Raw genomic sequence first — 144,179 nt, 5'->3', positions numbered from 1 at the left:
AAAAACATTAATAACATCCGTAACTTTTTTTTTATTTATTTAACGTTAACAGATAAACAGCATTTTCAGACAAGTATCATAATGGATAATTGCTCAACGATTATTCCTAATAAAAAAAAATGAAAAAAAATATTTCATGGTCAGCTCTTTACAGGACCATTTGACACTACAAAGGGAATACAGCATTCACAGCATAGGCACAAAAACAGTGCAGAGATTGCACAATGATACTTGTGCCACTTAACCAAAAGAATTAATCTGACGGCTGTACATTCTGACATAGTTTTTGTGAAAACAGACATACTCCAGAAGCGGATAAGGTTTTGACTCTAAAAGTGATGTCACAAAACAAATCCATCCTGTACCATGTGATTCCCTTTAATATTAAAAACGTTGAACAAAAAAAAAAATATGTGTCAGCAATCAGACAGCTAAACAGAAGTTTAAAAGGTGGCTAATCACTTCAGCACACCTGAACAGCAAGTACTTTAAAATGGAGTGTTTTCATACAATCTACCATTTCTAGTGGGTCAGACTTTGATGTGGTAACTCACTACAGGTTGTTCCGCACCTAAAGTTAGATACTGTGTCCTTCCTCATCGTGTACACAAGGTCTAGCCTCTGTTGAGCAGCGATGGAATAAGCCTATGGGCTCTTACAGCATTCAAGCCTATCACACGTTCAAGCTCACAGAAGAAACTTTGAAGGCAAAAGTCAGACACTCTTCCATTTACATTTATTTTCTAAGCCTTTTTCTTTTAACTTAAGTAGCATAAAGTTTATAACACAAAATAGTGCCAAACAGAAACCACTCATCATGAAGCATAAGGACTTTCCAAAGTCAAATACTTGTGTGTGTCCCTTCCCGTCCTCCCCCCCATTCTGAATATCCAAATACAAAGACAAGGACTTAAAACTCTATCACTGTGAGACCCAAGCAACAGCATTCCAGAAATCACTCCAGGAAGATGTACCACCATCCCGCATCCCCTTTTTTTTTGGTCAGTATGTGTTACAAAGCTACCTTAGTCTACTTAAACTAAACTGGAGAAGACAGTCCAATTGTATGTTAATTACTTAGAAGTCAAGCACATAACCTTCTTTTGTAACACAGCACTTCTGCATAACTGGACAGGAACACTTAATGACAGGAAAATCACATACGCATCAACACATATGAAGTGCTGGAAGAAGGAAAACACTTGGCTAATGGGTAGAAGACTCAACACTGCCAGTGCTGTGCTGTTCAGAAGCAAAACCTTGTTTGGTTTGTTATTAGCCTCAACTCAAAGTAAACAGAAACATGAAGTGGGTTCAGAATTATTAGCTGTCGGTATAAAAGCCTTCTTCCATTTGTAGGAACTGTTAAACTAGGTAGGATTAGCAGCAGGTAAACAAAACTGGGAAATCGGCAGTAGGAGATAGGAAAAAATACAAAAATTAGGAGGAACTTGCATAGTATCTGCACATGTGAGAAATTAAGGAAATATTGATACTGCTAGCTATCAAGTCAGACAAACCATATTTAATAGCTGAAACCAATCAGGAAGCCATCCCATCTTCTATACCGTAATATATACTTTTACACGGTAAAACAAATATGAAGAGGAATGAAGCAACAGAACAGAATGAAGCATCAGAACAACAGAGTTTTAGTAATCTCCCTAATCAAGTTCCAAATTAGCAGTGGAAATGAAAAGAAAGTAAAGGAACTTAGGGGGGGAAAAAAAATAAAAAAGTAACTAAGACAAAGCAAAGCTCCCAACCAAGAAGTTTTCAGTTCTTGTCAGAAATACTCCTGTGCATCTGTCTTCTATCAGAAAAAACCATCCATCAACAGAAATAGCTCTAGTAAAGTGTCCTTTTGATGACACTAATTATGAAATAAAAACTGAAATAGGCTTTTTATAAGGTAGAAATTTTACAGTATTTCATAGTGTTATGACTTTCATTCTAAATTACTTTTCCTTTTATTTTGCATGGTATCATACAAGACTACAGAAGAACACATTGATCCAGTATAAAGTAATTTTTGTGGCAAAGTGAAAAAATGCTTTTTTCATTCTGTTTTAAAACAGTCAAGTTTTGATACAGTAAGCTGTCCAGCAAGATATAAAATCTCCTTCTCACCATAAGCTTACTCAGTGTTACTCTGACCGATCAGAGAGTTACCTCTGAGAGGACTTTTATAAGGTAATGTGGAAAAGTTTCTCTCAGCGTGTTTTATTTAACAATGGATAGCAGCCCTGTGGCAAAAGGAATACAAGTGAAAATACATACATTTATATGAGTAACTGTCAGCTGTTCCCCTTCTCAAAGTAAACTGCAAGATTCTTTACTAATTACATAGACAACACTTAGAAGAGAACATCTCAAGGAAATAAAATAGTGACGATTACTTTAAACACATGCAACAGCTTCCAGCTACTCATGAGATGGTAACTCCCTCCCACCTGCAACAAGAGTTCATGTCAACTTTGCTGTTTTTTGGCACTTACTCAGAATCTTTGGAATTAAGGTGGTCTTTTTTAATACTTTGTTTTTTTCCACTTGACCTTTACTGCAGTTCTGCCCAAATGCAAGCAATTCAAAACATGAAAAAAATCAGGTTTTGAAAACTGAGATCTAAATAACAAATATCTGGATTCAAGAGTATTTCTTTAGAAAAGCCTTAGTCCTATTACTGCAGGTTAAACTACATGAACTCCAGAACATCCCTTCTGACCTGAATTATTCTGCAAATCTTTTTGTATCATTAGAAGATGAAACTAGAGCGAGTGCAGTTCACCTCTTCAATCTCTGTTTTGCCTCAACAACTCTACACTCATCCATGGAATTGTCCTGATTTTACTTTCACCCACTTTTTCAGCTTAGAGCTGCTACGGTGCCCAGAAAAAAAATGTTTTACACCTGTCAGAAGAGGGGCCTCTAGTGTAGAGCCAAGAAGCAAATTTTTTTCTGCGTCTTATTTAGGATCTATTTCTCAGCCTTATTTAGGACCTGCATAGACTACTCATTTTTTTCTTGAGGTTCACTAAGTATTTTTATCCATGTCCACTAATTTTTAAGCAATGACTGTCAGGTAAAATTTACCAAACTGAGTAGATAGCACTCTGTTGGTTCCAATCATACAAACAGCTGTATTCAGAAAAAGCTGCGATGGTCTCTCAATTCTCACTGAAATCAATGGGATGATGCATGTAAAGTCCCTTAGCAAGATATGAATGAAGACTTACCGATGGACCTGATTGTATAGCGGTCTGAATACACATATGCATTTCAACACATTAACATCACCAGATGGCCTCAACACAGATTAATATAATTGCCATTAACATAAAACATTCTTTTCATCTATATTTGCATTTCTCCTGTTGTTTTGCCCCCTTCTCAACTTAACTCTGACTCACAGACAGATTAGAAATCAGATCAGCCTAGAATTTGCAACAGTGACTGAGCCTCTTTGGACTAAAAAGAAATGGTAGATAGAGTGGAGGGGGGGAAAAAAAATAGTGGTATCAGTCCCAACGGGCTATATTTTACCACCGTAAGCAGGAGCAATATCTCAAGTTTACAGGGCTTCTCTTCCCACAGTGCATTTCTACCACCATTCCTGAAGCTCTGGCTTTGTATTCTTAGATGACCCTGCAAATATCTAGAATGTGTATGTTGAAGACTGTGAACCCCTTAATCTTGAATAAACATTTCTGTTAAAGTCACCAAGTTTCCTGGTTTACTCTATGTAGCTGGGTACAACGTTTACTATGACAATTCCAGCTCTGACTGCTGGAGGAGGAAATCCTCACACAGCTCCGTGTGCTAAAATAATATCCTAAAGTAGTAGCAGCGTGATTGGATTTCTACATGCATCTAAGGTCACTCAGGTCTCACATCTAGCCTGTTGATCCCTCTGCCACCCAGACACCTGCACTGCACGGGCTCCCCACACAGGAAGGCTGGAGCTATCTCCTAACAACGTGCTCATGTGGAATCTGGGAGTGCAACATCCTGAAGGACATAAAGAGATCAAACCCGTCAAGCCGCAAACTTCCTGACATTCTCTAGAATGGGCAGGTTTTTTTCTCCAGAGCGTGGAGATTTTGGTATTAATTTGAACAAGGAGGAAAGCTGGAGTCTGCTTCACAGAAACATCTAGTCAAATAAATACGTCATTAAGCTAACTAGCTACAGGATTGTCTAGCAGATGGATGACATCTTGGTTGCTAGTGGAACACTTTTCTATAGCCTTGTTTGAGGCAGACACATATGGCTCTCCCAAGCATTGATGCAAGCTCCCAGATGGACTAGATCATTGCTGACACCTTATTATAAACCCCAGAGATGAAAGAAGGGAGCACAATTTTTGAATCACAACAGAGGACTCTGAAATATTCAGACTTCCTAAAAATCAAGTTTACAACAGAATATCTTAACTTCTTTCTGTTGAAAGAAGCTACTTCTAACCAGGAACAGAAAATAGGGGAAAATGCTCTATCAAGGCTGATTAGAAGAGCCTTGAGGAAACTTAAAGACCGGAAGATCCTTAAAGTAAATGTATATCACAATTGCATATATGGAGTTACAACTATTACAACTCTGAGGATGCAAAAAATTATCTGCTGTGCAGCTGTTACTGACACCAAAGAGCTTCCATCTGGAATTTCTTGATTGGGGTGGAAGGGGAAAGGAAAGAAGAGGAAGCCATTTAGACATTACAGATGAATGACGTCTCTGAAACGTCTGTATCCTAAAGGCCTACCAAAAAAATTTTTAGAAAGGAAGAGAGAGAGAAGACTAGCTACAAGAGCAACAGGAAAACTAGCAGAAATATGTGGAAGATAACAGAACCAGTTGCATACAGCATTTGTATTTTGGTAGGTGTCAGGGACATCTGAGAACATTTCAAGTAAATGAGCTGACTATGGCCTATTTTACACACCGAGGTCAGAAACAGGAAAGAAATATTCTTCTGACATTTTTACACTGTGAAACGAGACTATCTTTAGCATCCAGTTAGAATTCTACTCTTCTTCACCCAAACATAAGACTCACAATATCACAAAAATGACATTACCTATCTTCTGTTGTCTCTAATATCTGCTATACCATGTAAAGCAGGAAAGTTAGATCTTTGAGACTATTACAACTCTGTGACAAAACTTTTCAATTTCAAAAACAAATCAACTCACTGACCCTGGGAATATGTTAGGAATTCTGCACATTCATGAGTCACAGAGATGCCTAAGCTGCTGAAATTTATCTGCCTCTACTGCAGTGGCCATAAACTTAACGAGTATGCAAACATCTTTGAAGCATCAGCTAAATGTGCAACAGCTAATATATCATAACTCATTTGTCTCTTCATTTTCTAAAGGGACAATTGTGCTTTCAGTATCTTATAATAATTTCAATGTATTGAAATCAGAGTTGCTCCCAAGTTGTCATTCACAGCTTTTAGTGCGGCTTTTATCTTGACCAATTGAAAGTTCCGAAGGTTTTTCTTATACGGAGAATGCAATAATACTTGAATCATTTTATAAAATAAAATTTTTATAAATAACGAGGAAAGGGTACCCTTTTCCTCTTTAGAGCAATAATATAATCTCTACCTCCATCATATCATGGACTTCAACAGGAATGTCCATGAAAAGTCTCAATTTAGTAAGGGCCACTTACTAAAACGGCGTAGTTAGAGCGGAATTTCCAGCTACATACACTCCATCTGCAACTACTTCAGCTGGACAGTTTCTCTTCTCTGCAATACAACTGTCCCTCTGGGAGACACATTCAGCTGGACAAAAACAGAAAAAAGATGACAACTATCTCTCTTCTTTCTCATAAAAGCTTCAGAATATTCTTTCCTTTATGTAAGTCTTTATGCAAGACATAGGAAAGTGCAACCTGCAAACCTCTGATCAGGGCTGACATAACAAAGGGTAAATTAAAGCCTTTAGACAACAAAGGCTTTGGTTCTCCTGAGGTACTCCTTCAGGTGAACTCCAGATTGGAAAGAAAGGGTGAGATATTAATTGGCATCCACGAAGGCATGATGAAACACAGTTCAGACCAGAACTAGCCAGTTTCTGGGCTGCAAGGTATTTTCCAATATTATTAATTTCTCAATGCAGACAAACCCCCCCCAAAATCTCCTAATCTACCAACTGAAGGCTTCAGGTTTACAGTTGCAATATAGAACAGATTTTTTTCTTAGTTTTACTCTTTAGAGGACTGGCAGTCTTGGTATGAAGATGCAGAAGATCACTACAGGTCACCAACTCTGAGGTGGGTCCACAAAGACTTCTTCAGTCCTTCACTTTGCAGAAGAATTCTCCTGCAGTCTGCCCAAGTAAACCCCATGTTCCTATAAACACAGGGTCGCTGGTCACAAAGTGGGATCCTTGGCAGTTTAGCTCCATGGTGAGGACCCTAAAAACACCAGGCCTCTGGCCAAAATACAGTTCACCAGGAATCAAAGAGAAGTTGTGTCTTTTTATGATTTCAGTCAACATCTGTCAAATCTAAAATATTTGCAATGAAACATCACAAGTTCAAGGAGCTGCCATTTTCTGACTAAATTATGTTCACTTGAAAGTTTGCAATTAGCTTCATCTAAGATGCCTCTTTATAGCAGCATCATGAAAACTGATCAGTAACAGGCAACACGGAGGAAAGTTGAGATAAATCAAGTACAGTATAAAAAATGCTGAAGTTAAAGCACAGTAAACATCTATGTCAAGAGGCTCTCATTCATACACAGATGGGTTTAGATCACTGTAATTTATGTTCTGAATTATGTTCTTGTTCAGATGTTAAGTGACCTTTGATTGAGTCAAGCTAAATATGTAAGGCTGTTCTATATTCAGTATAGCATTCGCACATAAGTTTAACATACTTTAACATATACACCTTTATTTGACACTTCAAGTGATTTGCCTTGGTGTCTCCATGTAGACATGATTAAAGGCTTTTACCCCCAACCTCTAACAATACCCAGCAGAAAACTCATTGTTTCAAATGAGACTTTTAAAGTATCTTACACATCTAACTCCCACTCTACAACCCATAGAGGCCCACTTTTTCCTCTCTATTTCTTTTAATTCCTCTTGATTTGCTATGTTTTGAGGTAATTTCAAACAAAATTAACAAGAACCAAATGCTTCTTAACTCATTACTGTGCATTATCAGCACTAACACACATCAGCGCTGGGATATTTCATTCTTGAAATTTACCTACTTGTCCAGCCACCACCTATGAAAAAAAGGAGACCAATCTACACAGATCATTGGAGCTTTCTGCTGTAGAAACTTTACATTATTCCAGTCATTTTCATCAAAAGGCGGTTAAGATCATTAGAACAGAACAGTGATTTTCATCTACAGCTGTGAGTTAGAATCCTCATCTCTGCACCCACTGCAGGTGACTTCCTCTTGCAACTAAAGACAAATTTATCTCCCTAATCTTTAGTACATTAATCCCTACATTAAAAAGTGATACCACCATTGTTATCAATCTAATAAGACACTGTAAGAATAAAGATATTTGTAAGATGCTTTGATGAGAAAGCTTTGCCATAAGGTGCTAAGTAGAACAGGTCAGATAAAGCACACATTTGACAAACATTGGCAGTATTTCTGTTCATCAACAGATGGTAGCTTTTTAAAAAATTTTTTATTATTATAAGCTATGTGAAAGTAGGCACCAAACAGTACCTGTATTCAACATTATGCAAGCTGCTTTGATCGGATAGATGGATCACGTTAGGCTTCCCAATTAAACAAGGATAGCTCATCATTTAAGACCTTTTATGTGAAAATTGGGTAATTGCAGAAAGTTAATCTCAAATGTGCTGTTTCTAAAAACCTGCTAGGAAGATTATTAAAACAGTATGAGGAATGTGAAAGGGTCACAAACACAGAAAACATCCCTGTTGAAAATATTCATAGAAGCCCCTTCCTCTCCACTTCCACTACCCATACAAGTTTGGTGAGTAATTATAGTCAACAGAAACCTTCTGTAGAACAAAACATCTACACACGAACTGCACTGGCCAACAAGGGGTATTAGTCAGCCCAAGTCTAGCTTTTATATGACCAGCCGCAATCTTTAATTTAGGAGTACTGTATCTTATCTGCACGTGGTTTTTACAAATGTTCAATTTAATTTTGCTCAACAGTAAGTAAGCAAAACCGACAAACCAATCATCCTTTCAGGTGAAATTATAAGAGGAGAACACACACCAATTTAATATCTGACAGAAGGTGCCAGTTCAAAAGCTACAGAGATTAAGCCAGGTTATTTATAAGTGTTCCTCACATCTTCTCTCTTACACCTTCTGCTATGCTCCTCAACCCTGATCCATAGGGCAGAAGTCAGGCAACTCACTTTTGTCTTATGAAAATCCCAAGCAAACCATGGTAAATGTTCAGCTGAAATTCTATATAGGACAGGCCAACACACACGCTCCAAATGAGCACCGTTTGTCTCAGTAACTAATGGTTAAGCAAAAGCAGAAAATGAGGCAATACTATTTACGCCCAATACTTTCAGAAACACTGTTACATTTAGGCAATTACATATAGTACATCCCTACCAGATATAGGACTAACAAATTCATATTAATTCTTGCTTCATGTGTCATTAACACCTAATGGAATGCTTAAAGGTGTTTACAAGTCCAAAGTAATAATGGATCACTCTTAATTAACACACAGTAAAAACTTCATGAAAGTCGCAGTGCAAGAAGGTTGTTAAGAGAGATTGCTTCATACCTCAGTCACAGGCTGCTCCCTCTTCTCCCTCCATGAAATGGAGAACAAGCAGGTTACAGGTGTGAAAAAACAAAATAATAGGCTCAGCTACACAACATAAAAAGGTAATTAAAAAAGAATCACACACTTTCCTTCTAATAATCTTTGAAATCAAGAAGAGTGGAAGTTGTGTTTAAAAAAGAGTACTGTTTGAAGATGCTTGCAAGTACTGGATGCTGAAAATTAAAGACAAAGCTCAGCAGCCTTATACTGGCATATGCTAGATAATACTAGGCAGATGAGTCAGCTCTTATTTTTGAATTCTGAGTAAAAATCAGAGTTCATCCAGAAGAAAACACTGTTTTCCAGTCTTCTCTCAATGTGGGAGAGATTCTAGATTTTGCTTTATTAAACATTAACATTTGTTCTAACAGAAACTCTAACAGAATTTTGTGTTGTCCTCTAAAATCACTACTTAAATACATTCAGTGGTCAAAGATTATGATAGAATCATTTAAACCTCAAGATATTTATCATACAAACTTTCAAAAAAAAGCACACGATCCCTAAAAGCCAGTACACCTTCTACAGGCAATTTCAGAATACTGGAACAAAATGTAATACTAAATACAAAAAGAATGGAAATCTCCAAACTGCTCTTTCACGGGCAATAGCAAGTTCAATATTGTGACTACATTTTTTCAGAAGCTGATTCGTTGTCAGTTTTCAACAGAAAGGGTACCAGGGTGTTTAGCATAGAAGAAATCAAGAGGACTAGAAGGAAAGACAATGAAGTTCTACAGACACTTCATCAACCCACTTCATTTCATGTGCAGCATTTGAACAGTGTATCTTTTCTAGGAGATATTAGAACCAATCCTAAACACTTGCTAGTTTAAAAACATGGGTACAATGTCCACCACTCTCACCACTTGTTTTCCCTGTCCTGTAGACATCTAGGAGTCAGTGTCAACACAGGTAAAACTCTGAAAAGATCCCCATACAACTGTCAAATCACACTTGTCCTTTTTTTCACCATAACCAGCATTAGAAGTCCAATTACTTTAATATTTTCATTTATCACCTCATCTTACTGAAACCAAACAGGAGCATCTAGATTACAGTTTAGTCCTACCCAAAAGTACACATCAAGTAGGTGCCACTATTCTAGTGAGTAAAATTCCTCTTAAGAGGAATAGTTCTTCAAAACTGTAAAATACATAATTGAAACTTATACGGGAAAGCAAATAACAAGCGCACACATTTCCAAATTCAGCCATGTGCAAAAAACTCCTATTAGAATTATTTTGTATAGAAAAAAATTTTCAGTCACGCCTACCAACTAAATGCCTATTTATAAATTTGTCTATATAGGAGTAATGTTTTTTCAGCTGGGTTAGGGGAGAGACTAAAGCCTGGGAAAAATGCTGAAAATGTTCATGCTTTAAATGTCCGAAATAACGTTCAGTTCAGAATATAACTAAGTTTGCTTAATCACTTTCAACCTTTAAAACTAAACATTTGATTCAATACAAAACAATATATTCTGTTTCTAATGGCACTCTTAATGGAAAAATGCCTCAGCTTGGTGTATGACTAATTTTTTTTAACAGTTATCTGGCCATCAGAGAGTCTACTACACCTACAATTTTACTTCATAAGTAGCAAAACCTAAGCACAGTGGCATCAGGCAGAGCCACACACCACAGGTGTATGCTGAGCATAAGTGTTCTAGCAGCAGTAGTTTATTTATCCCTGCCATGTAACTTCAACAGCCTTTCTATGTGGATGATGGCAATCGCTGACTTCCATTGTCCCCTAAACTGTCTAACAACATTTTCAAATGCTTTTCAGTTTTAAGAGATAATAAAAACATAAAATCACTATAATTTCCCATCCTCTTTGGGTGCTCTCCTCAAAAACTAACCCCCTCTACCTTATAAAATACTTTCATAATAAAACTGTATTTCTATGAGAACACAGCTACCTCAAACTTGGAACATCCAGATTCCTGAGCTCAACGACTTTTCAAAATCTAGTGGGAAAGATTTCTGTTCAGAATATCTCCAAAATGTAGACATTAAAAATAAATTATGGGTGTGGATGTGTCGCCTTCCCAGCCCTCTCCCCACCGCACACACTTCCACCCCCAGCTTCTTTGCTGGTTTTCATGTAGATTTGTGCCAGACATTCGGCATCCTCATTAAGTGGTGTCTGGCAACCTGCCTAAGTTTTAGTGGGTTCTGGGAATGCCAATATATTAACCAGAGGACTTTTTACATACCCTAGAGAGGTTTTATTCTAGAAAAGTCAACCATTTGGCACAAAGAGAACTTACTTCAAAACTAGGAAAGCTCTCCATTGGCAATAAGAAGACAAATTGCATTTAGATTCTTCTTAATCTCTGCCTCCTATCTGAAAGAAAAGTTTGATGTAGAGCAAGATCATCCAAACACAGTTTAAAAGGTCAGAGTGCTTTCTGTAGTAGGATTTTAGAGAAAAGAAAGGCAGATATAAACAACACAGACACAGCACATCAAGAAAACGATTCATTTTCATTCCCTTGTATCTTGTGACCAAAATAATCTTAATCAGGAAGATTAAATTTACCCATTATTATGCTGAGTGATAATGAATGGTGATATGGGTACTTGCGAATTTCCACTGCTTAACCAAACAATAAAAAAAAGCCTTTAGTAAAATGCATCTACATTTAACATACTCCAAATATGCTAAATCAAGACATACGCTACTGAAATGCATATATTAAATAAATATAGATGATGAATACAGAGACATTTTGCCAGCATGAAACACAGAACACACTATAACGTTGTGATCACTCTTACTGACCTGCAAGCATTCTTTCTACTGCAGTCCCCTTACAGTTACTATTACTCAACTGACAGTCTCAGAAGTAAGCAAATAAAACTCCTCTCTAAAATAAAGACCTTCAATTTCTCTTTCAAATACAAGGTTCAGAAGAACACAATGGAAAAAAAGGTCAATAGCTTTCCTTCACTGGAATATTCTGCCTGTGCAGCACACAGAAAAAGTTAAAGTACACTGCACTAATGTGCCGTTATTTCATTCTGAGACCACTTCTGCAGACTTACATACATAGAGAATCCCATTCATTTCAGGAAGTTATGCAGGTAATCTCCAATCATTTAGATAGAGCTATGCATTATTATTAGAAATTGCTTCACATTGACCATCTTGGTTTGTGCAAAAAATCGCTGACTTCCTGACAGCAGCTCCAAAATATCAGGATCCCTTTATAATGACCAATTAGCAAGAATTAGTTAAAATAAATGCAATTCAAATGTTTAGTGTATGTATTAGGAGTCTGGCAAAAATAAGATTATGTTTGGTGGGAAAGAAATTTTTAGCTATCTGGGCTGCCTCTGCTTAGATATCAACCTTCTAGGCAAGCCGGCTATCCTTAAAAATAGCTGTCAACTGAGAAAAGAAAATGTATATGTATGAATCATTTCACTACAGGGTTGAATTCCCAGCAACTGATGCACCACTGTTCTGGCATCAGTGCCTTTAACGAGCAGCTGATACTAGCTTGGTGCCATTGAAGAATTTCACGGTTACCACAGAACCAATCTGCAGGAAAATTCATCTCTAAACTCCTAGAAGTATTTGTGTTCCGTAACTCACAATTCACTTGCAAAGAGCTGTTTTAAACTATTAGAAACCAGACAGAAAAAAACTTTTCCAAGACCACTCACAAGTTAAATGCAACACCCATGCCTGCTGATGCAAGAGTTGTTGGGCAGGCATGCACTTTTTAACACTTCATTTCTCCTAGAGATTATATTGAGTTAAATTACTTTTAAGATACCTCTCTATTACTTCAATAATAATTCATTTCCTTCTGGCACACCATACCCAGAAAGTATTCCAAATTATTTTAGACAGCGTCACTGAAATGCAACTAATTCTTGGTGGAAGGGCAGCAGCCACTGGACAACAGTACTGCAGGGCAGCTGTGAAAAAGAGAACTAAATTTTGGTCAAGAAAATCAGTGAGAAATCTTCTCTCCCCTGCCTTCCTACAAAAGACACGGTACCTTCAGCGCACAGAAAACCAACAGCTCATCTTTTCAAGTCTCACCTTGAAAGTCTTATGAAAACAGCATTTTATCTACTTAACAACGGGACGGTTAGTTCTACATTCTTAGGTTAAGCTACTGTTCAACAGTTTTAATCTTACCAAACTTAATTAATACAACTGTGCCTTGATCCTGAATCCCATTTTCTTTCTCCTTCCACAAGTTTTCTTATAACAAGTCTAAGATGCTGAAGACTGAATTCAAACTTCATCAGTCAAATGCTGCCTAGTGCCCGTAATGTTTCAATTAACATAAACCAATGGTCTGTAATATACTGTCTCAGATTGTTAACTCATTCTGCGTTACACATTTATCATCATTTAGGCCCACACAGGCATCTGAATCTACTAGAAAATACTGATATGCCTTATGTGTATGCAACAATGATCTTCACATACCTAAGAGTCAGAATTAAATATGCTGCTATAAACACCGATTATATAAAAAGATGTATTTTTACTTCTAGATGTAACTGCATATAGTTGACACATTCCAATTTAAGTTCTCCTCACACTGGTCGCTTTATGTATCACAGTAACTAAATACCTGGTGCTAAAACACCAGTACAGATATAGATGTTCAGAGTACCATCGCTATTTCAGCTAATATGGACGAGGGGATGTTGATTAGACTGCTTCCCACCAGTGCACTGGTTTCCCAGCAAAACTTCCCCTTTTATTTACAGCCACAAAGTCATAATATTTATATTCTCATTAGTGGAACCATACACCTGTGCACCACACACACAGTTTATTCAATTCTACTCGACAGTACATCATCATACGTCATTTAAACAACTCTGGATCCTGGCAAAGAGTAGATTTCCCAAAACATTATCCTAGAAACGAAATTGGAAGGCAGAATAAAAATTTCATCTAACCAACGTACTCAGGGGTTGAAGGATGAAAACCAAAAGACGCTTTCCAGAAAGGAACGTTACTGTACTTACGCAGCATCTATGTTCTTACCTCATCTGTGCCTACCAGTAATTGCCTCTCGGGCTTTCTTACCGACAAAAACTCTCTCCCTTTTTGCCCAGCCTCGGTTGTACAATGCTGCAGACATTTCACTCTTCGTGTTATGCAGTGCACCTTTCCAGTCCACAAATATTTTAATGTAAGAGTTTTTTGTTTGTAAAAACAGACAAGCCTCTTAAAGACTTTTCCTTCCTGACAAGAAGATGCCCGTGTTTTAGATCAATAAACTTTGATAACACGAAACACTATTTTTAGTGACGTATAAAATTATTCACCAGGTTTCTGCTCTCTTGCCCAGCCATCATCTGCTTTTCAGAAAAGGTTCTGAACAATACAGAAAAAAGCCCCACTAAAACCTTTATCATTATAGGTGTTAAGATCGCCTAACAAAAACAAAGTTACTTTTGCATTTTGCCTGTTTCCTGATTATTCTTTAGTGAACTTAAACCTACACACGACAGTGTTTCTCTCTTCAGCAAGCACTGAATCATAACTTACCCACCTACATGATGGAAAGCCTGGCACGCCATTCAGAAACCTGGGAAGCAGGTATTCAGTGCAAACAATGCAGGCAGGCACCAGGTACAGACAGGCAAAGCTAGACTTTTGCTAATAAACTTCTCTTTTTTTTAATAAAAAAAGGCAATTCGTTAAATATAGGCCGCTCGAGCGTGAGCCCGGCAGCCACACTGCTGCTTTCCCACCCTGTAAAAGTTGCCCGCTTGGACGCGGGCGCACGGCCGCTGCACGGGCCCCCCCGTGGGGACCCCCCCGCCGTGGGGAACACCCACACCCCCACACCCCCCCCGCCGTGGGGCTGGGCAGCACACCGCAGCGGGGCTGCTCCGCCGGTGCCGCCCACCGACCCGTGGGACATCCATCCCGCGGCGAGGCGAGCGTCCAGACGGAGCCGGGCGGAGCGACTCCGGAGCAGCCGGCGACGACGTGCCGCCCCCTCCGCGCTCCCCAGCGCCCTGCCCGCCGCCGCGGCTCCGGTACTAGTCCCACAGTCCCAGCCCCGCTCGCCGCCCCCTCCCCTGCGGAGCCCCGGGGGTCTCCCCGCCGCGCCGCCGGGCTGCCGGCGCGGCTTCTCCCCCCGGCCGCGCCGAGGGGGCGCGGAGGCGCTCCCAGGCCGCCCCCCCCACCCCCAAGCAACGGCGCTACCTGTCACCCCCCTCAGCCGGCACCTCCCGCGCCCGCCGGGGCACCGGGGCGGGGGGACGCCCTCAGCCCGGCCCCGGCAGCGGCTCGGGGAGGGTGGTGTGGGGGCAGAACGGGGAGCAACCCCGCGCCGCGGGAGTGCGGGCGGGCGCCGGCGGAGCCCCCCCCCCGGCAGCCGCCGCCGCCTGGTCCCTCGCACGCTCCCAGACCTTCACCTCGGGCCTCCCCGCACTTTCCCCGGCACTTTCCGCCGCGGCGACCCCCGCCCGGCCCCGGCGGGGAGCCGGCCGCACGCACTCACCTCCCCCCGGCCCCCGCCGCTCGCCCCCGCGCCGGGCCGGCCTCCTCCGGAGCGGACGGGGCGCCTCGCCGCCTCCCCCTGCCTGGCTCCGGCAGCCTCGCTCCCTGCGCTGAGGCTGTGCCTGCCTCCAACTCATCCCCAGCCTCTCCTCCTCCTCCTCCTCCTCCTCCTCCCCCCCCCCCCGCCCTGCCCGCTCCGCTGGCTGCCGCCTGTCTGCAGCGAGTCTGGCTCCGCCGGCCGGGCGCGGGGGCCGCCGGCTGCGGGGGGAGGGGCGGCGGCGCTGCCGCGCGGCCCCGCGGCCCACACTGACACCTGCCGGGCGGCACCGGCACCGGCACCGGCGGCGGGAGGGGGGGGGGGGGGGGGAGCCGGCGCCGCTGCTCGGGAGGAAAAGGCCCGCTCCTGCCTCGCTGCGGCTGCTGGGGCCCCGGGGGCACGGCGGCGAGGAGGCAGCCCCCGGCCAAGCGGGCACCCCCCGGCCCGGGGGGGGCCGCGCCTGCCTCCACACGGCCGGTAAGGAGGGGATCGGCGCAGGGCGGGGGGGGGGGGGGGGGGAAGCAAAAAATAAAAAAATGATAATTAAAAAAAAAAAAAAAAAGTACACTTTGTCCCCTGCAGAATGAGAAAATTTTTGTCATTTCAAAAAATGCTGCAAGACAGGAAAGCCCAGCTCTAGTCACGGCCCAGCAGGCGGGAGCCCGGGGCAGGCGGCTGCCGTGCCGGTGCTGGCCCGCGGCCGCGGCCCCGGGGCAGAGGCCGCCAGGCTGCCCCTCGCCCTCCCCCTGCCCCTGCCCGAACTGCTTGGGAACAACTGAAGTCGTGTCTGGGTGTTTAAAGGTAGAAATATTTATGCACACTCCTCTCCCCGGAAAACAAAACAAAACAAACCTCCGGACCCCAACACCCCTTTTTCTGTTAACTCAGACCACCAGCCTCAGCCCACATTCCCATCCATTATACACTCTGAAGACTTTTCCCTTCCCCACTGTACCTGTGACCCTAAGACTGAATACAAGAAATTGTAGGAGTAGGTAACATGATGGATTGTAAAGGTTGCTAACTTGAAACGAGCATGTGCACTTTCGACTCCAATGTGCTTTTTAAGTGTAGTTGGTTTCCCTTCTTGCCTCACCTCTCTCGAGTTGCAAGTTGGAAGGAAGATACAAGTCTGCCTGTACGAGCCAGGAATCTGCCGACCCAGAACTCGGAGCACCAAGCTATGAAGACGGTGGGGGTGTTGGCCCGCAGTCTGTGCTGTGGGTCACCGGCTGTGACAGGAAATGGGGAACCAGTAGAATAGTTCCAAAACAGGGAAGCAGTCAGATCAGCAATGAAAGATGATTTTAACAAACATCATTTGAATTAAGTTGCAAGGATTCAAAGGAACATCAAGCAATACAGGAAAGAAGAGCTTCCAGTAATCCAGATAACATCCTGAGGCTACATATCCCGAAAGTTGCAAAAATCATCAAAAGGTCACAGGGTTAATAATCACCACAGTAAACTATTTATAATCCATGAACTGGTATTTATAATTTATTTTTAATCTGACAAATTAGGAGAGCCTTGATTTCAAGTTCGCTCTATAGCTAGCCATCAAGAGTCAAGTGCTCCATTTGCAAGAGTGTCCCAGTAATCTGTATACGCTTCATAACAAATGAGTTGGACATGCTTCAGCTGTGTTCCCTTCAATGACTTCTCAAGGAAAACCAGAAGACATTCACTTCCACCAGAAATTCTTGCCATGTGAAGGGGAATATCCCTAACCCATGGAAAACTTTGTAAAACGTAGCAAAACCATCTATCAAGTAACAAATTATTATCTCTACAGGATACCTCTCGAGTGGAAAAATTTGCCTGGCAGCAATTTGGGATATTTTGGGCATGTAGGAGGAGGGCAGCAAAATCCAGTGAAAATGCATAGACTCATGCACATGCTCAGAAAGCACTATGTATGTATTGATCCATGTCTGGAAAGTGAAACACAGAGAACGCTCAATACTGCTGGTACTCTTGTTCCTATCCAAGATATCCCCCTCCCAGGGATATCTTGGATATCTACAACCTAATATACTGGCACCTGCCAGAAGACAATTCCTCAGATATATACATTCCTTTACCTTTTAATCACCAAAATTACTATCACAAGTTCCGTTCAGTGTCTGGCTTCCCTTAAATACGTCTGAAGAATGTCAGTATTTCTGAAGCTTAAATAGACAGTCTAAGAGGAGTGTTAACATTTATCCCCTGATGGAGTTATAAATCAAAGGATATCTTGGAGCTGTGTCGAGGTATCACTCTAAAGATAATCCCAGAGAGAGTTTGGTTAAATGAAGAAACATCTTAAAAATAAAAACAAACAAACAACAACATGAAACAAAACAAAAAAAAACAACCACAACACACACAAACCATCTCTTCAGTGAAAGTAATACTCGCAGTATCACGTATCCATGAGGTTGCATAGGCATCCTGACAGTTTGTTTCCTGAAAAAATAGGAGGGAGTTCTTGTAACTGACTAAGGTATAGCCAGATCTGTGTATGATTTCCTTTCTTTTCTTTATCTTTCTCTCTAAACCTAGTAATGATATAGTTATTATTTGGACTGCTGGGGGTTTTTCGGTTTGGTTTGGTTTTACTATTTTATCATTCATCTGACAATAAAAATTACTTCAATGTTACTGGTAGACAGCATGGTGCTGCATTCCTAAGGGTGTAGCTTAACAACAGGAGCAGCCACTCCCCCCTGCCATGTCCAGAACCCCAGCACAAGAACCAAGGAAAACTGGGAGACGAGTTTTCTGCTGACTTCGTAATAAATACGTGGCCCAATCATGCTATTAGATATGGTAGGAGATATACAGCCCAGTGAAGTGCGTGGTCTGGGCATCTCTATCCATTCCTCACTGGTAGGGCCCCTTCTCTGGGCTTCTTACATATGCTGTCACTGCTGTCACCTCTTCCTTCCCAGTCTTGCAGCCCGCAAGACATGCCAGACTGCTACGGAGGAAGCCAGTGGAGAAAGCAATCAGTAAAGAACAATTAGACTGAGAGGAACACATTTCAATCCAAGGACATAATGGCTGTTGGTTTTAGTTACTGGTGACTCATCTTGTTTCCCACCAGGAAGTCACAGATCAGTGTATTTCAAGTATTACTGATTCCTATTATCTGTTACGCTGAGAGAACAAGTAGGAAGAAATTAAAAACATTCAAACCACAGTAAGAACATAGCCAAATAACATATGGGCACATGTAATAAGCCAGTCTTACTAAACTACATGTAAAAGCACGCTACCAATAAAACAGCACCTAAAACTACTTAGAAGTGTATTTGGTAGGGTTTTTTACCCAACAAGTCATCCAGATTCATCTCCCAGTTTTCCACCAAGAGCAGAGAAGCAGTGCTTATAATACCAACCTGCTACTGTTTTGCAAAAAAAAGGCTACAACCTTACTGGTGCCCTGCAGTATGCAGGGACAGAAAAATCTTCAATACGCTAACTTCCAAAAGACACTATTTAGTCAAGCTCCGGGGTGGGGGTGGTGGAAGGGTTGGGTTTTGGTGGTTTAGATTTTTTTGTTGTTGTTTTGTTTTTTTATCATGGCAGAATCTAGTGAGGAAAGACAGGCAACAATTCTCACTAAAGCCAGAGAGTTACATTCTTTCTCTTGGATGCTTCCCAAGAAGGTCATTCCTCTCAAGGGTTTCCACTCTTCTTCAACATTAGATTAGCAAGAGTACGTCAGGGAAGAAAATTTCTATATTAGGTGATTTATGGAACTAATGGTAAGCAATCAAATCTCAAAATGATAAAAAAAATTAGCAACACATAAAAACATACCACAATCTTGCCATAATGTTTTTGGCCATTTCAAAGGAAAAAGGTGTCTAATATTTCAATAAAAGATACCAAAATTTCCCGAAGCAGTTCAAGACCTTAATGCAAATTCTAATATTTCAGTCACAGAGGGCTGGAGGCCTCAGTCTGCCCTGGGCTTCAGAGCGGGCGCAAGGCCTCGACACGCGCCGACGGGCTTGTGAGGCCCCTTGGCCACACACGCAGGGTTCTAGGTCCCAGACTGCACCTCCAACAGCGAGCTGGTGGTGTGCGACTGCCAGCGACTGCGCCGCCACGGAAAAGGACCACTCTGTATGCCTTGTCACAGAGGTGGTAGGGATTAAAGCAATGACAGAGGGGAAAAAGAAAAGGAAGTGGTTTTGATCCGCTAACTCCACCCACACACCTGCAGACCCCTCCACTAGACGTCAATCTCAGTTTTAGATAATCCCACAGATTTTAGGAGATGTTTTGGTTTTCTTGTCACGATGGACATAGCTAAAAAGGTTTTCACACTAAATAAAACGCAATTGCATCCTCAGGTTATAACAATAAGGTAACATTACAGAGCATACACTTCTTTGTTCTTGACAATAAAAAGGCTTGGAAAAGAACATCATTAGACAAAGTACTATAGAAACAGCCATCAGCTGAGTCCAGACTGGACCTGCCCCAGCCACCATACACAGTAAAGTAATCTAAAAGCTCAGAAGCAGCATGGCAGAAATCTCATTTGGACAAACATTCTGTATCTCTTGTTGAAATTTCCCAAACTGTACTGTTGGTCATGATGACATTTCTTGAAGACAGTGCACTGGTGAATTTGGAGCTTGTAAAAAAAAGTGGGTGAGAAGCTCTGGCCACTCTTACTGTCTCAGAATTTATACAACTGACACACAACTAAGAGAACTGGCACTCCCAAGAATCTCCAAACTATAACGGCAGTAACACCCTCCTCTTTTTCTTCAAAGGTGGCCCAATGCAAAAAAACTCTACTGGGAATGCGCATAGATCAGGTTGCCAGGTCTACTTTTAATTTCTGATAAATCAGCCAAGAAAGCTGTGGGAACCCTCTGTGAGGAACCAAGAGAAAGGGACTGGAATCAGATTATTATATAGAGTCATTAACGTATGTTGCAATTAGATAATATTTGATTATCAAATAAGAAACAAATTATTGTCTTAACCTGGCTACTCTTCTTTTATAAAAGAACCTCAAACCATTTCTCTTGGCACTTGCAGATCCTTACAGATGTACCAAGTGTCTCCTGAGGCAGTATAGATTGAAAGAACAGAATCCTAACCTGAAACAAAATTTTTCTTTTTGTTAGCATTGCTTTAAAATAAAAATGGAAACTACAGTTCCAAATTGATTCCCTGACTTAGAAGTATTTGAAATACCAAACTGTCTAGTTTGCTGAAATGTCGATAGCACTACCACATTAAAATAGAAAGATATTTAGTAACTTCCATATGCTTTCACATCCATTTATCTGCTTTACAAATTAGTCAGTAAATTTTTCAGACTGGGGAAAAAAAAGCCTCCGGTATGCAGATTAATAATTATATTAAAATGCTATTTCCCAACTCTCTCACAGCACTAACTCACTTTGGATACCGCTTCAGTAATTTAGCATATGAATTAATACACTGGATGTACTCTGTTGTTATCAATTTACAAATAGGTGTATTTTCAGCTTTGCAAAATAAAGTCTTTACAATGCGAAAGATGTAAGATTCTTGTTTATAACTAAATTTCCCAAATACGTTTCCATTTTCATTCCCAAGTCTCGGATTGATTTGTGTTGGAGGACAAGCCTTAGTATTTCCATGATACAGGTAGAGAATTTAAGTCATAAAAGAAATATGATTTGCCTTACAAATGTACAATGAGAACAGGCAGAATTGGGAACTGATCCAAATTGTCCTGGTTTATTCGATAGGGTTCTGCCTACTGGACCACAGAGCAGTTATTCACCATTTTTCATTCTACAATTTTTTATTTTTGAAGTACTACCAAAACCCCCTTTTTCTCCAAATAACACAGCCAGAATTACTTTCTAAGCCACCGGTCCTACTGTACTGGCTCATGCTGGTTGTGAGGGAAGTCATTAGTTTGCAAAGCATTTTTAAATGAAAGAATTGCCAAATATTGTTGGATGAGATCCTAACTCTTTTCAGGTCCACATCAGAAATCCCACTGACTTCAGTAGGACCAGGATCAGACTCATTTTACATACACACACAAAACCTATAGAAGAAGTATTCAATAAAAAATGCAGTGCCCATCTAGTACTTTAATGAAGCTATGACCCCAAAACTCTGAAACTTTGGATAGTCTTATATGAAAAGAGGAAAATCATATGAGAAGGATGCACAATAGAACCGATTATCAATAACAGCATCATCAGCTTATGCTTAACTGTAATAGGACAACCAGTATTACAGTCTATAAGTTTCTGTCTTTTCTGTCCACTAATATAATCATTCCTATTCAGCTGCCCATACTTCCAGGTTTCAAATCCTTCCTGATAAACTGACACCTCCACATGTGTTTAAAAGCTACTCTATTCTTCTTCCTTCGGGCTTCACAGAACAATTCTAACTTTCTATTTACACACTTAAAAAAAAAAAATCCCTACTTTTTTGCAATAAGGATCATCTTCACTGTGTCCTTGGTACAGTACAGAGCACCTGGCCAATGCTTAAACTTTAAAATATAACTGCCTTCCTTTTAAGAACCCTACACTGCAATAAATTTATTTTCATTCTGCCCTTCAGCTCTCCCCAAGGATAAAGCTGGAGAGCTCTGAGAAGTTCCCCATGTCCACTTACTACAACCTGTCTTTCTCTGTTTTTTTTCCTACTTTTGGGCTCCTTTTAAATTAAAGCCTTTGCATTAATGCAGCATTGAAAAATCTGAAGGCTTTACTATGACAGAGGACAATTAAAATTAAAGCAAATAGGCTGGACAGATTACTCAAAATGCATATATTGTCCTCTGAGTAGTAGTAGCAGAGTATTTTTCATGCTTAAGAGGCAACCCTACATCATGTCCAGGCATCCCAGGCTAACACTGTGCACCAAATCAGATACCCATATTGTCCAGAATGAGAAAAAGTGGAACCTGCTGCTGACCTTATGCTGCTTTCCTTCATCTGCTGCTGTTACCAAATGCATTTTTTCATGTCTGGAAAAATGCTTCTACAATTGCTTACAGAAATACTGCAAATAAGACTGCTATATTATTCCCTTCTAGCTTATTCTTCCCAAAGGGATCTTAGGAACTGTCTCTGCTCTTTCATGTTAAGCATATCCTAGTGACTTACTTTTTTTTATACTGTCCATTGCTTTTGCAGGTCTTCTGTAATATATTTTTAATATTGACAATCTGCATAACATAGTTGTTTAATGCCTTCCATTAAAGGCTCTCAAAGCACTTTGTTGTCACTAATCAGTTCAATCTTACCAACCCAGACATACACAAGCATTATTCCTATTCTATAGACAAGAAAACAACTACAGAGAAGGCTGAGTGGCAGAATTCATTCCTGCATTCAAACTCCAACCACTAAATCACAAACAGCTTGAAAAAAGACAAACAGTTCTCTAATGCTCAGATCTGTATGACTGTATTAACAGGACTCCCTCCAATAACTTGCTGTCTCTTCTCTCAGATACTTCCTTAGCTACTCACTTATTTGTAAGCAGGCTAGCTACAGATCTTAGCATACCTTACAGACACGAAGAACAGAGGCCAATATATAAAAAGCCGTTAAGAGGGATCTTTACCAGTTATTTTATCATCAACATAACAAGTTGCAAGAATGCAAAATGCATAAAAATGTTAGGTTTTTACACCTTTTTCCTTTAACACACTAACTATTCCTTTGGCTAGCATCTTCACTGACAGCTGAATCACTTTAAACAAAACACTACCAGAAAAATATATTCAAAAATTGTGAAGGAAAAAAAAAAGTATCTACATCTCAAAACCCCAACTCCAAAGCTCTAGAGCATCGTTATAGATACCATCCTAGCAGGTTATTCACATATGTCTCTAGTGAGTGCTAAAGTACCAAGGTGTGCCTCATCATGTCATGAAAATGATACCCTGAATTCAAAAGTTTAACACAATGAGATTTAAGAAAAAGCCCTGTATTTTGCTCTCAAATCTAACAAGCGATAAAGTACTATGTTCAAGGATAGTCCTCTGCAACTCATTAGAAACTCTATGCATTATACACTACGTAATACAAACTTTCACAAATCAAAGTAGAAATAGTTTTCCTAGGTTAGGAAGCTACACCATAGGCTGTGATGTCATATACTAAAGTTCTGTTGTGCTTCTTTTTATTTTCTACTTTAAGTGAAAGGATGGACTGTAACCTTAACACTGAAAAACTCCTGTTGCAGATTAATGTAACTTCAGAAATTCTTCTGATACAGTACCATCATTTGAAGAATGCATCAATTTACACTGTGGCATTAACCTTTATTTTTGTTCATTTTCTATTATTATACGTTATCACTTCTACAGTAGTCTTCCCCTTTATTGCATAGAATGGAGACTGCCCAAAGGATGAATCAGGAATACATATGGAAAGAAGTTCTCCTTGGCAGAAGCTTTGCCTCACTTGTGCAGATTAACATCTTGCTCTTGTTTAGTATCATATTCACTACTCCACACTCTAGCAGTAGGATATCATGAACAAATTGTCACAAGTTAAGCAAGGATGTCAAATTTGCTACATATCAGTTAATCTGCAATTACTTTATATAAGATGCATGCTCTGCCCCAGCAATATATCCAAAAGAAGTTGTTTTTTAACCAAAAAAAATAAATGGCTTTAAATTAGCTCATATTGACCTGACAGTAACAATTTGCATGCAGGCAGTTACTGCAAAACAGAGTTGACTTGGGGTAATTTACTTCGAATAAGGAGTTAGAGACCAAGCAGGTTATTGGTGCACATATACTCTTAGTATACATGCACTTATGTCAACCAGTCTGGCAACATTTTTATAAAATACAGCCACACCTATATCTTATGCCAGTCTAAATTACATTGTTTCCAGAAGATTTCACTTCTTCAAGCTATGTCGTTCTGGCAAGATGACAAATGTGTGAGATAATCTTTGTTCCTCAAACTTGAGACTTTTCACCAGTGTGTGTACATGGGCAAATAAATACCTGGCTTATGGTTTATTTATAGATATGCCATTCAAAGATTTTTAGCATACAACTAATCCCAAACTATACTGCTTCAAAACTAGACAACTGTAAGACAATAAAGGCTGTTCCTGCTCACAGGTATTGGAACTATCTTCTTGGTATTTATTTTTGTTTAAACTTTGTTTTTACAGTGCTATTTATTTATTTCTCTGCTGCACTCCATTTGTTATCCTGAAAATATGAGACATGAGCAACATCAAAACTTGAATTACACCACATGCAGTGAGGCCACGCAGACACCTCCCCAGGGAAACAGACACAAGGTTATCTCCAAGCCCTTTCTCCCTGCGAATATCTGCCCTTCTGCTGGGGGCAAGGCAGCAGAGCAAAGACGACATTGTTCTGTTCAGCCCCATTCCTGGCACCGCAGCCCAACAGCAGCATGGAAATCTTGGCAGGGAACACCAGCGCTTGGAGCCTTTGAGCAATTGCACGGGGCACTGGGCCAGAGGCTGCACAGCTGCTGCTGGAAGAGGCTCCAAGAGACCCTCTCGCCTCCCGGGCCTCTCTGGTTTCACAGGCTGATGCAGGGAAGGCTGGAGCAGTATCCAAGAGGCTTCTCCCTATCCCCAACTCCTCCTAGTAACTGGTATAGACTCTACTTGGTAGTTAACTGCAGCAATCCAGGCACAGGCTTGATGCTGAGTTAATTTACAGAAGCCTCTGAGAACGTCAGAGCCACATCTGCCACCAGAAATAAAACCAAAACCGCTTTGGAGTGTTCAGCCGTGATTTGTCTGTTCTTAAAGAGAATTACATGAGCATAGCAGTTTATTTGTCAGTGGGCAGTCTCAGCTTTGTACCAGACATATGATTTTATATGAAATCCAGATGTCATTTAGAACAGTGTCAAAAGTCAGACTAAAATTAGTAATCATCAAATGACTTTTTTTAAAGAAAAAATATGCTCTGCAGCTTAAAGAAAGAATTGTAAAAATATCTCAGACATATATTTCTCTTAGCAATGTCATTGGGTTTTCTCTCATACAAACATAATAAGCCTAAAAAAAATCAAGAGTGCAAATATTTTCCATGTTTCTGCTTGGATAGGGCTTATAACTCAGCATCAGTTTATGAGTCTCAGTAGTTCCCCCAGAGTACAGAGCTGTCCACCACTATAGTTTGATTTATATGCACAATATCTACCTATATGAAAAGTCTTGATACACTGGAAAAGATGGGGTTTCTACATTTCTTCAGCAAACAAATTACATTTCTTTCAGTCGTAGGTTTTCTTAGGCAATATTAAAACTGCCTGCACACTATTAATTGGTGCAAGCAGGGGAAAAAACCCACATTGCTTATTTTGTTCTGAGACAGCCAGCCCCAAGCTCTACCTACAACTCTACAAAGTGAGTTCACCTTCATGCCATGCTGTGCCTACCCAACTTGTAGCAGTCACCCACTTTCACTGAATAAAATGGTGCTTTATTTGCAAAGATTTAAATAAGGCTCTCTTTGTTCATGAAAGATCTCTATTCTTTTCAGCAAAAGGCATGATCTCATCATTCTAATATAATTGTCCCATTAATTGCATGAAAGAAACTTTGCATTGCCACAGCTGAGACAGATCACTCTAGAAGGTGAATCAGAGTCTAGAGGGATGTTTACAATTTACCTCATCAACAGGAAGAAGAATGTATGTCATTTAGCTATTCCCTAAGAATGAGAAAGAAAGCAAAATCAGCACGGGGCTAGGCTGACATCGAGATGCCATTCAAAGAGTATCCAGCCCCAACAATGTCTCAGCCTCATAATAAGCCTTTTACAATCAGTTGGCCTCCAGTTGCCTTGCAAAATTCCATCTCAGAAAGGGATTAAAAGATATCTTTTAGCCAGGAACATTCAGTTGCACCTTCAGGAACACCTGTTTCTTTTAAAGGTTTGTGTTGATACTTTCTGCTGCATGGTCATCTTTAAGTTCTGCAATGACACACTATATGTAACATTTTGTTCAACTACAGGTTTTTGATTAAAAAATGTTTAGATTTGTAAGTCACAGCAAGGCAAATTTCATAACAAAAAGGATATTATTATAGTTGATTTTTTTTAGAAGAAAACCATGGTCATACAATAAATAAGTTTCTCTGTTGTAAATATTACCACTCTTAATACAGTTTTTGAGCTAGTGACTTTCTTCCAAGTCAGTCTTCCTTCCAGAGTTCTAAACAAAGAAGTGAATAAGAGATGATCAGATACAATAGCTGTGTGAAAAAAATTTCTGTCCTTCAGATGCATCCCATAAGTAGATTGCTTCATCAACTTAACACTTACTCTTGAACTGACATGTGTACTTGAGTCATTTCTAAAACAAACATCCCAGGAGTTAGCTACAATAGAAACATGTTACCCTTCAGTGCCTTGAGAGTTTCAATTTATCAAGACTGACAATCTACAGAAGCTTGATGCTGAAATAGCAGTACTGATCTGGATGCAAGGATGCTGCATTAAACAGCCAGAATGTCCCCTAAGTCCCACTAAGAAACCTGAAGTCCTTGTGTTTATACACTGTACTTGGTGATTCAAAGTATCCAGATAATGTGGAGTTATAAGATTAGGCCCATACCCTAATCACTACAGAAGGCAAGACCAAGTAAAACACTAATCTCCACCGCAGGTCCTTCTACTTCTCTCAGTTGGATGTAGTGGTACACGTCAACACTTCCTATGCCAGAACAGGTGAACAGACTTTTCACCTTTCCTCCAGTTCATACTCTTGTGGCCTTAGGATTGCAGTCCTGCTCTTGTACTCCCACCATTTCCACTTGTATTTCATCTAAAAGATTGGGTTTGCCTTTCTTGTTTCAGAGTTTGTAACTGACATAACTGACTCTAGGCATGGCTGTTCATCTGCTTTTCCTGACATGACTTTTTGGGCTTTGGGACTGAGTACAAATATATCTTCAAACAGGAAGATCATTCGAGGGACCATATATTAGTCTGACCAACTAGATCTTAGGCCTATTATATTAACACAGAAAATGGACCTCACCCTATCCCTGGATAATCAAGTAGGGCAAATGCTTGGCAAGCGGAACCAAAATTTTCCTCCCTTAGATGTCAATATTTATGGTGTTTCATATCCTGAGAAACACACATTAACTGCACTAAGCACTGTGAAGTTCTTCCTCTGCAGAGAGGAAGTACTGCCTGCCTCCCATTCCTGTAAGTCCTCAACTCACACATCTAGAAGAACAAATGCTTTAGCACACTGACCTGCATTGGCTTTGTTTTAGGCGGGGCATGTGACTTGTCTGTGCACTGCCTACAGATCTGTTGAAAATTGCTGCTCATAAAAAGTTAATCTCACCACAGTCTGCTTTCCTTCCCCATTTAAGAAGCAGGATAACATCTTCACAGACCTGGCCAAGTGAAAGCAGGCTTTATTCTTGGATATTTGCTTTGCTGTGTCTAAGTGACTAAACATGTATTTTGTCCAGGTCAAAAAGGGACCAACCTCTGGCCAGCACGTATTGGTGGTGCAGAGGTACACCTCTTCATGACTGGACTCTCTGATACAAGAGTCCTTCACACGACAAGAATCTGCCAAAGCAAGCAGTGTGGGCTTTACCCATCAAAAGTGCAAAGTATGAAGCCCATTGTTCACCAAGGCAATTGTTATGCAACTCTCACATTACCAAATTATCAAAAAAGTATTTTAGGACAATCTTCATGGCCACACTTTAGCATATATAAATTGGATTATGGAGGAAGCAGGTTTTCAAGAACTGCAGCGCCCTCCAGGGCATTAGCAGACCACACAGTCTCTGCTGTCACAGCTGTTCCCCCTTTTGTGGCAGTCAGGGGATAAGAGCATCTGGGTTTCAACCCAACATCATGAAGTTCAGAAAAAATGGCACCCATTGGCAGCCTAGTCTTCAGTCAAGCTGACAAAGGCATCCTTACACTTGGCATCAGTGTTCCAAGCTGGCCTGCTTTCCACTCCAGCATGTCTTTCTGACCCAAACAGGCCCTAAATACTGATACCCTGCTCTAAGTCACATGCCTATAGAAGGGAGCAGATCAGCAGCATGGGTGGCTCCTGTCTGTGGAAATGCCAGAAGCGGCTTTCCACGGTGAGGGGTGTCTCCAAGACCCTCGCCTCTGCAGCAGATATGCTTGCTTCCACCCAAGTTTTAGAATAACTAATGTGTCTTAAAAAAAAAAAAAAAATAATTCCTCCAGCTCAGAAGAGGTTACAACCTCCAGCCGCCTGTCATCACCCTTGCTGGAGGGGCTCTTATTACAAATGTTCCACAATCTGTTGCCTTCAAAGTGAACTAAGTTAACTTAAAAAATAAAATATCTTTCTAACCTAACTCATTTTGACAGTCAAGTTAGAAAATGACAAACACACACAACGAACAGATCTGAGACGATGATAATCACCAGCTGAAAAGATGATGACAAGCAGCTGAGGGGCAGTTACCTCTTCAGCAAGCACAGCAAGATCCAGACAATAACTTCTGCCCATGACTTCATTAAACTACAATTTTGTCTTCTTAAAGGCAGCTTATTTTTTATGCATTGCTAGAATCAAGAGAAATAATATTAGTTTATTACTCACCTGTGTTGCTAAAGCTAACATCTTCTACTTAATCCACAAACACCACTCTTTCTGCACAGCCAAGAGTCAAAGTATCCAATATCTCTTGCCAAAACCTTTAAGACCTCGCAACTTCCTTACCCAAGTTAACATTTTTCACCTGTTTGTCTCATCCTCTACTGCACAAAAATAAAAAACTGTTTTAAATTATTTTTAATGTTCCAAATGCAAGCTTCATTTCTGTATATTAATTTCTATTTCATAAACGTACTTTTGCAATTGCACAAAATAAAATTAATCTTTCTACAAAAGACTGGATGAGACCCTCAATGCCATTAAGTAAGATCCATGATAACCTTCTTACTGAAGTGCTGCTGATGTATCTTACCTAGGTCCTTCCTAAGTGGGTCACAACTATTCTGTGGCAGCATAGCTGGTTTCATTTCTGGTGATGCTAATGATTATTCTTTTGAGTAATTCTGTAATATTACAGCAGTTTTGGGAAACTGTCTCAGTTCTTCTGTAGAGGTTTTTTGTTCACTTGTTTTGGAGTTTGGTGGTTTCTTTTAAACTCACAAACATATTTTCTTGTTTACAGCAGTACTGCAAATCCTAACAGACTAGTTTCTACAGCCCACAAGAGATGCCTGGAGCTATGACAGTAGTTCCTGAGGACCCCAGAGGTGACTACAAGGGAGAGAGGTACACAGAAACTACAGAAACTATGCAAGAAATACGTAGCATATGGAAGAGGCTTTGAAATTACTTCCTAACATATACCAGCTGCCTAACACATATTGCTTGAACCCAGGAAAAGCTACACAGGTGTGAAGTGGAAGGAAAAGAGTTTTGAGGAAGTACGTAATTTGCCTACATTAAATGGTTTATGCCACTAAACAGCATGAGTAAGCACCAACTGCAGTTCTAGGTATGCAAATGCTTTGAAAAATCCATCCCATAACTTAATTTACTTGATTTCTAAAAATACCAAACCTCTTAAATTACTATTCAACTACACAATAGTTTGCTAGTCTGTAAGCCAGCATTCTTTCTAGAGACAGCTTTTAAGCTCATGACCGTGTTTTCACAATTAAAACCAAGTAAGAATCTTTATCTCATGATCTTCAGTTATGGTCACATCTTGTTTTCTGTTTTGTCATAAGGACAATACAGTTTAGATATTTTGTACTACAACTTCTGTATTTTCATTTAATTATTTTAGTTCATTAATTCTTGTAACATTTATTCAATTTTCAGCTATCGTCAACAACTAAGTGCATCAAAATTTTCCTTTCTTTTTGACTCTCTAGAGAGAAAGCTAAGGGGGTAATAGATGTGTGAAGTTTAAAAATCAAAAACATTAAAAGTTAATGCTGTTAGTCCATTTCCTCCATGGTTTTTCATATCAAGTACGCTACATCTAGCAGAAAGACCTTTTTTTAATTGCTAGTACAATCAACCAGAAATACCAAAAATAGGTTTTAAACTGTATTGTAGAATTATACTCAGATAAAGACATCATATATATTTATATAATCTACACCTGTAAAATTTTTACTTGCAATAAAACTGGGATTGCACCATACTATGGGAAATGCCCTTCTGATCCTAATGCACAATTCCTGTTTATTCCATAGAAGAAACCATAAAGTGCACACTGTAGGCCTTCAAAAGGCATAGTTTTGTGAAAGATTCTTATAGGTACCATCTGTTTAAATCATTAGAAAATAAACTTTAACATTCCACTAAAATTTGTTTTGTCATGTCATCTCTAGATTCTGTTAAATGAATCTTCTGTCCCTAACACTCATCAAAACAATTTAGAAAGGAAAGCATGTTTATTCAAAAAAGGCTTAGAAGAGAACACCAAGTCCAAATGTTTTTGAATTTTGGAAATTCTACTCCACACTGTTGTCTTTATTTACACTGGAAAAGAGAGAAAGAAAACTGTGAGGAGCTCTATAAACATCAAGGTGAGGATGACGTTTTATTACTTTGCCTTTGCACCCACTGTTTCTCATAGAGAAAATAAATCAAGAAATCACTCCAATACCAAACACTGCAATGAAAATTAAAAAAACAAACAAATAAACAAAAAAAACCCCAAACAAACAACCCCACAACCTAACACCAAAAGCTCCTAAACCCTACAGGACATAATCTCAGAGAATCAGCAGGGTGACACACTCCAGTTTACCTGAAAGGAACAAAATTTTTCCTGCTCTTTGGATCTTACACATGCCAGTGGGTTAAATTATGAGCCTTCATTGCTTTGGCATTCCATTCCCTCTCCATGGAGGCCCTGGTCTCCAAATGCTGATGGAATCCACAGAAACAAACAAACATAAGTTCTGAGCTGATTTTCACACAATTGCTGAAAACCTGTAAGATAAAGGTGAAGAACATCTGAACAGATTATTGAAAAAGAAAAAAAAAAATCTGCAATATGAGGATACAAGATATTTCTTTCTGAATACAGAAACCCCACTTGCCTAGCTATCATCCTTTACCATGAACAAACTTTCAAAGAGTGTTTCTCTCTAGTACTCATGAGTCATTTTCTAACATCGCGTCTTTGGCGGCTTGAAGCATTTTGAAAGTGGAAAGCAAACAAAATTGCTTTTAATGCACTCATAAGAGGGTACTTCAGGTTTTTTAAAAGCCATTTTTTCTCTATCTTTTAGCTGCTAGGAGGCTTTAAATGGGACCCCTGTAGGTTTTTGTCTGTAAACCATACGAGAGCATAAAAGCTTGCAAAACTTGCAGAGATTCTGAAGCAGGTTCACACAGCTTCATTGAAACTGTGTGTGGTTTTGAAGCTCACCAGGGCTCTACTCACCAGGAACCATTTAAAATTACCAACATAAAAAATAGTTTTAAAACTTATAAAGGATTATGATGAAAATGTAAGACTTATTTTGTACGCTTCCAGCTTGAAAAAAAAAATACTATTCTGTAAATAGGGAGGAATGGGTTTTCATTCTCTAAAGGTTTTGGGGTATTGTTTCTTTGAAAACTCATATAGTAGCCTGAAAAGGGGATCAGAGTAACCTCTGTAAACACAGCCTGAATTAACCTGCACCAAAGTGATATACCTGTATAAAAAGAATCAAATTGATCAATCCATTATACCAATACATGGTGGCTCAACTATCCTAAAAGCACCTGCAGGATTGTCACAATGGAAATGTGTCATATCTTTCCCTATCTTTGGAGGTGACTATTCTCAACCCGTTTCAGTATCAATCAGAATAGCCAGCAAGAAAAGAAGGCTTGGAAAACTACCACTGCCATCCATAAATACCACGAGAAAAGTGACACTACTTTCATTTACATGAAGAATCAGTCAAATAAGATTTTCTGACTAACAGCATTATCTCACTATCACTAATTTTTCATTTTACATTGTAAGGTTTACTAGAAGTTGGTGCTGCGAAAGAAAAATTGAAAAGTGTAGTTTTGAATGTTAAGGAAGACATGAAAAAATTTATCACCATAGGATCTAATATGACATTTCTTGTACATACAGTCATCGCTGAAGCCTGTGAGAGTTCTGTGAGGAAAGACTGCCAGACTGGATTTTTACTTCAGTCAAAGTTGAAATTCTAGTAAGATACCAAGAAGTTAATGAACAGAAATGAAACCGTTTTTCATGTTTTCTGATGGCAAGCGGTACAATGGATGGACGATGTTCGATATTACTTAAATTTGTTGTGGGGCTCATTTTGCCACGAGTAGTTGCTTTTAGCTTTCATACTCATTACTTACAAATTATATACTCATTGTTAATGAGGAATACTCAGCAATGCTGTTGACTTCAGATTAACCATTCAGTATGTCAGCAGCTGTGCAAAGCCAGGGAATCAATGTAGCTGTTCACTGGGATCATAAAGAACATGGGGCCAGTCAGAGCAGCTTACTTTCCCACAATCACAACCAGCCATGGAAGTAATTCCTAACTCAGGAAGGTCTAAGTAACATCTCTTCTGTTAATATATAATACTCCAAAAGCTATTGACATTTTTCCTAGGCTAGGAATTCATTTGCCCACATTAAATGACCAAAATCTATATGTGAGCCCTAGCATAAGAGCAGCAGAGAGTAGACAACAACAGTTCCCTATATCCTTGCAATAGCTGAGGTTTTAAAGAGCTCCCAGAGGTACAAAGGAAAAAGTTCAAACCTTGAAGAGGAAACCAAAACATTCATCCCTGCCTATTTGGACTGGAGGGGACAGGGGACCTGATCCCAAATCTAGTGACAGGAAGTAAGATACACTGACTGGGAAGGGAAATTCCTTCCTGGATCCTACAGTTAAGTAGCAATTCTGAAGCATGGCATTAATATAGCACAAGTGTAATGTAAACAGATACTCAAGTAGTTTCACTGTTTAAAAAAAAAAAAAAAAAAAAGGAGGGGGAGAGGTACTATTCAAAGTACTACTCAAAGAGAGTAAAGTCTGGAAGAGCATGACCCATGGCTGGCATCTCAGTATTTCTTTTCCATCACTTAGACCAATTTGAAGAAAATCCCTGCAAAGAAGCTTTCATAAGATGGCATTTTTGTGATTCAGTATAGCACCAATATTCCTTTTGAGTTTTATAACTGTTCCTAGAACATTCTTGGCAATGAATTTAAACTTTTTGAAAGAGGTTGCATTTCACTGTAAATGGTTATCTGGTATTCACAACACAAAATAAGCATTTGAATATTTATTGTGAGCACATTGCATTTTAGGGAGAACACACAAAGATTCTTACCACAATTATCTTGTTCCAGCTTTAATATATTAGCTGTCACCTCTTTAATGGATCTTGTGAGAAAGGAAAGTTTCTTTCTTTAACTCTCTTTTCCCCCTGAACGCAATTACCACCTCATTCAGAGCTCTTTGTGTCCACCTAATCTCTCTGATTATGTCTCTGACACCACCACAATACTACTTGACTGACATACCTGACAGCTGTGACTAGTGACAGAATACTCACAATGAAAACCAGCTCTATGCAGGATGAGTATTACCTACCGCCAGCCTCACAGAACAAACATGGAAGGAAGGTAAAAAAGGGGTGGGGGCATTTCACGACTAGCCTAACCCCTACCGATTTTTCCTCCTTTTAGAGCCAAACAGCATTGACAAGCAGAGCCTCTTTGTACATACCTACCTAATGAATCAATTGTTGGATGAATACAAAAGAACACCCATTAGTATTTTAATTTTGAATATATAGAGTAGAAAATGCATGTTTGGAGACCTGACTTACAAGTAGGACTTGATGGATCATTTTGTCTCTCTCCAGACCTTTTATGCTTCTCCAGGTCATAACTCCCAGCTGGTGCTCAACTGTCAGATTTAGGCAGGTGGCAATAGATAAGAGCTTATGAGGAAAGCTATACCTGAAAATGTCATTCCCAGACAACAAGCTGCCACTAGAAGCAAGCACAAACTATTTCAGAATTCAGCATTTTGAGCAATAAAGACATCAAGTAGTATTACAAATAATTGATTAATACAATAGCAGTAATTAATACACTAATGGGAAAAAATATTAAGGTAGAGTGCTTTACAAAGTGTCTTATACTTTAAAAATTCCAGGCTTTTAAGTAATATTTCTACTTTAAAAGATTCATCTTATCAGCACTGACTTCCTTTCTTTCCCCCATTAAAATTTGGGAATAGGAACGAAGCAGATTTTTCTAACTATACTGAATATTCAGGACAAACAATTTAGTTGCATTTCTGAGCTCTTCAGCAGCTTCAGAAATTACACGTTCCCAGAATCAGAGGGGGCAGAAATCAAACTAATATTTTCAAATTGAAATGTCTAAAGCCAAAATGTGCCACTCAGGCATCCATTTTTCAGAGACGATCAGATAATATTTACAGAAAATTATCTTTATATCCATCTGATTTTACATTTAAAAACTGCTTGTGTAAGAGTTTCGTCTGACAATCATATAGCAAAAAAAAACATGCAAGCTTGAAGGATATGCTTAAGAAAATTTTGTGGTCAAATAATATGTTATTGAAAACTGAATTGTTCATTTTCTATCTTAACTTTCTTCTGCTGTAAGATGTTCATGCTGTTACTACAGATTCAGCACAACATCACATTAAGTTTGAAAAGGTTTAAGGAGCAGTTTAAGTAAACGAATAAAATGTTTAAAGAAAACCTTCTTTTTTAATCCATCAGGTTCCAGCTTGCAATACTTGTTTATTCTGTACTTTTAGTTACCATTACTGAGGAATCTCTAATGCAGATTCCATGTTACATGATGTATCAGGGAACTAATGCAGTGTTGTAAAGAAAAAAAATAATCATTAATGTTAATAAGCACATTGAGAAAAATCTCTTCTACTGCTAATTCTAACTCAAATTTTCAAATGGGAAGCTAGAATCAATATTCTACTTAATTGGTAAATTTGGTGAGCAAGTTGGTACAATGCAAACATTGCCACTTAAAAAATTAACAGTCATTTTTCTTACTGAGTATGAGGCATCACTGCAGACAGGCAGATTCTTCACAGAAATAGGTCACGTCTGTCTTACTGATTAGAAGACATGCATACTCTTCATCTACGCTATATAATAAAAGCAGTAAGGCATGAACTTCTATTATCCAGTTTTGGGGGGAAAAATTTAGAACAAGATAGCTGTGAAGACAAGTCAGCATATTCAATGACAGTGCCAGGAACAACTGATCTTACGTCAGATGCCCACTCCATTAGCTTCCAAGGACTTTTGTTCCCATAATGCCTTTTCTCATTTCCCAAGATGCTACAAAATAGAAAGCTAACATACTTCACATATAGGATACATTGCCTACTAACCTTGTAGTGAACTCTGATAGCCCTGTTGCCCCCCAACTCCACAAACTGTAGGATCAAGAATATACACCATTTCACCTAAAAAGCATTCCTACCACAGAAATGCCTGAAAGTCTTTAATACTCTACTTCAGAAAACCACCACTGCCCTCAATAGCTTACTTTATACATCAAAAAACGCTCACAAAATTCTCTTTACCATTTTAACCTTTTATATGATCAAAATAATCTTCTAGACAGCCAGGCCTTGATATGTACCTTTACTAGGTTTTCTGAACACTAATTAGCTTCAGATGCCAGGGCAACAATCTCCAAAACACACTGAAGCACGTGTACAGAATGTATTATAACTCCATTTATAGTCAATGATGTGAAAACTTTACAAAGCTGTTGAATAATTATGATTACTAATATCCCAATTAGGTTGAGCAGGTACAAAGACATCCTCAGAGTTAGACACTTACTAAATTTTTAAAAATAGTTTATTTCTGAATTTTCTGACTCGTCTTAAAATCAATAAGTAAGATTTATAATTAAAGAGACATCGTTTGGGTTTTTTTGTTTGTTTTGTTTCTTTTTAACTGTGACTGCTTGGGATGTTTGAGCCAGTCTTCCCAGTCTGAAACAAAAGACTGCATCCAATGACAGAAGAGAACTGAAAAATTTTCAAAACTGGTGATGACCAAAATGAAAGAAGAATTATACCCAAAGATAATTCTGATTCTTTTATCAAAAGTATCATGCTTTAAACTCTTAATCCAATTTGCAGTCCTTGAGAATTGGTCAGAATTGTTCTATTTTTCTATATCCCTAAAAGAAGACGACCGAGATCAGGGTTTCTTTGTAATATGCACTGGACAACTCAAAGCAAGATCGCCTTGACTACAGAAGTTTACTGTATAGATAAGACAAGCCTGGAAAAAGGAAGCAGTCTCATTTTACAGACTAGGAATGGAAGCAGTGTGAGGTGACTTCCTCAAGACTTTTGAAGTCCCACTGATGTTCTCACTTTGCAAGTAAAAATACACTGGCTATGCTCCAGCTCTTGCACTTCCATTACTGAGGAAAAACTTCATCCAGAACTGATGAATCAGCTGTCTATCAAAGACTTTGGCTTCCATTGAAGTACTCCTTTCTTCTTTCAAGTTTGCATTGCACACGCTTGAGAGTATCTTTTTCTAGAGAAAATTTGCTTTGCCAGTGTGTGACAAAGTCCATGTCTAGAGATAATTATTGCCAATACAACCAATGACTGTTGTAACCATACCAAAATAGTAAGGAGATACTTAAATTGAAGGGGTGGGGTAGTCATGCATAGCATGTAGTACTAATAGAAACTTCTGTTAAACATTTGTGAAACAAGAGCCTAAGGAGTAGAACAGTTAAAATATTAGAAGATTATCTATCCCTCTTACATCACTTGGAATCATTTTGATTTGTCCTATGAATACAAGTATAGCAGTATAACTCAAGCAGCCAAGACAACTGCTGGGACAAGGGCTCTAGGGATGCTCTCCAGCACAGAGTCTGGTCATGGAGCTACCAGCCTGTAATGACTTCCTCATACTGCAAAGAAAGTCAGTTATCAGAAATGAATCAAGCCAGATGGGCTGTAAATAGATTCCAAAATATTTAGCATCGACTGCAAAGTAGGATTCCCTTGGATAATGAAGGCATGTGATTTTCTCATATTCATTCATCAAAATGTATTTCACCCATATACATATTTGTACACACATGTGCACACACACAGTTCAGCAGAGTATCTGCAGCAGCACATTCTGCGCTCTTTTCTTCCCTTACATCCAATGCAGGTGGCAACATAGGAGAGAATGAATAACCATTTCTCCCAGTTCTTATCTCCAGAACTCAAGAAAAGCCCATAACAAGAAGTGTGGACAGGATCCCAGACAGCAGGCCTACTATAGGAAAAAATAATGCTGAATTTAGACCAAATAAACAATTATCCAAAACTGGGGTTTCTTATTGTAATTCAAAGGCACTCTTTTACAGAGACAACTATTTAGAGGGAAATTCTCTGTGACAATACTGACAGAGTCCTTTTCAATACTTTTCAATTCCGTAGGCACAGACAGAAACAAGGCATCTTTTTAAAGAGGTTTGTCTTATTAATATAGAAAGAAAGAGGCTGGTCCAGCAAAGTCATGAAGATTTAATTCTACAAGATTGAAATTTAGAAGTAAAATAATCTGGAATAAATTGAAAATCACAACCAATCTTTGACAAAAAATTTGGATGTGTTATCAGAGTTATTTTATCCCTATGGAAACCAGTGTTACAAAGAACCTTAGCACAGGAGGGATGTCATCTAACCTTGTGGAAACAACTACTAAAAATGTCCCAGTGGACAGTAAAAGGTACAAAATCACATAGCTCTTATTAACAGATAGTGATCCTTCCATCTCAGTGATCCAGTTTCCTTATTAAGTCATCTAAAGACAATTTCTACAGAGAAACCAAGGTCCTTGAAAAAAAGGTATTCCCTTGAGGAAATTAATCCCTCCAAAAACTGGTTCAGAAAAGACTACCATGAAGTCGTGCGTGGAAGACTAAACTGCAGATCTTATTAAAATGGTCAAGAATAGCTGCTAGAGTAGCAAATGTATAGTGAACATGACTTCCATGATCAACAAATCACAAGCCTTCTCTTTAATAGGTAAGACTTCAGCTACATGAAACAAGAGAAGGTAATCTGAAGAACAGTTGGAGCTAATGACCTGAAGTCCGTACTACCTGCATCTCACAAGGATTATTCTCAACTAGCAAGTGGCAAGGACAACTTCAGAAGAGGGCAACTGGAAGATATTCAAGTAGGAAATAAAAGGCTTTGAAGATAGTAACATTGAACTGTCTTTTTTCCAGCTCTTGAATAGACTTCTGATTGTGCTTCTAAAATTGAACCAACATAGGCTTTTGGCCACTAAGGTGAAGCAGCCAAGCCTGCTGAGGTAAGGCAGTAGATAGAAGATACCCTCCATTCCAACTCTGTATTCAGAAGAAGTACACAGGCATCCCATCACTTAGGGAAATGCACAAGCAACATCTGGCAGAGAGGGCAAGAGGAACATGGTCACAGTACCTAGCAGACAGGAGCTTATGTGTTGATGGGAGAATAAGGAGGTGACAAGTGTTCTGATATCTGGTTTGATTTATTTTAGTAAGTTTTCCCTTTATGGTTTCTAGACTGCTGAGAAATTAGGTTTTATGAAGAAACAGCAGCTTTAGTATACTTTAACATAATACCAGTGGCACATATCAAAAGCAATGCACTGGTTACTTCAGGTTTTTCCTCCCTGTTTTTTCAAATTTCCGTTGTTTGAAAACACAGTTAAACAAACAATCTCACGTTGAAAGCAATTTCACCCACACTTCTACCAACCTGAAGAAAGGAATAATGTACATATGCTATGACAGAACTATACTGTCAAAAAGCTACATTTTTAGCCTAAGGCAACTTCAGACATACAGTTTCATTCTACAGAAATAAAATAGCAGACAGAGCCAAAGGATACAAAGGACATGGTAACAATGGGTAAGCTGATTGTGTAACTGTTGTTCATGGACTCCTACAATATAAGAACTGGAGAATACTCCACAAAATTAGAAAGAAGCCAGTTCAGCACACAAAAAATAACTTCTGTTAAAAGAGCACACAGTGAACATTAAGAGCTTGCTGCCACATGTAGTTGTGGAAATCATGTGTCAAAAGGGTTCAAAAAGTTGAATCGATAAATTCATGAACAGGTCCATAATTGGGGGGAAAATGGGATAGGTGGGAATCTGCCTCCCATCCCTAATCCAATCACTGCAGATACTGAGGAAATGCAAGCAAAGTGAACCAAAACTAGCAGCCAGGCTTATGTCATCTCTCAAAGCAGTATTTTTCACCACTTAGAGATAGAATACTGGCTTAGATGAAGCGTTCTGGAGGGCTGAAGGTGGCACTGCTCATACACTGTTTTCACACTGGTAAGAGTTAAAAATGCTTATGCCTACCACTGAACTGTGTAAAAAGTTAGGGAGGTGATTGTCAGATCATTGATCTGATCCCCGCTTTACAAGATGGAAACATGATATTAGCAGGTCAGCTTCTGTACTGCAACCCCTCCCCCCTCTCCCCAACAGCCTTCCAAAAAAATTAGCACTGCCTAAGAGTAGGCAGCTTGATCCCTTACCTACAGCAAGAAATCCTCCAACCAAAGACAGAAATCAGGTAGAATCAACTGTTAGCACATAGACTTTATTTCTGTATTTACAATGCTTAAAATAAAATATATCAGTATCTAGCTACGCCTAATAAATGCAGAAATAGAAAACTTCCATTTTCAACAAAAGTGCAGAAACATAAATAAGAACATGATAACTTTAAAACATACAAAGTTCTTTCTCAGTGTTTTTTCTACGTGAACAGATCTGTAAAACAAGCACCATCATTCATCTTACAGAAGACTTTCCATCAAAGCAGCATCACAGGGCAAAACAAGGAAGACATTAGTATGGAAACACATTAGCATATCTCTGGATATTTTAAATGGCATAAACTGTTATAAATTATAAACAGTTATAGAACTGTTCTATTTTTTTGCAATAGCTTTACCACGTAGCCGAATATTAAGTAAGCCGTATTTGGTGGTCAGGACAATGAAGAGATCTTCAAATTTTCCTTCTGCCTTTGGCTTGAACTGGACTGGCACATTGATGTAATGATGGGATCTGTAAAACAGCAATTATGTGCATATTCAGTGTTAATGAACAAGTAAAGCCTACTAGATAGAGAAATTCTTGTCTAGTTTTGATTTTCACCAAAATAGTACATTGGATGTGCACTGGATCGTCAGGTTTATTTTTATAGATTTGATTACCTCTTATTCTTCTGAGGGGCTTTGATTGTAAAGGTCATTCTTTCCTACTAATAATATGAAGTACGACAATACTTCATTGCTGCTAGTTTACCAAAGTAAGTTCAGTCTGCCTCTGCAATAGTATTGACAGTGCATAAACTACATTTAGAGCTAAGTTACTACACTTCTTCCTTTCAGAAGTTATATGACAAGTACACTAAGATTTCCAATTCTTTCTGAAATTCCACCAATTTGAAGCTAGTAAAATCATTTCAATTACTTCTAATTGCCTCCATATTAAGAAGTATTTTGCTGAATCATTGCAAGTCAATACACCCATCCTCAAACAGTGTTTTAAAGATTTTACATTACACTTTTGTAAGTTATATAATTCCTCTTCTATTCAAATTGCATAAAAACACACAAGTGTAATGGGTAGCTGACTTAATTGTCAAAAGCCTAGAGTGAATTTTTTAAAAATATAAGCTATACAAGCAACAAGCTGAAAATGCTGAGTGGCAGTCTATTGGATTACAAAGCATCCAACAGAAATATCCAGCACTAACAGACAGCTAACAGTAACAGGCACATACTGGAATAAGGAAAAATTAACAGCATTTTTTAGCAATGCTGACAAAAGATGGCTTTGGTTTCTTTTACTATAACTTCAATTTTCTGCTCCTTGACAGTATTTACTATTATCCAACATCCTTTGGAATGGATATTTATAAGTAGGCTTAAATAATAGTAGGCTTATTTTCCCTACTTCTTATTTCCCTATCTTTTCAAACTCCTTTCTACACTAATCCAACCTACCATAATCCCATAATCGCACTGTGCTCTTCCCTTCTCCTACCTGGGCAAATCGTAATATTGGCCCTACATACAACCCTGATCCCAGCCTCCTTTGTTTAGTGTCATCCTTAGTGCTAAAACAGTCACACTAGCAAGTGGGGGTTTTTTGTTTGTGTTTTTTTGTTTGCTTGTTTGTTTTTAAACAGATCCTGATCAATCAAGTAATTTAAGAGTAGACACTTTCAGAAGAAAGTCTGGTATGCTACTTTATGTTCCTAATTGGGTTAATACGAAAACAAAGCACTAATTATGTTGTACTAAACTACAATCAACAACACAGAAAAGAAGTACAGCCAGATCAGGGTTTCATGTCTCACAGCTGATTGCCAAGTGTTGCATAACAAACCTGACATGCTCTGTCTCTTTAACTAATATATAGGATGAAAATATTTACTCAACTTTATTTTTAAAAATCCATTTTATAAATTAAGAACACCATTATGAGTATTTAATCTGCAACAGATGCACTATATTAGAAAACACAAATTTTAGTAAGAATAGAGTGTGAAGCTGCATACAACAAGACCACCTGAGAATTTACAAAAATAAAACTAAAATCAGCATAAAGTCGGGAGGGATGCAAAAATCTATGTCTTCATCTCCAAAATAACATATGTATGGTTGCTTATGTATCCTAACACTTACTCAAAAGAACAGTATCACCAAAGTCAAACTTATAATATCAAAAACTTACTACTAAGTTCTGTATCACTCTTTTAAAGAGATGGCCACATCTGGCTGTCAAATACTAATTTCCAGAGTGCATATGGTATGATCTCAGTGATACTGAGGCAGAGCATAGTTTCTTTGCTTATGACATCTACATTCAGTTCCATTACTTATAACTTTTCACTATGCCTGCAATTCAATTAGTCTATGAATACTACATGGCCTTTACAGGTTGTTGCATCAGTTTCAAGTGGTATTTCTAAAAAGTCAGGGATGTCTGAAGCCTACTTCATAGACAAACTAATACTGTAGTCCTCTAAACATGATAACAGCTACTGCTAAGTTTAAAAAGAACAGTATGGGTAAGCTGCATCTAAGCCACAGTAACCAGATCTACCACCAACGAGTAACTCCTGACACCCAGAATGGTGGCTGCTGGAACCAAAAATAATTAGTTAGGCAAAAAACAGTTTTACCTTTTAGCAACATCCAAAATATATACTAGCCCCTAATCCACTTATTTCAGATGGCTTCTGAAGGCTAGGCAATAGGAACAACTTCGTTTTCAAGCTTTTTTTTTTTTTAGATAGGTGTAACCTGATAGTCCTTCCAGAAACAGAACTTAGCCGAAGGTTTTTAAAAAGTCAAGTGTATTTTAATGTTTTATCCATATGTTTATACCACTTAAGAGTCATCTTGTTAAAGGCACTCTCTTTGTAGTGAAAAAAAATTCTACCCTATCAACAAATAAAATGCCTCTTTTGAATGCCAATTCCAGACAGAATTCCTTCCCATTCATTCTTCACAGGACTTGTAATATTAGCTAAATGATTAAGTTAAAAACAAAATATACGCTTTAAGATATTTGGTGAAGATGATTAAAATTCCTTTCTCTCCCTCCCCACCCCTATAGTTTTGGTTGCAAGACACTGTATTTGGATAAAGCCCATTATTATTTTCAACAAAGCAAACTGTGGTAAAGGAACCAGCAGTGTTATGTATTGGTACTTGTGATGACATAACCAATTGAACACGAACTGGCAAGCCACTATACCAATTTCTGAAGGTCAAACTCTTGATATTAAATACAAATACAAACTTGCAATTCTATTATCCAGATTTAAAACCTGATTACACAGGATTGCTTTAAAATTTGGCCCTCAAACTGAAGACCATGCAACAGACCATATATACTACATGACACTTTTTTGGGCCAAAAATGTAGGTAGGTGTTATTTTATTTTTACACTCTTATTCACAGGGTAATATTCCAAGTTCCTGCAAACAATTTTCTTATCCAATTACTTTTGAACATTACTTGTAAGATATCCAGTTAACCTAGTTCAGAAGGAAACAGTTAACAGTGGCTTTCTTGCAATCTTCCTTGATGCTGTTCTCAAATAAAATCCATTTAAAGAAGTTCTTTTAACACTTTTTTAAAAGCATCTATCCAAGTCAGGTAATTCTGTGCTTTATGCTCTTAAATGGGAGAACTTCTTCAGAGATCTATGTTGACTTCAGGTAAATGAATTTTTAAAAAGCTAGGAAAGGCCAATATTTACAACTGAAGAAATAACAGCCAAAGTTACTAGAAAAAAAGGTTGTAGGACGTTATTAGAAGGTGAAGTATATTCAGTTGATAACCCCTGGAACCGGAAGACTGGATTTTAAACTTGTTAAGTCTGCTTTAGACAAAAGAAATCAGAGTTCATCATCTCTCACACAAAAATGTATCAAATAGCTTTTATAGATATTTCAACAATATTCTTGAGCAATGCTAAGTGTCTTCCAGTGAAGTTACTCATCTTTTTTTCCAGGGACAATCAAGCCATCCTGTCCTTTGTCTGCAGCTGTACAGCCTCAGACAGATCTAGCTAGTCTTTATGTGAATATTTTTATCTTTATTTGGATAGATTTTATCTTGGTCACTGCCTCCATAAAAAACTTCTGTGCAGTCTGATGTGACATATTTAATAAAAAGATGCCAGTCAAATAGAAACACATGCCTAAGTGAAGTTCTAACACTTTGCACTAAAAGTGGCCTTAAGAATACCTTCAATGCCTGTGGTTAATACCACCACAGCCTTGTCTTTATAATATATGCTAAGTATCATTGGCAGACACAAAACTAGATTAGGAGCCAGAGTATCTAGTTCCATTTATGATTTTGCTCACAATTTCTGTTCTCAATACCCTCAGTTTCCCCATCTTTAAAACGGGGACCTGTTTAAACACTGAGACTGTATGCTGTATGACTTCTAATGAAATGGTTGCATTTCTGTCTTCCTGACAATCCCACTGTTAGTTGACCATGTGAGATGCTATACTTCTTGAAGAGATGACCAATAGCACTGCCAAACACTTGTAATGAACTCCAAAGATGACTGACTTTATTTTCAGGGATTGTTATCACCAACTTGAAAATTCCTTTTAGGCAGGTAATATGCTGAAATACTTGGTATGACCAGGCAACTCCACTGGCTGCTCAAACCTTGTATTTGCAGAGAATCTTTGATGCAGCTCTGCAGGTTTGTCAAATTAGAAGCATGATGAAGGCAATTTGCTTGGTCTGTTGTGCAGAAATTATAAATGGAAGGAATGACTTGATTGTGCACAGCATGCCAAATGGTTAAATGAAGCATTAGGCTTAGCATTAAAAGCAGCAGCACTGTTAGAAACAATTTGCAGGGAAGAAATTGGCAGATGCAGAAATAACTGTGTGGGCTCATTCTGCTGCTAACCAAGATTACAGAATACAGTTTAGCAAAAAAAAAAAAAAAACCACCACAGAAACCTTTAACTAGACATCCAGAATGTTGGATATTTATATCTACATTTTAGCACTGTATGTATAGCAAAGATATTTATCTGAGTTACTTGTTTAATTTTTTTGTTAGGAGAGAATGTTAGCATATGTATTACTCACCTTAGAGAGTATTTTGAGTGCTTGATGTAGAAAGGCTCTTTGGGACTTAGAAATTGCAGCTGCAATTTAACACAAAATGTTTAAAAGCACGCTCTATCTAAATGTTTCATACTCAATTTATGACATTCTTAAGATAAAACAGGTCACTCACAAATACAGCTTTACACAGACCCAGGTTTTAAAAATAAAACGTGCCCGTATTTGTGCACAGTAAGAAAAATTCACATCTCAATATTTTAATGAAGTTTAAAAATAAAAGAAATAAATCAAGATGATAAGAAATCTATGCAAACTATAATGTATTATTTTTTCAGTTGCAAATATTTTACAAATACACTCAATGATTCAGTCAAAGAGAAAAATTACAGGAAAAAATACTTCAAATATAATATTGACTTTTGAAACTAAAAAACTAAGATTTGTACTACTGCAGTCTTCTGCCAAGAGTGAAAAAAAAAAAAAAACAGTGCAGTTGAACTGTTGGAAGGACTTATGAAAATATATTTAAAATGAAGTCTGTCAAACTTACCAAGTGTGTTGTAAAGGAATTATTCCGCAAGTTGACCTTTATCGTGCATGATTCCCCAACTCTAGTTGGAGGAAAGGTGTACAGGTCTTCTGGTGCATATACCCCTCGAATTATCTCATTTTGTCTAATTTGAAAAAGGGATTTAAGGTATTAAGATTTCCTACTTAATGGTCCAGATATATTGATTGCATACTTCAAGATAACAGGTGGATTTTCTGAGATGAAATCGGGAAAAACTGAAAAATCCTGAAGGTATCAACTATCTCACCTTAAGTTTTATAGGCAATACATTTTAGCCAGAAAGAATAATGAAAGCATTGCTGTGGCATAAATATATGCACATTTACTTATACACACTTTCACAATCTGATTTTTTTCCCCCACATGCTTTACTGGAGAACTAGACTCTTCTCAGAGATGCCATGTTTAACCAAAGCATTTTACTTCCCTATATATTCACATCATCCCACAGTAAAACAACTGGAAATTAACTTAAGACTGACTAACAGCAAGATTAAGACCTGCAATACAGTGGTCTTCTCAGAAGTGACTTAACAGTTCTATGGAGTCTCCAAAAGAAAAGTATACAAGACTCTACTGCTGACACCAGCTCATTTACAACAGCAAACCAGTCAGGCAACTTCGAAACCCAAATGAAAAGAAAAATCATGGAAGATTTAACAATACAAAACCATTAAGAGGTTTGGTAAGTCTGTTTACCCTTTAACTCTTAGAATCGTAAAATAATTCAGGTCTTTTACCCAGTTGCAGACTCTCTCATTCCAGGTTTTGTCCATACATACCCTGCTCTAATTGTACGTGCTTCAGAGTAAACCTTCATTTCTGGTATAATTGGAAGCTCAGTTTTTCTGAGGGCACTTGCAGAAGCTTTCACAATTGAAGTTTCATTTTCTGTTTTAGTACCCTATTGGCAAAAATAGAGAAGCCTTTAAACTCTGCATTCAAAAGTATTTAAGTATTCAAGCATGTAAGTCATTCGCTTTACCCAATCCAAGACTTTTCATTTAAAGTATAATCTTTCAGGAATAGTAGAGTCTGGATCACTGAGACAGAAGCAATGATTTAGGCGGAATACTTTAACAGGCTTCTGTGTCTTATGAATACTTTATTTGTTACAAGCCAGTTCACAACAACCTAGCAGCACAGGTGGAAACTTGAGAAGGATTCTAGCAATGAAGATTTTACTAAAAGCCAACACAAAAACCAATTCCTCTGCAGATATTCTGCCCATATGCCTCAAGAACAGCAAAGTTGGCTAAACAACTGCTCAGAAAGAAGGCAGGCATAAGTCATCATTATAGTTTGAATTCTCACAACAGGAAAAACCTTTGTAATAATTTTGCATTATGAACAATACATCCTTTTCAAAGAAAGGTCTTTCCAGAGAAACAATCTGATATTGCATTATATGGTAACTGTTACATTCAGAAACTAGGCTAAAATATTTACCATTGTCAGAACCTCCATTCAGCATACTCTAACACAAGACCAGATCACTCTAAGGGAATACTTTGTCAAATAGCCCATTTCAAACTCTGCATTGTTTAACAAATCTAGCCAGGTACTGATCAGCGCCTGCTGGGTCACAACACCTTGAACAAAGTCAAAGAACCAAAAGAACCTCCTACACTTATGGTCGTACAATATTATTTCAGTTTTTGAAATGCTGCTGACATTTTAGACAAGTAGTTGATTTCCTTATGCAGGGAAGATTAAAAAAATAGATTTATCTTCGATAGAGCTGCTATGACAAACTTGTCTTTTAGACATTCATTTTTTCTATTGAAAGAGCTGCTAATCAGTCTGTCAGAAATAGCAGCAGCCAAAAAGAAAAAAATCTTAATTTTAAAGAATATTTTTCAGTTGCAAATAACCCAGGAACCACAGTAGAACCCAATACATAAAGACATGTAAGGATCTGTACATGTGTCTTGTTATAAGAGCTTTTAATTTTTCACTAGATGGAAAATTATGGGTGTCATGACTCAGTGTTATCAATCAAACTAATTTATCAATATGACAAGTTTACTGCACAAAAATAAGGCACATTATGGAAAACGATCAGAAATTCCCCCAGTCTTTTGAAGGGCATCCTGAAGTACAGCATGCTTTATCATAGCTGCTACTGACTTCTGTTTCAGATGAAAGCGGTATTATAACACTGTCCAAATGGTTACAGTTGAGTGCTGTTGTTCCAAAGCAACCTCAGGAGCGCAGACATTTGTTCAGCTTTAAAATTGGAATTATTTTGCTCACAAAACTTAAACATAATTTTCCTTCTCTCACTCCTGGGATACCCAAAGAAGATGAAGCTTTGCACTGCTGATAATAATAATCAAATCAGAATTCTTAGCAGTATGCTTTGTGTTAAGTCTTAAGAAATTCAGCTCAGTTTGTTGCAAAATGAAACATTAAAAAGTTACATAGTTACACAGGTAAAGTGCATAAACCATGAAAATTAAAAAATGGTACCCACTTAACATATGTCATATCTTCGAACAACAACAAGGATTCTTCATGCAGTCCTCAACTTTCTACGTGCTAAAGGAACAATCAGATCTTAGGTGCTGCCTCAGCCTTCCAGCAAGTTCTTGCTAGTTCCCTTTTTCACCCAGAAGAGACCAATAATTAGACTGAAATACCAACCCAAGACTGACGTGCACAATGACAACACTCGTTCTTAGCTCAATGATCTTAGGATGATACCTGATAGCAGACTAAGAAATGTTTCTCAGGAAAAGGAAAAACTAGGTCTGAATGGCCAGTGTTGAGAGGGTGGGCCTGCAAAGCACATGTAAAATCCCTCCCCTTTTTTTGTCTCTGGAATCAGTTTTGGAGACATGATCTTCTGAGCTCCTGAATACAATTGCCAGTGGTAGGGACTGCAAATGCAGAACATAAAGTCACAGTTAATTGTTTTTTTCAGGAAAAAAGAAAATGGTACCACTAATTTTCTTAACTTCAATTCGTTCTTTTAGTTCTTTCCTGAGCTCTTCCAAATTTTTCATTTCTTTTGCAGCTGTTCTATAAATAAATACCACTCAGTCACTCTGCATGACAGACAGTCTTCCCACTTCATTCCATCAAAAGTCACATTAACCAGAACCGTAGCCCCCTGCCTCAGCAAACCTAGCAGGATCAAAGTCCTTTTAAAAGTTCTAGTAACACAGTCTAAACTCTCGATCCCTAGGACATAATAGGTTATAATTGACTTGTCTTCTTGACTAAAAGTGGATCTGATTAAAAAGCTGCAACAACCTAAGTAAAGGTTCTGTGTTGACCCCTCTTACAAACAGACATAGTTCCATACCTAGTTGATAAACAAAGTATTTCCCTCTCAACTCTTTTTCAAAATGATTGTGACACACTTCAAGTATTTTCTTCAAAATTTTTACCATATGCACAAACAGATGCTGGAAAGATCTAATTGTTAACAGCTTTGAAAAAAAAAATATCAAGAGGAACAAATATGACATGGTAGTTCAAAAACATTAATACCAAGTTGCGCTGCTCAGAGATTTACGCAACTGACAACTAGTCACATTTTAAGAGAATTCTTCACAACTCTAGATTTCTGATAAAGAATTCTTCTTCAACTGGATGTTTTCCTCATTTTAAGGAAAATTATGTTCAAAAGAACTAGATGAAAGCTGAAAAAAACCTCTCCCAAACCAAACATTATGCAGGTCTTGTTCTTCATGCTAGGATCAGAAGTTATTTAACATACTTTTTTTTACAAGTCCCCTTTTCAACACGATTAACTACTGGGAAGAACAAGGACCTTATAAATTAAAAAGTAAGGTACCCTGGCAAGAAGGGTAAGTAAAGTTCCTACTATTGAAACAGGCTTGGTACTCTAAAGAAAGATCACCAATCTTTACCTGGGCTTTTTAGAAAAATCAAGTCAAACTCTCTGGAGAAGACTGCAAAGCACATATAGCAATCATGCAATACTGAACGTACAAAGTTCTTCACATTCAGCTTATTTAACTAACCATTAGAATTAATTCCTCCTAATAGTGATAGATTCTCTGTCCTATGTAGAGTCCTCTTGTAAAGATGGTGTGTTAGGGATTAAAAGCAAGGTAAGGACCAAGAGCAAAGAAAACCAATTCTAGCTCCCAAACCCCTCCCAAGCCTCACCATAAAATTAGAGCAGAGGAACAATTAGTGGCGCAGAGAGCTCAAATCCAATCACTCTCATGGACAAAACCCAAAAATCACCCCTACTTGCACTGTTACTCTGATAAAATACTCAGATTCTATCAGAAACACATCCGTATCTCCAATAAGGATATTTGAAAGTTCCAATAATGCAGTTACATATTATAGCAAAGGTCAGTTACTTTGTTATTTACAAAAATAAAACTAGTCCACTTAGTGTCCAATACCCACAAATCTGCATCTACAGAAATAATTTCCACAGAAGACAAGTTTATCTCTACTTTCTCTGAGCAAAATAAAATCTTACGTCTTAAATGGTAAAAGATCATGCATTATCAGATAAGCAAGATGAAAAAGTTTTTTTTGTAATGTAAAAAAAACCCAGTACAGTTTAGTCCAACAAAAATATCAGCAAGGATTTTTTTTCAGAATATGCCAGTGTGTATAAGAAAGAGTACTGTATAGTAAAATTAAGATGTTTCCAAAAATTTGTGCTCAGAACAGTGTTTACAGCATTTATATACTCACCACTCCAGAAAGCTGAAATCTTAATTTGTGTTTCCAACTAGGTACTTCAACTGGGTGACACTCAAGGTCCCAGAACTGGGAGTAATCCCCTTTATCTCTGGGTAAAAAGATTATAGCAACCTACCAAAACAAGAGAAAAATTTTGCCGAAGCTTATTAAAATAATCTATACATCTTCACAATTTTACCTACAGAAAGTTACAGTTAAGCCAGCACAAAATTTACACACTACAGAACATACTTTCCACACAAAGGTGATCTTGTAGAAAACAATACAGCTCATCCTCCTTTGCCCACAAGAGAAAAAGTTTTGAGGAAATAGGTTGTGCAAGCAATCTCAAACACAATTTGAGTTCAGCTAATCTACTTTAAAGGAAGTCAGCAAGTGCTTGCACAATTATTTCTATTAGTTAAATAGGGGAGAAGGGAACCAGGAAGAGAATACATGCAGCTGAAAGACAGTAGTACCTTCCTTCATCTGTCAGCTAAGCTGTACATAACTATTTCTCCAGCTCCAAGTCCATATGCACACTGCACTACAATTACTAGCAGGCCTGAAATTTAAACCAACTTTCAGGCTATGCATCTCATCATCCTTAAAGGTCACCTATGTAACAAAGACTCATCTCCATGTAGTGTTGTGCCAGGTTAATTCAAGAGTAAACTTGCATAGTTCTCAGAGTTGAGGTTGGGGAAAAAAGAGAGGGGGAGCAGCAGATTAGAATAGATAACTACAACTGTATCTAATTAGCCAAATATTATCATACCCACTGCAAAAACCAGCAAATCATAATAGCACTGTACCTTATCAGCTCCAGCCAACAGCCTGACATGGCAATAAAGTAAATGTTACTCAAGTAGGCCTCAACTAGAATGGCTAAGGCAAAGACAATTGTTTAAATTCAAATAATGTTTTTCAGTATTATGAAGTAACTATGAAACTAAGTTTTTTTTATATCTTGTAAATACATTACAAATTGCATCATCATAGAAATAAGGTAGTTAAGGAATGTCATAATAATCCATGAAGATGAAGAGATAGAATTGAAGTAACATTAAGGGAGAAGGTGAGGGATAAAAGCCTCATAGAAATCCAGTCAGTATGTCCTTGGATGTGCTTTATAATTGTGGTTATGAAACCCTCTACTGGCCAGGAGATAAAACTGTAAGTCAAATGAAATCAGCTTTAGGAACAGACAACCGTTATTGAACAAGCACAAGACTGCTTCTAAAGAAGGGAGACCAGTTCTCACACCCGTTTCATAAGAACCCAGTGTTAGTTGCAATCTTCTTGTGGATTTTTACAACACATTTAAAACCAATTTTCTATTCCACAGTCATTTTTTTTAAAATCCCTCAAAACTCCAAAACAAAACACAAGAACACCACCATGTCAAAGTCAAACTGCATATTGCATGAATTCTTAGAATCAACTCAGCTGACATGGTAACAACTGTGCTACGTAGATACTAACTACTTGATACACCCCAGTAATCAATTTTGGAAGTCCAACATTTTTATCTTTATCAGATAAAGTATGACCAGCTTGAAAAATTCAGCTGTTATTTCGGGTAATTTCTTATGTAAAATCCTATTTTACAATTGAGATACAATAAAATTCTTGAAATATTTATAAATGTCGGTTTACCTTCTCTTCTCCATGAGCCTCAAGAGTACCAGAAACACGGGAACATATGAAAACAGAGTACGTCACCCTATAAACATAAGCAGTTCCATCCACATCCTGCAAATAAATTTATGAGTCACATTCAGAAGGCAAAGGGGAGGAAAAACAAAAGAAAACAAAACAAAAAAGCCCTACAACCTTAAAAACCCAACACTCAATACATCCACCCATACACCGCCCCTGCAAAAGACTGAAGAAAATACAGCCAATCAAGCTGCTTTCAAGTGAACCAATAATACTGACACCATAAAAGCAAATTAATAAAGATTAAAACTACTACAACATTTATGCAATCACTGTGACTACTGACTTCCAGTTTAGAGGAAATGCACTGGCTGGAATATGGCACTCCGTCTCCTGGGCTACATAAACATTTTTCATCATTTCATGACAACAGACCATAATAATTCTAGCATAAAATGCAAGTGACCATCACAGCATTTCAGACTATCAAAAAATAGGAAAGCATGTACAATTACTGTAGCTGTACCACTGATATTTGTAAGAGCAACAGCAGTGTAATTCAAATATTCTTAAGTTTATATTTTTCCTTAAATCCTAACTCAAGTTACCTACAGAGATACCATGTACATCAGAACTCCAGCAGCACAAGTCTCAAAACAAGGCAATCCAAGTATTCTGGAGCCGAAAGGGACACACATCTTTCATGTATGCTTGACTACTTAATGCAATCTGGATAATGATACTGGATGAGCACAAGCAAACTCTGTAAGCCACTAAGTGAAACAGAAATTGTCACACAGGGAACTGTCAGGGACCACATTAGAGATGAAAAAAGGAGATAAAAATTTCCCCGATATGGACAGAGGCAGAAAGAAACTTTCTAACTGCGTTGATGCTCAAATATATATTCTTTGAGAGGATGGAGGGAGGAAGAGAACAGCAGGAAAAGAGAAGGAAAACACCCAAGATATTTACATAAAACTACCAGTGCAAGCATTCACTCACTTTAGCATAGGGTGGTGTAAAAGATGACAAATGCCACTTCATGATTTCATCCCCTTTATTCTCCATTTCCAGATAACTCTCTATAAAATAAACATCAGACTAGTATATTAAATGTCTTTAAGTATTCCAGTATCTTTAGTGGGAAGAGTTCAAGTAGTAACTATGTTTCAAGACACACAGAAGTTTAATGGAAACAATTCTCACCATGCCAACTCCAAGGGCAGACTCAAAGCTCACTGTCATTCCTGAAAGCTTATACAAAAGAAATTTGGAAGTCTTCTAGTGAAGAATAACATTGAAGATGTTTACAACAAAGTAAGACCTAAATCCCACCCTCAATAACCCTAAAACAGTAATAGATAATCATCTAAAAGAACCTGAAGCATATCATGTGATACTGTGTGAATGTATTGCTGGTGGTAGGAAGGTTAGCTTCATATATGTGCAGAACATGATAAATAGCAGACAGATGTAAGTCACCTCCAACAGGCTCAGTTTATTGCATTCAAATTTTTGGCAGATACCTTCACATACCAGTGTACAAAAAAACCACCAAAAACACCCCACAAGTTAAACAACTCCTTCCCGAAATATTACTTGACTGTTCAGGAAAAAAAAAAAAAAAAAAAAAAAAAAAATCACTGATAGCATTCTAGTTTGGGACCAAAGTTGAATCAAGTAAAATCTGCTCTCATCCTAGTATGGATTTATTACTCAGCATACGCACACACATGCACACACATATATAAAATGAAACCTTATGTATAAATATAATGAAAGAGTAATAAAAAGCTTATGTTTGACTTGCAGAAAGGAGAACAAATCACTGACATTAACAGAAAATCCCAACTTCAAAAGTATTAATAAGCATATTTCACACTTTGAAATGTGCCTCTTGTCAAGAATCAACAGGATATTTTTAAAATCATTTCAGCCTAGAGTAGTACTTCAGGAAGTTTACCTACATCTATATTATACGGGACATTTATAAAAATAGGAAAGGAGTGTTATATTATACACCTCTTTCATAAGTGTAGCAAAAAACACCAGATATAAATGATAAATTAAGCCTTGAAGTTCTAAAGTCTGTTAAATAAAAACATAGCGTTAGTAAATGATTAAAAAAAAAAATCCTTATTACCTAGAAAACTAAGAATTACGAAAAGACTATGGTATCTAGATGACAGAATGACAGTTTCACATAGTAATTTGGAGAATCTTAACCATTACTGGAAGTACAGACTGAGGATTTGAGACTCCATTACCAACAGTGTCCTCCTCGATCATTAAGTACAACACAAAGACAGCCAGACTCATAGTTGACATGCCTATCATCTTACAGAAGAACATTTATTTCCAAACTACATGCAGATAGATTGATCTCACACTTTAGGGACACATACACAGATGAGGAGAACGGGCCTACTGCAAAAGTGTTTTGATCCAAATGAGCTACAATGAAATGCAGTGACCTCAAAGTGCCCTCTTTGCCCAGACACAGTATGGTTGCATTCATCATAGTTGCTTTAAAAAATTGGCAACTTACCTGTCTGTAATGCAAACCTCTCTGTGGGGAAAAAGTTTGGCTATATTGCATAAGGAGAAGAAAAGAAAACAGAACAAAAACAACACACACACACAAAAAAAAAAGATTTCTGAAAAGAGCGCCATCACAAGGACTAACATTTCCAACTGATGTCAGAAGAGGGAACTGGTCAATCATACTTATCAGACTAAAAGAACAAAGTCAAGGTATTCAAGTTCCCGAACATGCAGTATGGTAAACAAAGCCTCTGAACGCAAGATACTACAGATGTTGCATTTACTAAGTAAGCAGTATTACCTGAGCTTTGGCCAAGCCTTGTTTTAGGAAAAACAATGGTTCTGTTCTTTATTTCCATTGTTGTTCGAGGGAACACTGGGAGAGGTTCTGCCACATGAACAGTACGACTTCCAGACTGTGGGGCAAATACACCATGTCTTCTATGTGGAAAGTCTGCTCCAGACACATGCTGTGTGACTGCCTCTTGAATCTGCACTTTAACAAACTTTTGCACGATGTGGAGAAAGGGAAGATTTAAATAGTAAGCATTGATATATTAACTAGTCAAACTATTTAGCTCTATTTCCTTGAGCTGTAAAGAGCTCTTGCTGTTCAACTCCACATTTCAACAGAGAAGGAGTCTCATCATTAAATCACCAGGTCTTCTCTCACTTCAGTTCAAAGTTTAAAGATTTTAGGACAAGTTTAACTTAGGAGAACAGGAACATTTATTGAAAATTTGCTATCTAAACATTTTAATTCAATAGGAATAACAATTTAAACTAGTTAAATTTAATTGACAACAACTACAATATTCTCTGCTTGCAGAGAAGAGCAGCGGGGCTGCCTCATACAAAACAAGCTTTGTGTTCACTTCTGCTACATAATTAGCACTTCTAAAAACTTCAGTTAATGCTAGTAAAATCTTAGTATGCTTTTTGCTTAATTGAATAGATAGCAAAGAAATGGCAAAAGCATTATTAGCTCTCTTACAATTTGACTGATTTTGCTACATTCTCTGCTTTTGTCCTGGTAGGTATCTTCTCTTAAATCCTTTTCTCCTATTGTAGAACCTAACATAGTTAAATATGTGCACAGCCTCCATTTCCTTCTCAACTCTCTTTTCAACAGCTTCCCTGTTTGTTTTGGCTTTCAAGACAGTTTCCAATTCTGTATCATACCTCACCTCCCTCCATCAAGAAGGAAAGTAAGTAGATAAGTTGTTTTATCCTTTCAGTATCTTTTAGTCCTCTGTCCATACATTGTTACAAATAACCCAAAATATGTACTGGCTGTAGAAATAAAAGAAACAAGCGTTTATTTCTTGGGGGAGATTACCAAGAAGTCCTTCTGCTTTTACACCGATGAAAAAGGAAACTGTTAGCTTCACAAATTTTATTCATATGCCTTAATTTTATCAGGTAAAAGTCTTAGATCAAAATGCATGAAGAGCAAGAACCTGTTCTAGACATGCTTTTTCACAAATTTCAAAGGAGCTATATGATAACTTGTCCAATAAACTACTTGAACTTGATCTTAAAATATTATATAGTCTACTATATATGCATGTATACATATATATATATGTTTAGCTGTTCTAGAAAATCATGCGTAAGGCAGTAGTGGGTATATAGGTGCAATTTTGTTGGCAATTCAGTCCAAGTGTCCACATCATAGTATTTCTTCAGAGATGAATGAACTAAGAATCTCTGTTTGCAAAACAGCATCTTAACTATGTTTATTCTTTTTCCCCCTTACAAGCGAACCTTACACATTAGGGAGATTAATGGAAGTTGACAGAGCTGCTGTTTCATACCTAAAAAGTTTTTGCAACTTTACTAGACCTTAACCAGGAAAGTAAAATAAAGTTGCAATCTCAGCTCTGAAGTAAACTACATACCTTTTGTCCATTATCACAACGGATAAAAATTAGGCCACTCCAAGGAATTAATGAAGGCTTTGTGGCAAGTGATGGATTAGGACTCACCAGAATTGGTGCACTGCTCCTAATAAAAGAAAAAATAATATTACCATGATCCTCCTATTAAAGTGAGTATCTACAACAAATCTCACTAGCCACTACCCCCCCCCCCCCCCCCCCCCAAAAAATATAAAGGATGTACTTTTAAGATAGTAAGTGAAGATGATCTAGAGAGAGTTAAATTTCAGGTATAGGATATACGATATATTATCAAGCTTTAGTAGTCAGAAGCTTAACAACATACTTTATAAATTTGTCATTGACGGTTGTAATAAGGGGTCATAAGGAATGACTAAATCTTACCTATTAGTAACATATACAACCAGTCAAGCCATGTAAAGCAGATATATAACTCCATGTTTCAAAAAACTAAGGTTCAATACTAGCCAACGAGATAATTGTACTGTTCAAAGTATACTGCACAAACAACAGTTCAAGAAACTTTGAAAATAATTCTAGTTTTAGAGAAGCACCTTGTTTTCCTTCCTCCCATGCAGAGATGATATTGGAAAAAAGAAAAGCCTTTCAATGTTATCAATGCTTTCCATAGGTATTTAGAGTAGGGGACACTGAAGAGTCTAAACTCACTTGAAGCAGTTATGGCACCACCCAGTAATTTGAACAGTGAGAACACAAAAATCTGATTTACCATGTTCCATATTCTATACTAGAGACATTTAAAGGAGGGGGAAAAGTAACCAACAAAGTATTTAAAAGATGACTACAAAATCACTGAAGGTCATTGGTTGCATGTTTAGAAAAAGCACTCAAGCTACACCAGAAGAATTAGCTTAAGATATCACCAGCATAGCATTTTTCATTTTAAGTTTAGTGTAGGACAAGATCAGTCCCCATAGGAAAGTCCGTTCCATAATCATTGTCACAATACGACCATCCCTACAAACTTCAACTAACAGACGTTAATGGCTTTAAAATATTAAAGCAAGATACTGATATTTCCATAGAGAATTGTGTGGGGGTTTTTTTTTCCATCTCAGCAGTTTTCAGAATCTTTTCACCTATGGTTCTCTCATGTACAAGCTGAGTTCATGAGAATATGATTTACGAAGTACACACACTACCTGTTATCACAAACCATTCCACTGTCTTTGTTCCTCCCAGCTTGTCTTTGACATACACTGCAAACTTCTCATGCAAATCCAACTTGCATGGGGTCACAAACCACGTGTGTCTCAAGAGTCATACTGAACCTAAAGACTCTACCTCTCAGTACTTTCATTGCCATGGAAAGGAGCAGAGCCTAGCGAAGACACACTTGCCAAAGACAGCTCTTGCAGCCTTTGGAGATTCCAACAGTCCCTGCTCCAAAAGTGCAATCCCTTTTACAGCACTTACCAATACTCCCAACACTGAGGCACAGCAACATGCCAGAAGCTAGCTTCAGTTCGCCTCCACAAAAAAGTCTCTTGGAATGCTACCAAATTCAGTAGGTACTCAAGATTTTATTACTCCACATTCAGGCAGGTTAGAGGTTGCCTTTAGCTTGTTCCATGGAACTTAAGGGGTTTAGTCCAGGTGAAACAGAGGGTGGTCAGCTTGCTCTTGCAAGGCAGTCAGTCCTCAATCTTAGGACCTTCTTTTATCATCACTGAGAAATCAGGCCTTCTCCTTTCCTGGCCTAAATCAGTTCAAGGATTCTGTCAGCCCCAGCCATTGCAATGCATAGTATAAAAGATACTGGCTGGCTCCTGTCCTGATGGGATGACTGCTCTTGGCACTGCAGGCAGATGGCCATGGAAAGTAGAAAACTGGGCAAGTGCAGCTTGCTGTGCTTAAGTTAGCTGTTCCCACGGGTCTGTTTCCTACTTGCAGGCCTCTGTTCTTGATCCAGACTACTTACTTGGACTCAACATGTGAGGTTTCAGCTCATTCTTTTCCAGTGAAGGGAACATGTTTTGAAATTATGCAGCGCAAGAAAATTGCTTGTAGAAGGCCCTCAATTCCCTCTTTTTAAGAAATCATTCCAGACAGTCCTGAGTCTAGGGTATGAGACAGTCAAGATGTACTTGCTGTCACAGCTACTGGAAAGTTGTTCATTGTTACCTCTTTTTGAAACTGTTGTTCTCAGCACTGATTGAATCTGCAAGGAGTGGCAGATACCTTATCCCTTCCAGATAATCCTCTATTTTGTTCTCACTAGTGATGAAAGTTCCACAGCACCACAGCCAGGAATTTACATCTACATGAATATGGAATTAAGTGTTTAAATGTATCACATCTTTCACAGTGATACAGGACTGAAAAGAAAGTATCTGCTCTGGGCAATCACCTACAAAATTAAAGCAACTACTTAAATAAATCTCAGAAAGCAAAACCTATTTTTTGTGGAACCTACTATTGCAAAAGGAGATTCTTAAAACTTCTGTTTTTAAGAACATCCAGCTCCTGGAAAATTACGCAACAGTAATATAATTTCCAGGCACAGAAAATTCCTCACCTCTAGGTAACTTTGTTGGTGGCAGAAAAATATTCCCTCTCTACAGAACTATAAAAGGACATGGTCCTAAACCATAAAAGCTAGATTTCCATATTAGCTGACAAAAACTAAGTATTTTTGTTAGGTTCCAGGATACAGGCTAAACAAACTAAAATAAATTCCTAAAAATTAAAATTCCTCAATTAACTAAATTCTAAAACTAACTAAAAATAAATTCCTCCAAAATCTCACCGCATTTTCACACATAAAAGAAACCTATGGAAAGAAACTTACTCTGGTTCAATAACTCCATGTTGTGGGGATATACTGAGGCAGTGAGTTGGCCATGAAATTTCAAACATCAAGATCCTATTAGAATTGTTGACAACTTCGACACGTCCAGTGTCTGCTGTTCCACCTATAATACAAAAAGAGCTCTAAAAAGCTAACATGTACAAAAAGTCACACAAGTGGCCAAGATTCAGAGATGCAACAATGCACCAATGGAGGTAAAACATTTTCTGCCCACAGTGCTTTAAAATCTTCATAGGTATGCATTGCATATTATATGTATACACACACAGAGCACACTACCTCTGATACTTAACCAAAACTGTGTTCAAACCAAGTTTACTGTTTAGGTGTAAAACTACTGCAGAAAGATTATCTGCCAAGCCATATTTACAAACACAAAATAAGTACACAGTATGCAGTACATTTATTTAGTACTAGAATGGTTATTTTGTTAACTTCAAAAAATACTTACTACTAGAAGGAGATGTCAAAGTCAAGTACTCAGGTTTAACAGCCCAAGTCTGTTGAGCATCTGATTTACTCTGGACCAGATCATTGGTGTTTACAGGTAATGGAGGACCCTGAGGTCCTTTAACAGGCAGAACATCCAGAGTTGCATTGATACGTCTGACAGAGTTCTCAAATCTGAAAATAAGATTGCATTAAGCAAAAGCAGTAAGAAAAATAATTTATGAGTAATTGTAATAGCCTACTCTTAGTATTTCTCAAAATTTGGTACTGAAATACAATGTTCTTTACATGGGCCTTCAATTTAATTCAATTCTCCATTATTAAGAAGTCAATTTAGCAGCTATATCATTTTTCACAGAATGCTTAGAAGTGGAAGGTACCATTCAGAACAGAAGGTACTAAAAAAACCAATTATCTTTAGGTGATAAAGTAAAATGCTTTCTCTATACATATTTTATTCAGATTAAGAACATATTGCAGAGAGAAATAAGGCAATGCAAGTTGTGTTTCAAGGAATGCTGGAGGTCAGTAGGGACCTCTGGAGATCACCTGGTCCAACACCCCTGCTCAAAGCAGGGTTAGCTACAGCAGGATACTCAGGACATCATCCAGTCACGTTCTGAATTTCTCCGAAACAGACTTTACAGCCTCTGTGGGCAACCTGTCCCAGTGTCTGACCACCCACACCAGAAAAAAAAAAAAGGCACAAAACAAAAACAAACAACAAAAAAGCAAAAAAACAAACCAACGAAACAAAAAAAACACCACTTTTTTTTTTCTTCCCATGTTTCAATTGAGTTTCTTGCACTTCAGTTTGTGTCCATTGCATCTTGTCCTGTCACTGGACATCACTGGGAAAACAGTCTTCCTCTTTACTTCCCTATCAGGTATTTACACACATCAGTAAGATTCTCCCCCCACTCAAGCCTTCTCTGCTCAATGCTAAACAAACCCAGCTCTTAGTCTCCTTACAAGACAGATGCTCCAATCCCTTCATCATCTCCATGGCCTAGCATTTCATAACTTTGTTTGCAAAATACATGGCAGATGAGCTCACATATGAAAGCTAGGAAGTTGTTACTTTAGGATTTCAGTGTATTTTCTTAAGTTAAAAGCTTAACTCACAAGTTTGATTTTAAATCCTAAAATAAAAGCAGAAATCAACAATTAAAGAAAATAGATAACTTTCACTCCATACAACATTGTGCAAAAATACAGCTCTTCTTCCTATTATTTCTACTTCTATTTTTAATGCTTCTGAGAATCCTGACTCAGTTCAGGACAGCTGAACTAATAGCTGTGAGAATTCGTCCCTGAAGACAGGAATGGAACCAGGACGGCAACTGATTCACATGATTCCCTGACATGGAATTTCCTAAGAATCAGATCAGTAGTTAATACACGCAAATCTCTTCTAAGAATTACAGTCTACTCAGAAAACGAAGATCCTCATGATGCTTAGCCAGGGAATAAATTCAAGTCCAGAAGAACTAATAAGGCTATCAAGGGGCAAAAAAAACAAACCAAATAACTACCACCAAATAACAGAAATGTCCTGCTTGCTGCTGCAGGTACTTGTTTCCAACCTCTAGCACTATGCCTGACAAACACCTTGCCAGCCAACAAATCTGTCAAGTGTCCCAAAGCCTTCAGCATCTAGAGTTCAACAGGTACAAGCAATTCCAAAACAACATCTACATATGTAGATATTAAACACAACAAGACTGGGTAGGACCCTTTCTTCACCTATGTAACAGGATCTTGAGATGAAAAAACATAAAGATTCAAGAAATAACCTATGAAAATATATTCCTTATAGTTTTAACATTAAAATCAAAATAAAAATTGGTTTTACTATGCTATCTTAGTAAGTAGGACCTGTATAAGATTTGGACATTTCTTTCCCTTTCAGGGCCCCAAATGCTGTCTAAATAAAAGTGACAGGTCCATTTTAAAGATCAGGTCTCTGCCAGTCCTCCAAAAAAATCCTCCCAGTAATGGACCACTTCATTCAAGGGAGAAACAAGAGTGGGGGTAGCCTTAGTGCTGATCTTTTGGTGCGTATAGTACACACTACCTTGAAAGACCAACATATGGGCTGGACAAGGAAAAGGCCACTACGTCTTTGTAATGTATCTCTATTTCCATCCCAAACATCAAAACTTCATTACAAGGAACAAAGTGGTTATAGTCCTATAGGACTACAGCAACAAATGCACTTTGAAAATGCCTATGGAAAAAAAAAAAAAGTTTCTTCAGATGAAGAATAGGAAGTTGCAGATAAAGTTAAGGGTGTTAGTTGAAGAAGTAGTTTAAAAGTTTTCATAATCGTTTGAACAGACTGTATAGAGAAAAACTATGAGAAGAGCCACCTAGGTATTCATTGGAGCAGTTATTATGGAGCCAGCTCTTTCACTTGTCAATTTTCATCAATGACATTAAAATCTTCAATGACAGGAGATGCACTTCAATTAGGCATCGTGTGACAGCCAGCCTTATAGCTACATTACCCATCTGATTCCAAATGATGTCCAGTAGACTGCTGACATCCATCCTGATCCAAAGTGCAGTGTCCAACCACAACAAGGATAATCTTCCGCATATTTGCATAGAAAAGATGGATATCGTTTGTTCCCCGTGGGATATCACATACTAAAAACGAGAGTAATAGAGCAATTCTAGTAAGAACGAATCTATAATACTCAGAAATCACACAACATAGATTTAGGATATAGATCTAGTTAATAATCTGTTTTCTAAGATATCCTAGTTCATTCAAAAAATTACTTACTACAAGTTCAATTATCAGGCATAAATCAACATTAACATGAGATACAACATAAATCTAAATGCACGCCAATTTTAACTTCTCAAATATAAGACAGATATTTTCTACCTTCATAAAAGTGGTATATACTAGTCTGAGTCAATGCCAATTTAAAGTTAAGTTTAACTTTTTTTACCCTGACAAATAAGTCTAAAACATTTCTAAGGCTTCACAGCAAGCGATTCAACTTGAGAGAGGTTATTTTCAGTAACTCAGTCTATTCAATCTACCACTTCGTTATTTATTTCATTATATTTCTCATTATCCAAAAGGTCAAGAACGTAGGAGTATGATTTAAAAATAATAAAACGTTTCATCAAAATATTTAATAATCAAGTCAAAATTTTCTCATTTGCTTTGAACCATTTCACACTGAATACACAGCATGAAGAAGTCAACACTTCTCACACAGGATACATTTGATCCAACCATTATTTCCTTTGGTGCATAGCAGACAGCAGGGACAATTATTAATACCTGCATAGAGCTTCTACAACTCAGCTATGGATAAGACAGAGCAACATCTGTTGTAGAAGCATTTTTAGTTAGAATGTACATGCATCCAGAAGCTTGTTAACAAAGACAAGTCTTGCAAAAGGATGTCTAGGAGAATGTGGGTTCTGGAAGAAATAATTTATTTATTCTGTCATATACCTATATATATATATAATAAAATTCAGTATGGAAAGATGCACTTTAGGATGACCGTTATTTCTACTTTAAGTTTCTTTTATTCACTCCTCCACCACCCCAACTAATTTCCATTCAGTTCAGAAAATCCTGATTGTTCAAATATCCTATTAAAATATTTAACTCTTACAGCCTATGTCATTTTCACCAACTTAAAATATCAAAAGAGATAGTTCATTATATCATTAAGGTAACTTTGACTGACAAGGCCACAATGCATACAATTCTAGACCCAAAACTGTCAGACCCAAATCACAGCATGCAAAACAGCATGATGGTGCCATCTTCATAATCACAATAGACAAATCATTTTATACAAAGGTTTAGATCCTATAAAATATAGTGAAATACATCATGTGATAACTAGAAATGCGCAAGAGGATCTTGAGAAGAATACTGAGCAGAATTCCTTCCCTCCTCTTTAACAACACATCCATATACAGACAAGAAGCTAACATGCATTGCAAGCTAAATTCATTTTGACAACCCAAGTACAGAAGTCACAAAACATTTCAGACTGCTTTAGAATAAGAAGTTGCTAGATGTTAAATATCAACCACCACTGCCCGTTCGGTTATTAACTGAAGCATACTTCAGCAACTAGAAATGTATTAGATCAGTACATAATAGATGTTCAATTAGTGCAGTAAACCACATCAGTGTTAAGACAGTAGCTGAATCTGGTAGCCTGATGGAGGTGATGCTGCCACTGGTCCAGCCAGTAGCAAGGCTGAGCACATGTTCGCAGCAACCATGTTCCCATCTCACACACAGGCAGACAAACAGAGCCAGACACACAGGCCAGCCTAGACAGACATACTCAGCACTCAGGCAAACACAAACACCACTAACGGCCTCATCCTGTACCCCTCTCTGGCCGCTCCGTATGAAGGCTCCTTACTGGGAACACACATGTACAACTTGGATCCCCTCCAGCTGCTGGCCCTGGACCCTATCCCACTGATACATCAAGTGAGCAGACAGGTGAAAAACCGACATCACACTGTTTCAAACACTAAACCTTCGTATGTTATTTCTTAATATGTTTTTCAAATACCTCTGTGGATTAAGGTAATGAGGAATGGAGACCAAAACAGTCTAGGGATCCAACTTTACATTAAAAGCAATCCTTATAGCCAAGACATTCTATTCTTTGAGCTTTTTTTCAGCATCATCTCTTTAACAGTCTTTCATTTAAAAGGGCAAAAAGTGAAAAAGCATTTAGATGTTGAAAAATTACTTTTCATCTAGAAGATAACATCTTACTTTAAAGAAGGCAAAAAAAATAATCATCAGGTCGTAGTTCCTAGAATTAAGCTGTAAGTTCCTGCAAAGTATTTGAATAAATAAAACAACTGTGACCAAATAGGGAACAATAAGCTGTATTTCAGAAATTCAGGAAAGTACTCTCTCAAAGATACAGAAAAACATTGAAATGCAAGAGGTAGGCATTGTTTTCTACAGGGGAAAAAAAAAATTAAGCTACCATGAGCAAAACTCTAGTAATAAGGCAACAAGAGATAATGAAGGATGTCTAGCCTCTAACAATGGCTTAAAAGCTTCAGAGCATACTCAAGAACTCAAGTATCTTCACTAGAATTTCACCTCAACCAAGATGAATAATCAACAATCTTTACTTTTCCAAGTAAAGACAACATACGATCTACAGGGAAAGAATCAGACCACCAACATTTATTCAGGTGTAGTAGCCTCAGAAGAGTGAAATCTTTCCATATGTGAACAGAACTAGTTCAAGAAATAGGGTTTGACAAAACCTGTTCATGACACTTATGGGACTGAACAGTTGAGGCAGGGGGCAGGGCGTGGTGGTGGTGTCTGGGTTTTTTTGGTGGTTTGGGGTGTTATTTTAAGGACAAGCTTACAATATACTGCATTCTTTTTTAATAAATTCCTTGCTAACACAAGCAAATTACAAAAACAAATAAAATTAGTTATTTTACTTGGGAAGGGAAATATAGATTTTTAATGTCAAAGTTGTCTGCCTCTCAATCTTCAAATATAAGACATATCTGTGTACAATTAACTCAATTTTTCTCAATTACTAACAACAAGGCAAATATTCTCCAAATAAACTGAACATTTTTAATGCTGTAACGTTCATAGACTGGGGTTTTATTTTGCTAGGAAAAAAAAAAATACAGAAAATCATTTAAATAGATAGGCATTGAATGAAAGATAGCAAGTTCCATCCAAACTGAGAATTCTTCTTCTACATTTATCAAAAAAGAAACAGTGGAAAAATAACTGATTCAAGCCTAAAACCACATTCTTCCACCTGAAAATAAGTATTACATTTTTTTTACCAAGTCGTAGGCTTACCTTCTGTCACAAGCTGCTCCCCTTGAAATTCTTCATCAAATATCATGTTTGTCAATAAGCTGTCTTCTGGGATTATGCGTTTTTCTACCTCAGGTTTATACATTGTACATCTGTTAAAGAGAAAGAAACAAGAGTCACTAATTACACAAAATATTGGAAATCACAATTTTAAAAAATCAGTAAGATTAAGGTAAAATTATGCTGGATTCTTACCAATCATTTCTCAAGAACACCAAGCTCAACTCTGTAAGCATTCATTTAGAACTGAAATATTTTCATAAGCTTAAAATGGTTAAAAAAATACCTGCTCTACTGCTGCACAGTAAAAGGAACTACTGAAATAATGGCTACCATATCCTTGTCTTTCCAAGGTGCTTGTCCTCTGCTGTCAGTCACACCTACCTAGATTTCTGGTAAGTACATCAGGCATCTGAGTGATTTTTCATTCACCATGGGAAGCAGGAGAATGCTATTTTGGTCGCAACTGAAAGCCTTTTGAGGGGAAAAACTGACTACTCAGTGGCGGAGTGGCAGCAGGTGCCAGCCAACAGCAGGAACATGGAGCCAAGGAGCCTGACTGCCAGCAGGACAGAAAACACTGAGAGGCATAGGGATATAAATAGTCCCAGGAAAAATGGGAAGCTACAGGTCAGTAAGAGGAAACCTGTCACTCAAACAGGGTCAGAGCCATGGAGGTAGAAAGAATACCTCAGCATTACTAACTCTCAGGTCTAAGCTACTTGTCAGGCTGCTGACTGTACATTTTTGGAGTAAAGAACTTGAGCTACAAGTTGGCAGACTAAGCAGATTACTCATTTCTCATCCCTGCCCGTAAATCCAAAATCATGTTCTCCTTCTAACACAGAATTACAATATAGGGTTTGACTGGCTTACCGTACTCAGTCATTTCAATAAATAAGCATCTCTTATAAATTATCAAGGAAGACTTCAGAGAAGCTCCCACTAATAAACAATCAACTAGATCACCATGTTCAGAAACCAAATGCCATACCTGCTGACTAACAGAATCATCAGCAAATAATTTCACTCATATACCAATATACAGAGTCTAAATAAGAAGTTTCCAACGCTATTTATACAGGTGCATCAAGCTTCTCAATGAGTTTTCTGCTGATCAGTAGATTAAAGCTTTTACCTAAGTATTTTTGCCCTTTGAGAAGGATTCAATGACAGTGAACATCGACTCAGACAAAAGACTTCATACAAAAATCAGTAACAAGCATCTTCTGAGACATCCACGATAAGCCAGTCTTCTATCAAGGTCACAAATGCACCTATTCCATTAGCTTTTTATTAAGTCATACAGTTAAATTCAGCTATGTTTAATACTTTATTAGGATAACAATAAATACAATGATTTTCACCAAGTTTCAGGCAATCACATTTAAAAGCAATAGCCAAATACAGCCATTCTGAAATTTTGCACTGAATGATGATCATCAGCAGCTTAGTGCTCTGCCTATTCTTAACATTTTGCATTATTACTATACCACATATATAGCCAAGTCAAAAGCGCCACTTATTAAAAGTGGAGTATGCCATTTTTGTGTATTTGAGTTATGCAAATCGAAATGTGGAGTAACACAGCCTCTATTTAAGCTCAGTAAGATATATTCTACAAATTTCATCATTGAGTTATGAGCACGTGTTGATGTTATTTCTCTCACATACACATCTACTCAAACACTGTTTTCATCAACAGAATTCAGCAAACCAAGATACAAATCTTGTTTAAAACTTAGTACTACTGAATTTCAGTACTACTACTTTCTTGGGCCTTTTCTTTAAAAATTAAACCTATATACATATTGTAAAGAGAGACACCAAGATAGAACACAACTCTCTTCTGATACAAACAAAATCAAAAGTTTTCCCCAAAACCCAACAAAGCCAAATTCAAGAATGTAAAAAGAAAATAAAACTCTTAACTAGGACTGTAGCTACAGTATGTAGATAAAACCACAAACAAACCAACCAAACCCCCCAAACAATCCACCAGATGTAAGACTTACTAGGTCTCTCCATATCATCATGTCTTTTGGTTTGCTCTTGCTATTTTTGGAAACATGTTAAATCCATACTGATTGTAGCATACACCTGTAGCTTTAACTTTTTATTAAACATCTGTGTCTGTTACAACAGCAAAGTACATCTTACCTACGGTACTGCTGCCTAGAAACTTCATCTCCATAAAAAAAGCATACTGTTGATACTAATGTGTTTGTTGTATGACAATTCTTGTCCTTTTCCATTGGATCCCATGTTATAGTAATCACCTGGTAAAATAAGTGGGCAATATACTCAGAAAAAAAATCTTGTTAGTACTAACATTTAGAATAAACGAATTACTGCAATACAAGTGAAATAGAATTTTACACACCTGAAGAAGATTTTAATAAAGAACTAGTCAGACAGAGTCTAATGGATCATATTTGTTTCAATTTAAATTAGTAAAACTTGCTCAGAAAATGATACAATACTTACTTCCTGTGTTCCTTCTCTTAGGACAAACTTCTCTGGAGATACCATCAATACCTGAGGATCAATAACTGGTTTTGTCTGTAGATCTGCAATGCACAGTGTTTTAACGTAGGCAGCCCGAGAACCTGTATTTCTCACACAGAAGGAAGCTTTCCTTACTCTTGCAGGCAATAATCCATCCAGTGTTATCATGTAACTATCTGACAGTTTTTCAACGTTTTCTAAAGTTATATTGCTTTTTCCTCCATATCCAGATAACGGTATCTGGGGGGAGCAGGGGCAAGGAAAAAAAATTACAAAAAGAAATAGTACTTCAGATGAAAGAAAGTTTACTAGAACTTCTGCACAACTATTATACACTATACAGAAAGACAAATGCTTAAAATGTAAACTGAGAAGACTTTGCAAGAAATAAAAAAAGCCTATGTTTATTCAATCTGTTTCACATTTTACTGAAAATTAATTTAAGACCTACCTATAAAACAAGACTAGCTCAGATTCTGACAGTTCTACAGTTAAAATCTTGGGCTATTTTTAACATACTACATAAAAATCTTCTTCCTTCATGGGGGAAAAAGTTCATGCAAAATTGAGGTTAATGTTCAAAATGTAAAATTTAGTGCCCACACAATCTCTAACAAGCGTACAGATATGCATAGTGTAGATCTTGAAAAGTTTCAACTTAGATAGAAAGAGCTATTCAGTGCTAGATTTAAAATAATTATGAAAAAAATCTACATTTAAAATTATTAGAAGTTAGGTTGCAACTCTTACAGTAAACTTAATCCCTGGCTGTGATCGAGTCCCCAGATGTTTGATTTCCAGCTTTGCAAAGCAGCAAGTTATTCGAGTAGGTGCAAACATCAAGTATATGTTAGTATCTTCTTTGGGACGGATTTTGAGTTCCCAATTACTAGTTAAGCGTTCTTCTGATCCAAATATACTTTGCAGCTATAAAAACGAAGACATCAGATGTGAGTGACTACAGTAGGAAAAACATTATAGTAATAAGACTTACTTCATTACTAACCCAAAATTAACTTCTTCAAATCCTGGATTATCTCAGTTGACCCTGGCACATATTTAAGGTTGCCATGGTTAATATGCAACAGAAAAGACCAAGTGCAAGATAGTTTATATTCCCCCAATGAGCATCTCAATTCCTCTCAGTTTAGACCAGAGTTTTTTGCTTTCGATACACAACAGGGTAAATCTGAACTTAACCAGCACTACATTAATTCTCTCTCAATTGAAGACTTTAGGTATCATATCTGGATGTCTAAGGAAAAAAGGAGATATAAATGTATGCAGACTACATAACCAAGAACCTTCTAGTTATGGTAATTACTGAAAGCTAATTGAAGGTTTCCTCTCCTCCTTCCCTACTTACTATACACCGAGTCTCTTAGAGGGAGGTCTGGAATCCCTCCTGCAAGAAGAGCCACTGACTGTTTACTCCACCAGGTATCGACTCTGTCATGCTACAGCAGCTTAAAGAGCTGTAAACTGAGCTCCAATTTGCTGCAGCACTGTTATAGTTTCAGCTCTACCTAAGGCTGCCAGTGTAGTTTAAGCTCTTCTGCTACCATGTTCATCCTGGAAGTCTCAGAGACAACACTCACAAAACCTGCTAGTCACTGACATTTATAAAGGAACAACCCTTCAAGGCAAAGACATTTTTATTACAAACTTATCCTGATAATTGTCACAAACACTGAAGAGAAATTTTCATGACAGTTACCTGAAAGCAGTCTCGATCTTGGCCTTTTATTAACAGTCTTAAATGCTGAGTCACAGATGGGGAGTCATTTCTTAGAGTTAATTTCTGTTGGCTGAAAAATAGGAAGTTTAGTTACATTTTACAGCAGATGTAAATTAACTGTATATGTGTATTCATGGAAACAATGAAAACAGGATAGTCAGTTTTAAAGTCATTTCATTAAAAAAAAATAAAATCACCTCTTGGTGCCACAGAATACATTAGCTAGAAAGTTGCTTCTGTATTCTCAAACTTACAGACCTAACAATATTATACACAATTACACATCCACCCTCATACAGTAGATCATCCTCAAAATATATATAAATACTTTATGAAGTTCAAATATTGTACTTAACAGCTTCAACTTTTAAAAGAAGCAGCAGTTGTGTCAATACAAAAATTCCTTAAAACACTTTAAGACACAGTTACAGATTATCCAGAGCCACTTAGTTACGCAGAAACAGAGTCTTGCGACTAGTCTGGTCCAGATTCACTCGAACAGTTACAAAGAACTAAAGTAAGGATAACTTTTCCTTTTCATGTACTTTCAACATGATAGTACCTCAGAAAGTTATGGCCACTTGGCAGTATCAGGTTGACCAAAAAGTATTTTTTTTTCTCTAGGATATATTATGGGAGTGACCAGGCTTCTGGTACTCAGATCCTTCCTTTACAGAGGAAGGAAATCTCTCCCACAAGAAAAACAAGTGTCTTTGTCATTTTAACAAGTCAAAAAACCATCACAGAAGGATGTGACAAGCCCTAAAACTGGTAAGAACATAAAAGAAGAGTTCATGCAGCTAGAATCAAAGAGGAGGATGGAGAGACAATGAAACCTTTCCCTAAATTTTAGTGGCAGACACTGTTTTGTACTCCGTTGCAACAAAAATTTTAAAAATAATTTCAGCCTTCTAAAACCAACGGTGAATAAAAACTATTTTTCGGGAGAAATAGAAAATAATCATGTAGCAGCATACAGGGAAGAGAAAGTGATTCCCAAATAGCCAAAACTACTATGTTGGAAATACAGTATCTTAACAAAATGGAAAAATATGAATACAGCTATCACAAACAGTTCTTGGCTACAAACGTGGATCACTTCTGAACAACCAGGAACATTATTAAATTGCTCAAGAAGTTCAGTATCAAAACAACAGTGGATTAGTCCCTAAAGTAATGCTTACTAGGAGTCCAAAGGCTGCAAGTTTTGCAGATCTCTACATAAAAAAGAAGCAAAGTATATCTAGACAACTATGAACAGTTTCACTAAATCATGGAATACTGAAGCTGTAAACTTGAAACTACAAAAGTTCAGACAAGAACTAGGCTGAAATTAGCCATCACTAAGAGTTTTAGCACTGGAACACATTCAAATTCAAATAAATCAATTCAGGAAGTTCAACAGCCTGCTATTTGGATAGCCAAATTACATTAACCAGACTGGATTCTTCTAGTCTAAATGAATGAATTGAATTAAAATAAGCATAGAGATTTATTTCTAGCAAGAGGTAGGTGTCAAAAGAACCGACAGAACTGTTCCATCTACTTGCTTGGGAAGTATTTTCCACTACATTTCTACTTACATAACACACACTAATCTTAAAGAAACAGACACTATTCATATAATAACTAAAGAGTCCTGAAGAACACAAGAAGTTCAAACAAGATCAGTTTGTTTCCAAAAATTTTTTGCACAAAAAAATAATTGTAGTATACCGCTTCTCTCACTTGAGTCACAAACAGCTTAATTCATCACCTGTGGACTATTAATGTGAATGAGGACAATAAGGAAGTTTTACTTTAAATAAATGCAACATAAAATACTTAATGTGATTTTCTAGACAAACTACTGCCCAGCTTATACTTACACTGATGCTCCAAGTGCTACTCCTCCCCAGGCAATGAACTGCTTGTTGGAGAGAATGGGTGGGATGTCTGAGCAGACAGCAGCTGTAGACAGAAGTCTATTTTCCTCAGACTCCACCTCCCCTTTTAGCACCACTTCATACTGAGGCCCAGACGGCTGCACAAGGATTTTCAAAGTACTTTAACAAATAAAGAAATAAATTTAAATCCCACCACAGAACAAGATAGCTGATGAAAACAAAATATAATTAAAAAATCTATAGATAGGTTTCTTTAAACTACTTTAAGGGGAAAACAAATACTTTTTTTATTTTATGGCAAAGGCCAGCTTTAGGCATAGCAAAATTTAAATCCTTTGGGTTGTAAATATGTGTGGGTCATATACCTCAAGTAGTCTTCTGAAGTATTTCATCTGGAAGTAGTTCAAATAAGTATTTCAGAGACTACAGCTAAACAAGTTATTTTTTGCCCACGATAACTTCTGATTATTTTGACAGACTAATTTTGGAGAAAAACAAAGTCTGTCTGTCTCTACGCAAATTAAAGAGATGCCTTTTGAAACACTTGCAAAAATTCAATTAAGTTTTCCAAGTGTAAGCTACCCAGAGGTATCAACATTAAATTCTGAGTCATGTTAACAACAGTAGCATTCTAAGCCATAAACCCATTATTTTTTTCCTTACTTTGTTTCCTGGGATTGCTGTGAGAAAAAACACTGGGCCCACAGATGGGAAACCAGGTCACCTATAGCTGGCTTCTCATGATAGGGTCTCTACCCTATAGGACACAAGGTCGGTGCAAAAGATTACTGCCTTCTTCATGCAGAGCAGAGAAACAGATGAATGACAACATCAGGAGTACAGATTCAAATAAAGAAGTAGAAATAAATGGGCTAATACTGAATAGGAAAGCTGGACCTACCTAGCAGCGGAAACAGAGAAGAAACTAGACACACAAACAACAACAACAAAAACAAACAAAAATCCCCAGAACAAACCAGTAGAGGAACCAGGAAAAAGAAAGTGCTGCCTAATTAAGAGGGACAGAAGCCAACAGAGAAATAAAAGGCAAACGTATATAAGGAAGGAAGTGTAGGTTGGAAGTATCCAACCAATGATAGAAAAAGAGAAAAAACAATTAGAAAAACAAAACTAAAAAAAAAAAAAAGAACAACTAGAAAAAAAGGCATAGGGCGGGAAGGAAATCAAGCCTTTAAATAGGCTGAAGCATTTGCTATAGCACAGACCCATTTAGGTCCAGGAACAAAAGTCAAGAACTTCCACTCTAGCTGTCACTGAATTCCTATGATGCCTAATGACAGAGCCCTGCATCCCATCAATAGGCAACATGAACTCTTGTTACTGCTTTAGTTTATTTATTTGTCTCTTGGCAGCACTTGTAAGTGGACTGAAAAGCTTCCAATCCTACTGTGTACCTTACGCCTGCAAAGCAAAGCAGTTATGCATAAGGCCCCAGGAAAGCCAAGATTAATCACTTCATGTGCCTATGCATTAGGATCATACTGTCATTAGCACAGAACTTCCCATTGTTTAATGTACTGGGTAGGGCTAGTTAAGCTACACAGTGAAGCTGAACCTATTTTGGACAGATTCCTTTGTCCATTCTCATTCTATTGTATCAGAAACTGGAAAACATATAACAAAAGAGGAAAAGCTGCTCTGCACAAATAAGTCAGAACACAAAATGTGTTGTGTTACCTTTCTGTAGTCGTTACATTTTTGGGAAAAAACAGGACAGTCACTTCTCGTTCTTCTCCAGGAAGAAGGAAAAGATCCTCAGGTTCAACAGCAAAGCAGCTGTTCTGACCTGATGTCTGAAATTCGGCAAGGGGAAAAGGTAGGGTTGGTTACTTATTTTAAGGGAGTGAACATTTACAACATGTAATACAGTTTGGTTGTGCATCTACTGTACATGCAATTCAGACAATTCAAACACACCTGGCACCTTCAGAACTTTCCCATAACCCTGTACTAGTAAACTCTTTTAAAGTTGGACACTCTAGTACAAATACCTCTAATAGAAGCATCTTGAGATATCAACTGTGTATACAACACTGAAGGGGCCACAAAGAGATAAAAAAAAAAATAACAGTAATTACAACGTGGCAATGATACATCTCTAGCGAAGTAACATCACTAGTCTCAATGGTGGTACCAACTATTACTGGTATCAGTTAGTATCCAGTGTCATCATGTTAATATGGCATCTGTGATCCTAGCCATGAATCCTATTTCTGCGGCCTCTGCTCCAGGAAGTGATGGGCTCACAGCCCTCTTTTCTTTAAATGTAAAAGGGGACCGACTGTTCCTTCTGTTGACTTTGAAATGATAGGTTCAAATGTGTCTAGTTACCTTTCAGTCTGGGACCATACTTTCCATGGATTGTCAAGGATATTAAAGTCAAGTAAGGAGATCACGTATCTGAAAAGACCTCGCTTCATACTTGGGTTAGCAAGATGCCCACTGAAAACTAATGCAGCTTTGTTAGAAAATAAAGGTGTTTCCCAATGCTAATATTCCTCTTGGCTGTAAATGGGCTTTACTCCACCAGCTCGTTATCACCTACTGTGCAGCACAGGATTCACTACTTCCACATATTTGTTAGACACTTGTTAAAATATATTTGTTAAAAATCATAAAGTATATTTGTTAAAACAAATGTAACTAAAGATGAGCAACAAAATTCCCATACACTTTTTTCCAATAATGTGAGCTAATCACTGCTATCTTTCATTCTCTTTATGTAAGCTTGCAAACCTTTTGTCAAACCACACAGTTGAACTAGGGCCCCAAAGCTCAGCTCTAGTTTCAGTACAATTAACAGCACAAAATTTATGATTTGAAGAGTAAGAAGCCAACCTACCTTAACTTTCAAATATACACCAATGTTTCCAGCATTTTTCAATGGCAGCTGCTGTTTGGCTGTTGAACCCACACTAGTAGACAGATATATTTTCTGGGAAAAGTGAAGAAGTGTGTGTGTATGTATGTGTGTGTATATATATGTATACACATATATAATAAAAACAAACATTACAGAAGAATTTCGCTATGCGAGGCAAACTATTATTGAAATACACTTTGTAAATACATGCAAACCTGTAAGTCCTTGGGAGCATGTATCCTTGCTGTTCCAGCTCTTGCTCGGAGAGGAATACTTTTAATCACACTAGTAGGTCCCGGACTATCCACTTCCACATCAACTCTTGCCAGGAATTCATCTGCTGGACCCAGGGAATCTAGGAACAATTCCATGAGTAACAAAAGCAAGCAAGTCTGCTAGCAGCAAAGGCCATTCCTTTGGACACATGTCTCATTTCAGCTACCGTCCAATCTTTACGTATTAATGTTGTGATGATATGACAGAAGCTCTCCTATTACTCTGGCAACACTTTTTTTTATTTTAAATAAAGTCTAGCAGGATCTTATTTAAGAGTTGTACCTTCCTGTCAAATGTGGCTGAAATTGTCCCCAAAGGAAACAAAAAACCCCATCTTAACATACTAGCCAAACTAGTTGATATATGTACTATTTACTACTTAGGAAGCCAGGAAGTCTCAGGTTTCTTCAGATTTCTCATCTATTTAGCAACCAATGCAATGTTTTCTTAAGTGATGATTTAATTCCCTCAGCAAAAGGAGTAAAGCAAATTCCACTCATCATGCAGTAGATAACCACTTTGTACAGTTTGATACTGAAGTATATAAATACCCTTGTTCACATCTAAAAGATTAAGAAATAGAAATATTCTGCCTCCTTCAGTTAGTAAAACTGAATGTGATACTCGAAATATTAGGACACTCAAACAAAAGATGGAACATTTAATTTCAAGTTTGCAGCCTGTTCCTGCCATTCTAACATACACATACTTTAAGTGTCAAATTTGTTTCAGTTGAAATGAAAATTGAATTGCTATACCTGAACAAGAAATTTGTTTCTTAGGTGCATGGAACAGAACCCAAACTGTTAAAGCTTCAGGATCCTGAAAAAGAAATTGGTTGACTCATCTTATGGGAGGGAGAGAATTACTAAAAAAAAAAAAAGCACCAGAAAACCCCACCCCTAGCAACAAAACTGTACTGGCTCAAATAGGTAGACTCCCCAAAAATCATTACTGTGAACTCAGATATTCAGAACTGTCATTTCAGACCGTAAGTAACAGGAAGAATCAGCCAACTACAAACTACTCACTTGCCCATCATAGCTTGCATGTATCACATGATTTACAACTGATGGAGCTGCTGTCTGAGAAGCTGCATCCATTCGGAGCAATTCTTCACTACGATTAACTGGTTCCTTGGAAAATGTGAAGCAACGCCAAGCTACTGCATTCTGTCAAATAAAAAGAAGTATTAGAAGTATAAAATCTCTTTTTGTCACTAACAATAATGCTGACAAAGCTGAGAAAAGCAAGACAAGTTTTAATGATTTAAGTAGTTTGAAAAAAAATAAAAACCAAAAACATTAGCCTGTAGTTTCAGTTGGTGATAGTCCAGCAAGTCCTTCAAAAATAGTCAGAAACCCTTCTGCAGTAAAAGAAGATAAGCTGGAACTGGTTAGTTTAAGCCTTCAGTAAGTGAGGCTGTTGAACACCAAGCCTCACTGGTCATTAAGATGACCTGATTGGTCTTAACATATAAGGCCAGTCATTTCCTTATGTGGGAGGACAAGAAAAAAAGACCAGCTCTTCCCACAGCACAAAACTGCAGCCAGCTAAGCCAAAAACCAAAAATCTTCATTGCCACAGAGCTGCAGAGAGGAGCATACTGTAGCCTATAATACAGGCTATTCTTGTCTAGTGGGAGACAAAGCAGATAGAGGGAACAGACCCGGTCTTGCTCCTGCAGAGGAATAGATAACACATTAAACTTGCTACAAAGCAAGTTTGGCTGCTTGTTTGAACAGTCAGCTATTCCACTCAAACAGTGGGATACATCTCCAACTTGTCAGAGGGAAGGCTTAGGCAACACAACCTTTTAGCTATCTGTTGCCCTGTTCTATCAAATCAGACAACACACAAAAAAACCCCAAACAAACAAACAAACAAAAAAACCACCTACAACAAAAAAACCCTTACACCTATCCCAGAAGCCTTTTTGTTGGTTTCTTAGGAATCTTACATGTAGTGTCCAGGGTATATTTCTTAATGACATACAACATAAAGTGTTTTGGTATTAATATTCAGTATCACAAGAAGTCAACTTTCACATACAGGAAGTTTACTGTACTTACTGCATTAATAATAAGTCTAATTGGCACAAAAGCATGGGTTTTGTTGATAAGTTTTAGCGGAAGTGCCTTCCAACTGCCAGAAGTCAAGTCACCAAAATCCAGAGTATCTCTTTTTCCTATTTCCACCTGGTTTTAAGGCAAAGCAGAACTTATAAGCAAGGAGAAGCTCCAAAGCACACTATCATACTAAAGCAACAGAAAAGTAAGGATGTTATTCACCTATTCTGTGCTCTTAATGCTATACCCACATATAACACACACCTACCAGGAGGAGTCTAAGAAACATGTTTCCTTTGATATCAAAAAGGGTTACATCCAATTGTATCTCACACATGTTTTGCCTCAATCAATTAAGCAAATCTTAGCGCAAGTTATAAGTTAAGAAAGTAACTAAGAAGTAGTTAATTTTTGTTAGCATAAAAACATTTGAGTGTCATGATCTGCAGCAAAATACAGCTTCTAGTTGGTACTTTTTCCCAATCTCAGGAATATAACAAGATACACAGAGATAGAGCATTGGGCGTAATTTTAATATGAAGCAAGTTTGAATGAACTATACCATGAAAAGCATGGAGAATGATAGATTTTGTCAAATGACATGTAAAAAATATATTTAAAAATTTAACTAAAAATTTATGGAAGAAGCATTAAAAATTATATCCATTCATGTGTATTTAACTAGATTATCATTACTTTAAAACATATACTTAGTCCAAAGCAAGTTAACAGATCACCTTAAAATGGAAAAAACCCATTAGCTGTGGTTAATGACTGAAAATGTTATTTTTATCAGCAACATCACACACTATTAGGTAATATATTCAAGCACCTCCAAAAATACCATCAAGCCCATTTCTGCCTGTCTATACTCTTAAATGTAGGACTACGTAAAGTCAGATTTAATTCTTAATGTCACACTGTCTCCCACCTGCTTGTTCTTTATGATAAGACACAAGACAAAGCATTTTATACATCCATTTACTTTGAAGTTTTAATAAGTCCAAAATAATATTCTCTACAGCCATAAATACACTGAAAATACTAAGAAACCAAGACTAAGACTACTTGATGTAAACAATAAAGAAATCCTTACAACTGGAAATAAATGGGTTTTGTTACATTTTAATGCCCAATGGTATCCGACATAGTACATACTTCAGAAACATTTGATGTTTAAGAGCTCATCCACTCCTTTAAAAATGAAAAAAGTAATACCTTTTAATTTATTCTTTTCAGACAGAATCCTTCATTCCATCTAGGTGTTTTAACACAACCAAAACTTCCTACCTAGTTATAAAGATTATCCTAAACATTCTTCTATATTCCCTCCCCACCCCAAACATAAGAAATTCCAGGTTCCTTTAAGGAACAACCTTACATTCCTATTCTTTTCCAATGTCATTAAGCTATTCATAAAATTCCAATAACAACAAAGCAGCTACTTACTTCTAAATTAGGATTTTCAGCAACTGCAGTCAGAACTACCCTATTTGCTAAAGCTTCTGCCTGAACGACTGTCTCTGCATCTGCAGAAACTGGCCAAGATGAAACATTGAGAATACACTGAAAGATCCCCGAATGACATGGTAAGAAAAGTATTTTCAGATCATTGGTAGAATATGGTCCTACGATGGTTTTGTTCTTGAAAACCAGACATTGATATTTCACAGGATCCATCTGAAAAACAAAAAAACAAAATCTCTGTCATTTTCAACAGGACTCTTGCCAGAGAACGGTTTCTTTCAAAATACCACATTTATCTGGCACCACTGTTCACCGCAAACATTTTGTCTATGGTTTTGCTCAATATTAATTACTGTATCTTCATATTCATATCCCATTTCCATCCCATGCAGCTGTAAGCATTTTCTTTTCATTTAAAGAGTTAGGTAAATCAGCCTGAAAGTCGCTGGGGCTTCTTCCCAGCATCTAGTTAAAGATTAACACTGGGATTATAGTATTTATTATAGTTGAAAATTAATTTGTAAGCAAAGCGCCGATTTTTGAGAAAGAATAGCAGCAAAATAAAGCCAACTCCACTTCTGCCATCAAAGATGGGAGAAAGAGGTATGGTGGAAGAGTAATAGAAAGATCAGAAGATGGAGGTCACCAGTAAATCCTAGTACATATGCCTTAAAGTTTCTGTTGTGAACATATTCCTAGATAATGTTTAAGCAGGCGAGACAGACTACAAATCACAGTCTATCTCAGAGTTAATTGACTAATAAAGATGTTTTTTAATTATATCATACAGCAAACAAATTAAATGTATATATTTATTCATAGAAACAACTGTAAATGGAACTGTCAACTGTAACTTCATTAAAAAAAAAAAATCACCTTCTGAACCAAAGAATCTCAGGTTTGAAGAGCTGCATAAAAGCCCCATGATACTAAATAACTAGAAAAATATGTAAGAAGTCTCAGCTCTCATATAAACATACACAGAATTGTGGCTTGGTGGTTTTTAAAGTGCAAACAGTCAGAGAAAACAAACAAAACTTGAAGTCATACTCCTGGAAAGACACATGCTACATATGCAAAAATACCCCTAGTGAAGGATATGATAAGGATTTAGAAATCCTTATAAACTTCAGACAAGCTTATAAATCTAAGACTTAGAGCAACATAATGAAGTGAATCATTGTCCATTATTTCTCAGTAACAACGACCATCAAACAAAACCAGTAAGAACCAGATTAAAAAAAGGGAAAAAAGCAGTAGTGCATAGAAACCACAAACAAACTGAACTATGGACAACACTAAACAATTTAAAAAGATTAGGTAGCTAAACAGTAGTCCACCAAAAACTAGTAAGAACAGAAATAATATATAGCTCAGAAGTTCCCAAGCATCAAACTGCCAGAAGGTCAGAGTATGCTATGCTTCTTCTCTGCTGTAAGTATTCATCAGTAAAGAAAATTAAATTATTTTGATGGGCCTTTAACTTAACTTATTCTCATGTTCTTGAGATCTTTTACCCCTGGAACTATTACTATGATGACAGTAGATAGAATATAACAAAATTAAAGTGCAAAATGCCCGATCTATGGCCTACAAGCTACCTATAATGAACAGAACAATCCATCTAGCTTGAAGCCTGCTCCAAATACTTCTTATTTAAGATCTCCCGATTTTAAGACAAATGGGAACAAACTGCATAAAATGTTTTAGCAGTAACAGTCCTCAGCGTGGATGCTTTCTTTTATAGGGCTGACTTTTCTTGCATACAGAGGTGGGAATTAATAAGCAGTAAAGTCAAACCTACCACACTTTATTCACACAGAACAATTCTACAAGTCAACCCCATCATGTGGCATTTGCCTCTCTGTGCCTACTTTTGGAGTAAGGTGGCCTGGCTGAACGAGGTTAGCACGGTTTCTTCTTTATTAACTATAAAATTTCATATCATTTTATAGTTAATAAATATATTTTTAGTTTATAGCACTGGGGTTTTTTTATTAACTATAAAATGGGAAAAAATTACAAATCTGTACAGAAGGCTCTAATTTTACATATGACATCTGCTAAGATTACAGCACTCTTCCCATAGCTTTACTTGCAAAATCTCTTACCTTTTCCCCATTAACTGAAACACTGAGTATTCCAATGCTGACCTGCAACCACCGTCCAGTTGGATTAAAAATGCTGAGAACCGTTTGCGATGCAATTCCCACACAACAGGCATTAGGGAACTTCAACTCTTCTGGTACTTTTACATGTCCTTTGGAAGAAAATACACTTCTGTTAGTTCCAAGTACCCAGAAGCAAATCAGCATCCAGGCTGCTACCATGTCAAGTTTATAAACCCATTCAACAAATGCTTTGGTATGGCAAAGGAAATATTTGACTCCTACAGTTTTCATAGGAATGTTTTCCACAAGCCTGAAACTTTGAATTTCAAATGAATTGTTTCTAATTTACATCTTTCTTGGAGTTCTGTCTCAACCAAAAATATTTATGGAAATAGCACATCCCATGCAGACACTAACCCACAAAATGTATATATATATATATATATACACACCTTATATAAAATACTCAGTGTTCACAATTTGATGAGTACTAACCCAGCTCAGAAAATGTGAATATCAATATTACATCATCTTTAGAGTAATTAAACTGACCAACAGGAAAATCTTATTTTATTAGAACATAATTTACCTAGAAAGGTGTTCATGCATTTTTTGCTACAGAAAAGGCTGAGTACTCCTTTAGTAGAGTTTTGCTGCAGAAGTGCAGTTGTCAAAAGTTAATCAACAAATCAAAAAGAAATCCTGCTTGAAATATTTTACTTCCAGGAAGTCCTTACTTCTAAAATATTCAAATTAACTGAGAGGAACTGCAACATTATAATGTCAACTCAAAATTCAGATAGAGGCAAGAGTTCTCTGACATGCCAAGGATCAATCTTCCTTACATCCAGAAACTCACTAATGGGTACTCATGTCAAATTACAAATTTGGCTTCTCAGAGACAAACCTAATCACCTGAAGTAGTTTGAGTATTTTGCTTGAGCAACAAGCTTTATTTTGAAGCCAAACACTCTTACTCCCCTCCAAAAAAGAAAATTTAGCACAAGTATGAAGGTGAAAATATAAACTAAGACTAGCATCATTGAAGATTTAGTTCAAAAACTCAAGTTTGCCGAAAATCAAGTTTAGATTATACAGATATTCAGAGCTCAAAAACACATACAAAACCCTAGAAATTCTAGGCAAAGAGTAAGATTGTTCAAATTTTACTATTTTAAAATGCACTAAGATCAATGATTTAGAACAATCAATAAACAGTAAATAACCTATAAACTGTCACAAATTCATACCTTCAACACAACTAGCTTGTCATTTCATCTGAAAGAATTTGCCAGAAAAATGTATAGCAAAAAAACAACTAAAGAGATTATAGATTAAAGGAAGTCTTTAAAATGAAGCACTAATTTGCATTGCTCAGATTTAGAGCTAAATCAAGACACAGAGAAACAGCAGAAAGTACAGAAGGCACTTGGCAGCTTGTCTTTCCCATTCATAAACAGAAAACAGCTTAAGCCCTCCACTCTCTTCCACGGATTTTTTGGCTTAACCAACTGCTAATACCAAGTTAGGTGACATTTCTCTCTCCAGCCTATTTTCCAAATAAAACTGAATTTCCAGAGCATGACTTTCCTTGCCTAGCATGAACTGCAGCTAGGATTTCTGTTCCTCCTACGAAAGACATTTCTAGATCCTTTAACCAAACACAAAGCCACTGAACGCTGAAATTCTTCTAGATTATGAAAAATTACTTTTAAGACCATTAGGGGCACTATAAGAATAGACATTGAATCCAGAGAACATCATTAAATAACAAGAATTAGTAATACCTTTCTTGAAAATAACAAAGCTTGCATAAAGAATAACTGTGGTCACACTTAGAAGTCATCTTCGTTTTATTTACTATAATGTTAGCACCATCCTTATCACCCTTCTTGTCCACAGCTGTATTTTAAACATACTCTAGAAAACACACTTACCAATACCAGGTGACTTTGGCAACTCCCACTCATTTCTACCAGCTTCAAGAGGTTGTCCAGGACATGATTTTATATTCAGGATATTCTTGTTCCAGGAAGTAGAGTGTGGATTACAAAGTGAAGCTGTACCCAAAGAGCCAGGACCAATATTTGGACCTAAAGGAATTCCTACCAGAAGCGGGTTTTCTACGTGTCCTGCTGGGATACCAGAACAAGGAAGCCCTGATGGAAGACCATAACCTGCAGAGCTGCAGCCATGGAACTGAGACAAAACTGTATTTGCAGTAGATGGTACACTTCCCAGATGTTGCTGTGCAAATGGAGTTGTTGCAAGAGAACATCCTGTAAGCAGTGTAGGAACAGAAGGAATTGCTTGACTCTCAGAGGTAGTGACATGGGATTTAAAGTTTGAAATAGGAACATACTGTTCACCAGATGAGTTTCGACTGAATGGCATATAAGTGCTTAGCCCAGGATATACAGGTAATACATTCAAGGATGGTAATCCTTGTCTCTGTGCTTCACTTGTTTGATCCCGCCACACTTCTTGTGCATCAACATTGACAGAATGTGGCTGAAGGATGCAGAATTTACTTGGTAAAGCTGATTTAACATGGTCTAACTCTTTACGACTTGCTGCTACATCTGAAGGAACAGATGAAGGCTGCTTTTCATTCTTCGGAAAACCTTCTCTGGACACCTCTTGACCTACGATGACATCAAGCTTTCTTTTAAGAGCTGCAAGTTCATTTTTGTCCAATTTCTGGTCAATACTAGGCAGTGCTTCTTTTCTATTTCTCTGACATGAGTGATCTGCTAGATTTTCATTTGTATGTTCCTGCAAAGGAGTTGGGCTGGCTCGAATTATCGTTGTGCTCAGTTCACTGGCATTTTCACTCTAGTAAACAAATATAATATGAGTATTACAGATTTCAGAAAACCAAATAGGGTACATAGAACACAGACCTTAATAGTGGTATTGTCATGCAATGTAAATAATAAAGTTTGTCAAGTCTTGTCTGAAGTTTTGTTTTTGTAGCATCTGTGACCCCTCACCTTGAAACAGAAAACCTGTGACTTCAACCTGTTCACTGCCTAAAGTCACATTCTAGCTAGGTGTGCTGGGTCTGGCTGTGATACAGCTGATTTTCTACATAATAGCTCCTATGGCGCTGTATTTTTTCATTTGTGACCAAAACAATGTTGATAACACCCCAGTGTTTCACCTGTTACTAAGCAGTGCTTGCACCATGTCACAGCCTTCTCCATTTCCCACTGTCCCACTCCATAGAGCAGGCTGGGGCTGGGCACACAATCAGGACAGCTGACCCCAACTGACCAAAAAGAAAATCCATACCTTGTAATATCACACTCAGTAATAAAACTTTGGGGGAATTTTTCCAGAGTACCTGTTGATTCGAGACTGGCTGGGCAATGGTCTGCTGGTAGCAAGTGATTGCTTTTGCATCACTTTCTTCCCCTCTCCCTCTGCTTCACTCAAGGTGACTTTATCTCAACCCACCAGTGCCCCACCCCAAATTTTTGCCCTTCCAATTCTCTCCTCCAGCCCACTGGAATCAGCCACGAGCTGTGGTAAACCTACCACAGTAGGCATGAACACCAGAAGAATGCTCTGCTCTCTGAAGTTACCACCAAAGAGGGCTTCCACAGGGCCAAAAATGTTTGACTTCCTATGATTTTATGAAGTCATTCTGTGAGGAAGTAACTGTACTATGTATAAAACAGATTACTAAACTCACTGTCAGTTTCACAGACATTATTGTTCTAAAAAACAGAGACCTGCAATAAACTTCCTTATTTTCTGAGTTTGGATCCAATACCATGAATGTTTTCATGGTTAAAAATGAAGGAATCATAGAATTATTTAGGTCAGAAAAAACCTTTAAGATCAAGTCCAACTGTAAATCCAACACTGCCAAGTCCACCACTAAACCATGTCCGTAAGGGCCACATCTACAGGTCTTCTAAATGCCTCCAGGGATGGTGACTCAACCACTCCCCTGGGCAGCCTCTTCCAGTGCTTCCTAACCCTTTTGGTGAAGGCATTTTTCCTAATATCCAATAATAAACCTCTCCTGATGCCACTTGAGGCTGTTCCATCTCGTCCTATCGCTTGTTACTTGGGAAAAGAGACTAACACCCACCACCCTACAACCTCCTTTCAGGTAGGTGTAGAGAGTGGTAAGGTCTCTCCTGAGCCTCCTTTTCTCCAGACTAAACAACCCCAGTTTCCTCAGCCGATCCTCAGAAGACTTGTTGCTCTAGACCCTTCCCCAGCTTCATTGATCTTCTTTGGACAGTGAGGGGCACAAAACTGAACACAATGTTCCAGGTGCAGCCTCACCAGTGCCAAGTACTGGGGCACAATCACTTCCCGAGTCCTTCTGGCCACACTGTTTCTGATACAATCAGTCAATCTTAATCAATCCTATTTCTGATAGAATCAATCCTAAAGAGCAGCATCCAAGTGCGGTATAGATTATTTCTCTCCGTAGTCTTTGACTTTCTTGTATGCAAAGCTGCTTACTAAGGCCTAAGTTTCTTCTAACAAGAAATGAGAATCCCCAAGTATTAAGAGTCCACTAACAAAAAACTGATATGGTTAGGTATCAAATCTGTACATAGGGTTCTTAGTAAAAGCTAAGGACCTAGAAGCAGTAAGTTACAGTAACATCACAGCAAACAGATTTTTTTGAGGGAAAAAAAAAAAAACAACAACAATACACCACTAAAGACATACCTTCCAGCTTTTCAAGAAAAAAATTCAACTGAACCAAATCATTAATCAAAAAGGATTAGTTTAAGATTCATGAAAACGCACTGACACAGACACTTTCTTTGTGCACTCACACAAAGAAATCATTCAAGGCCAAAGACCTTCCATTCTGGCAGGTATGCATGGTGTAGGTGGAACAAGTGCACCTTATCCTCAGAGTCTCGGGATTTTTGTACTTAGAAATCAAACCAAGAGAAAAATAAGTATGAACCATAAATACACACATACACACGATGTGTTTCAAGGAATCTCCTACTGGGTTAACTGTCAAGAGGAGAAGTGATTACACCCTCCTCATGCACTGTTCACGGCTACTAACAATAGCATTGGCACTAATCAGTGGAGGAGGATGGCCCATGGAGAACCACCCTCCCACAGCTGACATCACACCTGGCAGTCTTCACAATACAGTGGATGGAACACTAGATACTTGCCCTACCAATCTGAAAAGTTAGAGTGTTCTTTAGATGTGCTACAAAGGTTATTTTTTTCACTGAAGCACATCCAGATCACACATTTCATTTTCAGAAATGAAGTTTCAAAACAATTTTTAAAAGTTTGTCCTGGTTGGGGCTGGACTAGAGTTCCCATTGGTTTGGTAGCAGGAGGAGTGCTGCAGCACCCTGAGACCCCAGGGGCTCCCCAGGTCCCAGTGCCCTCACCTGTGTGCGGGGGCGGGGGGAGCACAGCTGGAGGGCTGGGCCCCGATTGGCCGATAGTCCATGTCATGTGACATTACGCTCACTCTAGAAAGGCCGGAGAGGGCTGGGAGGGGCTGCCACTTCTGGGAGTTGCTGTGGTGCCTTTGTGTTCGGGGTCACTGGCCAGGAGCAGGCGGGTGTTGGTCAGTGGGCGGTGAGCAGCTGTATTGTACATTACCTGCTGATATTGCTGTCAGTGTATTATTCTGTCACTATTATTAAACTGTTTTTATCTCAACCCGCAAGTCTCCCTTTGCCCCTCTGATTCCCTTTCCGTTCCCAAGTGGGGGGAGGGTGGGTGAGCGGCTGCGTGGCATTTAGCTGCTGAGTAGGCTCAAACCACAACAAAGTTTCAAACCCAAAACTAGATAGTGTGGTATGAAAGTAATCAAACATCAGTGCAGGACAGGTATACCTAGAGAATTTTGACAGAGGAACAAGAGAGCTACACTGAAGGATGAAGAGTACCTACAGCATAGAGTAATTGTTCAGCTTAAGCAAATAGAACTTGGAAGGAAGGGAAAGGCATGTGAACAAAGAGGAAGAACAATAAAGGAACTGTTCAGACTGCTGTAGAAAAGTAAGATGCAAGATACATTCCTTTAAAAAGGCCATGCAGGGAAGCTACCTGAGGTGAGATGGCTCACCAGACCAAATCAACAAGAAATTTACACAATTTAAACAAAATCATGCATCTTTGACAACCTGACCCTACTGTTAAAGAGAGGGCATCACTGATCAAACATACTGTGCTATAGGAAGTATTCAGATCTGAAGATAACACCAATACAAACATTCTTGCTGTCTGGAAGCAGCTTCAGGCAAGGGACTTGAAGATGCCTCTTAAAAGCACAAATTAAATTAATATCTCTTGGTCTCTCAGCATAAAAGATGAATAACCCAAAGGAATAAATTAACACTGCAGTGTTATTAATGGGACCTACAAGTGTGCTCATAATACAAATGTAAAACTTTGGCAAAGTACTTGAGGATCTCCTTGCTGAACTATCCCAGGGAACAAAGACTACTCAAACAGTAACATCTCTTCAAGACAGAAGGGCAAATTAGTACGCAACCAGTTACACCCAATCATCAAGAGCCACCCATTTGCATGAGATGACAGGAACCTAGAACCATATGCAATTCAAGATGAAACAGATCCAAGAGCTGATGCTATGCCAGCATGGACTGCAAGAAAATACCTATTTAAATTTGCCCTTGGGCTCCTTCCTACGGGACTGCAATTCCCACTGGAAACATCAAGATAAAACAGAACAGACATTCCCTGTGTAACTTGAGCAACTAAACCTAGAACAAAAATGGGCTATAGGCCAGAACACACACTTCCCCCTTCCTGATGCTTTCAGCATGAAGGAACATTGCTGCTTGTGTTCCTACAGGAGGAAGACAAGACTTCACTAAGCTTTCACTAGCCACCAGTCCTGAAAAGCCTCACCTTCTGCAAATTTTGAAAAAAAAAAAAAAAAAAAAAAAAAAAAAAGCACATAGTAGATAGCATTTCTATTTCTGTGTTAGAGAAATTCACAACTTATAAGGATGCAGCCAGAGAGGTTTTTCAGCTTTTGTTTGATTTTTAAAATTGTATCCACATTTCCACACACTTTGGAAGGGAGGAGGTGCAACAGAAAGATTCCAGATCCCAGGGAACCCATTGATTTAGATAAAATAATGTCAATTATCTTAATCAGCGTAAGATTGCAGGTCTGAACAAAAGTTACACTCTGAGTACTCTTTGCAAAAGCAGTAAGAACAGTCAGAATGACTGTCAGAAGTAGAAAATGACAGCTTCATTCCTGAAAACAGAAGTGAAAGCTAAAGCACGTATTTATAAACGTTTTTCCAAAAAAAAAAAAAACGGAGAAATATTCTCCGAACAGCTGAAGCTGAGGAGAAAGGAAGCCTCAGGAGCGATGAAAACAGATATAGATCCTGGAAGTTTGTGCTGGAATACTGCACTGAATCCCAAGAACTGGTTAACCTAACAAAAAATTGAGTAAAAAATGAAAGGGGAAAGTACACCAACTCTCAAAAGTTAATAGTTCTTTTAAAGTTTTACTATGTTTATATTCACTAGAGTTTGCATTTTTAACAGAATCTATTTCAGAATTTAAGTTTCTGAAACTCAGGAGTGAGAGAGAAGCAGAAAACCTTTTCCCTATGCACAGCATGTCTTGAACTGTTCTGAAACCATTTCAGCTCTTCTATATTAAAATTATTTTGACCATTTAAGGGTTTGGCTTGGAGGGGAGGGTAAAGTGTTGGTTTGTTTGTTTGTTTTAAAAAAAGGGATTTAATACATATTTACATTTCAAGATTATTCTTACCCAGTAAGTGTCTGGATTACGTATTACAGCTGTATTTTTAAGGGTACTGTCAGATGCAGAGACATATGTTAATCTGCTCAAGCTAGGACTTGAGTAAACTGATTGAGGTAGTACACCTTCTCTGCAAGAAGATTCCTGATAATATGGTGTGCAAGTAAAGTCAGTTTCAGACCTGAAAAACAGATTCAAAGTATGTCAGTATTAGAATATATTTCTAATGTTGCCTCCAAGAAGATCAGTGCTACACATCAGTTATACTATTCTAAAAGTCAATTTACTTAGTCATTCTACTTAGCACAGTCAAAAATGAGAAATCAGCTCTCAACTAACCTTTACAAGTTCTGGTTTTCATGTACAGAAAACTCATTTTCATTGGATATAAATGCATAATGCATAAATGCATCAGTTCCAGAACTGGACTCAGATGTTAAAGTCACAGAAACAACACAACATCTTAGTAAAAAAAAAAAAAAGGTGAATAAATGTACTTGTGTCTAATTAGATGGAAGGATGTCAAATGAAATCATTCAACATCCCAGGCATCACACATTATTATTTTCCATTCACTGCTGAGATTCTTTTCTTTTCACACACCTGAAAACAGAGGATCTCTCACCACTTACCCAAATGAGAAGAGATAACATGATAACAATTAACATCACTGACACTTTTAGCTGCAAATCCTAATGTCGATAACAACACACTTGCAAAAATACACATACTTCTGCACATTTTAACTTCTGAGAAATGCCAGACAGCCTGTAATTCTAATACCATGTACAACACACTAACTGCTGTTAAATCAAACAGTGAACTTAAAAGTTAAGGCAAAGAAATCAGTTGCCTCCTCGTTTTATGAGGATGCACACAGCCATTGGCTACCAGCCATGCTTGTATGTTTAAGGCTACACAATCAACTTAGTTGTAATCTTACAGTTTATCTAACACTTACTGTTATGGTAGCTTATTTAAAAAACTTGAAATTGTCCTTTCAGTTGCTAAGAAAGCCTTACATCTTAGACACAAGCTGCAGTTTCAAAATATGAAGTGGTCAAAAGCAACACAAATATTTCCACCCATCCTCTCTCACGACAAGCAGTGGTATGAATCAGAGAACCAAAGTGAGTGAAATATAAGTTTAAAACACATCTTCATTGGTCTATACAATGTCAAGCTTTGTTATCATATAATTAACAGCATAACCCCCAAACCAATAGCTTTATTTGTAATAGATTAATTATACTAGAACAACAGTTGATAAATACAGGATTTTATAGCTCCATCAACACTAAGTTTAGGTATCTGATGTATCTGACTAGCTACCAGGCTGAATATTTTGTATCGCTGCATTATTGGATACTCCAGAGGAAAAACAGAGATGCTCCTATCCAGCATCTCTGTCTCATCAGGCCAGTGAGGAAAATAAAAAGTTAACAGTTGCTTAAGACTGCCTTCCCATACATATAATAAAAGCAAACAGAAAGCTTAGTCTAAGAATGAAGTCTTAGCCTAATAAAGATCTTCTATAAGCAGAGATCATGGACAACATCCAAACTAAAACTTGATCCCTCAAACTAAAACTTTATCAAGCATTAATAATTCTTATAACCTGCACCAAGAAATTTACCCTGAAAATGCTGTTCCAGAAGTCTCACTAGGAGAAGAGTGAATTAGAGGTGAAGTTGAAGGTCTGAAGCTATAATGTTCATCCTCCAGAGGCTGCAAGTCACATTCAGATAGAATGGGTTTATGCTCTGGTAAATAAACAGAATTTAATCACAGTTTTTCTTTAAGCACAGGGAACAAGTCTACTGTCAAGAAAAGCCTTTCAACAACTGGTTACATTTATATGGGTTCACTTACCAGTACTATTCTGGGAAGCTGGGGAGAGCCTCTCAAAAGTTACATGCTTCACATTCCCACTGCAACCAGTACTGGCATCTTCATTTCTCTTCTCTATTTCTGCATTTTGTTTTTTTTCATCAGTGTTCAAGTTCCGTACAGGTTTTGCTCTTGTAGGACTTACTGAGACATATTTACTAGATTGCTTGGCAGGTTTTAAATTGCTGAGTGACAGAATATTTCCTGTACTTCTCTCCACCAAATCATTACATGGTTCAGGAACAGCATTTGATGCTTGACCTACCGTTTCTGTGTCTTCCCTGACAAAACACCTACTAGTGAGATCGTTGGTCTGGTAAGCAAGCGGACTTCTCTGTGCCACTTCTATTTTTGCTGCTAAAGGAATTCCACACATTTTTGATTCATTTCCAGTAGGTGAGGTTCGGGTATTGAGCATATGTGATCTACAATCGCCATTCACTGACTGTAAATGTTTACTATTTACTAGATCTGACAACTTTTCTGAATATTTAAAACTATTTGCAGTTATGTCTTCATGGTTGGGAACACCAGACAGACTAGAGAAATTCTGAATATCATTTTCTTTGTTAAAATAATCCAGAAAACACTTCTCTATTTCTTGGCACTTGCTATGATTATTTGTCAAGTCTTCTGCAAGAGTATCCTTATTTCTATCTTTATCCAGTAAAAAAGTATCAGGCATAAGGTTCTGGACAGACGCTTCATGTTTCACAATACTCTCATATTCACTTTCATGGCCAATCTCATCTGTTTTTTTGAGGTATTTTTCCATATCAAATGCACTATTTTCCACATTGTTGGATAACACCCGATTAGCAGAGAGTTCTATCTCTTTAACAATTCCAGGAGGGAAACACGTTCTTTTACTTTTAGTAGAGAGTGCCATCATCATAGCAGCTAGCTGGGAAGGATCAGCACTGGAGGAAGCATTAGCGATAGCAGATGCAATTGTGCTAATACTCAGGACAGAGTCAGAATGATTAGATACTCCATCTTCAAGCTTGTTTTTATGAATTCCATCCTAAAATAAAACAAAATGAGCTAAGTACCAAATTAAGAATTTTTTGTTTACTGTTTATTTTGCATTTCAGTATATGGTAACATATTAACATTTCTAATTGTCACATTTTTAATCACCTGTCAAGAAGGAACACTACAACATGCATAATTCTGATTGTACTGGGTTTTTTTAAGTCTACTCCACAAAGTTTTTTTAAAAGATTAAATAAAGATTGCCTGATAGAAAGCCTTAGTTCCTATAAAAAATTTAAAATCTTAGAACGTTTTAATTCAGTTGGAAGAACTAGGAGAAAAAAAAATCCCATCGGCAGCAAACAGCAGAGAAGAAGCTACGATGACCAAATACACAGTATCTTCCCAATTAACTTTAAATCAACTGCCTCTCTACAAGGGGAATAAAAAGCTATTTCTACAGCTTTCTGTATCACTCAAGTCTGATTTCTACTTTATTTTTCACATTGGCTACTCTTAGCAAAGGGCATGGAATAAGTAGACAGTCACATCCAGACCACAATCTCTTCCCGCCTCGCAGATACACATGCATACATATATTCAGGAAGAAAACGTCTCTCCTCCTGTAGATATGCAAGTATGTCTTCACAACAGCCTCATAAAAAGACTGATGAAATATGGAGCAGTAAAGTAGACCATGACCAGACTGAAAACTGGCTGAACGACAGGCTCAAAGGGTTGTGATCGGCAAAGTCCAGCAGGAAGCCTGTCACTCATTACTAGAGTGCCCCAGGGATCAAGATGGGGGCCAGTACTCTTCAACATCTTCATTAATGACATGGATGATAAGGCAGAGTGCACCCTCAGCAAGACTGATCATCATACAAAATTGGGAAGTGTGGTTGATACACCAGGAGAGTGAGCTGTCCTTGAGAGGGACCTCAAGAGGCCAGAAAAATGGGCTGAAAAGAACCTCATGAAATTCAAAGAGAAATACCAAGATCAGCACCTGGGGAGAAATAATCACATGCACCCATACAGCCAGAGAACTGACCAGCTAGAAAGTAGCTTGACAGAAAAGGTCTTGGGGATCCTCATAGACACGAAGTTGACCATGAATCAGCAATGTGCCCTTGTGGCAAAGAAGGCCAACAGCATCCTGTGCCACAGTAAGAAAGAATTGCCAGCAGGGAGGTGGTGCAACTGCATCTGGAGTGCTATGTCCAGTTACAGACTCCCCAGTAGAACAGAGATATGGACATACTGGAGAGAGTCTAGTGAAGGGCCACAAAGTGAGTAAGAGCTTGGAGCATCTGTCATATGAGGAGAGAGCTGGAACTGTTTTGCCTCAAAAAGACAAGGCTCGGGAGGAAATCTTATCAGTGTGTATAAATACCTGATGAGAAGAGGAAGGAAGGGAGGAGTAAAAAATATGGACCCAGAGTCTTCTCTGAGGTATCCAGAAAGAAGAAATGAGGCAGTGGGCAATTTTAAGTACATGAAAATCCATTTAAAAGTAAAGAAAAGATTTTTAATGTTAATACGATCAAACACTGGAACAGGTTTCCCAGAGAGGATCCAGAGAGGCTAGAGTCTCCATCCTTGGAAATAGTTAAACAAGACCGGACCTTGATCAACCTCTGTATCTGACCTAGCTTTGAGCAAGAAGGGACAGACTAGATCTGCAGGAGTGCCTTCTGATCTCAACCATTCCGTGATTTGTATGTGTTTGACACCATTTTAGCACCCATATCAGACTGAGAGTGACCTAAACTTGTACAAATTGAGGGTAGGGTAGATTAGAACCTGGGTACACATTACTAAAACCCTGAATTACTCATTTCGTACACAGAACAATAGGGACAAGGATAAACTAGAAAGAAAACCAATTATGGCAGTACATAGATGAGCAATAAAACCAGTCCTCCTGCATTTAAGTCTCCAGCTTTCATCATCTGATCAGCTAAACCAGGTCAAACTTGCTAGTTACTGACTCCTTTCAGTGACCACGTAGAAGGGCTGTTTATGCAACTGAATGGGTCTGCATGTGTTCTGCCTGATCAGAACAATGACAAGACACGTTAAGGCAGAGAAGGTAGATGTCTAGGATTACCAAATGGAAAACACGCCTTTTTCAGAGTTATACCACATGGGCATTTTTGAATTTTATCAATTAAAAGACTTTATTCACAAGCAATGAGATGATACGAAAGTCCAAATATAGCCATATTGAAAGAAACAACAATAATTGGGGTTACTTGAATGTTGTTCAAGTTCACAGCTGCACTTAGTAGAAAAATAGAAGAGAAATACCTTTGCATCAATTTTGGTAGCAGCTTCTGTATTAATGCTTTTATGTATTTCAGCTGCAGTATCCATTCTATGACATGCACCCTCACAGCTGGTAGAATTTGCATGTTCTTTTGTTTGTACTTCTAAGTCATCTAAGAACAAAGAAAAGGACAGTTAATTAATTTACAGTTAAGTACATTGTCTAAACACCTGCATTCTTGGGATACACACAATCTCTTAATGCTCTAAGCTGCTAAAAACTGCAAGCATGAATTGTTTTCTGTACTGTACTCAAAGTTCACATCCAAATCACAAAATTAGCTGGCATTATGAATATGATGCTCTCACTCCCCAGATTTTATTTTCAGGTAGCTTTTCATACTAGCATAAGCTAAACAAACCTTTTCATAAATGTTTTTTACAAGATAAGAACATAGACCAAACTCCAGTAAAAAACCAGAAGAGTTAAATGTGAGCAAAGCCAATGCTGGAGACAGTGTTTGACACAGGTAGACAGCAGTGAACTGGTGATTTTGAAGGATTATGTTTAGGAGGGACAGGTGTGTTTCTGAAACCATCAAAGTCACCAATACTCTTCTTAATTATGAGATCAAACCCTAACTAGGAGGTATTGTTCATACAACATTTAGAGGCTGTCATTTCAACAAATGAGTTCCTGCTTGCAGGAAAACATCTGGACTCCCTAGAACACTAAAACCAACTTTCAAAGGTGCTCTGATCAGTGAGAAAACAAATATGAAACAACTAACATCTTGTTTTGGATTTTTCTTGGGGTGGGGGGGGAGGGGGAAGAGGGGGCAAGGGCAAGAGGTGTTTGGGTTTTGTTGGTTGGTTTTCTTACCACCACCACCCCACACACACACCCCTTAAATCTCGTTCTTGTAGTAAATATTTGGGGTTTAGACATACTTATTTCAAGTAACCCCCTCCTCAGGTTGCTGACCTCTCAGCTTCCTCCCCATCTGCAGCTCCTTAAGGAGGAACTGCACACTGGTATTGCTGATAAAGTATATTATTGCTGGTACTACTGAAAATCAGATGGCATTAACTATTAATATCTTGGACACAAAGTGACCCAAATACCTAATTTCTCTAGCATTTATAGCAACCCTCGTATCAACAGAACTGCAGAGCACATTAGGGTTTTTTCATTATTCAAAGCAACAGTTATAACTATAATTGGACAGAGGTCATGAACTCGTATTTTTTGACAGAAATACAGATTATTGTATAGTGAATTTAAGCACAGTAACACTAGATTTTAAAAAAATAAAAATCAGAGACCTTTAAAAATATTTGCAAGGTTGCATTATGATGAAAATTACAGCTGTAAAGCTGTTTCAAGAAAGTGGGCTCCATAAGCCTGATGGATATTTTTCACATGCAAATAAGTATTTAAGTCACTGCACTGACTGTACAAGTAGGTTGACGAAGACTGATGTTGCCACAGCTCTATCAAGAGCAGAAGAGATGCTTTAAAATGTACTCATCCTTTCCTAAACATGCCTTAAATTTGATAGACATATATATGCACCAAAATGCATGCTGTGATTTTGACATAAAAAATTTTGGAGCAATCTCCTAAATTATTACTTTAAGTGAAGCAAATATCATCAGGGCTTAACTTTTTTTTTTAAGATGACAGGAAAAAATGTAGACTATGTTTTACGCACACACTGTCAGCTCAGCTATAACCTGAACTGCTTTCCTTCTTTCCCTATATCCTCTATACCTATATGAGCAAACATACCAGTTTACTGGTGTGTTGGTTTTGGGCAACACATTTATACAGCTTTTTCAACAGGAAAACTCTGAAGAGACTTTAATTATTATAAGACATTCCGGTAGTTATCCAGTATCTGGAAATGCTGAAACGTCCAAGACAATTTAGGGTAGCACTTGGTATTAGAATATTCTCTCCTGTACATGAGAGGTTCTGCTTTTCTGGAGAGAGGGAGGGGTGGGATAGGTGCTCATAGCAAAAGAGATATTTGGTGAATGAAAATTAGAATCTTTCTATCATGAATTACTCTTTATAGTCTTTAATAGCTATATACAAGTAATTTTTAACTACTGTTATAACCATTGTCTAGGGCTGACCCTTCTGTTCTATAATTACCTGGAAACACCTCAGACAATTGTGAAATCTCTTGGCCGGTGTCACCTGATGAATCAGATTGCCTTAGCAAAGCAACAGGTTGCCTTTTCTTTGGAGATGTAATATAGTAACCAAAAGATGGCTGTAAAAAAAAAAAAAAAAAAACCACAGAATACAGCATGAGTAAACTTAATCATTAATAAATAGCTTCAGTGGGCTTCCAAAGCAGTTGCAGCCACAGTGCCTCCCCTGTTGGTGTTGGGCTCTCACACCACTGAGAAATAACATATGCCTCCTAGCATTGCAAATGTCTAATCCAAATACATTTCCAGTATATACATAAACCAACAACTTATACCTGTTAGACAAAACTACATGCTGTCATCATCTCTGCCTGGAGACATGCTCTGCTGCTCAGCCTCTGAATGCGCTGCGACACATGCCAATTCAAACAATTCACCAGGACACGACTGAATTACATATTTGATTTCTTTGTCCCATTGTACACACTTCCCCGCCTCTTTGTTTCAGCCAAAAAAAAAAAAAAGAAAGAGGAAATACTGTCTACCAACAGTACCAACAGCAGATAAGGGACAGGTATCAGCCACAAGCAGCATACAGAAGCATGTTGGCAAATTAGAGTCCAAATGACTACATTTTTACTGAAGCTGGGCATTTGCCTAGATAGCACATCAACTATCAACAGCCATTCAAAGGCATCATCACTGTTTAAATATTCCTATATGAGGAGCATTTCATTCAACTACCATGTGGATTGTTTGCTTGGACCTCCAGCATGCACCTTGTACTCTTTGGTGCACTCTTCTCTCTAATCCTACACATAATTAGTTCCTGACCAAAAGGTGAAGATCAAGATTCATAAATAACACTGAACAGCCCTTCACATCAGAAATTCCAAGTGAGGAAAAGCCAATCCAGACCTGCCACACAAAGCATTTGCTTCACAAGTGAACTTAGAAAAGCGGTTCTCAGAAAGAATTAGTTACAATATAAAAAACTCTAAGTAGTGCCAGCTGTTATTCTTGTCCCTTCATTGTGTCTTAATATTAAGATACACACCCGTTTCACATCACTGCCTCCACCAAGACAACCAAGTGCTTCAGATCTCTGACCAAAGAACTCCCCCAAAGACAAACGTAAGTAACTGGCATCTTTATCGAGATCAGATGTTCTCAGCAGAATGCAGCTATTGGCAGATTTCCACGAAGTATCCGCTAGTTCAGACGAATTTAGAATGTCTACTTTTTCTGCCTGCAGACAAAAAGATTTCAGAAGTTGTAACTTACAAATAAATTAGAAAACTAATCTGTTTGCAATGAGGTAAGTAGTTACCTGCACAAGTTTGTGTGCTTTCTCAAATTCTTCCTGGTCTTGTGCAATCATAGCTGCTGCTTCAGCTTAAAACCAAAGAGAATATTTATTAAAATAAGGCATACATTACAAAGTGCTTTCATTACTATTTTTTATCATTAAACTAAATTTTGAGGGACAAACAATGCAATATTTAATTCTACATCTGAGACAGTTCAAGACACACTAGGAGTTATTCCATCCCATTATGGTGAGAAAAGTTCATATGAAATTTGTTTTAAAAGGGTACTCCCTGGATCTTTAGTAGGCAAAGTAAAAATCAGCATTTCACTAGCTTAGTGGTGAATAAAGTCTCCTAACAGCCTTAACCCCAAACCGAACGATAACTTTTCATAGGTTATGCTACCCATACTAGCTAGAATTGAGCATCATAAGGCTACTTCCAAACAAACTTTTACTATATTTGGTTTTGCAAATTTCATCAAGGTGTTGCCTGTGAATTGGAGCAAAAGAAACAGACTGGTTTGTACCAGTTCATGAAACACCTGTGCAAATTAACAGGCCAAATAAATCAATACTACTTTTAAATTAAAATGCTTGGATAATTTTCACAGTTACCATTTACAGAACAACGAACACTTAAAAGTCTCTTCAACAAAACACTGTGAAAAACTGCTGATCAAGAGATACTGCTCTACCACTTTTTTCCAATGTTAACATATCATTAAGCCCACTGACATTTAGAAAATATGTGACATTGTACACACAGCATCCCTAGTCATGGAAGACACTGGGCAAATGGTAGAATAAGTCAAGAATGGGCACAAACTTGTAAAGTCAATACAGATGTTGTCAATAAAATTACTTATGGGAAGTCACAATGCATACTCTGAGGAAAGAAACAAAGTTGGAATACATCTTTATTGAGCAATCCAACTGCATATCCTAAAGGCAACCTAGCACTACCAATGACACACTGTTATATCCATTTGAACTCCCTAAGTCAGTTATCAGTCCTTAATCCTCTGTACAAGCCATACAGCGATCCAAAGACTTTCTGAAGCACCAAACTCCCAAGTGAACAATCCTGCGCTATTCTATACAAGAATACACTGCAGGCACTGTTTGCTGACACAGACATGTCATAAGTAAGACTCAGAAGCATCAGATGTAACATTTTCTTTCTGTCCCTACAAATAAAATCTCTCAGCTGTCAAGCATCACACTTGAGTATTTCAGAGAGGCAAACTCGCAGCCAGAAAAATGCTAACCACATTGAATTGTAAGTGCGCGTCTTCTACCATGTGAACAGATAAGTCCATCAGCTCAAAAGCAGAATTCCATTTAAACTCCATCAGGTGGGAAAAAGCTAAACAGCCTTGGAAAAGTTTACAACAGCCAAATATTCTAATCACTTAACAACCAGAGTCTGAGATGGAGGAAGGTGTCTGAAATATCCTGGCATTTGAAAAATAATGGAGGCATTCTGCTTTACTGACACCGTAGATAAGGAAGTTACTTCTAAATTGGATCTTATTTGCTTGTTCCAGCAGAAAACCACTACACTATTAAAAACATTATTTCAACCAAACAACCCTGTTTGATCATTCATTCAAAATAAACAATTCCAGACAGCAACAAATACAGAACTCTCTGAAAGAAAAAAAATCCTTGAGTGAACCATGGACATCTTTAGAATACATTAGCTCATTCATATGTCAATTTCAGAAACCAGAAGAGACTAGAAGTATCATTGTGCACACTGCTTGAATCTGTCTATTAAGACAGATGACCAGATGACATTTTGGTGCTAAGGAATTAATTTGTCTACAGTACTATACGCATATTATCTAAGCCTGTCCAACAAATATACAGACTCTCACGAAAATCAGTCTCAGCTTAAGGAACAGAAACAACTTTTTAAGTACACAGAGGTTCAAAAAGCCTGGAATTTGTTAGAAGATGAGTGTCCCATAAAATTCCTCAATAAGCTCCAACATTTTTCAGTACTGGTAGCATTTTTCAGCATCAAGACATACCCAAGGGGTTCACAAAAAAATCACCAGCTGGTGAATTCAACACTTCTTCTCACATGCTAGTTGATTTTGTAGTAATTTATTGTTTACAATTGTCTCCTGTCTTATAACCATCATGCAACGACTAATGTTTCCTCTTGTTGAAAGAAGGGATAACAGAAGTCCAAAGGAAAAACTCTGGAAATGACAGCTAGAGCAGTTAGTTTTGCTCATACAACAGGTACCAGTGACACATTAGAATGACTTTTGAAACAAAAGACTTTTCATGGGAATAGTAGGAAACACGGAAAGAAGCTATCAACTCTAATAATAATATCATCATAGGCTACTATCAACATCAGCTTTCAAATAATTTTAGTATCCAACACCTAGAAGCTTTGCAACACCAAATACCGATTTGTTGAAGTAAAAAAAAAAAAAAAAAAAAAAAAAGAAAAAAGGAAAAGTTTACGTAACACTTTTACAGATAACAGCTAACTAAAAAGGGAAAAGATTACATACATCCAGTAATGAACTCATTTATTTTATCATCTTCAGACAGATTTAAATCTTGTTCTTCATCAAATGAAGTATAATATGCAAGATCAGTCACCCATTTGCCCTCTTCGTTTTGATAGACGATGCTGTGTGGTAAATCACCTGAAAGATATAGCAAATGCTACACTGTTGATTAAATTACAAGGCACATGGCAAAGTATCTTAAATTTCGATTAAGCAGTTGACTTGCCAGAAGTCAGCAACATGTTAAAAGAAAAAGTAGCTCAAGTTGCTGCAACTGCAAGCTTAAACTAGTTTCATCATCAAATCAGTAACACTTAAGAGCAATATACAACAGTCAGTATTTTTTAAAACAAAAACAAGTCACAATTTATTCACGGTACATTGGGTTTTCTTACCAACTTGCATAACTAGAGAAAAATGCATAGCTTACAACTTTATTTCTTTTTGCATGCAACAGATTCTGGTCACAATTGCATAGATGAGTTCTATCTAAAGAAACCAACCTTTGTCTGTTGTAGCTAAACTCATGTTCTCACAGCTGTCCGCAGCTGGAGACAGATAAGTATCAGGAAGACCAACTTCACATTCAGTTGCCTCTGTCTGAGGTGCATCTGCACTAAGAACAACTTTAGGAGTGGTGTAGTGCCCCAGGAATCCTTTTGCTGGGTCTTGTACTTCTGCATCAGAAGCAGCAGCCTGGCAGTCAGAGGACTGTATTTCTTGCTTTGGAAGGACATCCAAGACATCAGCTTTATGGCTGTCCATGCGCTGAAGATACAGTGAATCTAACCGCAGCTCAGCAGCAGTGCAGGAATCTAGCACATCTCCAGTAGTCATGGAATTCTTAGAAAAACCATAATCATTTGAAAAGTGTCAGATGTACAGTTGTTATCTGTTTGTATTAACAGTTCTAGGTACAAAATAGTCCAAGTTAACGATGTTTGAAAAAAATTATCTAAAACCAAAGTGGTGTTATTAATTTTTTGTAAAGAAAGGTTGGGTTGTTAGTTCAACCTCTAACAAGTTTTCAAACACACTGACATATTTTTCTACAGTCTTACTCATATGATAAACAGAAATTTAAAAGACCATTTCATACCAGTTGTGGTACTGCTCTGGGCAGCATTTCTCTTTGCACAGGACATGCAGTTATCCCTTGCTTTTGTGAATCTTCATCACTAGCATTTCCAGAGTCTACTCCTGGCACAGCCTGGTAAGTTTCAGGAACCTGAAAGTTCTCCTTTTAAAATAAAATTAAGATTTAAGTTAAATTAGAACAGATATACCAAAGGAAAAAAAAAAAAAAAAAAGTTAACACTAGAGCTGTTTTTACAATGTTAAAAAATTCTCTAGTAAAGAGATTATCATACTTTGTTCGCATCTACAATGTCAGTGAAGCAGGAACATCTTACACAATCAAAGAAGACAGGTCAGACAGCAGAACTGCATTGTTCTCACTTTTCAAACAACCACCTATTCCCTTCTTCACGTGCAGCCGTAGATCAGTAACTGGCAGCCTATGCAGACTACTTTTACAGAGTTACTATATCACTTCCCACAGCTGGGAAACTCTGATGTCAGTTGGGAAATTTCTGTCATTTCCAAAGCTACAGTTCATTTAACTGTTTAAATCAATCACACTTTCCCATTCTGGTCAAGCATGAAACCGCCAGTATCACATCTATCACTGCAAAGCCAAGAAGATGGAAAAGCACTTAATCCCTGGCAATCTGTCTGTAATGGAGCTAACTGCTGCTCTAAGGCAAACATAAGCCAGCCAGTTGCTGCTCTACACTTAACTTTTACACACTGACCAATTATTTAAGATACTTATTTACTTTACTCTCCTGGAAAAAAAGAGTCTCTGATGCTACACGCTTAATAAAACCTTGGCCACTGCTATCAGAGATAATAAACCAGTGATCAAAAGGATTTTATAAACTAGTTGTATGATAGGAAAGTGCCAGCATGTTACCTCGAGAGTTAAAGAAACAAAATAAACTGGAATCAGTTATAGTTAAAACTTTAATTCAAATTAAGAACAGCAACTACTACAAGTAGTTTTGTCACAGAACCATCAGATAAGAATTAAACAATTCCTACACAGACAATAAACCCATCTCCTGAATATTGCAAGCAAGTTACAAGCAAGGTCAAAAGATGGCCTTAGTTTCAGTTTAGCTGACCTGCTTGCTGAGGCTGGAGGGTACAAGGTAAAGCAAGCGTTTTATGGGTATTAGTTTTTTTTTAATGGAGATTTATCTTTCATCAAAAATTCTTTGCATTCAGAAGCTGGTAATCAATTTTAAATCATACCACCACAGGACAGAGGTATCAGTAGAGGCTTCTGCTTAGTTACTAATGATATAATCTCCCTGAGTGGACTTGAGAGGATCCCAAACACTTATCTACCAATATTTTACCATCTCTAACCCTAAAAACCACCATTAGGAAGCTAAGAGGGAAAACAAGGTGTGTAAGAAACATTCATACCTTAAAGCATTCAATAGAACGCTTGAGGTACATACATAAATTCAGATCAGCAGAAACAATCCAAAACTCTAAAAGCAATTTTTACATTTGTAATAAGGACGTAGAAATGCAGTATTGAGTAGTCCAGCAGAAAAAGTCCATCTTCAGGAAATACTACTGATGCTATATTAATTACAGGATTTCTCTGAAGACAAGTCTCCATCATCCCAGAGAATGGACAGAAATCCAGTCTTAGGAGGTTGGGGGTTTTGGTTTGGTGTTTTTTTTTTTGTTTTGTTTTGTTTTGTTTTTTTGTTGTTGTTGTTGTTGTTTTTTGTTTGTTTGTTTTGGTTTTTCCCCCCTCTTTTCAAGACCAAGTAACAGAATTGACTGTACAAGGTTCTCTACCAGAGCTGCGTATCAGCAAAAAGGAGAAGGCTATGCACAGGATAAAGAAGAGTGTGAAGAGCAGCGTTAGAAAACCTGAATGGAGAACTGAATAAAGAAGATGCTATAATAGAAACTCTTCAGCTTTGCTGCAAGCTTTCCCAGTGCCTCTTCGGACAGCCAGCTACTTGCCTAATTCCACCTTAACTCATGAACAGTGAGATCTTCTGTAACAAATAGATGAATCAGCTGCTAGCTCTGCACTATAAGAAAGAGAAAAATACATACAAAAATAGCTACCTAGCTTCTTCCCCCCCCTTTTTTTTTTCTCTCCAGGGAAAACCTTGCAGAGGGAACAGAAAAAGTCAGAAGCTCAAACAGCTTTGTTTCTAGGTTAAAGCTGTATCTGCTATCTTTATATTTTAAAAGAATCCTTTGCTGCACAGGCTCCCTGTTGAACAGTATTTGGGTTTGACAGGAAAGAAATTAAACCTAGTTCACCCTGGCAGACAACATTCAATGACACTAATGTGTTTAAGGGCCATCGGGCATGCTGAGCTTTGAGCTTCACTTTAAACCTACTTGAAGTAAGCCATTTTCAGAAAGCTTCAATGCTGTACAGCATTTTGAGAGTCTCTGCATGTCAGTGTCTCTTGTCATTTCTGGTTGCATCAGCTGTTCAAAATAGGCTTCTAGCTGATTATCAAAGAACTCTTCATCATCAATATCATCACCTATCGAAAGAGAAGAAAATAGCCTATTCGCCTTTCAAAGACATTTTACATCACCTAACACATTATTAAAGCAACTCCATAATTTGTAATACATTGAGTCTCACAACACACTCACAGTCAGAGCAGAATTATCCTGCTTTTACCTTAAAATTGGTTCATGGAAATATGTAATTGTCTTACTCTATGACTAGTGATATATAGCGAAAAGAGATGACTAAAAGCTAGCACTTTAACTCCCACACTATCAAGTGACTCATCTTCCTTCTCATGATCTACACAGCACCACATTCCAACTAGCAAATCATATACACACTCAAAACACACATAACATTTTTCAAACTTCACAGAATGTGATTGAAGCATAATTCTGTATTTCAATGGCAAAAAAAATGTTAAGTGCTATTACTAAGAATGGTACTATTCCTATTTGTTAAGTGAAAAGTTTTCCAATACATGTTTTTTCTTGTTTCGGGGTTGGTTTTTAATTTGTGGGGGCTGGCAGAAAGGGGAGTTTCCAGGGCTTTTGTTGATTCATTTTTAAAAGACCCAAAGATCAGTCAGCTTTTTAGGGCATGGCTAAATGAACTCTTAAAACCACAGTAAAACATATTCCAAGAAGTTTGACATCTTTACTTTCTATTCTTTCATTTCCAGGAAACAGTACCCTGTTAATGTTTTGCCTTATATAAAAAAGCAGTATACTCAAACAGGCCTTGCATTTATAAGCTCACAGCTGTATTTTGCTTTCCACATAATTAAATAACTGTTTCTTTTCAGGTTGCTGGTGATAGTTTAAGATTTCTCCATCAGTTTTGCCTTTGGGGTGTATTTCAATTCTTCACCCCAAAAAGGTAGTTCTGAAATATCTTCTCAGTATTTCCTGCTGCCAAAGAGGTCTACACAATGCCAAGAAATTACAGGAAAAAAGTATGTATATATGCACATGGGTAAGTCATCATTACTTCTGCATTCTCTGTTTTGCCAGTGCCCTGTACAAAGGGCCAGTTCACAAAAGCACACTCTTTCAACAAAATGAGATTTAGCTGAATTGGAAGCTACGGATGGTCAGCAACTCTGATATTACAGCAAAGCAATCAGCATCTGTTACATCTGAGAGTTAATAAATGAATAATCTGAATCATGGCTCGCTTCCAGGTATTATACTGAAGAAGGTGCATGGAATGCAGCAGGCTGTTTCTCCAGTTTTTGAAGGAGGACTAATACCTATCATCTTAACAAATGTACATACAACACTTTAAAAATTATAGGAGGATTAGTTAGTTATCTGAATGGTAGACAAATACCTACAATTCAAACTCAAATTAACAACATGATAATTCATTTAATCTTATTTACTTGTGTCTTCATCTCTTCTTTGTGAAACTGAAATAATAACCTGCTATCTTCCAAATAATGAGAAAGGAGATTAATGTATTTTACCTCAGATACCAGAGACTTCCTCCTTATTTTTAGAAATACTCAGCTGTCAAATTTACACCAAATAGAGAATTGCCTAGTAAAAATTAGCCTATTGCACACTGACCAGGAAAAATAAAAATATCAGTTAGCTTCACCAGTAGCACAGCCCTGAACAAGCAAGTATTTCCAGATAAAGACTAACAAGTCCTTAGTAGGGCAGTTAAAATTAATTCCATCCCCTTGGGTGGAAAGAAACTATTTTTACTCAGCAAACTCTTAACATCATTTTTATATGCTTAACTCACAAGCAAAGTTATGCAACAAGAAAGAACAAGAAGACTTCAAAAGACAGACATTACATCTGTACCTGTCACAGGAGAAATCCAGTAACCCTACTTCAATGCAGGGCTGTTGATCTCAAGATAGCAGTAAACTTATTTAGCACTGCCTTTCTCATTCTTAGTGCATCTGAGGTCATACCCTGTCACCCTTCACATTACATGCAAAGTCAACTGCATTAATAAAGAAAAGCATGCTTGTCCTTCAGCAGCAGCCACATGAAGGACGCAGAAATTTCAAAACTTTTGTTTAGTTATACAGAACTCAAGCTCTCATTTTTATCTCTGTGGGTAAACTAGACTTCCAACTTGGGTGTCACCCTGCATGTGTGGCATCTAATGAGAGTTGAACTGAAACTTAAGTAAAAGTTAATTCTAACTGCATGTACATGTTGTTCATCATAAAAGTTTATCTCTGTTAATTTAACTGAAACTGTAGCTAGGGTTACCACTTTACTAAACAAATGCCCACATTTCTATCTGTATTTTTGAATCACAATAACTAAGTACAGCAGGTTTTTTATTTTTTTAGGTTAAACTTCCAATTGTGATTTTCTCTGACAAATCATAGCCACCTATTCCTACTACAATTTTAAAAGTCAGTTTCCCAATGAACAGTTTTCTTTAACATTCCTAACAGGTTTTGATCAAGCGTATTATATACTTCAGTAAAACAATATCTATCTTCTCAAGTATGCAATAACACTGGGTAAGAATTCTAGACTCAACTACCCAGAGTTAAAAAATACACTTACCAGTGGAATCTCCTTCTGAGCTTGCAAGAGACGAGAGCTTTTCATTTTCCAAAAAACTTGACAGGCTATTGCTAAGATGGTCACATGAGATTTCACCTTCTATCAGCTTTTCAGAAGGTTCAGATGGACCAACCTGTAAAAAGTATCCACAAAGAAATCTTTCTAGGAGTTACCAGCTATTGTATAAATTAAATTAATAATAAACAATTAATGAGGCTAATAATATTCCAAAACATCACAACCCCTTTTTTTTTCCCCTCTACTTATCCCAAAAAGCATTCCAGTTCCAATGGACTTTGTTTGCTAGCTTCCGGAATGAATACATGCAAGAAATACTGGGATCATAAAAAAGGAAGAGGGAAAAAGCATACGATTGACACCAAACTTAAAAAACCTCAAAAATAAAATACTAAACCATTGCATTAAAGAGTTTACGCTTGAAAAAATTGCCCCCCCATTCATTAAACTGTAATCCCAATTTAAAAGTACAAAAACAACTCTCAATGGTTTCTTACGCTGCTAAAACAGTGCTTCTTCAGAAATTGTACACATAGATCAACCCTTTGTTAATAATTTCTTCAAATGAGAACACTAAATTATTTAAAAAGTAGTATTTCAGCTGAATCTAGCTAACTGTAAATACTGTATCTTTTATATACCTGAACTATTTTTAAAATCAGCATGATATAATGTCTGTTTTAGATTTAGTCTCACATTCTTTGTGCTAAATAGATCATCTTTGACAGACAACAAAAAAGTCAAAGTTCAGAAAGTAAAAAATTTGAAAGTGACTTTTATTATGGTCTTCAGATGACAGCCTGTGAATGTTCAACTGCAAATCACTGACCACTATGGCCCCTAGAAAAAATCCAATGGAAGAAAAGTAAATCAATTTAGTAAATGCCAGCTGACACATTAAGGAGTACATATCAGACAGCATCTGGCTGCAGCCTGAGGCATATTTTCTATAAGGTCCATGAGATCTCCCATTCCTGTCTGCCTTGTATCTCTGTGCCCATAATTGTTAGCTTTCTTAACACGGTAGATCAAGACAGCTGAAGCACAGCCCTGTCAATACTGGCAGTTATTTGCTAGCTCTGGGATTGGGATACACACACACAAAAAAAAAATAGAGGCAGCAGGAAGACTGTGTTCTAACAAATGGTGCAGTTCTTAATGTTAAGGACACTGAAGAAGTCATCTGAACCAGTACTACTCAAAGTAATTAAAAGCACAGGGGCAAGTCGAATCAGGTTGATATTGTCTACTTCCAGTTCCAAAAGCATTCCAAAATCTCCTCAAAGGGCTTTTCACCAAGATAAACTACAGTTGGGATAAAATGTAAGATCCCTACATTGATAAAGAACTACAAGACAGCAGAGGCTAGGAGTAAACACTCTTCCCAATTGAGAAAAGTTTGGAGTCATGCTCCCGTGGTACTAATTATGTTAAGTGATCTGCAAAAAGGAGGCAAAGTGAGGCATGACACATTCAGCATGCTAGCACTGTGATAAACTTAAGGGATACACTACATAACACAGTAAACAGAGCTCAATTCTCTCCTTCCTCCCCTCACTCAATTAAGTCTATTACAAGATTAATATTAGAAAACCTTTAATATCACTGTATTTAGAAAAGCTTTCACCTTGTTATTCTTACTGTCTGGAAGAAAACATATTCCAGTTGACAAATCTGAAACAAAAGAGTGTATTATAATCAGTATTTTATTATGTTCTTATGTTATACTACAAAGTCCTAACTGTTCTATAAGATAGCAGACCAAGCCTCTTAAAGGTCTTGGCATACACCACAGAAATAACCCTGAGGCACACGTACATTACCACGATATCAAAGTTTACATGTTCTTATAACAACTATCTAACATATCTGGGAGCAATTAAAAAGGCAGGGCTTCATCGGGGCTGGAAGTATAAAGGTTATGAAAGACAATTACTGCCTTAGAGATTTCTATAAGGCAGTGCAAAAAAAAAGTAAGGAGTCCCAGGCTGCGCGAGCGGCAGCAGGAACAAGTGCTCTCTTCCACCATTGCGTTTCACCTACTGGGCCAACTTTTTTTTGGTATCATTTGTAAGCAGCTTCCACCTGTCGTCATGTTATATCCACTCATAATCCAAATTCAAATCCCATATGACAGAGAACATTTTAGACATGCACATACAGATTTTAGCAAAAAGTGTTCCTAATTCTTAAGTAATCGATGGGAATAAAAGGCAATAAAAGACTAGAAACCTAAACCTTGAATAAACAACAAATTAAACCCCATTATTGAAATAGAATCAGGCACAATCAAGTCCAAACACTGGGCAGTCAGTTTTCCAAAGCATCATTTCTGTTGCCAATTACTGCCACTTCCTCAAGAGGACAATAAAAAGTGACTGAACTTAACACTTCACTGTTAGAAATACGTTTTATAAGGGTCCGTTTATATGACAAACCATAGTACTTTCTAACTGAACTTGCTCCCTATTAAATCAGTAATACCTCTGGAAAACCTATACATATATTGATAAAGCTTAGAAAAGTGTAATGACTAGAAGTATATATATATATATATATTTACTAGGTATATTAACTGAATTTTAAGGAACGAGCAGAATTTAAGCACAGGGCTGGCATTAGCCAAAAAAAAAAAACAAAACCAACACAACAAAAAGACAAACAAGTTTAATATCAATAGCCATGCTTTTACAGTAAGTTACAAAACACCATTTTGCTTCAACTACTCTATCCATATTACAAAAAAAAAAAAAAAAAATAGTTTTCACAGCAAGTATTCCAAACTACTTTTTCATGCATCATCTCACTAGAAAAGTGTGTTTCCAGCTTCTACAGCTGCAGTTTAAGATAGCTATTGCAGGCTGGAATTAGGCAAAAAAAGAAACTAGTTAAAATATAACCTTGTAGACTTACACCTACTGAAAAAGAAGGGGTAGAAAACAATTTACATACACATTTTCCACAAGTAAAGTTCCTGAATTTAACTCCAATTCTTACTAGTATTATAATGATGGTATTTTATAACAAACATTATTTTCACCAGCTTCCAATCTATCTTTGTACTTTGGGAAGAAATCTAAAAACAATATCAACCACAAGCTTTCTCTGTTTTCAGTTTGTTCAAAGAGATACTTTTTCAAAACCCATTTACACTATGACATAAAACAGTGAAAAGGTCAAGAGGAAACATCTATAGCATAAAAAGCTAATTATACTGAGAATAAGTAAACATTTTTTCTTCACATTGTAATACCTTCTAATTTTTCACGTGGCAATACCTCAAGTAAGGTATCTTGACTGTGATTTGAATGCTCAATGACATTTTGATCTTTCTCTCTGTATATTGAGTGGGATTCTTTCAAACTAACAGAAGTTGGCTGAGGCTCTCCCCTAGAAAGAGAATTATTTCAATTAAAAAAAAAAATCACTCCGTGAGATATATCGAATAACATTAGTATACAACACCCCTATATATAAAGATTTAATAAATTCTTCAATTTTAATGCCTTCAGCTCTAGGAAGTTAACTGTTTCCATTAATATAGATACTACAGACCTGTCAGTCTACAACAAATGAATGAAGATTACGAAGAGCTTCAGTTTCACTACCTAAAGTGTGAAACAAATAGTGACATTTCATGTAGTATATGTCTCTATTTCTGTTTGTTTCTTTCTCTTTTCTGTAAAAAGAGGGAAAAGTATAAGGGGAAACGAGTCTATTTCAGGTAAGTTCCATGATACATTAGAGAGCAAGTCAAATCCTAGACAGGATTTTCCTAAATCCACAATATCAGCAGGCCTTTTGTAACATTAAATTAGGGACTAAATAATGTGACTTACTGAAATTCTATATAGTTCTGTTAAGTAACAGCTTCTATAATTCTGCAGAAAAATTATTTTTCACTTCAGGTTTCATAGGACTTCCACAGAGGCAGATAAGCTAACCAAGACGCTAAAATTTCCACATTGAGTGACCTGAACCACACTTTTGCTTTAATATTTTAGATATATAAATGAAACTAACATTTGAAAGTCTAAAATGCAATTATTCGATGTTGTTTATTTTTTTACTTCAGTACAATCAAGACACTGACTCCTCCTAAATCTCAAACTCTTTGTTTTTATTGAGACATACTGTCTACAGTGCAATTCTATCAGAAAGACACACACTGCAGTTTCTATCACAACAATAGGAACAAATTTGACCTTGGATAGAATAACCTACGCAACAGCTTCCAACACTTCCACCGTTTATTAATGCTCTCTAAATTGCTTCGTTAACATTAGTTATTAGCTAAGAAATATCAGTAACTGAGGCTACAAGGAAGCTAAATTTAATAGAAATTGATGTTCCTTTCTGCATGCAAACTGCGTGATACTTATGTGGAACAGATTTAAATCAGTGCAAACTATTATTCATACACATGAACCAGAAACATGAGCTTAATTCTAGATCATGTGATGTATAAGCAGGTAAATACAAGCCACATTCAAATAAGTCAACTAATTAATCATGCTTAGGAAATTTTTAATTAGTGTAATGACAAACTAAAACATACTTTAAAAAAAAAAATCACTTCTAAAAATTCATTCTTGTCATGTACAAAAAACCCAAGTAGTCAGTTAAACAGCAGACCGCTGTTCATGTAGGGCCGTAGGGACTACATGGTAGCAGGCTAACGCACAGCTGAGCTCTCGTTACTGCCCTCAAAAGGCCAGTAGTAGAAGCTGCTGCTGAAGTGGGCAACTCAGTTCTGAAGTACTCCATAATTAGTTTATAGTACATACAAATCTGCATACTACATACTGGCATGTGTATTTTAGGACAGAATTAGATTTTAACTAATCTCACTTACACGTCACCATTAAAGCTGAAGGAAAATCTCCCCATTGGCTCAGGATCTGACTGACTGATGTGAGAATATCCCAATGGAGGTGAGTGTTTCCCTTCTAAATACGATGCACAGATATCAGAAAGCCTGTAAAGGTGGGGAAGAAAAAAAACACATAACAAAATCATTCTAATCACTTCTGATTTCCAGATAATTGGGGGGAAAATAAAAAAGAAAATCATATTGATGGCTACTCATCTCCTATAAATTCATTCATGTAAGTATTTTAGCATTTTCTAGTTAATCTGCATTTCCAGGTACACATATGTATCCAGAATGATTCTCTCCAGTCTTCTGTGGTTCTTTAGAGAAATACCACATTAGCATTTTCAGTGACTAGAGCTGTCCCATCTGGAACACACACTTTTGGCAAGACAGGGTATAAAAGCCTGATCTTACTTCTTGTTAAGTCACAGCAGAGCAGCTAAGTGAGCAAAGGCTTCTAGTTATTACTTTTTCCTCTACTCCTTGCTGAACAAATAATTCAAAACTTTAATTCGTATCTATAACACTAGTTCTTACATTACCCTTTCTAAAATGAGGCAGATTTGGGGAAGTTAAAGAAACAGTTAATAGAGCTAAGAGAAAACACATATCAAAAATATTCTCTGTGACTTCAAACTTGAGTATACTAAGCTGAAGAGTCAAGTTAAAAGAAATTTGACTGTTATCAGTCTAAAAACTAAACTACTACTTTAAAAGGCAATTTTAATAAAAGTATTTTATGAGTTATGAATTTAACGCAATTTTTTCACTGCTAATATAATCAACATTATGTTTGCTGATTAATATGCTATTGATTAGTAAATAGTTTTATCATCTACCAAATAATCTGTCAAAAGAACTTTTCCTTGCCAAAGTTAAGTGTTTCAAACCAGTCAACTGTTTTTTGTATTAGTAAGTGATATTAACTGATAGTCTTACCTGTTGTCACAGCCCATTTTACTCCTAGCAACAGTTGAAGCTGCAACAGGTAAACCAGGGTTTGAGGAAATAGTAACATTTTCAAAAACGACACTGGCACTGCTACTCAATGAATAGCCCAAGAAGCTTGGAAACGTCTCATCTGCAATATTTCTGAAGTCTTCCATCGTCCTGCACAAGTTGCTTAAAATAGAACTCTGCTTGGCAACACAATCAGCCCTGGTCCAGCAGCATCTGAAAGTAGGAACAAAACAACTACACAGTTACAGAAATCACAAGAATGCCGTCAAAAATACATTACTTTTACATTGCAGCCAATATTCTTTAGCAACCACCCCACCTTATCCACAAACGCGCTTAAAAATTATTTCCAGTCCTCTCCCCTCGAGCCTTTCGAGGGCAACGGGGTTTTAAAGCCTTCCTGGACTTTCTAAAGAGAGCAGCACTCCCGCAAGTTAGAGTTCGGACACTACAAGACGTGCCAACCTATATTTAGCCTGTAAAGCCGCTTGGACTAAGGCAGCCTTCCTCTATTTACACAGCAGCGAGCACCTGGGGAGCTACAAACACCGTGACGCGATCGTCTCAGGCAGGCTACGGCCGAGGCAGAGGCCCGGGCCTTACCCCCCCCCTCAGCGCGCCGCGCAAGCACCGCAGCCCCCGCCACGCAGGCCGGGACGGGGAGCGGCGCGGAGCCAACGACCCGTTTTCCCCAAAGGGGAAAATATCGGTTCTTGCCCTCTACCCGGAGCTACCGAAGGGCCCGCCCCGCCGCTACTCGCCTGAGCGCGACGGGAGGAGCCGCGGCCCAACCGCCAAAACTTCAAACCACGGCTCTCCCTCCGCACGCGCCGCGCCCCGCCCCCGCAGCGCAGCGCCCCCCAGAGGCCAGGCGGGCACCACACCCACCCACCCACGCCCCCACGGCTCACCCGGTGAGACGGGAGCGGCTCCCCCCCCCCCCCCCCCAACACACACACACACCACTCGCGCGACCGCGACCCCCCCCCCCCCCCCGCCCTAGAGCAAGCCTGAGCGAGCGGCGCGTGCGCAACTCCCGCCACTCGCCTCCCCAACTGTCCCGAGCCCGCGCGCGCGCGCGCTTCCACAGCCCCCGCCCCGCTCCGCCCGGCCGCCAGCCAATGGGCGAGCCCAAGCCGAGAGCCGGCGATTGGAGGGAAAAGTTTGGGGGGGGAAATCGAGAGAGAGAGAGAGAGAGAGAGAGAGAGAGAGAGAGAGAGAGAGAGAGAGAAGGGCGGGGGGGGGCCCACGGTGATTGGGCGAGGGGCGCGCGGCACCGCCCAGCCCAGCCCCGCCCCCCCCGCGCGGCGCTGCCCGCCCGTCCCTGAGGCGGGAGGCGGCTGCCCCGTCAGAGCGGGCCCGGGGACGGCGGTGGTTGCAGGTGTTTGCGACACCCGTGGGGTGTGAATCCCGGGTACCGGTGGGGAGCTCGGGGTTCTACAGGGGAGCTGCGTCTCCAGTCATGCCTGACCAGCCGGTCAGGCCCTGCTGCTCCGGGCCGGGGCAAAATAGCCGTGCAGAAAAGGAAAAAAACTTTAATCGGATTTACTTATGTGATATTTTTTTATTTATATGGCAGGTGTTGTTTATATGACTGACTTTGTTTTCTGTCGTGTTGTTGCTGTATGCGTCACTTAGGTAAGGTTGTGCCATTTATATACCGTACCTGGGTAATATTATTATAATTTCAAAGCATAAATATCACATTTTTTTACGTAGAGGATGAGAAGGCAGCAGCTGCCTTCCAAACATATGTGTATGTGTTTATGACAACTTCAAAAGATTTAAATCAAATTCAGTGTTATTTCAGGCCAGTTTTAATACGCACTTCTACAATTGTATTCCTGGTATGGAGATTGCAAAAAGCTAGAATGAGAGTGAAAATTCACACACTCAACATCAATATCAGTTCATACTGTGTCCCGATGTGTTCAAAACCAACCAACCAAAACCACACAAAATCAAAGCCACCTCCCGGTTACTGCAAGACCCAAAAACTTATTTCCAGTCCTGGAGGTTCAAGCTGAGCTGTGATCCAAGGGCATAGACAGTGTACAGGATAATGCATATCTTCTTTCAGAAGAAAAGGGACAGCAGTCTTACAAAGTGCTAAATTTAAAATACTGCAAGTACTTGCTGTAATCATCCCTTTCTAAACCCTTCTATAATCTTCCCCCCCCAGGGGTTCTGCTGCTTACATTCACGGGCCCAGAAGCTGCACAGAAGTACAGTTCACAATCTTGAGTCACAGAAGTAAGGGAGATGATGAAGAGAGAAGCATGAGTTTGAGGAAGCGGAGGTGAGCAGTCAAGGATATAGTGTGAAAGGTCCTGGTGTAGACTAAGTAAAACCATAGGTTGGAGTTAATGTCTGGGTTGTAGCAGGACTGTTTAATTGAGGATCAAAAGCACTGCACTGATCTAAGGAGGAACTTTGATCACTGGCTTCATTGTGTAAGCCTGATACTTTGTGTAAGCAATGCAGACCTTGCTAACAACTATACCACTGAAGAGGAACTAAACGACAGAGAAGAGGGGAACATCCTGTCCCAGAAGACACCCAAAACTGGATGGCTGCCTAAGAAGCATAAAGTCAGTGGTAACTGGGGGGAAGGTAAAAGCAGCAGGGGGAGATGACAAATACTGACTCAGTTCAAGACCAAAGAAATCTGCCCCCCCACACCTTTAAGGAGCATAGTAAGCAAGGCTACTTCAAACATGATTAATCAATAGTTGATGAAATGGTAATTACTGACCAATGAACATAAATTTAGGCAGGTTTTTACTAATCATGTAACAAGATAAATACATAATAGTTCTTCAGTGTGGCGTGCTAGCTTTATGGATTTGCTGCCTAACACCCATCTTTGTGCATATTTGAAATAAATATCTCAGCTCTGTGTGTAAGACTGGCTTTTTGCACACCAGGTACCAGACCCCACGTGTGGGACAACAATGGTTTGGAGAGACATGGATGCAAAATGGCAGGCAGGGGGAAGGGCAACCATTAGCCACACCACCAGCATAAATTCCTTTACTGAAGTAAAAAGTACTTGGCCAGCATATTGGAAACATGACTGGTTTGTACTGAAACTGTAACACCATGTTTCCATTAGTAAGAAACGTGACTGGAATTAGTCAGGATATCTAGCAATACATGTTCAGCACAGAAGAAAATAATGTGACCGTGCTGAATTAACTATGAACAAATGATTAAAAGCTGAAAAAAACTCATCATTTACTTTATTATTACCATAACTGGTTATTCTGGGCTCTAAAAGAATAACAGAAGCAAATTTAAAGAAAAAAAAAAAAATGGAGGTAGGAATCTTTCCCTTAAATCTGGCTTATCAAGGATATGTAAAGAATTATCTTTAGATGTATCTTACACTACTTTTTGTTACACTGCAGTAATTGAGGCATACTTGACAGACTGCAGGGTCTCGCAGCACAAACTTTAGCATTGGGAAACAGCAGCATCTCTAGACCCTGCCCCCTTGCTTTTCTGGATGGCTGCTTAGGAAGGAGCCCTATGTTTTTTCCTGGTCCAAGTAGAAGCGCAGCAAGGAAACGATGAATTGCTGTATTGAAGGGAGTGACCTTTTAAAGGGTTAGAACAGAAATTCCACAAGTGGCTTAAACCTTAAAAAGTATATTCCGCTGATTTCGTACCCACAAACAGTTTGTTTTGTTTCAGGAATGAATCCCAGTGTAAGTTTTGATTTTTTTTTTTTTTTTTTTAGAATTACTTGTTATCCCACAGAGGTATATTACTTCCTAACCCCATTTAAGCCTTATTTTTGAATCGTGTAACAGTTCTGTTGTTTACCATACAGAGCATGGCATGGTTCTACAAAATTTAACATCTTGGTAAAAAGGTCTAAGACCCTGCTTTTACTAAACCTTTTCTTCCCCCATCCTTCTGTTCCCGCTAGCTGAAAAACATCGGCAGCCTCCTTCCAGACATAGTCACCAAGCGTTCTGTAACACCAGTTACCTCTCATGGTTTTTTAGTAAATTAAAACTAGAGTCCTCAGAGATAAATCAAGAAACAAATGTGTTTCTGAGCAAAAATATAGCACCTGATCAAACAAAGTTTTCAGAGTACAAGCAAAACTCACAGGAACTTGCTATCATTTTGGAAGAATGCAGGTTGCCCTCTCCATTACCCCATTACCTTGTACTGGCAGCCTGATCCAGGGAGTAGCATAAGCCCCTTTAGAAGCACACTGAAATACAGTTACGCTTTGGGTTTCTGCTGCGCCCCAGCCCACCTTTATCATTCCTCCCCCTGAGATCTGCTGAACAAGCTCAGCAACTCCATCCTGTACAGTAATGCTCCTCCCTAGCACTGTCATCTGGTCACTGTCCAGTTTTGTCCTCAGACCAGCCAAAGCCTGAGTCAGTGCCAGCATGCTGATCCGCAGCAATGATGTTCCTGCACTGACACGTCAACAAAGGCAGCTTTTAAGTTAGTACTATTTATTCAAAATGGCCTAAGTGAATTATTCAATCACTGGAAAAGAATTATGAGATAATTTGAAATCCAACAACTCTAGTAGTCTATACAGACCTTCAACACATCCTTGAGAAAAGTCAGAGCACACGCTGTAGCAGAAAAATGTAATACACAGCTGCACATCCAGAAAGGCACACTTCACAAAAGCAAAGCTATGAGAACGAACACCTGAATCAAAAAAGGTCCTTGATAGGGAGCCTATTAAACTTTTTTTTTAATTACAAGAAAAAGCATACTAATACAGACCTTTCAGAATAAGTTTATTAGTCAACCATAATTATAAAATTTAAATATTTGTACAGCAAGATGGAAAATCCTTACACTGCAAACTATTTTGCCGCGGTATACACAGGAATGGTTTATTTCTTCTACAACTTGATCCAATATCATCCTTTAGTTATTTAACAATTTCTTGAAGGCATGTTTAATTTCAATAATATATTTCACATTTGTCAGTGCAATATACAAAAAGGAAAAAAAAAGCAAGACCCTAGTAAACTGATTCCAAATAGTGAAAAAAAAAAAAAAAAAAAAAGACAGGCACATTGAAGTCAGCTACTCTGTAAATAGCTCATGGTTAATACTGTTTGTATGTGTTGCCATAGTTCAACGGGTACAGATTAAAATGTTCCTTTCATACACAAACAACATGTTCTAAATGGTATAGTTTGTTTTGCAAAACATGCATGAAGTTACCAAACTTTCAAAAATGTTCTGTACAAGAGAAGAAATACAAAGGTGGCCAGAAATGGAAGCATTCACAAACACCAGAATAAGGCCCTTCAGAGTTTATTTAAAGCAACATGTTAAACCCCTTCATTCTCAGGTAATAGATTAAGAGGCCGAGATACACATCGTCTGCGAGGGTGAGGATACTGGAGGTTGGCAGTGTCAGCATCGCAAGAGTGCTCTATCAGAGGAGGAGGAGGAAGGAGCTGGGCATGACTGGACCATCTCGATCCAGCCCGTGGGGAATCCAGAGGGGGAAAGAAATACCTGAAACAATTAAGAAAGGAACAAAACACCAAAACAAAAAAACAAAACAAAACAAAAACAAAACAAGAAAAAGAGAAAGGTAGTAAATACAAGGAGAACCAAAGGGGAGAAAAGACATGCTGGAAAAAAAAAAAAAGCTTTAGTATATCCATGCCAAAACCAATAGAACATAATAGCAGAAAATCAAGGCTTGTAATTCAAAACAAGACAAATCTGGAAACTGTTCTTTAAAGAAAAATAATACAGTCTTTTCCACTGAAATTCATAAAAAGAATACCGTAATAATAACCCTAGTATACATTTTTACAAAAGAACGGATTGCTTTGGAAATCAAAAGGATGGTGTAGCACAGCTATTAACAGGATTTCATTCTCCCAGAATTCCTGTGATTTGTTGACAGAGCTTTTAGTAACGCTTCATTTGCAACACAAAATATACATTAAATATTAGCCAAGTACATTTTCTGCATATGCATCTAATTCAGATTAACTTCACAGCACTTCTAGAATAGCAGTAAAAACATCACTGTTTTTACAATGCTTTTAAATTTAGTAATATACATTTACAGAGAATACCTACTTTCAATGAAATACAATCTTTGTATTTACATATTTCTGCAAAATCCTCAGAGTAAATTTAAGATTCCTGGTGAATGCAAGACTCAGAATTATGCCATTTCATGTAATTTTTCTGCTCTTTTTATTAGAACTTACCCGTAATACTTGTGCATTATAGTATAACTATATTAGATACCTATAGGTGTTTTCTGTCTTGTTTACAGTTCTGTGGACTTACATAAAGGAACAACTATACGATTAATGAAACTATGGGATAATTCACAACAAACTGCATTTTGGTTTCAATCTTTGTATGGCTCAAGTGTTTGCATTTTTTAGGATACTATGCTTAGAGAATTTTAGTTACTCCATGGAATTATTACCATAGGAATGTACAAGTACATATCAGAAAAAGTACTTCTCTTAGGATGAAGAAAGTATGACAGTGCTTACAAAACATTTATTTGAAGTCATACTAAGGTATAAATGAAGCAATATCAAACTATTAAAAGCTATCATCTGTACAATTGTCAAAACACAGTTTTCTTAATCCTTTAAAACTAACAGTTTGATATATTACAAAGCAGTTACAAATTTGTGATGTTTAGGAATCTTAATCAAATCCTGAACACTATGAAATGCAAAGCAAATTAGTTACCAAAACAATTGTAATTAAAATGATTTTAATGGTTACTTCCCTCCTCCCAACCCAATCAAAAAGGACAAAAATTCTCATTTTTTAATCATGAGTTAGTCTTTTAATTTGACAAGCTTCCAAAATAAAAAAGTGTTTTGATGGATGTTTTGGGGTTTGGGTTGTTTGTGGTGGTTTTTTTTTTTTTTTTTCCCAAACAAGAAGCCTCTCCAAGTATTTTTCTATCAGGAGTTCCAACAGTATCAAACTGTGCAAGCTAGTACAAAAAACGTACACAATGTGTTTTAAAAAGGCTTTTTGAATAACGTTTAGTAGTTAGCAGGCTGCTGGTGTCTTGGGAGAGGTCAAACGGCGTTGGGGAGGGGAAAAAGGAGTTCGTTTTCCATTCCTGTGTGCATGCAACAAGCAGCAAAACACCAAAGTTACTCCAGTTAGCTTGGTATCAGCTCTGCTTTCTGTTAAAAAGGACATAATACAAATGGAGAATGGAAATTGTATCATAAATCTAGACACACAATTACATCAACATAACAATACAGCCCTACTGACTTACTTTCCAACAATCTACATCACCTGTTCTGAAACTATTTTTATTACAAATCCAGTTTGATGATCGTGCTTTAACAAAGTTTTCCAAATCTGCCTATGCTTTAGCTGTTCTAAGTATTTAAACGTATAGACACTGAAACATAGCATCTACAGTCACAGACAAAATAAATTGTGTAGCATTCCAATTTAGTCAGATGTCAGTACATAAATCTTTATTGTGTTAATATACTAAAACAAAAGTTAGCAACTGTGCTTATGCAATTCAAGCCCATGTGATTACAAAAGAAAACATGTAGTTAAGTGCATCTTTTTTATAGTAAGGCTCAATCCTAGGACAAGACACCATACATTTTGAAGTTCCACAGCCACAGACCTAATTCTGTAACAAAACGTTAATTCCAAACTGGAGCTGAGGATAATTTATTAAAACACAAAACAAAACCCCATTTTCAAAACACAGAGCAATGGAGGGAGTCTAAAATAATGCCAGAAGTTTCACAGTGGCTTACTACCAACTTCAGGGAGAAGAACCACCACTGGGGTAGGATTGGATAGTCTTGCTGGCAGCAGCAGAGTCTTAGATAAGGAGATTGTGAAACCACACCCTATGCTAAAGGAGTACAAAGTGGCCTGCCTCTCCCAGGGGAGCCCAAGCAAATCCAGTTACACAGCCTCGGATATCCCATTTCCAAGACAGGACCAATGTCAGCATTTTTTTTGCTACACTGAGTAGCACCTGGAATCAGATGACCAATCTTATTTTGCCCTCCTTTCTGGCTGGAGACTTGACCCATTAACACCTCTTGTTCTCTCATTTATCTTGTGAGGAAAATGTGAAATCCCTTCTCTGTTCAATGCAGATAGGGATCTGGAAGCCAGACTACCATCTAGGACTGACTGCTGAAGTGGGGACAAAGGCTACTCTCCAAAAGCCAGCTGTCATAGTACTTTACAGATGAGCATTTGAAACTGAAAAAAAGCTGTATCAGTAGCTGCACATAGATGGAAATGGAGGCTATCCGAAGGCATATGAAAAAAATAAAGGTGGCCACAGAACTTGGAAGCTGCTGCTAAGGTATTTGGCCACATCTAGTCCTTACATATGACACATCCTGTAAAATTGATTGTACACACTCTACCACACAAATTCAGGGCTCAGTGTACTTCTAGATTTTGGTGTGCACAAGTTAAAATGGTTTTCAGAAGAGGCAGTTAAATTTACCTACTAAACAGCAATTATTACAGAACAAAAACATAACAGAGAAAGCTGATCAGCAATAAAAATGCCATCAGACTAAAAAAACCCAGGTTTTATTCAGTTGATGTTACACCTGCAAAAATGCAAGTAAACGAACACCAGTATATGGTTGTTGAAACCATATACTATAAAGTAACTTCTCCTCCTTCCTTTCTGCTACATTATCTCAGTGAAAACCAGAATTCGTTCTGGTATTTTTGCTTCACTTTTACATATGTAACTAAAACAAAAGGGCAGTCAAACAGCAGTATGATTAACTTTCCCCCTGTTTGAAACTATTTCAGAAAAGTTATTTTTAATCATGTGAAAGGACTAAAAGTGAAAATAGTTGTTTACATTGCTTATTTATACAGAATGATTCAGTATGGCTTAGGTTTTGTTTGTTTTCCTCTTAACACTGGCATAACAGACACCACCACAGAGCAAAACTAGAATAGCTTGTTGAAGTATTCATGCAATAAATGACATAGCACTTTTAGGAAAAATTATAAAATAAACACGAAAACTAAGTGAAATTAAGAAAATTCAGAGAAGAGAGTATTTACTGAAATTCAGTCTCTCTACTAATTAACCTACCTGCTGGCAGATGATCCATTTAGTGAATTCTGTAGACTTGTATTAGCTGAACCTAGAGAGGCATTAAAAATTCCCTGCTGAGAACTTCCATTCACTGGACTCCCGTTGCCTTTCAGTATACCAGTACATTTCCAGTTGTCCATGTAATTAGCTGCAAATACAGATATACAAAAGATATTAGTTTCTCTTCTGAAGCTCACCTTTTGATACAACTATGATGTTACAACCGCTATACACCTGCTGTAAATTAGAATTGAACTTCAATACCAATACAGAAATTGCAAGCAACCAAGGATCTGGCCCTTTGCCTGCCTGGCATTCTCAGCCTATCCACATTTTAAAATTCAGTTTTGTTCAGTAGAAAGAATGAGTTTCCTTTATTAAAATACTGAGAAACAAATGAGAATGGATGAGGAAACTGCCACTGTTTTTTCTGTTGTTGCTTTTGGAAATTTGAACAGAAGAAAAGCCAGTTTCCCTGAACACTGTGACTCCAGATTTTCTGGTTTTGGCCACAGGCAAAGATAGCAATGCAGTATGTATGTTAATTCTTAAAATGACAACTTTACATAGCTCTAGTCTTGTGAAACCATTTAAGGATACAGTAACAATTATTCACAGCAGCCTAAATCATGCAAGTGTTCCAGCACAAAAAGTTATTTCCTATTTCTGAAATTGAAGTAGAAATATAAAGATCTATCATTCAAAAATCTAAAATGAACTTTGACTCCAAAATTATTTTTGAGTAAATTTCTCATGTATATCATACTACAAAGCTAATGTTTTTCAGGTGGGTGATCTTACCCTTCCAGAGCCTAACACAGCCATCATCACCAGAGGAGGCAAGCACTGTGCCTGTAATATTCCAGCTCACTCGCCACACCTGGGAGTTGTGATTATCAAACTGTGCCACAATATGAATTTCAAATTTTGTTAATCCTCCAGATGAAGTCAATTCTTTCCTGTTTAAGAGAAAAGTGACAGTTCTGCACACAACTGTTCAAAGGTCTGGGCTTGAGCATGACAAAAAGGAGAGCAATAAATACATCTTTCAAGGAGTTATATAACAGTTGCTACCAGATTAGGAGTATTAAGAGGCATTCAGATGAAATTATAGACTTGTTCACAATATTGTAATTTTAAAAATCAGAATGCTAAACAACAATCCCGTATGGATTAAGTTACTACTTTTGGTTTGCAGATACTATTAAAATACTACAATACAGTATGAGCCACATCATACCAAACTATCTTCCATTTAAGCTCACCTTAGAGGTTTTAGTGTGAAAATTCGTACATCTTTGGTTGCTACAGCTAAGATGTGGAAGGATCTTCCCAGATTTGGAGCAAATGCAATATCATGCACAGGATCTGTGACTGTCATCAGAGCTTCTGCTTTTGCATATTTCCTACACAGCATAAGAAATTAACATTTAATACCATCAAAATTGCCAGTAATGCAAATTATATAAACCAGACATAGTGTAACAGGGAAAAAGGGGTTAGTATACATCATAAGACCTGCACAAATAAAAGTATTTTCTTAGCATTAATTTAATCGTAAGTAATAATTACAAGCTGATTTCTTCAGAAATTTAATACATCAGATAGAGCAACTACATCAGATACTAACTATGTATGCTATGTATGCTAAATCATACAACAAAGCAAGAATTCCAGTACAAAGATCATTTTTGTCTACAGTTGGAAAAGGGAAATAAAAAGATTCTTCCATTCACAAATTTAAAGGGAATTTTTATCTCAGTAACTTACTAAATTTTCTGTGCTTTTAAGCAGACCACTATCTGCCTCCTCTGCTGTATGACAAACATGTACTCCATTTTCTTATTGACCACCAGGTAAGTTACAACAACATTTCTTTATTGCTAATGCACAAAGAGCGTTGTCTGAAGCCAGGCATAAACCCACAAAACACCTTGGCACCTTTCCCACACCATTCACCCTGAATTAAACACAGGTTCTCTGTCATCATTTAATTGAAAGTGGTTGTGCACACATTTCCCAGCCTTTTCTGGTTCTGATTTCTTAACTGTACAAAATGAACTTTCACGGAACACTAGTAGTTCAGAGAACTTTCTTGCATCATAAACATGCTTTTAAAAGCATTTTAAGGTCAACTTTAACAAAACAGTACCTAGTGCAACAGGATTCAAATTTCAACTGTGTTCTATCAATTCCTTGTGCAAAATTAAGCATATAAATTAGTAGTAGAAACAACATTTCTCCCTTTAAAATGCTGGTAAGAACACTGTAATTTCTGCACTGAGGTAGAACAAAATTATCCATATCATGTCTGTTAACACCAGTTCCCATTCTGACGTCTCCCTCGCCCATCCAATGGCTCTGAGACAGAATTAAGGTATTATTATGTACTACTCCACTCCCCATTTAATGATGTGGAAATAAAAGTAAAAGGCCATATATTATACTACTTTAAGATCCCACAAATGTTATATATTGTCATTTAGCATACCTGGTATTTTCATTATATTCATAAATTTGAACCTTAGCCAATATATTTGGACTGTTGTCGTCACTTCCTACAGCTATCATTGGAGAATGTGCTCGAGAGCTAAAAGGTGAAAATAAATACTGTTGTATTTACAAATCATTCCACAGAAAATACACCAAGCCATTTTTTTAGATTTCAGAGCAATTATCTATAAAGAAAACAAAACAAAAAAAAAAATCACAAGAAAACATAAGCAAGTGCTACTCACAGTTAGCAGTACAGCCTCCATTTTGCTATTTTGAAAGTCTACTTTCAAAATAGCTACCCACTAAGCTGAAATCATTAGGGAACATTATTGGGCAATTCAAGGTGATGCTCCCAGAGAGTAGGATTCACTTTATATATGCATCTGCAGTCAAGTATTTACTAGAAGTTTCAGGGCAGAGTCTGCATTCTGTGCAGTACTTTTAATGATTGATTTAGTGGGATTTCATTCAGGTTTTAGAAGACAGATTACAAAAGCAAAAATGTAGATAAACTCTAGTTTTTAAATCAACTTTTAACCCCAGCCTGTGCATTAAAGTGAAAGCCTGTACTCTGAACCTTCAGCACAGACTACTACTAATGAATAGAAGAAAAACTTCATCAACACACACAGACCACTACATCTACAGGGAAAGCCATTAAGTGCTTCTGGACAAACAGAATCCAAAGCAGTTCAGCCCTGAATGGTTTTTCCCTTCCTATTAATACTGGGGGAAGGTGGGAGATGGAAAGCGAAGGAGAACCTCTGCTTGTATGTGTTCTTCTGGGTGGGGACTACCCAACCATCACACTCCTCTCCAATTCCTTCCTGTTCAAGAAGGTTAAGTATATTGTTGACCCCCTTAGCATACAACTAAAAGAACAACTCTTAGGCTTTGTATTTACAGATCCTAGTACCCTGTTGCACTGGCAAGGGTGTGTGTCCTTGGAGTTGTCAAAGTTATTACCTATTGGAACACCTTTCTTGAGGAAAGGAGAAGGAGACAGGAATTGTCTCTTTAGAAACACTTTCTCTTGTGAAAATCCCAGTTAAGTTTTGTGGGATAAATAACAAGCACTCCATAGCTCTAGCTCATTACTTACTAAAAATAATTAAGCTGCAAATATTTCCTCACAGAGCACTTTTCGTAACACTGCTCAGATTCTGCCAAACTTGCTTCCCTAAAAGAAACATTAGCAGCTTTCTTTCGTACCTGAGTAATGTGCACTCAATCTTCTCCATGCATGTTTTAGGATTTATTCTACAAAATTTCACAACTAACTCTTTGGATCTTCTGCTTAAAGAGTCATAAAGAAAACCCTACAGTTCTAATAACATACCTTGAAGGATTCCAAGAAATACAACTGCAGCTTAGCTTACATGAGATTTCATGCTGCAGTGACCACTGACTAAGATTCATCACATCTGGAGCTTCATAAATCCTTACAACTCCATCTGCTGAACAGGTTGCTAACATAAGACCCATATGCTTGGGAGCAAACTTCACATCTGTAACAGATGTCCTACTGTCTACTAGAGTGGTCCTCTTTACCTGCAAAGAAAGGCAGAAATTCTTGAAGTAAATGCCAGAAATTCCCATCAAAATTTATTCCCTAAGGAAGACTAATGAAAGTCTGTGCCGTTTCACAGGATCACTTACCTCCTCCATCAAATAGTAAAAAAAACCTCTTTAAATGAATTGGACAAATGACAGATCATGGCACTGATGCAATTCAAAGCATCAAGGGATATCTTCACAGTAATATCGAAGTTCTGATATCAAAGAGTTGTTTAGATTATGCTCCCTCAGGGAAAAAAACGCAAAAACAAAAAACCCACAAATCAACACATAACATAAGCATAAAATGCAAGACTACTGGCCACAGGCAGTTTGAAACTGTCCTCTTCATTCATTCTGGTGACAATATTAACTGAGATGCCTAGCAACGCCACTTTCTAATTTCAGTGCCGATGAAGTTTATCATGAAACATATTCCAACAGCAGCATCAAAACAAGTAGTTCTGATAAGGGAATGGGTATATACAACAGACATTTGATAAGAAGATTAACTAGGGTGGAAGAGGAAAAAATTGTAAACATTTGTTTTTCAAGTTGTCTCCTCTCCTGCCAAGAAAGTATGGGTTTGAGCTGAAAATTATGCATCACAGCTGCCTCCTGAACACAGAAGTCTGCTTTCATACCACCCTGTGTGCTAAAGGTCCTGGCAACGTAACTCTTCACAATTTTGTATTTCAATATTTGAAAACTTTAGTAGAAAGTAGAAAACTGCAGATATTTTAGCAGCCTAAACCAAAATAAAACATTAGAGGCAGGAATACTATACTGAGTTCTGTAAGATTACACATAAATAATAGCTGCAAAATAATGCTTAGAGCTAAAATTCCCTTGATGAAATATTACCTAGAAAATCCACCTCAGAGCAAACTATTTCCCCCCCAAAATCGGTTCTATTGTTTAAAAGATGAAGAACAGCATGAGACAGTTTCAAATGAGCTCTTATCACAAAAGAAAAACCCCACAACTTTCATTCTACTGTAGATGGAAAATCACGTCAGCAACTTGTTTGCCAGGGAATATCTTATTAAGAAACATCAATAGTAGTGACACTAATTGGCCTGAAGGCTGCCATTTAGCTGTTTTCCCAACATGCTTTAAAAATGCTTACTCTGTATTGGAATATTGCCACAAATTAACAAAACATAGGCGAAAGTCAGCAACACTTTATATTAACATAAGAAAACAGGTGCCTTCTCTGTTTTGAGAACAGAAAATATGTTGCAAAACCAGAAATGTCCAGTAACTTGGCATTGAGAACAATTTTCATGTTCAGTCTTCTATTTAATTCTGAAATTTAAACAATTTAAAGCTCCAGCCCATTACGATAAGCAAACAAATCAATGAGGCACAGTAAATCTGTTTATACGAGAACATAGAGAAACTGTTATTAATATGTTAAAGTCTCACCCAGTGGCTCTGGCCTCGCAGTTTATCATTTGACTCTCCCACTATTTCTTCCCACACAGCTGCTGTTCTATCAAAAGAGCAGGAAGCCAGGACCTGCCCAAATTCAGGATGGGCCCATGTCACACGCCACACAGATCCACTGTGTGTCTGCAAGATAACACCAAAACATATTTACTCTATTAGTTCAAGCAATCATACATTTTCATGACTTTCTGCAGAAGCAGAAGTAAAATCTAGAAAGTAGTAAGGCCATTCTGTTGAAATCTGTGTCCTTTTATAAAGCTGTAAGTTCCATAGCAGCTGTTGTATTTGTTTATTCCTATAACCACTACAAAGTTTTGTTGCTATTAGTTAATGGTTAAAAGGTAATTATTACAAGTATATTTCAAGGCATTATTTATTACTCCTTTAAACTTAAAGTAAGTTCCACACTAAGATTCTGCCTGGACACAAAAAGTACAGCTTTGTTTTCAATTTTCAGCCATTACCATGCTCAATTCTAGCCTGCCCATACTTTTCCAAAGCATATGCAGAGCATTACATATCTTCTACTTTCTTACATGAAACTACTATTTTACACCTAGTCAACCTAATGCTTTTTTTTTTTTTAAAGAGAAGGGTAATTCAAAAGCTTCACCTGCATCTCCATTTACAGGGATTATTTATTGTGGTGCTATTACATACAAGTCTAAGGACAATTCAGAAGCTAAATGTACTAATTATCCCAATGAAGTAGTCTCTATATGACACAGTTCTCAGACAGGTTTTAGGAAAAAAAAAAAAAAAAAAGAGGTCAGATGTTGGAACACTTAATAGCCAGACCTCTTCCTTCCTCCCCGCCCCCCCTTTTTTTTTTCCAAAGGCTGACAACAACCAAAAAGGAAATATTAAATTAAAAAATGAAGGTACTGTTTTCCAACTCTCTAAACACCTGTTATGGCTTTGTTTGCTCACAATAAAGTCTGCCAACATAACTAGATACTAATAACGTAAGACTGCATGCTAGCCTCTGCTTTAAGTGAGAGGTATGACAGTGATTTTATGAAAGCAAAGAAAAAGTATTTCACTGTAAGAAATATATGATCTACAACAAATTAAAAGTATTTCTACTCCACAAGTCAGCAAAAACTAGGTATGTTTCTTCAAAACCAAAGGAAGAATTATGGTTATAATTTTCATAAATACAAACCTTCCAGCTGGCAGTGCAATGCCAATCCCCATTTTCACTTTTGTCCCAGACCTATTGAGAAATCAAAATACAATCATACAATCTGTACATAAAGCTTACCAAGTAGTCCTACAAAAACACATCGCTAAACATCTTCATCTGGAAAACTCTTACCTGACCCAGTACACACTCAGACTTGAAAACATCCCTACTACGGGTAGGGAGATGAGACATACACCTGCAAAATCCTCTGTTGAATGAAGTCTATCTTTTTTACACAATATATTAGTCTTAGAAGACAAATTATTACAATGCTCAACACTTCATTCACTCTGTTCTGTGAGTATGCTACTCAGTTTCACTCTGTAGCCCCCATGGTCCTCACCACAGCACGTGCTCAGATCTGGTCGCAAACCCCTGATGTGGATCCCAGCAATCACCCCAAAGACAGAGCAGGACAGCAAAAAGAAAATCAAGCCAGGGAGGGAACAGATCTTGGCTCTGTTTCTAGTTTCTGCCTTGACTTATAACCACACGCAAGTCACCTGATCTTCCTTTCTCCTGATTTCTCACACATCTTTATAACTTTTTTACTGAAAAACTGTGAAGGAAGTTATGAACGTAACCAGATGAAAGAAACCTCTAGAATCCTGGCATCTGCTCCTCTTCATCCCTCATTCACTGTATAACTTAACTGAAAGCCGCCTCACTTTTGTCATGCTGGATCTCGAACACAACCTTGGTTGTTATCCCAGCCCCACTTCGTAACTTCTCCCCAACTGCTGCTCCTGCAGGGCCCGCCTAGGGTACATGCATCTACACCAGATACACCATTGCTGTTGTACAAGTGGTGTAAAACTGCCTCGAGTAAAACTTGAGACAGTCTCATAAATGACACTGTTATGATTGGAAACCAAATGTTACACTGCTAAAGAACATACTTTTGGAGTTCTACCTACTTCTTAACATTTTTCTTAAGAACATTCTTTTTAGGCTGCAAGTTTTACGTAGTCAGTCATGACCAAAGATTGACATGGTTTTGGCTTGCCTTTTTGGGGATGTTTTTGTTGTTCTGTTGGCTTTCTAACACGTGGTCAGGGAGGAGGGGCTGCTCGGTTATTTTTAAGCCTGATCTACATTTGAAATAGCTTTCTATGTAAGAACAATTTTCTCAACCCTTTACCTGGTCTAACAAGAGATATGGCTGCTCTCTGCAAGCTACATTTCTTAAATGTAACTGTGTAACTCCTGAATCCATCTCACTATATGCAAAGAATGAAAAAAAAAAAAAACAAAAAACCTTTTCATTATTTGATTTCCACTAAAAAAATGTAAAATTAAGGTTTCTAGTATTCCACAGTTTCCTTATTCTGCCAGAGCACACGCAGAACATGTCAGCCTTTCGCTGAGTGGCACTTCATTACGAAACAGCAGCTTCTTCCCTGCGCGCCCTTAAACGAACACAGATTTTTCACTCGAATCAACGCAACGAGCAGCACTGCGGTAGCCGCAGCAGCTTAAGGATGCTTTTCCCGGCTGCAGCAGCGGGCCGGAAAAGCAGCCGTGTGTTTACACACGTGTGAGCAACCGCGCGTTTGCAAACAACGCGCGTTACGGGTGGGCGCGCCCCGGCCCCGGCCCCGCGCGCGTGTCGCTGCCGACAGGGGCCGGGCCCTTCCGCCTAAAGAAAGGAAGGTGCCCGCGGAAGGAAGGTGCCCGCGGAAGGAAGGTGCCCCGCGGAAGGAAGGTGCCCCGCGGAAGGAAGGTGCCCCGCGGACACGGAAGGTGCCCCGCGGACACGGAAGGTGCCCCGCGGACACGGAAGGCTGCGCCCCGCCCCCCCGCCCGGTTAGGCCGCGCGCTCCGCGCGAGGCCCGGCGGCTCCCGCTCACTTTGACGCTCTGGTCGCTGGAGCAGGTCGCCATACGCCGCCCGTGGAAGTCGAAGGAGACATCGTGGATGAGGTCGCGGTGATCCGCCGCGATGCTGCGCGCCACGAACATCGCGCCGCGGCGCCAGCCGCCACGCTCGCCCGCCCACCCGCTCCCGCCCGGGCGCGCGCTCGCGTTCCTCACGCGGCGGGGCGGGGCGGGGTCAACGGCCGCCGCGCTCCCTGCCTGCTCCGCGCCTGCGCGCTCCCTCCCTCAGCTCCGAGCAGAGCCCACCCGCGGCGTGGACGGGCCGCTCTGCTCACGGGCGCGTTGCGGCGTGACTGGCATAGCGAATCTCTGGTAGGGAGGAGGAAGGCGGCCGGCACCGAGCGCAGGGGGGGCGGGCGGGCCGGGCCCCGCGGGGGAGTCAGGACAGCCCCTCCGCCGCAGGTGAGCGTGGGGAGCTGCCGTGGGCACGCGCGGGTGGCCGTGTCCGAGGCCTCCGCCCCGCCCCGGGCCTGCCCGGCCCCACCGCGCCTTCTGAGCCCGCAGTGCCGCCGCTCTCGCCGCCTCCTGGGAACCCTCGGCCGCTGTTTGGCTCACCCGAATAAATGCCGTTTGCCTTCTGCCATCGCCGTCCCCGCCTTTCCCCCTGACCCCGGGAGCCCTGCTGCCGCCTCCTGGCCGGTGCTGCTGCTTCCCCCCTCCCCTTTGCCAGCCACGGCCATTCCCCGCCTTTTAGCAGGCACTGTCAAGTCTCTGTACGTTACCTTGCTTACAAATGCTGGAGCTTACTGTAACAATGCAAATCGGTAAGCAAGCAGAGGAAACATCCAACACGGCAGTGTGTGATTTAATTGAAGTACTGTCAGGTAAGCCTTGCAAATACTGTGGTGCAAAAGAACATGACACCAGCTTCTCAAGGAGAGGTGTGTCAGGGCTACATTGGAAGGTGGTACAGGGAGGGTGACGCACGTGATACACGACGCGGACACTGCAGGACACCGGAGACAGGTTGATAGGACCAAGATGAGGTGGGTATTGGGTACCACCGGAGATGAGGAAGCAGAGGAAGCAGAACAGAGACTTGCACTTGGTAGAAAACACCCCGCAGGTGACCGAGGTCTGCTCAAGAGTTCTAGGCCAGTAACAACTAGTGTGTAGTTGGAGAGCTATACAACATAAATTAACCAAAGCAGCTGGAGACTCTTGAGGGCTGAGCACCCTCAGCACTGACCTACCACCTTCCAGGGAGCCCCTCACTGTTGCAAAATATTAGGGTTTCAAAAATGGTGTTTAATGATTTAACTTAGGTAGAGCTAGGCCTTAGCAACAGGGTGAGCTGTTCCCAGAGGAAAGGGTATGCAAGAGAAGTTGAGAAGAGAGGGAGCATGATTTGATGGTTGTTCGAAGTCATAACAGGGCCATCAAACACTCAAAAGAATATTGGGGGAGACGGTTCTAAGAGGAGAGAACAAAAGTGTCATTTATCATACCTATATTATTAAGTTGTTCATTGGTCCAAAGTGCCGGACCATGTCAACCTAGGAGCCCAGGTAGTCAGTAGTTTAAGATAAATGGCCAAATAATTTTGTAACTTTTATGAATATGGTTCAGAGAATAAGGAACCAATAATATAGTAATGATGTAATAGGTAAAAATAATAGTAATCAATGCAGATAAAGGGCAGTTATAAGGAGCAATTAAAAGCAGACAGTGTATATGCATGCCTATCACAATGAAGGAGACCAGAGAATGTTGGGGTATAAGTATTTGTGGATTACAGTGTTTCAGTGGACACCTTTGGGAATGATCCCATGTCCCTGGTGCGCATCGTTAATAAAAGACATCTCTGCTTATCTAACTTTGTGTAGATAAGTTTCTCTTACTCTGCAGATTTGCAACATCACTAGTGGAAGCACTTTCTCCCTGTTTGCATGCTGGAATATCAGCTCACAGACTGGATCACGCAGCTGTCAATGTTAATATATTTAAAATACCATTCATTTGTCATATCACTGAGCACGAGACTAGTCCAGTGTCTTGTTTTTAAGGAATGTTTCATCTGTAAGCCATGTTATTTACTAGCTATTCTGAAGCTAACTAAAGTAGCAGATAACAAAAAAAACAAACAAACATTCACTACAATCCAAATAGTAATAATGCAGTTAATAGACTTAAGAAATAAAATGAAATAATGATGAAATTATGATGGTGGTAAGAAATAACTGCAAACACACTTGTATTTAACTGCACTTCAGTTCCAAAACAGTACTCAAGTCATTAGGACTCCTTTGCTGCCTCATAGCTGTGATCCAGTTTTCAAATCATACATGAAGTGATTAAGGAAGAGAATCAAATGTCAAGTTCCTGAAATTAGATAGATTCAAATTCTCTGGATTCATTTCCAATTCAGACCTTTCATAGAATATTTTTTATATCTGCACCTTTAATGGGAGATTAGTTTTACCATTTTCAAAAGGACTTTTCATTCTCACCACCTCATTTAAAAGTTTCATGTTTATCATGGCAATAAGGAGTCATATTCTGTCCACTCGGTGAAGAGAACTTGTTCAGAGATGTCCAAATACTTAACAGAATTGCAAAGAAACCACTACCTGATTGTGGAATGAACCTGGCAGTATGGGTCTGATATTTAATGCACTGATTTTTACAAACTGTAAACTACATCCCATACCAACTGCTGCTGTTATCACATGCTGATAGAGGTCACTGTTGAATGCATAATCTCCAAATGTACTTAATATGCAAAGATTTAACACACTAATGCGTGTGTTACATTAGTAGACCTCATATTAAGACTAGATATGCTGGTACACAAATGTGATAAGGAATGATAATAGATTAATGATAATCAATTGAGATAAATGACGACTAACTTGGGCTTGAAGGGACACTATAACTCTAAGATGCTGGAATTACTTTAATGATACTGGGTAAGGAGAAGTTAACATGTTGAAAAATATTTTGGTACCCAAGTACAGGGAGTGTGATAAAAACGTTTTCAATTACAGAAAATGGAAAATGCAAAAGGATTGAGAAGAGAAATTACAAGCTGATTTTACATTATCTAGGTTGTTCAAGGATAGCTTAAAAATATATTTTTTTTAAATACTAGAGATCTAAATCTTAATGGAGAACATGAGATGAAGAGGGGAATTTGCAAGTTTTTGTCAAGAAAACAAAGACATCTAAGTTTTACTACTTTATGTTAGTGAAGAACTTGGAGTTTGCAAATAACACAGAAAATTTGTAAAGCATTTTAAAAACCGAGGAGCTAATAAAAGGAAGAGGGTAACACTTTCTGGTTGCTGAAGATGAACTGATATTGCACAATTCATCTGCTAGAGGGAACCTCACTGTGGACTGTAGGGCCATGGTCAACATACCCTTTTTTCCACCCCCTGCAATCACATGCAGTCATGTTGGAGGTTGAGATTTCAGTATTTTCTGAATAATGGGTAAAATTTAAGTAATATGAAATGGGAGAAGCAAGCAAAGCTGATTGTTCCTGATAGTTCCAGTGCTGTAACTAGAGAGGTACTATGTTTTTCATGCTGGAGGGAAAACACTCATATATAATAATAAAACAAACATGAAAACCCCAACATAATATTCATGCACCTATTTGGATTGCTAAAGAGAAATATATCTTCTTTCAGCATGATTAGAGACATTTATACTTTGAAACTTCAGCTATTGCTTTATTCAAATAGCTCGAGAGACAGTGCATAATCAAAACACTAAAGCTGGTTTGTAAGTTCTTTAGTTCATGGCAGTGTCTCTGAATGGTTGATTTGGTTAGCTATTTTTGGGAAATGTCTTTTACTGTAAACCGTTGATTATATTTATAAAAAAAAGTCTCTTTTTTTTTTTTTTCCAGAAGAATTGTTTCCAGTCAGTGATTCAGCTGTCAAAACCCCATTCTTTTGCAATTTTTAGTAATGTAATGATTTTTTTCAAGACTCAGAGCATGTTACAATTAGTGAATTCATATTTTTTACATACTTAAATTTGGTTTATTTCTTCAGCCAGTAATATCAGTGCAGTTGGAGCAGGGCAAAATTGTTAGATTCACAAATAATTGACATCAAGCTGTTTTGTTTGAATAATATATAAATATTTTAATGTGTCACAAATGCATGTTTTTGTTTGACCTAAAAAGTTTATTTTATTTTGCAACAAAAATTGTACACTTCATATCAAGACTTGACTTGTTTTTCTTACATTTTAGTTTGGTCAGTAAGAAAAAAAAAACCCTTCTATTTTTGAATACATGCATATTTATGCAATTATTTATTTATATAAATACAATCTACCCCTGTCCTCAGTCTCTAAATTCGATTCAGATAGGTCAGTTTACATTTATCTAGAAACTGGGTCCAAAATCTTTACTGGCTTAAAAAAAAACAGGAAATGCATGGGGGATTGTGGTTCCAGATTGTTAATTTACCCTTGTGTCTGATTTCAGTCAATACCCAGTAATGAGATAAATGCATTTATCCCATGTAGACATTTGTATCAGGTGTTTTGTGTTAGTGGAAAGACTGACACAGAGCTAAGGCTCAATAGAGGAAAAACTTCATAGTGAAACACCAGAATTACCAACAGGATGAGGGGACAAGATAGACCCTTTCTTAAGGCAAGCAGTCATTAAATAGGCAGTCATGTAGAGTGGATGACACCCAGTCTAACCAAGAGGCATTTGCATCTTCTGGGAAATTAAATAATGCTTATTTAAATTCTTCTAAATGGCTAGACTATCTCCTGGAATAAAAGTAAAATAAAATTTGTTGAATAAGATCAATTATCTCTGGACCTCTTCAGGAAGATTTCAAATGCTGTAAAGAAATCAGCTATAAAAGCTAACATGCTACATCAAAAGAGGGATTTTCCAGTGATGTAACATGAGCGTAAGATATCTAGGACCACAGAAGTCTTGACATCTAGGGTAGTATATTAATCAAGTGGAAATAATGTGAATAGTATGTGTAGTTTAAATGTTTTACCTCCCAACTTAGGTCTAATGTAAACCTTTGTTATTCTGCTGCCTGGTTTTGATCTCATGTATAAATACTTCAGTTTCTTTTTATCTTAACATAGATGAAATTAAGCATGAATTCCAGGTGACTGCCTAGCAAGACGTTCCCCTTTGAATGGTGTAACAAATCTAGAAAGCAAAGCACTGAGCGCTGCAAAGTGCTGCGGCTCCTGGCAGCATTCCTGGAATGCCCGAGGGCAGCAAAGCCGGTGCCCAGGAGGATGATCCCAGCTGCACAGCAGTGGTGGGCAGCCACGGGCAGGAAGGCGTAAGCATCCATCACCACTGCTGGTAACCAGAACACTCTGTGCTGTGTAGCAAGATAACGGGAAGCGTGCTTGAACTCATGGAAACCCCAGGAAATTTGCAGCTTCCAGTTATTGAGCCATGAATTGGGATTCGGCTATTAGCTAACCTCAGTGACTTCCTCTTACAGCTGGAGCTGAACAGTAAAGAAACACATTAAATTCATGGTGATGGTGTACATGAGATGGAAGAGGCAGTTGTATTTTAACCTTAATTATTTGTTTGATCACGTGCAGAGGAAGACCATACTTAATTATAAAAATCTTTATACATATTTTTTAACACTTGGGTTCAGTATTATCTCTAGATTAAATTAAATTGAACCACAGCATAGGAGAAGAAAGTATCTATAACAAGGTTAGTTTTTCACTTTTGACACAGTAGGCCAATTTTGTTCTCAAATTGACTGTATAAACATGCATAATTTAATTTACTTCTGCTGGGAGTTCACTGTAACTGTACTAGCATTGGTAGAGATATTCAAAATGACTATAACTGATGCTGCCTTGGATTTAAAGAAAATACAGTTAGTCCTGTCCTTCTTCCCTTTTGACTACCTCCTTCAAATAAAAGATGCTCTTGCCTGTAGATGGAGATTTTAAAAGATACAAAGGCCTGCTCGAAAGAAAGTAAATCATGAACTGTGTGCATTAAGGATGTTTGTATTAGCACAGGAGAGAGGGTGAGGAAGTCTGTCTTACAGAGCTACTGCTATCATATGCCTCTGTCCTGTCTGCACTAGAAGCTGATCTGTTACAGACAGCCACGGATTGTCATGCTAACAACGGACAGCTTAGAGCATAGTTAAAGGTTCCATTCCTGATAACCATTTAAAAATATGATTGTTGAGAGGGAAGACCGGCCTGACCCCTGTGTGTGAAATTCATACACTTTTCTGTACCATGCCTTCCTGAACTTAAAAACTGGCTTCCCAACAATTTGTAATATTCCATAGCGAATAAAATAATATCTATTAAGATTCCTGGGTTAAGGCACTATAGAAATATGAAGTGATATATAGAATTACCGAGCAAGTAGGTTCAGGAAAAAAAGTCTAGTAAAACACAGTCATTAAGTAAGTTGCTTAGCTTTGAGAATCTGAAGCTTAATGATTAGAAAGAGTTTGAAAATGTCAGGCATGCTGCCTGCAAGTGGTCTTGTATGTGTTATATACTGTGCCATACAAACTAGAAATGTAAAGGTGGATGTTTCAGAGGAAAGCACTCGTAACCACAGCAGTGTGTGAAAGATAAGGGATGAATGCCTGTTCAGGAAGAATAGCAGCAATTATTGCTATGAAGGCTTAGTCAAATTAAGAAAATCACTGACCAGGCATGAAAAGAAATGACCAGATCATGGAAAGAAATCAGTAGCAAAATTAGATTTCATGGGCAAAAATGAGGGTAAATAAAGTCCCCAAGTCTTGATGTGAGTCAACTGAGAGTAAAACTCCTACATACATTTAAAGAAAGCAGGATAGTAAACCTTTCTTTATATGTCACCCTGCTTTGTTCCTGATGCTATCAGAGTTCCACTTACAACCTGTTATTGTTTTGCTAGCAAATCAATAGAATGTCCCAAACTGCAATGAAAACATACCATTTACCTAAAAAAAGACTATTGGCAAGATGCAAGAAAAAGACAAGCTCCACCTCCATCAAATCACATTTTACGATACAATGTAAAAAAGAGTACAGGAAGACAAATAAAGAAAAATAATATTTGATTAGCTGAAGAAATGTCATTTAGGCAAAATTGTTACCCAGTCATGATCACGTACAGCTTTGGCATAAAAGATGTGTTAAGGTGAAACAGAAGTGATGTTATATAGGCAAAGGGCTTACGGATGAAAAACTGTTCTCAGTCATGAATGTGCAAAGAAATGTAAGAGAGAATTGGAATGGCAGATGAGCAACCTAACTGACAGCTAGGAAGGGAACACGAATGGCTTCATATCAGGTGAATCTGCAGGTTGATCTCAGTTCGTATAACTGTATCAGAGCTATTTTTAAACTAGTGATCTCCAGTTGAGAAATAGAGCTTGTGGGAGTAAAACCAGAAAATAGCTGGCCCTGAGAGTTTTCACAGTGAGAACAGACAGAAGAGTCTAAACTTAGCAGTGGTGGCTTTCCTATGCCTGATTTGGTGTCTGGAAAGAAATAGCAGAAGTAGAAGATGACATATAAATTGCTGACAAAGTTGACAGTTAAACCATTTTTTCAGACTACAATTATGATCCAATGTCAAATGCAATACTAAAGCTGTTGCTTACAGAATGGCTATTTATGCTTGTTTGGGTTGGAAGGGACATTAAAGATCATTCGAGTTCCAACCCCCCTGCCAGGGGCAGGGACACCTTCCACTAGACCAGGTTGCTCAAAGCGCCTTGAACACTTCCAGGCAGGCAGGAGTCCATAGCCCCTCAGTGACCCCCCACGTGAGCTGACTCTCTTCCTTCAGCAGCCTGCTGACGCCGGGGAAGGAGCAAATCTTACAGCCTTTCCCCTTCAGCCTCTCACCCGTGGGACGGAGTCGCTGTGCAGATGGCAGTCCCCCTGCTCTGAGGGAGCAGAGGCAGCGGCACAGCAGCGGTGGGGCACAGAAAGCAGGGCTGGGCTGTGTCACACTGGGTGACTTATCACAGGGTAATTTTTGATGCCAGATATGCATCATGATGCCATCCATCCCAAATGTGACTTCATTTCATTTACCACAGGTGTATCTTCAGGTTTGGGGTTTTTTTTCCCCTTATTTGGAGTTCTTCTTTCTCACATTTTTGAAGTGAGTATATGACTTGATGTGACCTGCTTAATAGATTGGAAAATTTTAAGTGGTTGGTTACTGGAGCTGTCTCAAGGCTTCTCCACCTACAGGAAAGTCTGAATTTTGTAGCAGTAATAGTCAAAGTCTGTATAAAACAGAACATGGGGGTTGTGGAAGGTGGAGATGCATGAAGAAGAGCACGGATGAAAGAGAAGAGGGAGGTGTGGGGAGATCCACGGTGGAGACAGGCCAAGAAGACTCTGGGGTTTTGGCTGACTAGGAGTAGAATTAAGAGGCCCTCTTCGTCCGTCCCTGGATCCCAGCCCTCCCGGCTCTGGATTCAGGAGATCGTGTCTCTCCTTGCCCACACTCCTTAGGTCTTAAGCAGGAAACGCCATCATTTACGTCTCCTGTGCCGCTGCCAGAGCTCAGCTGCTCCTGTACAGGGAAGGGCAGAGATAGGACTCAGTCAGAAGGGTCAGGTTTGCTTCTGCCACTGGTGTGTACTCCCTCTGAGAGTGAGTGTAAAACACATATAAATATGGCATAACACATATCTATACAGTATATACATACACTATAGAAGTAAATTACTCAGGCTGAGAGAGTTTGCTGACAAGAGGCAGAAGTCAGTTGTTCACATGGCATGAACAGCTCAGATGTGTGGTCTTCCTCTCCACAGGAGACAGGCCTTGGCAGGGGAAGGAGCAGAGCTTGGCTGCTCTTTACTGGGACAATTTTGCCACCCTGAACATCTCCGTCCACAGGCAACCCGCCTACATTGCCTAGACCTGCAGCTGGCCTTGCTGTTCTCTATTCAAATATAAGAAAGGCTCTAAAGTTAAGATGGAAACTTCAGCATTGCCTATCAGTAGAAATAAATGTCTAAGAATTCATTTATTTTTTAATTTTCATTTGGAAAAAGAAGAATAAATGCTTATATTAGGACATAATAGCTGAACATTTGTCTGGTAGAAATCTGAACTTATGGTGCAGCAGAGGTGGTACAACAGAGTTTGAAAGATGACAACAACAGGATATTATTATCATTGCAGTATTAGCTATGGAAGTAACTTGCTCATTACTCTTGTTACACGATCGATACTTTTGTTGTGGGTAAGTGTAACAAACATGCTTCATTAAAATGCTATTTAGCTGTAATAGGCTAAAGAGGTTTTGAAATTAATGTTTTAGGAAAACCACATATTTCCCAAACCCAACAGGATTACCTATTTTCAGAAAATTATTTAAGCAGCTATACATGGACATTAATATATTTCTGCAACTACAAGGGCAAAAAATTCCACATGGAATATGGGTAAACTATGTAATAGATTTGGAATCACCTATTTATGAATGCCGTATGTTAAATATATAGCTTTTGATCATTGTGAGACAAAACAAGATAGAGTTAATTTAACTAAGGAACAATCTCGGGTCATAGTCTAGATAATACATCAGCAAATGTTAAATGGACAATGCTGGAGTAATTTTCTAGTTTGACCACCATTAGGAGAAGCTAAACATACCTGTCTAGGAAGGTTTCAGAGTCCAGTAGAGGTCTGCCAAACACTCCTCCTGCCTCTAACATTTCTAAAAGCAAAGATGATGAATTTGTCCTGACAATATTTGTTCATTGTTTCCAAAGCATTTGAAACATCTGAATTAAGAACATGTAATGAAATCCCAGACAAGATTCCAGCGGAAGCATACTTGAATTTCTAGAAGACACATGACTACAAAAGCTGATTCCCCATTCACCGGAAATTCTGAAAATATTGTGTTGGGTTCACTTATGGCTTCTCCCCCACCAGTGAAATTGTCACTAACAAAAATGCGGCCTTAAAGACAGCTATCAAGGTGCACTCCCTCCAAATGGAAACTGTACAGTGATTTTATAATCATCACCAACCACTTTATTCATCACGTGACTCAACCCAGAGGTGCTGTTAGATTGGAATCATAACAAAAAGAAATTTCCAACAGGAACTGCTATGAAGACAGATTACCCAAGGGACCAATCATTAGATGCAGCAAAGAATTGAGATAATTTTAAATTGTTATTGTGTAAGCTGTATGGTCATTGTTTATGTTAACATGTTTTCATTTAAATTACTTCTAAACTTCACTGTTGCAAGACAAGAATCAGGTCTGCATATTGTTAAGTCTCTTTTCTACAGACTTGTACTAATTAGCATGGTTAGTTGGCCTTACAGGAATAAGGGATGTTTGTGCTGTGACAGATATTTAAACTGAAAACTCGAGACACATGTCAAAACAAACACAATCCAAAGCTAAGAGAGCATCCACCATATGAACACACTGAAAAGAGCACTCGAGTATTTTAAGGCATGTTCACATCATGCCTTAGGATAAATGGCACTTTGAACATTCCCACACAGGTCTATTGTGGACCCTTATTAGCAATTGCTGAGCAGTGAAAACTCCTTTCAGCAAAGGTCAGATAAGTGATGCTAATTACCAGCAATTGCTTCCTGCCCAAGGTAATTCACATGCCATGTTGTGGAGAAAACAATGTATACCTAACAGGCATCATTTCTCCTGACACATTTTACTCAACATTTCACAAAAATTATCTGCTTTTGAACAAGCTGAAATATAATTATTTCAGATCTGTGCATCTTTAGTGAGTGGCTGATGTACTGTTCCCAAGTACTGAGCATAACTTTTGAGCCTATGTCCTTGCAACAGCTGAAGTACGAAGAAAATACACAGCACATTGCAGTGCTCTGTGGGAGGATAGCAGGAACAGATATTTATATACACAAATATTATGCACAGGGTATAAACACATGCATGAAATGCTGAACAGAAATGTTCTGTGCATGGAGTTTACTTATCCATCATCTCTTGAATTACACAGATTAGTCAAACGAAAATAGTATTTCCATTTTTCCCCAGTAATGCTATATTCTAATGTCAAAAGAGGTAAACCTCAGAGTTAATCATACAGTTATGTGCATGATTATTAAAAGTATCTGCCCTGCTTTTTATAGAAATATTTTTACATTATTGAGAAAAATACAAATCAGCCTTGGTAATTCTAGCTAATTTAATTTCCATCACATCTGGTAACACTTTGTAGATTTAAAAGTTTACATATATGTAACCCGCATTGTATAAAATGCTGTGCATGTAAGTTTCCAGTTAGAGTAACCAGGGGGGTGTAACCTGCAGCAGAGATTTCATTATTTTAATTAATTATTGAATTATTAATGAATCACTCCTCTGTGTGAACAATGCACTCCCAACTACTTCCTCTCTCAGGAAAGTGAGAGGTAAAAGAAAGAGAAGAGAAAGTTCTAATGTCACCCTGAAAGGCATATATGTTTATGTTTTAAAAACATAATCATTGCATTATTTCATTGGAACCTCCTTTCCAAAGATATTTAGGATTTACTGCACTTGCTGTGAGAGACTTGTGTAAATTCTTTATTAATATTGCACACTGTTGAGGCATATTTGATGGCAGATTTATCTGTAATGGCTAATGCAGTTACGTCCTTCAGCTATCTGCCTCATCCTACTTTCCAAGGTCGCCGAAACTCTGGAAATTAAGTGAGAATTATCATTACCACTTTTTATGGGACCAAGAAATACTGGCATCACAGGATTTGTCACGTTCCCCAGAGAAAACCCCTAGAACAAAGAGCGTATGTGTGGCAGTTTCACAAATAATGCATCCCACTTCTCATTTCACTATTGCTGCTGTCATATTTATTCCTTATAGGTATTCACCAGCCAAAATACATTCTGAATCTAGAAATTAGATTGTGCATTTTTAAGTTCTGGTATGTATAAGGCATTACTGATGTGTTGAGAAGCAATGGGAAATCAAAACCATACTGATTATGATAAAAATACTAATGTAACTTGTTGGGGTATGCAGGTATGGGCTTATGGCTGTCATATGTCCTAATCCCCTCCTCACACAATCACTTTCAAGAATCTAATCACCAGACTCAACTAAATGTTCTCTCTTAATGAAGAAAAACAAAAAGCAAAATTAAGGTGGTCTTGCTTGAACACAGAAGAAAAACCTTTGCATTTGCTTTGTGTCCTACCTTTCCTGCTCAGTGCTTAAGAGGAGGCTGGTGAGAAAAAAAGTCCATCTTGGACAAAGAAAATAAATTTCAAGTGAATAGAGCTTCCAAAATTAGTGTAAGCAAATGGGAGCTAGAAGCTAGCTGAGATGCTAAAGTGATCCTGGAGGATATTTCTTGTCAAATATAATCTTAATAACACACTGTTTCTTTCTCTCTTTGTAGCATTGTTCCATTACTGCAAATCTGTGTTAATAAATACATTATTTTATATTTAAATCTTGAGAAGAATCTGACTCTGTGTGTTCTAACACACAATCAAGACATTTCTGATATAAAAGGGTGGCAAAGTAAAGTAAATGGTGTACTAGAACACCTTAAGCATTTCCTTTGTGACAAATTGCTTCCATTGTATATAGAATACTACTGTCTGCCACTAAAGGAGCTGCAGTGATCTGTTTGAGAAGTGGTACCATAAGGGTTTTAAGAAGAAAAGTATATCTTTTGATGACTAGTGATGTCTCTTTGCATGCAGTGAGACAGTAGGAAAAAAAAAGATCTAAAATTCAAAAGATCCAGAGAATTTCATACACCCATTTTGATACTGGACATGTTCTGTACAGGGGAGCTTTTCTCCCCAGGTTGATAATTCCAGTAAGTGGTAGTGTCACGAGTTGAGCTGCTGGAACTGTTCCACTGGCTAGAATAAGATATTAACAACCTTGACAGCATTCCAATTGGAAAACTTGTGTTATGGATCCTTCTTTCAGTACATTACACTCAGTTTTTCTTTTCTTTGAGAAAACAAATTGGTTTAGCAGTTACAGCAATTCATATTCCGCAAGGGTATGAATTAGAGGTTTTAAATGTCTGGACCAAAGAAAACATAGCATACATTTAGAAACGGTAATATACTTGTTATGCAAAACAGATTTTTTTGAAGACTCCTTACTTTGGTAGTTTCAAAGCCATTTTTATAAGAGGCAGTATGGAAGGAAAAAAATAAAGATAAATTTTAAATGCACTACTAACTTGTTTTTGTCAGGAAATCATACTGCCTGAAAAATGAACAATTTCTTCATGGCTCTTTGCCACCTACAGGCAAGATCTGTTTTCCTCTTTGTTTTCTGATTTACTTTGAGGGTAAAAGGAGAGGTGCAGCAATTATTGCAATCCTGCCTTGCCAAGTAAATGTAGCTATGCAAATTCTTATCTAGTATTCCATGGTCCTTACAAGATTCAGTGCCTTTACGGAGTGACAGAAGCACAAACACCTTGCTCTAAAAAACATACCGAAGGACATCTCTGCAGACAAAACTAGCCACACATTCATGGAACCCTGCCATCGAAACAGTGACTCAGAGAATGTGGCTCCTACAAGGCTGCTGATAATCTCAATAGGAGACGTTTATACGGGAAGTCGTATAAAATCAGATATATTAATGTCAACTTAAAACGAGGCAAAGATAGCACAAATCTTGCACAGATCTACTTCTGCTAGCACAGAAAAACCAGAAGTAATTATTGTAATATATGTTGAAAGCTCACCACCACATGGTAAATTTAAGTTTTTGTGAAGTTGGTAACAATAAGATGTTTTAAATCATTATTACAGCTAGAAAAAAAAAAAAAATCCCTTTCCTGTTATTGGCACTTCAGGTTGTCTAATGCAGAAACATAAATTACAAAATGAATTACAATCCTAAATCACATTGCCAAAAAGACTTGTATTACTTTAATTCAAATATTGCGGGGGGGGAGAAAGCAAACACAATTTGGAGATTTCTACACCCATGAAAAGAGTCATAATTGCTTTAATCAGATGCTGGGAAACCCAAAGAAAACTGGAACACGAAATTGAGAACACAGATTTATAAGAGAAACATTTACCGATACTCCTCAGTACAAAATCTTCTGCCAAAACAGTATTTTATTACAAGAACTTCTCTTAGCAAATAACAGTGGTATGAGTCGTGCATTGCAGCCTTTTCAGCTGTAATTCAGAGAATGCTCTTAATTTTGTAATTTGGAAGATAAACTTGAATGTAAATGAAGATACATATAATCAAGCATGGAGCCACTGACATACAGAATCTGTGCTATAGACAAGTTACAAGATATTGAAAACATGATTTCAAAATTAAGAGAGGATGTGAATTAAAGACTTAGCAGGCAACATAAAGGTATTTCCAGAACTGCATTTTAGAGACCTCTTTCACCATTATACAGTAATGTAAAGTGATGCTTTGAAATAATAACTGTGAGATTAGAAAGGGTCTAAGCATTCAACAGCCCTATTCAGTCTGTGAGGAAAGTAATTTTAAAATCTAATAAACCGGTGATCTTCACATTAATGCAAGTCTCAGTAAACTTTCAATGTGAAAACTTTATGTCAGTTATAGGCAGTTTCTATAGATACAGTTTCTAGTAAAAAATTACCTTCTAACTAGGAATGTGCAATGACATCAAGCCACTCTGGACACTCACGAAATTAGACTTTCTCACTTGCAAACTGTGATTTTAGTAAATGTCACTGTAGCTAGGGGTGAAAAGGAAAAAGGGACAGAAAATCACGTAACGTATACAAACCACACTCAGCAAAAAAAGATCCTCTCTACAAGCAATAAAAATAATAACTTGGAGTCATCTTTCTCTTGGCAACTGGCTCTTCTCCCCATCCTGTAGCTGTCCCCACACTGCCTGCATTGACTCACAGGCATTAGGTTTTGCGGTACACTGCACACCCCGGCTTAGGTTGCTGGGAGGGCTGCTTCACAAAGCCACAGCAGAGCCTGAAGTTGTCCTACCCATCAGGCGTCCTGGCTGGCTGCCTTTTCTGCCAGCTAGTGTCCCTTCACTTGTGACAGCACTTGGGCCAGTTGCCATTTTCACACTCTACAATTATTTCAGCTTCACCAAAGGAGCTCAGTGCCATACAGACTGGCACAAATCTCTGGACTATAAAACA

General features: G+C 38.0%; 2 protein-coding genes across 6 annotated transcripts; both read right to left on the bottom strand.

Annotated features, from left to right (window-relative positions):
- Positions 1-39,995: 39,995 nt before the first annotated feature.
- On the bottom strand, positions 39,996-112,562 carry CEP192 (centrosomal protein 192). Of its 4 annotated transcripts, none has more exons than XM_042798086.1 (44): positions 112,432-112,562; positions 111,364-111,597; positions 110,404-110,526; positions 108,802-108,938; positions 107,176-107,222; positions 105,531-105,663; positions 102,867-103,018; positions 100,525-100,665; positions 99,929-100,268; positions 99,426-99,563; positions 96,910-96,974; positions 96,637-96,828; positions 95,578-95,698; positions 93,459-93,589; positions 90,153-91,194; positions 89,917-90,043; positions 88,290-88,461; positions 82,447-83,344; positions 80,510-80,658; positions 78,381-78,611; positions 76,935-77,060; positions 75,894-76,034; positions 75,621-75,684; positions 74,802-74,941; positions 74,566-74,658; positions 73,401-73,516; positions 71,685-71,861; positions 69,796-69,886; positions 68,829-69,005; positions 68,058-68,318; positions 67,731-67,849; positions 65,553-65,662; positions 62,206-62,347; positions 59,697-59,869; positions 59,225-59,348; positions 56,413-56,518; positions 54,813-55,017; positions 52,970-53,049; positions 51,962-52,057; positions 50,315-50,434; positions 46,405-46,526; positions 45,602-45,725; positions 45,073-45,131; positions 39,996-40,494 (listed from the first exon to the last, which is right to left on the bottom strand). In XM_042798086.1, exons 2-44 carry the CDS (start codon positions 111,528-111,530, stop codon positions 40,356-40,358), a joined length of 7,611 nt encoding a protein of 2,536 aa, XP_042654020.1. In that variant the 5' UTR covers positions 111,531-111,597; positions 112,432-112,562; the 3' UTR covers positions 39,996-40,355. The 4 variants fall into 4 exon arrangements, with proteins under 4 accessions (XP_042654020.1, XP_042654018.1, XP_042654019.1 ...); XM_042798084.1 differs by lacking the exon at positions 112,432-112,562 and adding an exon at positions 112,146-112,248; XM_042798085.1 differs by lacking the exon at positions 112,432-112,562 and adding an exon at positions 111,704-112,114.
- A 3,583-nt stretch (positions 112,563-116,145) lies between these two features.
- On the bottom strand, positions 116,146-129,218 carry SEH1L (SEH1 like nucleoporin). 2 transcript variants are annotated; one of them, XM_042798112.1, is made up of 9 exons: positions 129,038-129,218; positions 127,167-127,217; positions 125,978-126,124; positions 124,332-124,543; positions 122,988-123,086; positions 121,762-121,902; positions 121,298-121,455; positions 120,494-120,644; positions 116,146-118,565 (listed from the first exon to the last, which is right to left on the bottom strand). In XM_042798112.1, exons 1-9 carry the CDS (start codon positions 129,146-129,148, stop codon positions 118,553-118,555), a joined length of 1,083 nt encoding a protein of 360 aa, XP_042654046.1. In that variant the 5' UTR covers positions 129,149-129,218; the 3' UTR covers positions 116,146-118,552. The 2 variants fall into 2 exon arrangements, with proteins under 2 accessions (XP_042654046.1, XP_042654045.1); XM_042798111.1 differs by having other exon boundaries at positions 116,146-116,898.
- Between the last annotated feature and the right edge of the window lie 14,961 nt (positions 129,219-144,179).

Source organism: Tyto alba, unplaced genomic scaffold (assembly GCF_018691265.1).
Source record: "Tyto alba isolate M040663 unplaced genomic scaffold, T.alba_DEE_v4.0 Super-Scaffold_27, whole genome shotgun sequence".
NCBI lineage: Eukaryota > Metazoa > Chordata > Aves > Strigiformes > Tytonidae > Tyto > Tyto alba.
Note: the sequence above shows the minus strand (reverse complement) of the source record. Positions and strands in the feature narration are given on the sequence as shown.

Bases quoted from the DNA above. Each gene is read 5' to 3' on its own strand.
- SEH1L (XM_042798111.1), bottom strand. From the start codon at position 129,148: ATGTTCGTGGCGCGCAGCATCGCGGCGGATCACCGCGACCTCATCCAC. The intron at 127,218-129,037 runs GTGAGCGGGAGC...ATTTCTCAATAG, and splicing joins CCAGCGACCAGAGCGTCAAA to GTCTGGGACAAAAGTGAAAA. The intron at 116,899-120,493 runs GTAGGTTAATTA...TAATTGTTTCAG, and splicing joins AATGGATCATCTGCCAGCAG to GTATTTCTTTCCCCCTCTGG.
- CEP192 (XM_042798086.1), bottom strand. From the start codon at position 111,530: ATGGAAGACTTCAGAAATATTGCAGATGAGACGTTTCCAAGCTTCTTG. The intron at 96,975-99,425 runs GTATGTAATCTT...TTTGGTTTTAAG, and splicing joins AAATGAGTTCATTACTGGAT to CTGAAGCAGCAGCTATGATT. The intron at 93,590-95,577 runs GTAATTATAGAA...CTTTGTTCTTAG, and splicing joins ATTGTCTGAGGTGTTTCCAG to ATGACTTAGAAGTACAAACA.